This window comes from Salvelinus namaycush, chromosome 2, assembly GCF_016432855.1.
Source record: "Salvelinus namaycush isolate Seneca chromosome 2, SaNama_1.0, whole genome shotgun sequence".
Lineage (NCBI taxonomy): Eukaryota > Metazoa > Chordata > Actinopteri > Salmoniformes > Salmonidae > Salvelinus > Salvelinus namaycush.
In genome coordinates, this window is record NC_052308.1 from 6,869,385 (window position 1) to 7,013,563 (window position 144,179).

The following is a 144,179-nucleotide window of genomic DNA, read 5'->3' on the forward strand; positions in this document are numbered from 1 at the left end:
CCATGAATGCCTGTTTGCAGATCTTACCAGTTGCAAAACAAGAGCAAATTTAATTTTTAATACCAAACGAGGGCACATATGGAAAAGGGTTATTTGCAACCATTTCCCTTTCTCAAAAAAGAGAGGCATCCGCCAAGGATGTCAGATCAGCATTTTTGAAGAAGCTGACCATAGCAACACATATCAAACAGTAAACGTATATAATAATGGAACTGTATTGATACAAGGCAATGATTCAAGCCTCCAGGCTTTTGAGAATAGGTTTACAACCCTAAAAGCAGAAGCTGAAATCATCTCAGAAACTGAGGAAAAAGTCAAGGAGGGAGATGACAGTAAAAAACAGGCCCCAACGGTCTCTGTGACCCAGCAAGAAGCCCTCAGTGTCCCTCTACCTACCTCACCTGCAGCAGACAGAGCCAAGGACATGCCTACAACACCAAGAACACCTGCTATGCAACGTTTCCACAACACCCTCTCTCTAGTCGAAGCAGAGGTCATAGAACTCAGAGAGAACAAGCTTCAAGAGAAGGACACTGTCCAGAAACTTAAAGAAGAGATGAAACAGTTCAAGGAGGAGAGCAGAGCATCTATTGCTAAACTAGAAAGCAGAATGGACAAACTGAGTCAGACAAATGATGACCTCAGAGACCATCTGAGCACAACAAGAAAGGAGCTAGAACAAAGAGAGAGATACATTGACCTCCTCAACCAGCAGCGAGTCATTATGTCCTCTGCATCTAGAGAACATGTCCACCAGCTTGGCATAACACAAGCAGAACCCGAGACCAGCCTGGCCTCCACCACACAGCCTGATGACACTGCACCAGCCACCCAGTCTGCTCCAGCCCAGGTCAGAATACCAGTCTCCCAGTCTGCTCCAGCACAGGTCAGAATACCAGTCTGCTCCAGCACAGTCTGCTCCAGCCCAGGTCAGCCAACCAGCCTCTCAGTCTGCTCCAACACAGTGTGCTCCAGCCCAGGTCAGAATACCAGCCTCCCAGTCTGCTCCAGCCCAGGTCAGAATACCAGTCTCCCAGTCTGCTCCAGCCCAAGTCAGAATACCAGCCTCCCAGTCTGCTCCAGCCCAGGTCAGAATACCAGCCTCCCAGTCTGCTCCAGCCCAGGTCAGAATACCAGCCTCCCAGTCTGCTCCAGCCCAGGTCAGAATACCAGCCTCCCAGTCTGCTCCAGCCCAGGTCAGAATACCAGCCTCCCAGTCTGCTCCAGCCCAGGTCAGAATACCAGTCTCCCAGTCTGCTCCAGCCAGACAGTCACCCACAACTGCAATCCTTATTGATTCAAATGGGAAGTTCTTAGTCCAGGAAAGATTATTCCCTAGACACCAGGTGTATAAGTTCTGGTGTCCTACAACTGACAGCGCAATGCAGCTACTCAGTCAGACCAGGATTGACACCCTCGACAACATCATCATCCACACTGGCACAAACGACCTTCATGCCAAAGGTGAACATGTATCTGGGGCAGTGAGAAGAGTGGCAGAACGGGCACAGGCTGTGTTCCCAACAACCAATATAGTTGTGTCCACCCTCCTACCAAGAAAAGACTACCCAGGAAAGTTGATCGACAAAATAAATCAACAGATTACTGTGGACTGTGCCTCACTACTCAACGTCAGAACGGCTCACCACCTCACTCTGACATGTCAACACTTATACGATAATGTACATCTTGATCAGGACAGTATCAGAACCTTTGCCAAGGACCTAAAAGATGCAACACTTGGCAGGGACCCACACACCCATCACCCCAGCAACAGAGGTCCCCCGCCCCACCTTCTGAAACAACAGTACCTCCACCATCCCCAGGAGAAAAGAGCCAGACACGGCTTATTACAGCACAGCTCTACTAGACCAGGCCCAACACAACACAGATTTACGAGACCAGACCCGCCTCAGGACAGCACGACTAGACCCGGCCCATCACAACACAGCTCTACTAGACCAGGGCCTTCACAACACAGCTCTACTAGACCAGGCCCATCACAACACGGCTCTGCTGGACCAGGCCCATCACAACACAGCTCTACTGGACCTGGCCCGTCACAACACAGCTCTACTAGACCAGGCCCATCACAACACAGCTCTACTAGACCTGGCCCATCACAACACAGCTCTACTGGACCTGGCCCGTCACAACACATCTCTACTGGACCTGGCCCATCACAACACAGATCTACTGGACCTGGCCCATCACAACACAGCTCTGACCACTACTCCAGGGTCGGACAGAACACTGTCCTTCAGAGAAGTACACCACATGATGCAGTCCACACCATGTATCATTCAGATCATCAGCCTACATATGCTGAGGTAACCTCTGGCAAAAGACACCTAGAACAGTCAGAGATAGGAGAGGTGCGCCAACTACTGAAACTAATATGCAGACTACTGAGCTAGACGGGCACACACACACACACACACACACACACACACACACACACACACACACAGGGTTGCAGATTGCATTGTACTTATTTTTTGTGCAGTCTTATTCCATTCTTATTAATTTGTTTACAACTATTCTTAATTTTATTGGCACCGGTATAATAATAATAATATATAATGGTGTGTGTGTGTATGTATGTGTGTATGTATGTGTGTGTGTATATGTATGTATATATTCTTTTTTTTTTTTTTTCAATGTACTTTACTCAAACCAGTGAATATCACTTATTATAAATGAGATCATTAACTATCAGCTCTTGGAATATCCAGGGCCTTTACTCTTCACATTTTGGTTATAAAACAACAAATCCAGAATTTATTAAAAACATCCAGGGACAGGACATCATAATCCTACTGGAAACATGGTGTCGTGGAGACATAGATACTCAGTGTCCCTCAGGCTATAGAGAAAGTTTACTACCATCAATCAAACATAAAAATGTTAAACGGGGCCGAGACTCAGGTGGAATCATCATTTGGCATAAGCAGGACTTGGCACTGAATGAAATGAAAAAAGGTACCAGTCACATTTGGCTAAAACTTAACAAAGGTACAATCTATTGTGATAATGACATGTACATATGTGCAGCTTATGCTCCTCCTTCAGATTCACCATATTATGATGATCAGTTTGTTGACAATCTCCATACAGAAATCATTACATTTCAGGCAGAGGGTAAAGTGCTTCTTTGTGGAGATTTCAATGCAAGAACAGGTTCTGAGCCTGACTACACTGATGCGGGAGGTAACCACCACATATTTGGTCACCCCTCCTTGTACAGTAGCCCTATTATAAATAATAGAAACAGTCCTGACCAAATACTGAACAAAAATGGGAAGGAGTTAGTGCATCTCTGTTGAGCCTTAGGCCTGTACATGCTTAATGGTAGAATCAGAGGGGACTCTTTAGGTCAGTTTACTTACTGCTCAGCTCTTGGGACAAGTGTAGTCGATTATGCCATCACGGACATTGACCCCTCCTCCATTAGTGCATTCACTGTCAGACCACAGACACCGTTGTCAGATCACAGTCAGATCAACGTGTTTTTGAAGAAATTAACCGGCAATATTCATTCAAAAAAACTGCCCAATAAACTCTACAACATAAACCAATCGTACAAATGGGCTCCAAACAGTGCAGAGATTCATTGAAACATTGAACTCAAATGAAATGATGAACTCTATACAGTTTTTCAATAACTCACAATACCAAAACAATAAAGATGGTGTCAATTCGGCTACTCTAAACATCAACTGCATATTCCAAAAAGCAGCATCGAAAGCAAATTTGAGAAAACCAAAGAAATGCAACATCAGAAACAAAAAACAAAATGTTTCTGACAAATGGTTTGATAATGAATGTAAAACAATTAGAAAACACCTAAGACAAATGTCAAACAAAAAACATAAGCAGCAAAACAACCCAGAGCTACGATATGAATACTTTGAAACAGTATAAACATACACTGAAACGCAAGAAACTGAATTATACCAACAAGACACTTGATGAAATTGAAAACGCAATTGACCAAAATCAGTTCTGGGACATGTGGATCAATTTAAGCACAACAAAGCCACAAGATGTAGGAATTTGGAAAACTTATTTTGATAATCTATACAAAATCATCCCACAAAAAGACTTAAAACAGAACCAATTAGAAATTAAAGAAAAATTGAACATCCTTGAATCAGTCATTAAAAACAACCAAAATCCATTAGATTACCCAATAACCCAACAAGAACTAAATGAAAAGCTCAAATCTATTAAATCAAAGAAGGCTTGTGGTCTAGACAACATCAGAAATGAAATGCTGAAAAACAGCACACCTGAGTTGCAAAATGCTGTGCTTAAATTGTTCAACATGGTTTTAACTTCTGGCTGCTTCCCTGATGTCTGGAACCAGGGGCTCATCTCCCCTATCCACAAAAGTGGAGACAAATCAGACCCCAATAATTACAGGGGAATTTGTGTAAACAGTAACTTGGGAAAGGTTTTCTGTAGCATTTTGAATTCAAGAATTCAAACCTTTCTTCAAGAAAAAAATGTAATAACTAAATGTCAAATTGGCTTTCTCCCTAACCATCGCACTACTGACCATATATACACCTTACACACACTAATTAATAAACACGTCCACCAAAAAAAAGAGGGCAAAATCTTTGCTTGCTTTATTGACTTTAAAAAAGCATTTGATTCTATTTGGCACGAAGGGCTATTCTACAAAATTCTCCAAAGTGGGCTTGGTGGTAAGGTGTATGACTTAATAAAATGTATGTACACAGAAAACAAGTGTGCAATAAAAATCAAAAACCAAAGAACAGAATTCTTTTCACAATGTCGAGGTGTGAGACAAGGCTGTAGTTTGAGTCCAAATCTTTTCAACATTTATATCAATGAATTAGCAGACATGTTGGACCATTCTCCAGCCCCAGGACTCACACTATTTGACACAGAGGTGAAATACCTGCTATATGCTGATGACTTGGTACTCCTATCACCAACCAAAGAAGGTCTTCAACAGAACATTAATATTCTAGAGCAATATTGCCATAATTGGGCCCTGGCAGTAAATTTCCCAAAAACTAAAATCATGATTTTCCAAAAACAAAACAGATGTCAGAAACACAAATATAAATTCACCCTGAACAACACCATCATTGAACACACAAAAAATTACACCTACCTTGGTCTGACCATATCTGCATCGGGAAACTTTAATAGGGCAGTGAATGCACTCAAAGAAAAAGCCCGCAGAGCATTGTATGCAATAAAAATGAAATTATTCAAAATCAACATCCCAATTAGAATTTGGACCAAAATATTTGACAGTGTAATCCTACCAATAGCTCTTTACGGAAGTGAGGTTTGGGGGCCACTCAATAAACTGGACTTTAAAATGTGGGACAAACATCCAATTGAAGCCCTACATGCAGAATTCTGTCGGAAAATCCTACAAGTCCAGAGAAATACACCAACTAATGCATGTAGGGCAGAATTGGGCCGCTTTCCAGTAATAATGAAAATACAGAAAAGATCATTAAAATTTGGGCTACATCTAAATTCAAGTCCAAATTCGAGTCTGCAATTTAAAGCACTTCAAACCCAAGAGCTGAGCCCAGAAACGAGCCCTCTCAGTCAGCTGGTGTTGGACCTCACCAACCAAGCTGACACCAGCACTGCTTCAAAAGAAAGAATTCCAATAAACAAAATCATGAACCAATCAAAGGACTCATATATACAACATTGGAAAAACGAAACAAAATCCCAAAGCCGACTAAATTGCTATCTGACCCTAAACAGAGAATATGAATTGGCTGAATATCTCTACTCTGTCAGAGATACGAAGCAGAGACAGATCCTTACCAAGTACAGGCTGAGTGACCACCGATTGGCAATAGAAACCGGCAGACATAAAAAGACATGGCTACCCAAAGAGGAGCGTGTATGTGGTCACTGCACGACAGGGGATGTAGAAACAGAGATGCACTTTCTCCTTTACTGTGATAAATATTCCTCACCAAGAGATTCATTATTCACAGAAATGTCTACATTTATTCCAAATTTTAACTTATTAAACCCATTTTATTGTTACTATTTTTATATTTAATTTTGTATTATTATTTACTGCCATTCTATATTATTATTTGTCATTGTTTATAATTTTATTACAATGTATATTGTATACATTGTTGCTTTGGCAATATTGACACAATGTTTTTCATGCCAATAAAGCAGCTTGAATTTGAGAGAGAGAGAGAGAGAAAGAGAGAAAGAGAGAGAGAGAGGAGAGAGAGGAGAGAGAAAGAAAGAAAGAAAGAAAGAAAGAGAGAGAGAGAGAAAGAGAGAAAGAGAGAGAAAGAGAGAGAGAGAGAAAGAGAGAGAGAGAAAGAGAAAGAGAGAGAGAAAGAGAGAGAGAGAGAAGAGAGAGAGAAAGAGAGACAGAGAGAAGAGAGAGAGAGAGGAGAGAGAGAGGAGAGAGAGAGAGAAAGAGAGAAAGAAAGAGAAAGAAAGAGAGAAAGAGAGAGCGAGAAAGAAACAGGGAAGGGACTCAGGGGGTATGCTAATGTTGTATAGAGCAGACCTGTCACGCCCTGACCTGAGATATCTCCGTTTTCTTTATATTTTGGTTAGGTCAGGGTGTGACTCGGGTGGGTACGTTAGTTTTTGTATTGTCTAGGGTTTTTTGTATGTCTAGGGTTTTTTGTATGTTTATGGTGGCCTGATATGGTTCCCAATCAGAGGCAGCTGTTTATCGTTGTCTCTGATTGGGGGATCAGATTTAGGTAGCCATTTTCCCTTTGGTGTTTGTGGGTTCTTGTTCTATGTTTAGTTGCCTGTCTGCACTACTCATATTAGCTTCACGGTTCATTTTGTTATTTTGTTCAGTGTTCATTCTATTTAATCAAGAAGAATGTACGCATACCACGCTGCACCTTGGTCTCCTCCTTACAACGGCCGTGACAAGACCAAACTCACTCATTTAAATTAATCAAAACAGGAACATTTTACATTTGGCTAGAAATTCAAAAGGAAATTATCTTAACAGAGAAAAATGTGCTGGAGGGGGAAATCAATCATTTCCAGGCCCAGGGACATGTACTAGTCTGTACTAGTCTGTGGCGACCTAAATGCCAGAACTGGACAAGAACCTGACACCCTCAGCACACAGGGGGACAAACACCTGCCTGGAGGTGACAGCATCCCCTCCCCCATATGCCCCCCTAGGCACAACTATGACAACATAACCAACAAAAACGGGTCACAACTCATGCAGCTGTGTCGCACTCTGGGTATGTACATAGTCAGTGGTAGGCTTCGAGGGGACTCCTATGGTAGGTACACATATAGCTCCTCTCTTGGCAGTAGTACTGTAGACTACTTTATCGCTGACCTCAACCCAGAGTCTCTCAGAGCGTTCACAGTCAGCCCACTGACAAGCCTATCAGATCACAGCAAAATCACAGTCTACTTGAACAGAGCAATACTCAATCTTGAGGCATCAAAGCCGAAGGAACTGAGTAATATTAAATCAACTAAAATAAAATGTATTCATGAAGCCCTTCTTACATCAGCTGATATCTCAAAGTGCTGTACAGAAACCCAGCCTAAAACCCCAAACAGCAAGCAATGCAGGTGTAGAAGCACGGTGGCTAGGAAAAACTCCCTAGAAAGTAATGCTATAAGAAATGCTATAGATGGAAGGAATGTAGTGTAGAAACCTACCAAAAAACAATTAGGCAACAACAAATTCAATTCCTTTTAGACAACTTCCTGGACAAAACGTTCCACTGTAATAGTGAAGGTGTAAACTTGGCAGGAGAAAGTCTAAACAGTATATTTGACCTCTCAGCTTCCATAACAAATCAAAAAAAATTCAAACAGAAAACCAAAGAAAATGAACAACAATGACAAATGGTTTGATGAAGAATGCAAAAACCTAAGAAAGAAATTGAGAAACCTGTCCAACCAAAAACGTAGAGACCCAGAAAACCTGAGTCTACGCCTTCACTATGGTGAATCACTAAAATCGAATCAAATCAAAGTTTATTTGTCATGTGCGCCGAATACTACCTTACAGTGAAAATGCTTACTTACAGGCTCTAACCAATAGTGCAAAAAAGGTGTTAGGTGAACAATAGGTAAGTAAAGAAATAAAACAGTAAAAAGACAGGCTATATACAGTAGTGAGGCTATATACAGTAGCTAGGCTATAAAAGTAGCGAAGCTACATACAGACACAATGCAGATAGCCCGGTTAGCCAATGTGCGGGAGCACTGGTTGGTCAGCCCAATTGAGGTAGTATGTACATGAATGTATAGTTAAGGTGACTATGCATATATGATGAACAGAGAGTAGCAGCAGCGTAAAAGAGGGGTTGCACACAATGTAAATAGTCCGGGTAGCCATTTGAGTACCTGTTCAGGAGTCTTATGGCTTGGGGGTAAAAACTGTCGAGAAGCCTTTTTGTCCTAGATTGGCACTCCGGTACCGCTTGCCATGTGGTAGTAGAGAGAACAGTCTATGACTGGTGTGGCTTGGGTCTTTGACCATTTTTAGGACCTTCCTCTGACACCGCCTGGTGTAGAGGTCCTGGATGGCAGGCAGCTTAGCCCCAGTGATGTACTGGGCCGTACGCACTACACTCTGAAGTGCCTTGCGGTCGAAGGCCGAGCAATTGTCGTACCAGGCAGTGATGCTCTCAATGTTGCAGCTGTAGAACCTTTTGAGGATCTCAGGACCCATGACACATTTTTTTAGTTTCCTGAGGGGGAATAGGCTTTGTTGTGCCCTCTTCACGACTGTCTTGGTGTGTTTGGACCTTTCTAGTTTGTTGTTGAAGGTTGAAGTGTGTTTCCAGTGCCAGGGTAGAGAGAGAGAGAGAATGTGTTTCCAGTGCCAGGGTAGAGAGAGAGTGTGTTTCCAGTGCCAGGGTAGAGGGAGAGAGAGTTTCCAGTGCCAGGGTAGAGAGAGAGTGTGTTTCCAGTGCCAGGGTAGAGAGAGAGTGTGTTTCCAGTGCCAGGGTAGAGAGAGAGAGAGTGTGTTTCCAGTGCCAGGGTAGAGAGAGAGAGAATGTGTTTCCAGTGCCAGGGTAGAGAGAGAGAGAGAGAGAGAGAGAGAGAGAGTGTGTTTCCAGTGCCAGAGTAGAGAGAGAGAGAGAGAGAGAGAGTGTATTTCCAGTGCCAGGGTAGAGAGAGAGAGAGAGAGAGTGTTTCCAGTGCCAGGGTAGGATGTGTGAGAGTGTGTTTCCAGTGTCAGGGTAGAGAGAGAGAGAGTGTGTTTCCAGTGCCAGGGTAGAGAGAGAGAGTGTGTTTCCAGTGCCAGGGTAGAGAGAGAGAGAGAGTGTGTTTCCAGTGCCAGGGTAGAGGGAGAGTGTGTTTCCAGTGCCAGGGTAGAGAGAGAGAGAGAGAGAGAGAGTGTGTGTTTCCAGTGCCAGGGTAGAGAGAGAGAGAGAGAGAGTGTGTTTCCAGTGCCAGGGTAGAGAGAGAGAGAGAGAGAGAGAGAGAGTGTGTGTGTTTCCAGTGCCAGGGTAGAGAGAGAGAGTGTGTGTTTCCAGTGCCAGGGTAGAGAGAGAGAGAGAGAGAGAGAGAGTGTATTTCCAGTGCCAGGGTAGAGAGAGAGAGAGTGTGTTTCCAGTGCCAGGGTAGAGAGAGAGAGAGAGAGTGTTTCCAGTGCCAGGGTAGGATGTGTGAGAGTGTGTTTCCAGTGTCAGGGTAGAGAGAGAGAGAGTGTGTTTCCAGTGCCAGGGTAGAGAGAGAGAGTGTGTTTCCAGTGCCAGGGTAGAGAGAGAGAGAGAGTGTGTTTCCAGTGCCAGGGTAGAGGGAGAGTGTGTTTCCAGTGCCAGGGTAGAGAGAGAGAGAGAGAGAGTGTGTGTTTCCAGTGCCAGGGTAGAGAGAGAGAAAGAGAGAGAGTGTGTTTCCAGTGCCAGGGTAGAGAGAGAGAGAGAGAGAGAGAGAGAGTGTGTGTTTCCAGTGCCAGGGTAGAGAGAGAGAGAGAGTGTTTCCAGTGCCAGGGTAGAAAGAGAGAGAGTGTGTTTCCAGTGCCAGGGTAGAGAGAGAGAGTGTGTTTCCAGTGCCAGGGTAGAGAGAGAGAGTGTGTTTCCAGTGCCAGGGTAGAGAGAGAGAGTGTGTTTCCAGTGCCAGGGTAGAGAGAGAGAGTGTGTTTCCAGTGCCAGGGTAGAGAGAGAGTGTGTTTCCAGTGCCAGGGTAGAGAGAGAGTGTGTTTCCAGTGCCAGGGTAGAGAGAGAGTGTGTTTCCAGTGCCAGGGTAGAGAGAGAGAGAGAGAGAGTGTGTTTCCAGTGCCAGGGTAGAGAGAGAGAAAGAGAGAGAGTGTGTTTCCAGTGCCAAGGTAGAGAGAGAGAAAGAGAGAGAGTGTGTTTCCAGTGCCAGGGTAGAGAGAGAGAGAGAGAGAGAGAGAGAGAGAGAGAGAGAGTGTGTTTCCAGTGCCAGGGTAGAGAGAGAGAGAGAGTGTTTCCAGTGCCAGGGTAGAAAGAGAGAGAGTGTGTTTCCAGTGCCAGGGTAGAGAGAGAGAGTGTGTTTCCAGTGCCAGGGTAGAGAGAGAGAGTGTGTTTCCAGTGCCAGGGTAGAGAGAGAGTGTGTTTCCAGTGCCAGGGTAGAGAGAGAGTGTGTTTCCAGTGCCAGGGTAGAGGGAGAGTGTGTTTCCAGTGCCAGGGTAGAGAGAGAGTGTGTTTCCAGTGCCAGGGTAGAGAGAGAGTGTGTTTCCAGTGCCAGGGTAGAGAGAGAGTGTGTTTCCAGTGCCAGGGTAGAGGGAGAGTGTGTTTCCAGTGCCAGGGTAGAGGGAGAGTGTGTTTCCAGTGCCAGGGTAGAGAGAGAGTGTGTTTCCAGTGCCAGGGTAGAGGGAGAGTGTGTTTCCAGTGCCAGGGTAGAGAGAGAGAGAGAGAGAGAGAGAGAGTGTGTGTTTCCAGTGCCAGGGTAGAGAGAGAGAGAGAGAGTGTTTCCAGTGCCAGGGTAGAAAGAGAGAGAGTGTGTTTCCAGTGCCAGGGTAGAGAGAGAGAGAGAGTGTTTCCAGTGCCAGGGTAGAGAGAGAGAGAGAGAGGGAGAGTGTGTTTCCAGTGCCAGGGTAGAGAGAGAGTGTGTTTCCAGTGCCAGGGTAGAGAGAGAGTGTGTTTCCAGTGCCGGGGTAGAGGGAGAGTATGTTTCCAGTGCCGGGGTAGAGGGAGAGTGTGTTTCCAGTGCCAGGGTAGAGGGAGAGTGTGTTTCCAGTGCCAGGGTAGAGAGAGAGTGTGTTTCCAGTGCCAGGGTAGAGGGAGAGAGTGTTTCCAGTGCCAGGGTAGAGAGAGAGTGTGTTTCCAGTGCCAGGGTAGAGAGAGAGAGAGAGTGTGTTTCCAGTGCCGGGGTAGAGAGAGAGAGTGTGTGTTTCCAGTGCCAGGGTAGAGAGAGAGAGAGAGAGTGTGTTTCCAGTGCCGGGGTAGAGAGAGAGTATGTTTCCAGTGCCGGGGTAGAGGGAGAGTATGTTTCCAGTGCCGGGGTAGAGGGAGAGTATGTTTCCAGTGCCGGGGTAGAGGGAGAGTATGTTTCCAGTGCCAGGGTAGAGGGAGAGTATGTTTCCAGTGCCGGGGTAGAGGGAGAGTATGTTTCCAGTGCCAGGGTAGAGGGAGAGTATGTTTCCAGTGCCAGGGTAGAGAGAGAGTATGTTTCCAGTGCCGGGGTAGAGGGAGAGTATGTTTCCAGTGCCAGGGTAGAGGGAGAGTATGTTTCCAGTGCCAGGGTAGAGGGAGAGTATGTTTCCAGTGCCAGGGTAGAGGGAGAGTATGTTTCCAGTGCCAGGGTAGAGGGAGAGTATGTTTCCAGTGCCGGGGTAGAGGGAGAGTATGTTTCCAGTGCCAGGGTAGAGAGAGTACGTTTCCAGTGCCGGGGTAGAGGGAGAGTGTGTTTCCAGTGCCAGGGTAGAGGGAGAGTGTGTTTCCAGTGCCAGGGTAGAGGGAGAGGGCTGGGGGCTGGGGAGATGGCCGAGGGCTGGGGAGATGGCCGAGGGCTGGGGAGATGGCCGAGGGCTGGGGAGATGGGTGAGGGCTGGGGAGATGGCTGAGGGCTGGGGAGATGGCTGAGGAGATGGCTGAGGGCTGGGGAGATGGCTGGTGAGATGGCCGAGGGCTGGGGAGATGGCTGAGGAGATGGCTGAGGGCTGGGGAGATGGCTGAGGGCTGGGGAGATGGCTGAGGGCTGGGGAGATGGCTGAGGGCTGGGGAGATGGCTGAGGAGATGGCTGAGGGCTGAGGGGATGGCTGAGGGCTGGGGAGATTGCTGAGGAGATGGCCGAGGGCTGGGGAGATGGCTGAGGGCTGGGGAGATGGCTGAGGGCTGGGGGGATGGCTGAGGGCTGGGGGATGGCTGAGGGGATGGCTGAGGGCTGGGGAGATGGCTGAGGGCATGGCTGAGGGCTGGGGGGATGGCTGAGGAGATGGCTGAGGGCTGAGGGGATGGCTGAGGGCTGGGGAGATTGCTGAGGAGATGGCTGAGGGCTGGGGAGACGGCTGAGCTCAGGGGTAAATAGTGGATTAAGTTTATTTTTCTCATCAGACTCAAGTTGTCAAGCAACCACTTTCACTCCTGCGTGTGGGTGTCTGTCGGTCTTGTTCAACTGTCCCTCCCCGTCCTCCGCCACCTGCAAGGTGATAAGCTGTATAACCTGTCAATCTCTCTGCCCTGCCCCCTCACCAGCTACCTGCATGGTGATTGGCTGTATGATCTATCTGGGCGGCTGGGACAGCGAGGAGGTGTGGACAGAACAGATAAGTACACCCTGGGTAACTGCACCGTGTGCTTGGCCTACATCCTGGCAATCATCAGCATCATGGACTCTCTCATCCTCTCCTTCCTAGCATTCTCCCTGGGGAACAAACAGGACCAACTACTGCCTGACAACTTTCAGGTGGAGGGGAAAGAAAAATACAAAAGGTATGGAGAGATGAGGAAATGTATGGAGGGAAGAGATCGTCCTGTCTCCCAAAGAGAAGGCATGGCCAACTGCCTGAAACCTTTTGGGTTGGAAGGGAAATAAAAAGGTATGGACCGACCGGGAAGGTGTGAGAGAGGGTGAGATGGAGACACGTGGAAAAGTTTAATTATAAAATGGAAAGCAGAACAGTGATTCTATATATATACACTGCTCAAAAAAATAAAGGGAACACTAAAATAACACATCTTAGATCTGAATGAATGAACTATTCTTATTAAATACTTTTTTCTTTACATAGTTGAATGTGCTGACAACAAAATCACACAAAAATTATCAATGGAAATCAAATTTATCAACCCATGGAGGTCTGGATTTGGAGTCACACTCAAAATTAAAGTGGAAAACCACACTACAGGCTGATCCAACTTTGATGTAATGTCCTTAAAACAAGTCAAAATGAGGCTCAGTAGTGTGTGTGGCCTCCACGTGCCTGTATGACCTCCCTACAACGCCTGGGCATGCTCCTGATGAGGTGGATGGTCGGTCTCCTGAGGGATCTCCTCCCAGACCTGGACTAAAGCATCCGCCAACTCCTGGACAGTCTGTGGTGCAACGTGGCGTTGGTGGATGGAGCGAGACATGATGTCCCAGATGTGCTCAATTGGATTCAGGTCTGGGGAATGGGCGGGCCAGTCCATAGCATCAATGCCTTCCTCTTGCAGGAACTGCTGACACACTCCAGCCACATGAGGTCTAGCATTGTCTTGCATTAGGAGGAACCCAGGGCCAACCGCACCAGCATATGGTCTCACAAGGGGTCTGAGGATCTCATCTCGGTAACTAATGGCAGTCAGGCTACCTCTGGCGAGCCCATGGAGGGCTGTGCGGCCCCCCAAAGAAATGCCACCCCACACCATGACTGACCCACCGCCAAACCGGTCATGCTGGAGGATGTTGCAGGCAGCAGAACGTTCTCCACGGCGTCTCCAGACTGTCACGTGCTCAGTGTGAGCCTGCTTTCATCTGTGAAGAGCACAGGGCGCCAGTGGCGAATTTGCCAATCTTGGTGTTCTCTGGCAAATGCCAAACGTCCTGCACGGTGTTGGGCTGTAAGCACAACCCCCACCTGTGGATGACGGGCCCTCATACCACCCTCATGGAGTCTGTTTCTGACCGTTTGAGCAGACACATGCACATTTGTGGCCTGCTGGAGGTAATTTTGCAGGGCTCTGGCAGTGCTCCTTCTGCTCCTTCTTGCACAAAGGCGGAGGTAGTGGTCCTGCTGCTGGGTTGTTGCCCTCCTCCACGTCTCCTGATGTACTGGCCTGTCTCCTGGTAGCGCCTCCATGCTCTGGACACTACGCTGACAGACACAGCAAACCTTCTTGCCACAGCTCGCATTGATGTGCCATTCTGGATGAGCTGCACTACCTGAGCCACTTGTGTGGGTTGTAGACTCCGTCTCATGCTACCACTTGAGTGAAAGCACCGTCAGCATTCAAAAGTGACCAAAACATCAGCCAGGAAGCATAGGAACAGAGAAGTGGTCTGTGGTCACCACCTGCAGAACCACTCCTTTATTGGGGGTGTCTTGCTAATTGCCTATAATTTCCACCTGTTGTCTATTCCATTTACACAACAGCATGTGAAATTTATTGTCAATCAGTGTTGCTTCCTAAGTGGACAGTTTGATTTCACAGAAGTGTGATTGACTTGGAGTTACATTGTGTTGTTTAAGTGTTCCCTTTATTTTTTTGAGCAGTGTATATATTTACCTCCATTTAATCAGAGCCATGATGAGTGGAGTCAGTCTGCCTATGGAACAGCACAGAATAAAACACTATAACGCAGTTCTGATAATACAGAAGTAAAAACATAAAGTTCTAATGGGAAAGAGAAGAGAAATCCATAATAAATAGGTTGTGAGAGAGCGAGAGAGCGAGAGAGCTTAGTCTCTAGCTGTTGTCTACTTCAAACACGCCGAGCGGTTTCATCCCTCTCCGGCAACTGAGTTAGGAATGTCGCCTGTATCTTTGTAGTGACTGGGTGTATTGATACACCGTGCTCAAAGGGATATTCAATGTGTGACCTCCCTGGACTTTGTGGTGGAAAAGGTGTTTGAAATGTACTGCTCGACTGAGGGCCTCAGTGTGGGGTTCAGAGACAAGGTAGTCATTCAAAAACAAAGTTATTAACCAAACGTGAAGCACATTTTTACTCCTGTACTTAAATTAGGCCTGCCATAACAAAAGGGGTTGGATACTTATTGACAATTCAGCTTTTCAAATTTTAATTAATTTGTTAAAAATGGTAAAAATATAATTCCACTTTGCCATTATGGGGTATTGTGTGTAGGCCGATGACACAAAATCTCCATCAATCTTACATTCAGGCTGTAACAACAAAATGTGGAAAAAGTCAAGGGGTGTGAATACTTTCTGAAGGCTCTGTATTAATTGGGAGAATATAACGTAGTATAGGCCTAAGAAATGTGACAACATATTTGGAACACCTTCCTAATATTGAGTTGCACCTCTTGCCCTCAGAACAACCTCACTTCGTCAGGGCACTGACTTTACAAGGTGTTGAAAGCATTTCACAGGGATGCTGGCTCATGTTGACTCCTATGCTTCCCACAGTTGTCAAGTTGGCTGGATGTCCTTTGGGTAGTGGACCATTCTTGATACACACCGGAAACTTGAGTGTGAAAAACCAACCAGTGCGTCTGGCACCTACTACCATACCCCGTTCAAAGGCACTTCAATCTTTTGTCTTGTCCATTCACCCTCTGAATGACACACATACACAATCCATGTCTCAATTGTCTCAAGGCTTAAAAATCATTCTTTAACCAGTCTCCTCCCCTTTATCTACACCAGGTATGGGCACCAGGTATGGGCAACTGACGGTGGGGGCCACAAAAAAACAAAACTCATGAGGGGCCGCAGTGGCTCCTGGGTCTGTGTACCCACATCCATAACCCCCTACACATTTTGTCCTAGGGTATAAAAAAAATAAAAAAAATAAAACTTTTTAAAGTTTGCTGCAATTTTACACAATGGGCCCCATCCTGGTCGGTAATTGGACTATGCTTTACTACAGGTTTAGATAGCTGGCCGATAGACTGACTTACCAATCTAAACAACAATACTATCAACAGTAGGTTCCCCAAAAAATACAAACCGTTTACTTCTTTTTGATGTATTTGACCTTTTTCTCCCCAATTTCTTGATAACCAATTACGATCTTGTCTCACCGCTGCAACTCCCCAACGGGCTCTGGAGAGGCGAAGGTCGAGTCATGCGTCCCCCGAAACATGACCCACCAATCCACGCTTCTTAACACCTGCCTGCTAAACCTGGAAGCCAGCCGCACCAATGCGTCGGACAGAGGAAAGAACATCCAAACTGACGACCAAAGCCCGGCCCACCACAAGGAGTCGCTAGAGCGCGATGAGCCAAGTAATGCCCCCCCCCCGGCAAAACCCTCCCCAGGACGACACAGGGCCAATTATGCACCGCCCTATTGGACACAGCCTGGGATCGAACCCAGGTCTGTAGTGATGCCTCAATCACTGCGATGCAGTTCCTTAGACCGCTGTGCCACTCGGGAGGCCCTAACTTATTTTTGCATTTACATTTTTGTTACTCATTGGTACGTACGCAGGACACCAGTTGCCCATCCCTGAACTACACTGAGTGAAGTGGATTTAACAAGTGACATCAATAAGGGATCATAGCTTTCACCTGGTCAGTCTGTCATGGAAAGAGCAGGTGTTCCTAATGTTTTGTACACTCAGTGTATGTTCCATTCAGAAGAGAACGAGGCTAGTCTAGCCCACACAGAGGATGTAATACAGAAATGATATTTTACCTTTGAACTTTGCCTCCTGCAGTTCTAGTCATTAGGACACTCATCAAAACCACTAATGACAACTTAAACTAACTTCCTGAGTCTTTAATGAACCTTACCAAACTTTAGTCATTTAGTTTCTTCAGTGCAATAGCTACTGTAAAATGTCAGTTGTGTACTACCAGTGTGTAAAATGTTGTGAATACCACTAACTAGTGTGTAATAACCACAAATACCACTCCAATAGTATTGTCTTGCATCAGATCGCATGACGACAGCCTGCCCTCACTGTCGGTTGAGGAACGAGCGTCGCACACGAGTGAGGCCACCGGTCTGGAAGAGAATGCTCCCATGGTGTAACAGTCAGTTCTCTCTTGTTTCAGAGGCAGCCTGAGGTCATCGACCACAGACTTACCACATTAACATGACTGAAGGCTCAGAAGTGTTGATTGAGTAAAGCCCAGCTAGTTGATAGCCAATAAAAACTCCAATACAAGGACTACTTTACAATAATTAATGTAGAACGGTGGTAATAAACATAGTAATAATAAAAATGTTGCATATTAATATTTGCCGATCGTGTGTAATCATGTTTCTTCAGTTCCTTTCCCCAGCCTGGGCTCGAACCATAGACCCTCTTAACATATTGACAACTTTCACCCACCAAGCATCGTTACCTCGCACCCCTAAATAGCAAGCGTTTGACACATCGGCAACACTCGTTTTACTGAAATATAGAAAATACTATATAGCATCCTAACAATTACAAGTCAGCCATTTCCAAAATGTTCATTTTTATTAAGTACAGAAAAGAGGCTCGATTTAGCAGTAAACAATCAAAGGCATAGGAGGAGGAAGAGGCAAGGAGTGGTCAGGGAAAGAGAGAATAGAGAAGGGAGGGGCTTGTAGAAAAAGAGCAAAGGGGGGGGGGGGGGGGGTCAAAGCCTTATTCCAGCCTCATTATTATTACAATCCACGATTTTGTTTCTCTTTGATGCAGTTAAAACAGCAGACCACTGCAAGCGGGGCAACATCAGTATGAAAATATGCTTTAAAATGCAGCAAAAAACTAGCAAACGCGTCTCAAGGCATCAGTTGACATCCTAAACGACTCAATTTCAACACCGCAGACATGTTCCGTCCCAAGTGGCACCCTATTCCCTACATAGTGCACTACTTTTGAACTGGGCTCTTAAGAATCAGGTCAAAAGTAGTGCACTATGTAGGGAATAGGGTGCCATTTGGGACATAGACAGCCCCCTCTCCTTTATAACGTACACCGTTGAAACAGCAGCTCCTAAAAACTGTACAGCCGCTGTTCTGTAGAGGGAAAGCAGAGAGCCACGGTCAACGTATTTAGTACAGATATGTACAACACAGGGGTCCAGATTTGGTATGCGTTCAAAATGGCACCGTGTTCCTAACTTTATAGGGAGCAGGGTGGCCATTTTTGGAAGGCAACCACGACCTTCTGAATAGAAAATAAAAATCTGCTGTTCTGGAATCAGATACAGTAGTACCCATTCTGATCATTTTGTGAAAGTGGATAATTCTCATGATATTGTATCACACCATCTAGCTAACACCCAAAATAATATTTTTTTTCTTTCTCTGAGGCAAACCTTGTGTGGAACGTTAAACACCACAGGAGAGAACATATGAAACATGGTTATTCAGTAGCATTAGTCATGGTCTGTGGACCCATGCAGGTAACAGAAAGTAGTAAATAAAAATTTAGTTCATGGTACTGTACCCACATTGTGCGAAGTGCTATTACAAAGCTGCTACCTGGAGCGAGACAACAAAGGACAGGGATGATGTCACAGAATAACTTACGGAACCAGACGGTTCCATTCCGTTCAGTAAGTTTCAGTTCATTCACATCGGTTCCCAGTTCAGGAAGAACTCATGGAGAATCCTTAGAATCTATGACAGTCCAAACCTTCTTTATCGTATTCTAGGCAGCTACGCTTCCCCACAAACACACAATAAATATGTTTTGTTATTGAAGGAAAGATCCAAACTAACCTCTATCAATACTGTACATAGAACAAAACTATTCTGATGTGCTAGTCTAGTGGTAGACAGTTGGTGTTCTGGAGATACGATCCATTGGAGGTCTGTAAGGTTTGATCTTAACTCTGACAGGTGTGCATATTCAATCAAACAAGACAAAAACTAAAAGACAGGATACTCTCAGAACAAAACGTGTTACCAGGTGTCATCGTTGGTACAGAGAGAAAAGAGAGGGAGGAGAGAGAAAAGACGTTGATACTCAAGTGATATCCAGTCAGTAGAAACAAGGAACCAAATAAGAGACAAACAGATAAGAGTTCTACTGGATTATACCTGGGACACTAGGGTGTTCAGCAGCCAGTCTAGTGTGTGTGTGTGTTGAACCACTAGGTGGAGATGCAGTCATAGTGAAAGCCCTGGCTCTCCGTTGAGGTGTGTGTTTACGTTTGTTTGAATGTGTGTATCGAAGAGTGTATGCGTTAGTGTGTTTATGTACATGTCTGCTGCTTGTGACTGTGGTAGCGCCCGGGGATCCTCTAGGGGGCGATCCATGCGTGTCGGAGGCACTCCGCAGCCGTGGCTCTCTTCTCTGGTACCAGGTCTAACATCGGGAGCAGGAAGCTGGAGAAGGTAGCTGCCTCCTCTTTAGACCACTCATACTTCTCCACCAACACCTCCAACAGACCCCACGGCTTCAGCTTGGTGATGTGCCGGAGGTCCCCTACACAGAGAGAGAGGGAGTTCACTACACACATACCGCGGAAAGATAAAACAGAAAGACATACACCCTCACGCTTAGACAAGGCTCAACTTTAAACCAAATCAAACTGGATTTGTCACGTGCCGAATACAACGCAGTTAAGAAAATATTTACAAAAATATAGAAAATTGAAAACGAACAAATACTTTAAAGAGCAACATTAAAATAACAATAGCGAGGTTATATACAGGGGGTACTGGTACAGAGTCAATGTGCGGGGGCACTGGTTAGTTGAGGTAATATGTACATGTTGGTAGAGTTATTAAAGTGACTATGCATAGATAATTAACAGAGTAGCAGCAGCGTAAAAATCGGGGAGGGGGGATTAGCTGTTCAGCGGTCTTATGGCTTGGGGGTAGAAGTTGTTAAAAAGCCTTTTGGATCTAGACTTGGTGCTCCGGTTCCGCTTGCCGTGCGGTAGTAGAGAGAACAGTCTATGACTAGGGTGGCTGGAGTCTTTAACAATTTTTAGGGCCTTCCTCTGACACCGCCTGGTATAGAGATCCTGGGTGGCAGAAAGCTTGGCCCCAGTGATGTACTGAGCCGTACGCACTACCATCTGTAGCACCTTGCGGTCGGAGGCCAAGCAGTTGCCATACCAGGCAGTGATGCAACAAGTCAGGATGCTCTCGATGGTGCAGCTGTATAACTTTTTGAGGATCTGAGGACCCATGCCAAATCTGTTCAGTCTCCTGAGGGGAAATAGGCTTTGTCGAGCCCTCTTCACAACTGTCTTGGTGTGCTTGGACCATGATAGTTTGTTGGTGATGTGGACACTGACAAGCTCACTACAGCCCCGTCGATGAGAATGGGGGCGTGCTCGGTACTCCTTTTCCTGTAGTCCACAATCATCTCCTCTCTCTTGATCACGTTGAGGGAGAGTTTCTTATCCTGGCACCACACGGCCAGGTCTCTGACCTCCTCCCTATAGGCTGTCTCATCGTTGTCGGTGATCAGGCCTACCTAACACTGTTGTGTCGTCGGCAAACTTAATGGTGTTGGAGTCGTGCCTGGCCGTGCAGTCATTAGTGAACAGGGAGTAAAGTATGGGACTATGCAAAGCGAGAAAGTTACCTATGCAAAGACCTTGTATAGGAAAGAGCAAAAAGACAGAAAAACATCACACACACTAACAAACACACACAAACACAGTAAGAAACAGCAGATGTAACGTTTACCTTTCTTGGTGAAGAATTCCTTGGAGTATTTTCCTGCTAGGATCAGCTTCCTAGGAACTTTACCCAGCAGCTCAATGATCAGCGCTATGTGGTCTACACACAGGATGAAGAAAGGAAGAGGAGGAGAAGTGAATAACACAGACGTCCAGAATCCTCCTCGGGGAGACAGTAGCAGGATGACATGGGATGCCAGTGTCTAAAGTAGGGCCCTGTGTTTTGTGCAAACATGACATGCTTGGATTTGAACCTTTATTTAAAAATATATTTAAAAAATAAATCAAACTGACCCCTTTTCTTTTTATGTCAGACTGTCCTGCACCAACCTCAGACAACTGCTTTTCATTTTGGGGTCATTTTCACTTCTTGATTAAGCTTAAAATACAGGATAAACTCTTGCTATGTCACATTAAATCGCTCAAAACACAGGTCCCTAAACTTTGAGGTCCAAAATATGACAGACTTTTAAAAAGGCACAATCTGTAAGACTTAAGAGGGGGGAGGGGTGGAACATGCCTTCATCTCTGGTGTAGTCCTGTCCAGAGTGAGGCTCAAACAGGTAGTCTCCTGTAGCCAGCTCAAAGGCCTGGTTAAAACACACAGTCACAACAGTTCATATAAAACACACTACCACAAAACATTGTATATAAACACAGTAAAATAACTTGTCCTTGTACCATTACTGTCCTGTGCTCTGTGTTTTCCCTCCATAACATCTCTCACATTCCTTTGTGGTTTAACAGCCTTCTGACTGTCAGCACACTCCTCCTGCCCTTCAAGGAAGGCTGATCTCCTGTGTGTCCTTCAGGGAACGCTCTCCTTTATGCGTCTGTAACTAATGAAGTAGACAATAGCCAGCCCTTATTGTTGTTTTGAAACGCTCAGTCATACCAGACAGGGTAGACTGATGACTAGCCAGCCGGGCAGCTCAATACAAGCCCATATCAAAGCACTGTCTGCTAGGCAGTTAGACTTACTGAGGCTATACATTTACTGAGGTGTTTCAAGTTCCTGGGGGACCTCCTTAGGAAACTAACCCATTTATTAAACATGCTTGTATTTGTAAGTTATAACACGCATTCATGTTTTGTGGTGCAGTGAAATGACTTAGTCAACATCATACAGCCCACCTGACCTGCGTTATTTCTAACAGATGAAAAACACAAACATTCCACGTTCATTTCAACTGAGAGGAACACAGAAACATTCCACGTTCATTTCAACTGAGAGGAACACAGAAACATTCCAACTGACAGGAACACAGAAACATTCCACGTTCATTTCAACTGACAGGAACACAGAAACATTCCACGTTCATTTCAACTGAGAGGAACACAGAAACATTCCACGTTCATTCCAACTGACAGGAACACAGAAACATTCCACGTTCATTTCAACTGACAGGAACACAGAAACATTCCACGTTCATTCCAACTGACAGGAACACAGAAACATTCCACGTTCATTTCAACTGACAGGAACACAGAAACATTCCACGTTCATTTCAACTGAGAGGAACACAGAAACATTCCACGTTCATTTCAACTGAGAGGAACACAGAAACATTCCACGTTCATTTCAACTGAGAGGAACACAGAAACATTCCACGTTCATTTCAACTGACAGGAACACAGAAACATTCCACGTTCATTTCAACTGACAGGAACACAGAAACATTCCACGTTCATTTCAACTGAGAGGAACACAGAAACATTCCACGTTCATTTCAACTGAGAGGAACACAGAAACATTCCAACTGACAGGAACACAGAAACATTCCACGTTCATTTCAACTGAGAGGAACACAGAAACATTCCACGTTCATTTCAACTGACAGGAACACAGAAACATTCCACGTTCATTTCAACTGACAGGAACACAGAAACATTCCACGTTCATTTCAACTGACAGGAACACAGAAACATTCCAACTGACAGGAACACAGAAACATTCCACGTTCATTTCAACTGACAGGAACACAGAAACATTCCACGTTCATTTCAACTGAGAGGAACACAGAAACATTCCACGTTCATTTCAACTGAGAGGAACACAGAAACATTCCACGTTCATTTCAACTGAGAGGAACACAGAAACATTCCACGTTCATTTCAACTGAGAGGAACACAGAAACATTCCAACTGACAGGAACACAGAAACATTCCACGTTCATTTCAACTGACAGGAACACAGAAACATTCCACGTTCATTTCAACTGACAGGAACACAGAAACATTCCAAGTTAATTTCAACTGACAGGCATGTTTTGGGTTGATATTACATGCATGAGAGAGAGAGTGTGTGTGTGTGTGTCCACCCACCATTGCAGCAGTGCTCCAGATATCAGCAGGCGTCCCGTAGCCCGCTCCCATCAACACCTCCAGAGAACGGTACTGACGAGTTTGGATGTCATCTGTAAAGTGTTTGTGCTGAGGGATGGAGAGAGACAAGGAGAGAGATAAAGAAGGGTTCACTGATCTGAAATGACTGGTATTAGTAAAACTGTTGCTAATTCAGTCATTAGTTTCATCATCTGATCGTTTGGAGTTGATGAGAAGTGGAACTTCCTGATTAATAATTAAAACCCTCTTAAGGATCAAACCCTTTTTTCTTTTCAATTTTGGCCTAAAAACAACATACCCAAATCTAAGTGCCTGTAGCTCAGGACCTGCAGCAAGGATATGCTGATTCATGATACCACTTGAAAGGAAACACTTTGAAGTTTGTGGAAATGTGTAACTAATGTAGGTAGGAAGTATAGAAGGATGCATTTAAATGTTTCTAAACAGTCTGGTCCAGGGTGATCCAGTGGTCCAGGGTGGTCCAGTGGTCTAAGCCACTGCCTCCAGAACATCCACCACTGCAGAATGGGTGCCATGTCAACCCACTACTATTTCAACACCATCTTGCAGAATGTCTGATGTACTCACCACCCAGCAGGCGTTCCCCAGGTCGGCGATTTTGATCTGGATCTTGTCTGCATTGAGAGGTTCCAGAGGGTTGACCAACAGACTACCTGCTGCTACTTTATCTACAGACAAGAGAGAGAGAGAACGAGAGATGGACAAGGAGAGAGGAACACAATGCATTAGCCAAGTGAACATACCTACATGACCAAAAGTAAGTGGACACCTGCTCGTCGAACATCTCATTCCAAAATCATGGGCATTAATATGGAGTTGGTCCCCCCTTTGCTGCTATAACAGCCTCCACTCTTCTGGGAAGGCTTTAAACTAGATGCTGGAACATTGCTGCGGAGACTTGCTTCCATTCAGCCACAAGAGCATTAGTGAGGTTGAGCACTGATGTTGGCCAATTAGGCCTGACTTGCAGTCTGCGATTCCTCCCAAAGCTGTTCGATGGGGTTGAGGTCAGGGCTCTGTGCAAGCCAGTCAAGTTCCTCCACACCAATCTTGACAAAACATTTCTCTACGGACCTCACTTTGTGCACGGGGCGGCAGGTATCCTAGTGGTTAGAGCGTTGGACTAGTAACCGAAAGGTTGCAAGATCGAATCTCCGACAAGGTAAAAATCTGTCGTTCTGCCCCTGAACAAGGCAGTTAACCCACTGTTCCTAGGCCGTCAATGAACAAAAATAATTTGTTCTTAACTGACTTGCCTAGTTAAATAAAAGGTCAAATAATTTTTTTTATTGTCATGCTGAAACAGGAAAGGGCCTTTCCCAAACTGTTGCCACAAAGTTGGAAGCACAGAATCGTCTAGAATGTCAAGATTTCCCTTCACTGGAACTAAGGGGCCTGAACCATGAAAAACAGCCCCAGACCTTTATTCCTCCTCCACCAAACTTTACAGTTGGCACTTTGCTTTGGGGCAGGTAGCGTTCTCCTGGCATCCGCCAAACCCAGATTAGTCCGTCGGACTTCCAGATGGTGAAGCGTGATTCATCACTCCTGAGAACGCGTTTCCATGAAGCTCCCGACGAACAGTTCTCGTGCTGACGTTGCTTCCAGAGGCAGTTTGGAACTCATTAGTGAGTGTTGCAACCAAGGACAGACGATTTTTTACGCGCTTCAGCACTCGGTGGTTCCATTCTGTGAGCTTGTGTGGCTTACCACTTCGCGGATGAGCCATTGTTGCTCCTCGACGTTTTCACTTCACAACAACAGCACTTACAGTTGACCGGGGCAGCTCTAGCAAAGCAGAAATTTGACGAACTGACTTGTTGGAAAGGTGGCATCCTATGACGGCGCCACGTTGAAAGTCACTGTGAAGAGAGGAAAGAGAGGAGGAGGAAAACGAAGAGGAGATTGAAAGAGTACTGACGAGGTGATATTAGAAGCACTTAGGTGGTTAGTGGGGAGACTAACATACCGCCGCGCCCACAGATAACACTACAGATACCGCCGCGCCTACAGATAACACTACAGATACCGCCGCGCCCACAGATAACACTACAGATACCGCCGCGCCCACAGATAACACTACAGATACCGCCGCGCCCACAGATAACACTACAGATACCGCCACGCATACAGATAACACTACAGATACCGCCACGCCTACAGATAACACTACAGATACCGCCACGCCTACAGATAACACTACAGATACCGCCGTGCCCACAGATAACACTACAGATACCGCCGCGCCCACAGATAACACTACAGATACCGCCGCGCCTACAGATAACACTACAGATACCGCCGTGCCCACAGATAACACTACAGATACCGCCGTGCCCACAGATAACACTACAGATACCGCCGCGCCCACAGATAACACTACAGATACCGCCACGCCTACAGATAACACTACAGATACCGCCGCGTCTACAGATAACACTACAGATACCGCCGCGCCTACAGATACCGCCGTGCCCACAGATAACACTACAGATACCGCCGCGCCCACAGATAACACTACAGATACCGCCGCGTCTACAGATAACACTACAGATACCGCCGCGTCTACAGATACCGCCGTGCCCACAGATAACACTACAGATACCGCCGCGCCCACAGATAACACTACAGATACCGCCACGCCTACAGATAACACTACAGATACCGCCTTGCCTACAGATAACACTACAGATACCGCCACGCCTACAGATAACACTACAGATACCGCCACGCCTACAGATAACACTACAGATACCGCCGCGCCTACAGATAACACTACAGATACCGCCACGCATACAGATAACACTACAGATACCGCCTTGCCTACAGATAACACTACAGATACCGCCGCGCCCACAGATAACACTACAGATACCGCCACGCCTACAGATAACACTACAGATACCGCCACGCATACAGATAACACTACAGATACCGCCTTGCCTACAGATAACACTACAGATACCGCCGCGCCTACAGATACCGCCGCGCATACAGATAACACTACAGATACCGCCGCGCATACAGATAACACTACAGATACCGCCACGCATACAGATAACACTACAGATACCGCCACGCATACAGATAACACTACAGATACCGCCGCGCCTACAGATAACACTACAGATACCGCCGCGCCTACAGATAACACTACAGATACCGCCACGCCTACAGATAACACTACAGATACCGCCGCGCCTACAGATAACACTACAGATACCGCCGCGCCTACAGATAACACTACAGATACCGCCACGCCTACAGATAACACTACAGATACCGCCGCGTCTACAGATAACACTACAGATACCGCCTTGCCTACAGATAACACTACAGATACCGCCGTGCCCACAGATAACACTACAGATACCGCCACGCATACAGATAACACTACAGATACCGCCACGCCTACAGATAACACTACAGATACCGCCACGCCTACAGATAACACTACAGATACCGCCGTGCCCACAGATAACACTACAGATACCGCCGCGCCCACAGATAACACTACAGATACCGCCGCGCCCACAGATAACACTACAGATACCGCCGTGCCCACAGATAACACTACAGATACCGCCGTGCCCACAGATAACACTACAGATACCGCCGTGCCCACAGATAACACTACAGATACCGCCGCGCGCACAGATAACACTACAGATACCGCCGTGCCCACAGATAACACTACAGATACCGCCACGCCTACAGATAACACTACAGATACCGCCGCGTCTACAGATAACACTACAGATACCGCCGCGCCTACAGATAACACTACAGATACCGCCGTGCCCACAGATAACACTACAGATACCGCCACGCCTACAGATAACACTACAGATACCGCCGCGCGCACAGATAACACTACAGATACCGCCGTGCCCACAGATAACACTACAGATACCGCCACGCCTACAGATAACACTACAGATACCGCCGCGTCTACAGATAACACTACAGATACCGCCGCGCCCACAGAGAACACTACAGATACCGCCGCGTCTACAGATACCGCCTTGCCCACAGATAACACTACAGATACCGCCGTGCCCACAGATAACACTACAGATACCGCCTTGCCTACAGATAACACTACAGATACCGCCACGCCTACAGATAACACTACAGATACCGCCGCGCCCACAGATAACACTACAGATACCGCCACGCCCACAGATAACACTACAGATACCGCCGCGCATACAGATAACACTACAGATACCGCCGCGCATACAGATAACACTACAGATACCGCCACGCCTACAGATACCGCCGCGCCTACAGATACCGCCGCGCCTACAGATACCGCCGCGCCTACAGATAACACTACAGATACCGCCGCGCCTACAGATACCGCCACGCCTACAGATAACACTACAGATACCGCCGCGCCTACAGATACCGCCACGCCTACAGATAACACTACAGATACCGCCGCGCATACAGATAACACTACAGATACCGCCGTGCCCACAGATAACACTACAGATACCGCCGTGCCCACAGATAACACTACAGATACCGCCGCGCGCACAGATAACACTACAGATACCGCCACGCATACAGATAACACTACAGATACCGCCGCGTCTACAGATAACACTACAGATACCGCCGCGCCTACAGATACCACTACAGATACCGCCGCGCCCACAGATAACACTACAGATACCGCCGCGTCTACAGATAACACTACAGATACCGCCGCGTCTACAGATACCGCCGTGCCCACAGATAACACTACAGATACCGCCGCGCCCACAGATAACACTACAGATACCGCCACGCCTACAGATAACACTACAGATACCGCCTTGCCTACAGATAACACTACAGATACCGCCACGCCTACAGATAACACTACAGATACCGCCACGCCTACAGATAACACTACAGATACCGCCGCGCCTACAGATAACACTACAGATACCGCCACGCATACAGATAACACTACAGATACCGCCTTGCCTACAGATAACACTACAGATACCGCCGCGCCCACAGATAACACTACAGATACCGCCACGCCTACAGATAACACTACAGATACCGCCACGCATACAGATAACACTACAGATACCGCCTTGCCTACAGATAACACTACAGATACCGCCGCGCCTACAGATACCGCCGCGCATACAGATAACACTACAGATACCGCCGCGCATACAGATAACACTACAGATACCGCCACGCATACAGATAACACTACAGATACCGCCACGCATACAGATAACACTACAGATACCGCCGCGCCTACAGATAACACTACAGATACCGCCGCGCATACAGATAACACTACAGATACCGCCACGCCTACAGATAACACTACAGATACCGCCGCGTCTACAGATAACACTACAGATACCGCCGCGCCTACAGATAACACTACAGATACCGCCACGCCTACAGATAACACTACAGATACCGCCGCGTCTACAGATAACACTACAGATTCCGCCACGCCTACAGATAACACTACAGATACCGCCTTGCCTACAGATAACACTACAGATTCCGCCACGCCCACAGATAACACTACAGATACCGCCACGCATACAGATAACACTACAGATACCGCCACGCCTACAGATAACACTACAGATACCGCCACGCCTACAGATAACACTACAGATACCGCCACGCCTACAGATAACACTACAGATACCGCCGTGCCCACAGATAACACTACAGATACCGCCGCGCCCACAGATAACACTACAGATACCGCCGCGCCCACAGATAACACTACAGATACCGCCGTGCCCACAGATAACACTACAGATACCGCCGTGCCCACAGATAACACTACAGATACCGCCGTGCCCACAGATAACACTACAGATACCGCCGCGCCCACAGATAACACTACAGATACCGCCGCGTCTACAGATAACACTACAGATACCGCCGCGTCTACAGATACCGCCGTGCCCACAGATAACACTACAGATACCGCCGCGCCCACAGATAACACTACAGATACCGCCGCGCCTACAGATAACACTACAGATACCGCCGTGCCCACAGATAACACTACAGATACCGCCTTGCCTACAGATAACACTACAGATACCGCCACGCCTACAGATAACACTACAGATACCGCCGTGCCCACAGATAACACTACAGATACCGCCTTGCCTACAGATAACACTACAGATACCGCCACGCCTACAGATAACACTACAGATACCGCCGCGCCTACAGATAACACTACAGATACCGCCACGCCCACAGATAACACTACAGATACCGCCGCGCATACAGATAACACTACAGATACCGCCGCGCATACAGATAACACTACAGATACCGCCACGCCTACAGATAACACTACAGATACCGCCGCGCCTACAGATACCGCCACGCCTACAGATAACACTACAGATACCGCCGCGCCTACAGATACCGCCACGCCTACAGATAACACTACAGATACCGCCGCGCCTACAGATACCGCCACGCCTACAGATAACACTACAGATACCGCCGCGCCTACAGATACCACTACAGATACCGCCGCGCCTACAGATAACACTACAGATACCGCCGCGCATACAGATACCGCCACGCCTACAGATAACACTACAGATACCGCCGCGCATACAGATAACACTACAGATACCGCCGCGCCTACAGATAACACTACAGATACCGCCGCGCATACAGATACCACTACAGATACCGCCACGCCTACAGATAACACTACAGATACCGCCGCGCATACAGATAACACTACAGATACCGCCGCGCCTACAGATACCGCCACGCCTACAGATAACACTACAGATACCGCCGCGCATACAGATAACACTACAGATACCGCCGCGCCTACAGATACCACTACAGATACCGCCACGCCTACAGATAACACTACAGATACCGCCGCGTCTACAGATAACACTACAGATACCGCCACGCCCACAGATAACACTACAGATACCGCCACGCCTACAGATAACACTACAGATACCGCCGCGCCTACAGATAACACTACAGATACCGCCACGCATACAGATAACACTACAGATACCGCCACGCACACAGATAACACTACAGATACCGCGGCGCCTACAGATACCGCCACGCCCACAGATAACACTACAGATACCGCCACGCCTACAGATAACACTACAGATACCGCCGCGCCTACAGATAACACTACAGATACCGCCACGCATACAGATAACACTACAGATACCGCCTTGCCTACAGATAACACTACAGATACCGCCGCGCCTACAGATAACACTACAGATACCGCCGTGCCTACAGATAACACTACAGATACCGCCGTGCCTACAGATAACACTACAGATACCGCCGCGCCTACAGATAACCCTACAGATACCGCCGCGTCTACAGATACCGCCGTGCCTACAGATAACACTACAGATACCGCCGCGCCTACAGATAACACTACAGATACCGCCGCGCCCACAGATAACACTACAGATACCGCCGCGCCTACAGATACCACTACAGATACCGCCGCGCCTACAGATAACTACAGATACCGCCACGCCTACAGATACCACTACAGATACCGCCGCGCCCACAGATACCGCCGCGCCTACAGATACCGCCACGCCTACAGATAACACTACAGATACCGCCTTGCCTACAGATACCACTACAGATACCGCCACACCATCAGCTGTAGTGTATTCAGTGAGGTGAAACATTCAGAATGTTGCAGATAGACATGTAAGGAGTAGATCTGACGATCATTTAATCTACATGTTAGAGAGACGTGTGATGTACATGACATCTCTGTTCCATCTGAATGTTCAGTAACGCTGCGGCTTCCTGATGAAGTACCCAGCAAAGTGTCACTTCTCCACCACTAACCGTTCCTCTCCAGATCCTCTATTCCAGGCATCATCACAGTCTCCATCTCCTTCTCTAGTCGTTTACACTCCTCCATCTCTCTCTCCTTCCCCTGCTCTCTCCCTTGTTTACCGTCTGTAGCGGGATCGTGTGGGTCACCGGGACCTTTGCCGTTGTACTCTGGGTAAGATGCATTGACCGGCAGGTCTCGACCCTCCGTGCTGGCGTTGAGTTTGTTGGCTTTCTGTTGGTCCTCTTCGTCTATCTCCTCTTCTTCCTCGGTCCTCTGTACCTCCTGGCTCGCCGTGTCCTCCTCTGTGTGGCCGTTGCAGGTCACCTCCATCCTGCTCTCCTCCTCCTCCTCCTCCTTCTCTTCCGGTTTATCTGGACCTGGGTCAATGCAACAGATCAGTCAGTCAGTCACACGAATAGCAGTCAATACACTGCCGTGATCGCCAAACAGAAGAAAACGGCCTGAAACAGGGAAGGTACTACGTCAACTTATGCAAGAACTGGCAGAAATGTTTTGCTGTAGCGTGCCCTAATGTACACGATCCAAGTCACCAACCCTGGTCCCATGATATATGGTTTAAAAAAAAGATATGCCTTTCAGTTCCTTTAAAAACAAAAAGAAAACAGAATCTAATAGAGGTCCGCAGCATCGTTCTGATCTAGATTAAAGGTGAAGCACAGTCCCCCGGGTGGGTTTACCTGCTGTGACATCATTAGCCATGTCCTGTAGCGTGTCAGACGAGGGCGGGGGGGCACAGGGAGGGGCGTCTGTAGTGTTCTCTTCCTCCCCCTCCTCCTCTTCCTCTCCTCCTTCCGGCGCTCCCTCCATCTCCTGAATCCTCTTCTCTAACATCTCTGCCTGCTTCTTCTGTTTCTTCTTCATCTTCTTCTTCTTGTTCTTAGACATCTTCACCGTCTGAGGGGCGAGGAGAGAAGAGGGGCAAGGAGAGGAGCGAAAATAGGGACGACGAGAAGAGGGACGACGAGGAGAAGAGGGGCGAGGAGGGGAACGAGGAGAGTTGAGGAGAGGGGCGACGAGAAGAGGGGGGAGAGAGGGGATGATAAGGAGAGGAGACGGATAAGGAGAGGAGACGGATAAGGGGGAGAGGGATGAGGGGGAGAGGGATGAGGAGGGGAGAGGGATGAGGAGGGGAGAGGGATGAGGAGGGGAGAGGGATGAGGAGGGGAGAGGGATGAGGAGAGGGATGAGGAGAGGAGACGGATAAGGGGGAGAGGGATGAGGAGGGGATAAGGAGAGGATATGGATAATGAGAGAATGGATAAGGGGGAGAGGGATGAGATGAGGAGGGGGTAAGGAGAGGATACGGATAAGGAGAGGATACGGATAAGGAGAGGATATGGATAATGAGAGAATGGATAAGGGGGAGAGGGATGAGATGAGGACGGGGTAAGGAGAGGGAGATTAAAATGGGAAGAGAGAAGAAGGTTTAAGGTTTGGACTACTGTACCATTGCTAAGTGTGAACAGAACCACCCACTCCAACACATTATCTGGTAGATACAGCTGGTAGCAGCCACCACACACACAAAACAACATGCTTTTAGAAATAACACAAAGACTGATAGACTCACTGGTTTGGGTGCTGGAGCTGTGCTCACTGTGAACAGAGAGAACATTTTAGTCAGTGTTATGTCCTCAGCAAAATAACGACTAAACCAGCAGCAAAGGTGATATGTTAAATCTGCCTCAGTAATTAGCATGCAGTTTCAGTAGTACAGTGTGCATGTACTTTGTGTGTGTGTGTGTGTGTGTGTGTGTGTGTGTGTGTGTGTGTGCGCGCTCTGATTCACACACAGCTCTCCAGTGTCGTGGACCAGCGGGACTCGCACACCATCCCCGACCCCGCCTAAGAGACGGACGGTTATTTCTGCACCAAAACCCAGTGACTCACTGAACACCTATTTTTTTTTATAGCCTTCGTGGCTTTGAATAATGGCCTGTTCTCTCGTGTCTTCTCCTCTGTCTGTTGCATAATGGCCTGTTCTCTAGTGTCTTCTCCTCTGTCTGTTGCATAATGGCCTGTTCTCTAGTGTCTTCTCCTCTGTCTGTTGCATAATGGCCTGTTCTCTAGTGTCTTCTCCTCTGTCTGTTGCATAATGGCCTGTTCTCTAGTGTCTTCTCCTATGTCTGTTGTATAATGGCCTGTTCTCTAGTGTCTTCTCCTATGTCTGTTGTATAATGGCCTGTTCTCTCGTGTCTTCTCCTCTGTCTGTTGCATAATGTCCTGTTCTGTTGTGTCTTCTCCTGTCTGTTGCATAATGGCCTGTTCTCTTGTGTCTTCTCCTGTCTGTTGCATAATGGCCTGTTCTCTAGTGTCTTCTCCTGTCTGTTGCATAATGGCCTGTTCTCTAGTGTCTTCTCCTATCTGTTGCATAATGGCCTGTTCTCTCGTGTCTTCTCCTCTTTCTGTTGCATAATGGCCTGTTCTCTAGTGTCTTCTTTCTGTTGCATAATTGCCTGTTCTCTCGTGTCTTCTCCTCTTTCTGTTGCATAATGGCCTGTTCTCTCGTGTCTTCTCCTCTTTCTGTTGCATAATGGCCTGTTCTCTAGTGTCTTCTCCTATGTCTGTTGAATAATGGCCTGTTCTCTCGTGTCTTCTCCTGTCTGTTGCATAATGGCCTGTTCTCTCGTGTCTTCTCCTGTCTGTTGCATAATGGCCTGTTCTCTCGTGTCTTCTCCTGTCTGTTGCATAATGGCCTGTTCTCTAGTGTCTTCTCCTATGTCTGTTGAATAATGGCCTGTTCTCTAGTGTCTTCTCCTATGCCTGTTGAATAATAGCCTGTTCTCTCGTGTCTTCTCCTGTCTGTTGAATAATGGCCTGTTCTCTAGTGTCTTCTCCTATGCCTGTTGAATAATGTCCTGTTCTCTAGTGTCTTCTCCTACAGTGGGGAGAACAAGTATTTGATACACTGCCGATTTTGCAGGTTTTCCTACTTACAAAGCATGTAGAGGTCTGTAATTTTTATCATAGGTACACTTCAACTGTGAAAGACGGAATCTAAAACAAAAATCCAGAAAATCACATTGTATGATTTTTAAGTAATTAATTTGCATTTTATTGCATGACATAAGTATTTGATCACCTACCAACCAGTAAGAATTCCGGCTCTCACAGACCTGTTAGTTTTTCTTTAAGAAGCCCTCCTGTTCTCCACTCATTACCTGTATTGACCGCACCTGTTTGAACTCGTTACCTGTATAAAAGACACCTGTCCACAACCTCAATCAAACAGACTCCAACCTCTCCACAATGGCCAAGACCAGAGAGCTCTGTAAGGACATCAGGGATAAAATTGTAGACCTGCACAAGGCTGGGATGGGCTACAGGACAATAGGCAAGCAACTTGGTGAGAAGGCAACAACTGTTGGCGCAATTATTAGAAAATGGAAGAAGTTCAAGATGATGGTCAATCACCCTCGGTCTGGGGCTCCATGCAAGATCTCGCCTCGTGGGGCATCAATGATCATGAGGAAGGTGAGGGATCAGCCAGAACTACACGGCAGGACCTGGTCAATGACCTGAAGAGAGCTGGGACCACAGTCTCAAAGAAAACCATTAGTAACACACTACGCCGTCATGGATTAAAATCCTGCAGCACACGCAAGGTCCCCCTGCTCAAGCCAGCGCATGTCCAGGCCCGTCTGAAGTTTGCCAATGACCATCTGGATGATCCAGAGGAGGAATGGGAGAAGGTCATGTGGTCTGTTGAGACAAAAATAGAGCTTTTTGGTCTAAACTCCACTCGCCGTGTTTGGAGGAAGAAGAAGGATGAGTACAACCCCAAGATCACCATCCCAACCGTGAAGCATGGAGGTGGAAACATCATTCTTTGGGGATGCTTTTCTGCAAAGGGGACAGGACGACTGCACCGTATTGAGGGGAGGATGGATGGGGCCATGTATCGCGAGATCTTGGCCAACAACCTCCTTCCCTCAGTAAGAGCATTGAAGATGGGTCGTGGCTGGGTCTTCCAGCATGACAACGACCCGAAACACACAGCCAGGGCAACTAAGGAGTGGCTCCGTAAGAAGCATCTCAAGGTCCTGGAGTGGCCTAGCCAGTCTCCAGACCTGAACCCAATAGAAAATCTTTGGAGGGAGCTGAAAGTCCGTATAGCCCAGCGACAGCCCCGAAACCTGAAGGATCTGGAGAAGGTCTGTATGGAGGAGTGGGCCAAAATCCCTGCTGCAGTGTGTGCAAACCTGGTCAAGAACTACAGGAAACGTAGGATCTCTGTAATTGCAAACAAAGGTTTCTGTACCAAATATTAAGTTAAGGTTTTCTGATGTATCAAATACTTATGTCATGCAATAAAATGCATATTAATTACTTAAAAATCATACAATGTGATTTTCTGGATTTTTGTTTTAGATTCCGTCTCTCACAGTTGAAGTGTACCTATGATAAAAATTACAGACCTCTACATGCTTTGTAAGTAGGAAAACCTGCAAAATCGGCAGTGTATCAAATACTTGTTCTCCCCACTGTATGTCTGTTGAATAATGGCCTGTTCTCTAGTGTCTTCTCCTATGTCTGTTGAATAATGGCCTGTTCTCTAGTGTCTTCTCCTATGTCTGTTGAATAATGGCCTTTTCTCTCGTGTCTTCTCCTATGTCTGTTGAATAATGGCCTGTTCTCTCGTGTCTTCTCCTTTCTGTTGAATAATGGCCTGTTCTCTCGTGTCTTCTCCTGTCTGTTGAATAATGGCCTGTTCTCTAGTGTCTTCTCCTCGGTCTGAGGCTGTTAGAGTTAGCGCTACTGCAGCTCTCCCTCTCAATGTCACCCCTACCATTACAGATGGATCAGCATCAGACAGCTAGATAAAAGGGTTCGTTTCATCACTTCAACACCACACCAGAACAAAGCCCAGTCTCATCTCAATCCATATCTACCATCAACTACTTTTTTCACCTAAACGTTAGGCTCAGTCTTTAGATCAAGTCTGTCAGTGATTTGCCTCTGATGCTTGTGTCTGAATTTCCCTATAAAACTCTTGATGTACCAGCAAAACAGGAATCCAGACAATGAATGAATAACCTTAATGTTTTTCCCTCTTTGTTCTGATCATTCTCCTAGACTGGCTGGTGATCCCAGACTGAAACGCTGAATGTCTGGCTTGACTTGGCAGGGCTCGCTCTTTTTGTTCAGAACATTGGGACAAAGCACCATACAAAAAAATATATGATCCTTTGAAGAGCTTATAATTAAGCGCTTTGAGTGAAAAGCACTAATTAATACAAGCTCATTATTCACCAGCATGCCAAGCCCTGATGGTAATGCTATTATGTCCATGTTGATACAGCTTTCCAACACTGCACCGTGTTCATTCAAAATGGTGGATGCGAGGGGTCAGTTACCAGCAGCCATCTTCCTGACATAGTGTGTGTGTGTGTGTACCTGCGGAACCGGAGGGGGGTGGAGCTCCAGTCCTCTGCCATTCCGTTGCATCGGCAGCCATCTTCTTGATGTAGGGCTCGTTGACCGTCAACAGGATGTTCTCTGGCTTGATGTCTGTATGGATGATCTTACACTTGGAGTGAAGGTAGTCCAGGCCCTGGAGAACCTACAGGAGGGCAGAGGATCAGTAAGACCACAGCTGTATCTGAGGGTTTCAACAATGAGGAAACATTCCCCAGATTCCAGTTGGAGGACTCCTGGAACCATGGAAACTTTTGGTAAAGTTTCTGGAATTTTAAACCCGCTTTCAATACCAATTACTAACAGTTTCAGAGTTAAAATTCTGTTGAATGTTTGTTTTTGCAATCAAAATAACCTGGAACGCACCCAACCTGGAACGCACCCAATGTTGTGTGAGAAATAAGTTGAGTTGTTTTACCTGTCGTATGATGCTCTTGACGCAGGGCAGAGGAAGGCCCTGGTAGTTAGACTTGATGATCCACTTCAGCAGGTGATGACCCAGAACCTCAAACACCATACAGACATCTGACAGGGGAGGTCAAGGACCTGTACAGGACTAGTACAGGACAAGTAGAGGACAAGTACAAGACTAGTAGAGGACAAGTACAGGACTAGTAGAGGACAAGTACAGGACTAGTACAGGACAGCATGGGAGAGGTGGGAAGCCTAACTCAAAACACACACCCCCTTGTCATTCACCCTTTTGCATTTGGCTTACACCTACGCAATATAAAATGTCAACACCTAAAAGGTTCTGCAAAGAACCAAGATGGAAGTAGGCACACCAACCCAGAACTCATTACCAACTCTTCAAGAAGCTAGGAGATGCTGGGACGGAGTCTGGGAGTGTTGCCTGGACACCCAGCTGTGATCAGGATGTAGCGGTCTCTAGCTAGGCGGACAGAGAAACTGTCAGAACTTTGGGCATCTGTGTGTGTCCTCTAGCTGGAATGTGTTGTGTTGCCAAACGTCCAGACAACGCTGGCCAAACGTCAGCAAGGCAGGGACACATCTGTGAGCCACCAATAGTTAGTGGCAGGACTTGGGCAATTAATCGTTTAACTTCTTTGGGACAGCGGGGGCAGTATTGAGTAGCTTGGATAAAAAGGTGCCCAGAGTAACCTGCTTGCTACTCTGTCCTAAAAGCTAGAATATGCATACAATTAGTAGATTTGGATAGAAAACACTCTGAAGTTTCTAAAACTGTTTGAATGATGTCTGTGAGTATAACAGAATTCATATGGCAGGCAAAAACCTGAGAAAAAATCCAACCAGGAAGTGGGGAATCTGAGGTTTGAAGTTTTCAACTCTTTGCCTTTCTAAGATACAGTGGAAATGGGGTCATGTTGCACTTCCTAAGGCTTCCACTAGATGTCAACAGTATTTAGAACCTTGTTTGATGCTTCTACTATAAAGGAGAGGGGAATGAGAGGGGAATGAGTCAGAGGTCTGGCAGAGTGCCACGAGCTGGCCACGCGCATTCACATGAGAGGTAGCTTGGAACATTATTGAAGATTTATGATAAAAACATCCTAAAGATTGATTCTATACTTCGTTTGACATGTTTCTACGGACTGTAATATGACTTTTCGTCTGAACTTTCGCCTGGACCTGCCAGCGCGTCGTCAGTTTGGATTGTGTACTAAATACGCGAACAAAAGGAGTTATTTGGACATAAATGATGGACTTTATCGAACAAATCAAACATTTATTGTGGAACTGGGATTCCTGGGAGTGCATTCTGATGAAGATCATCAAAGGTAAGTGAATATTTATAATGCTATTTCTAACTTTGTTGACTTCACAACATGGCAGATATCTCTTTGACTTGTTAGGGCTCTGAGCGCTGTACTCAGATTATTGCATGGTGTGCTTTTTCGGTAAAGCTTTTTGAAATCTGACACAGTGGTTGCATTAAGGAGAAGTTTATCTAAAGTTCCATGCATAACACATGTAATTTCATCAACATTTATGATGAGTATTTCTGTAAATTGATGTGGCTCTCTGCAAAATCACCGGATGTTTTGGAAGCAAAACATTACTGAACGTAACGTACCAATGTAAACTGAGATTTTTGGATATAAATATGAACTTTATCGAACAAAACATACATGTATTGTGTAACATGAAGTCCTATGAGTGTCATCTGATGAAGATCAAAGGTTAGTGATTCATTTTCTCTCTATTTATGATTTTTGTGACTCCTCTCTTTGGCTGGAAAAATGGCTGTGTTTTTCTGTGGCTATGTACTGTCCTAACATAATCATTTGGTGTGCTTTCGTCGTAAAGCCTTTTTGAAATCTGACACGTTGGCTGGATTCACAACAAGTGTAGCTTTAATTTGGTTTATTGCATGTATGATTTCATGAAAGTTACATTTTTAAAGTAATTTATTTGAATTTGGCGCTCTGCATTTTCACTAGATGTTAGACGCTAGCGTCCCACATATCCCAGAGAAGTTAAGGCTCATAATATTGACCAATAGTAACACACTGATCCGAGTGAGTACGGAGTACATGGAATATGCCGGTTCTCTCTTGTTGTCAGTTTTCATGTTGAGCAGCAGTGTTGTCGTGGACGTTTAACTGAGGATACGAGTTCCGTTCATGCCAGAGATCCTGAAGTCATCCAGTAGCTGAACTACCCTCTCCCTGCTGGGGTCCTTCTGGTCCGTGTTCCTGACCTGGAACACACACATCAATACTAATCATATTGAGTACAAGTGGACGACGGAGTGAGTGACTGAGTGAGTGAGTGTATGTGTTCCTCACTGATCTCAGCAGCTTGATCTCATCCAGGGCTGTCTCAGTGTAATGCTCTGCACTCTTCACCACCTTCATGGCCACAAAACACTTCCCCCTGGAAATACAGGGCAACATATGTTACACAATGAAACACCAATAAGCCTCTACCACTTTAACGGGCCTTTACTCAGCACCATTTACACAGACAGAACTTACTGTATGTCCCAGGCCAACCACACGGTGGAGAAATGTCCCCAGCCCAGCTTCCTGATCACATGGTATCTACCATTGAACAGGTCTCCTATCTTCACATGGTGGTAACCTCCTGCAATAGTAACACATGATAGTTGGATGTGTGCATGTGTGTGTGTGTTGTACCTCTACAGTAGTCGGTGTGTGTGTCTATCATACCTCTACAGTAATCATTGGGGTCTTCCTGCTCCTCATCGTCAGAGCCCAGTATCTCCTCATCCTGGTCTGGGAGAGGAGAGTCATTCTGCTGGGACGCAGGGTCTGGTCTGGAGAGAGAGAGGGGGAGAGAGAGAGAGATGGGGAGAAGGGAGAGAGAAGAGTGAATGGGGACAGGAGGGAGAAAGATTAGACAAAGCTTAACTTTTCCATTCAAATTGCAGAAATTTCTCAAATTTTGTGCACAAATATATTTACATCCCTATTGGTGAGCATTTCTCCTTTCCCAAAATAAGCCATCCACTTCACAGGTGTGGCATATCAAGAAGCTGATTAAACAGCATGATCCTTACACAGGTGCACCTTGTGCTGGGACAATAAACGGCCACTTCAAAATGATCAGTCTTCAAGATGATTGAGCGTGCTATTGGCACGGTAATGTGGTAATGCCCACAGTCAGCAATGCTCATTTCTCTACCATAAGCCACCTCTAACGTTGTTTTAGAGAATTTGGCCGTATGTCCAACCGGCCTCACCACCGCAGACCGCACATAGCCACGCTAGCCCAGGACCTCCACATCTGGCTTCTTCACCAGCGGGATAATCTGAGGGGTCGAGAAGTATTTCTGTAATAATGCCCCAGTGGGTGTGCCTGCCTGCCAAGTTCATGTGCCCTCCCAGGCCCACCCATGGCTCCGCCCCTACCCAGTCATGTTAAATCCATAGATTAGGACCTGATGACCTTATTTCAACAGACTGATTTCATTACATCAACTAACTCAGTCAAACCTTTGAAATTGCTGCATGTTGCATTTATATTTTCATTCGGTATACACACACACACACACACCAGAACAAAGCCAAAGTCTCATCTCAATCCATAGATATACTATATATGCACAAAAGTATGCGGACACAACTTCAAATTAGTGGATTTGGCTATTTCAGCCACACCCGTTGCTGACAGGTGTATAAAATTGAGCACACAGACATGCAATCTCCATAGACAAACATTGGCAGTAGAATGGCCTTACTGAAGAGCTTGGTGACTCAACGTGGCAATGTCATAAGATGCCACCTTCCGAACAAGTTAGTTTGTCAAATTGCTGCCCTGGTCAACTGTAAATATTGTGACTGTGAAGTGGAAACGTCTAGGAGCAACAACGGCTCAGCGGCGAAGTGGTAGGGCACACAAGCTCACAGAACGGGACCGCCAAGTGCTGAAGAGCATAAAAATTGTCTGTCCTCGGTTGCAACACTCACTACCGAGTTCCAAACTGCCTCTGGAAGCAACATCAGCCCAATAACTGTGTGTCGGGAGCTTCATGAAATCACACTTCACCATCTGGTAGTCCGATGGACAAATCTGGGATTGGCGGATGCCAGGAAACACTACCTGCCCCAATGCATAGCGCCAACTGTAAAGCTTGGTGGAGGAGGAATAATGGTCTGGGACTGTTTTTCATGGTTCGGGCTTTTCCCTTCCAGTGAAGGGACATTTTTAACGCTACAACATACATGGACATTCTAGATGATTCTGTGCTTCCAACTTTGTGGCAACAGTTCGGGGAAGGACCTTTCCTGTTTCAGCATGACAATGCCCCCCCGTGCACAAAGCGAAGTCCATACAGAAATGGCCTGCACAGAGCCCTGAAAACCCCATCAAACACCTTGAGAATGCCCAACATCAGTGTCCGACCTCACTAATACTCTCGTGGCTGAATGGAAGCAAGTCCCTGCAGCAATGTTCCAACATCTGGCAGAAAGCCATCCCAGAGGAGTGGAGGCTTTATAAAGACAGGTCTATAAATCAATAGCCTAACTGTTAAATGTGCCTAATTAAAGTTGGGGTTTCCCCTCCTCAATTTTCTTGGACAATTAAGGGCTGTTTCCTCCTCTCTTCACTAAGCTGCTGCCTCCGCCACATTGTTCAACACCAATGTGCTGGGTAAATTTGGTATTATGCACATAGCATCATAGGGAACGGCGCACTGAAGATAGTGTCAGAACCGCGGCCAGCAACCCAACGCAGATGAAAGTGCATTTGTTATAAAAATATATTTAGTGTTGCCCCATTCTTTTTGACATAATATAACCAGATACAATTACAGTAACACGTCTTAAGAGTGATCTACTGTGCCATCAGTGGCCTCCGCAATGGATTAGTCCACTGAGACAGGTGTGAATCAGATGGGTGTCTTGGGCACCATGAAAAAAATATATTTGCGACTGCTTGACTAAAGAAATCTGTCGACCAAGAGCCTATCGACCAAATAATCGACCAGTCAACTAAATGGGGTCAGCCCTAGTTTACTATATACACAGTCAGCCCACTGAGCCCAGTGGAGTGGAGAGTCCGTCAGTAGTGAGACTGTGGATGGAGACTGAAGTAGCTTATTAAATGGAAGCGTCTGTTTCTCTGTGCTCTACTTTATAATCATCGGTCTGTAATGGATGGGGGGGATTGGCAAATATATCAGACTCAAAAGAAACGTGGCTTTTCTCTGCAACTTCACTATTACCGTTACACGTTATTACCCGTGATGGCGCTGGAGGAAATGGCTCCCGTCTTATCGGCTCTTAACCAATCATGCTATTTTGTTTGTTTTTTCACGTTGTTCGTAACTTGTCTTGTACATAATGTTGCTGCTGCCGTCTCTTATGACCCAAAAAAACTTCTGGACATCAGAACTGTGATTACTCACCTCAAATTAGACGAAGAGTTTATCTTCAATGAGTCGGACGGGAGGGATATACTAGACACCCGACCAGACCCTGATCCCTGTCATTCGCTGGAGAAGCAAACTGAGATTTCGCTGAAAAATATCAGGGTGCCTTGTGAGGATCAGGTGACGAGTGGCTAATCTGCCTCTGCCTTCCGTCCTGCTAGCTAACGTTCAATCGCTGGGAAATAAATGGGACGAACTGAAAGCATGTATATCCTACCAACCGGACATTAAAAACTGTAATATCTTATGTTTCACCGAGTCGTGGCTGAACGACGACATTAAGAACATACAGCTGGCGGGTTATACACTATCGGCAGGACAGAACAGCAGCCTCTGGTAAGACACGGGGTGGGGGCCTATGCATTTATGTAAACAACAGCTGGTGCACGATATCTAAGGAAGTCGCTAGGTTTTGCTCCCCTGAGGTAGAGTATCTCAAGACCACACTACCTACCTAGAGAGTTTCTGTATTTTTCGTAGCTGTTTACATACCACCACAGACCGAGGCTGGCACTAAAACCGCACTCAATGAGCTGTATACCGCCATAAGACCTTTAAACAGGTCAACATTCACAGGGCCAGGCGGATTACCAGGACGTGTACACAGAGCATACGCTGACCAACTGGCAAGTGTCTTCACTGACATTTTCAACCTCTCCCTGTCTGAGTCTAATACCAACATGTTTCAAGCAGACCACCATAGTCCCTGTGCCCAAGAACACTAAAGTAACCTGCCTAAATGACTACCGACCCGTAGCACTCACGTCTATAGCCATGAAATGCTTTGAAAGGCTGGTCATGGCTCACATCAACACCATTATCCCAGAAATCCTAGACCCACTCCAATTTGCATATCACACCAACAGATCCATAGATGATGCAATCTCTATTACACTCCACACTGCCCTTTCACACCTGGACAAAAGGAACACTTATGTGAGAATGCTATTCATTGACTACAGCTCAGCGTTCAACACCACAGTGCCCTCAAAGCTCATCACTAAGCTAAGGACCCTGGGACTAAACACCTCCCTCTGCAAGGACCGAGCACGCCCCCATTCTCATCGACCGGGCTGTAGTGGAGCAGGTTGAGAGCTTCAAGTTCCTTGGTGACCACATCACCAACAAACTAACATGGTCCAAACACACCAAGACAGTCATGAAGAGGTCACAACAAAACCTATTCCCCCTCAGGAGACTGAAAAGATTTAGCATGGGTCCTCAGATCCTCAAAAGGTTCTACAGCTGCACCAGAGAGCATCCAGACGTGTTGCATCACTGCCTTGTATGGCATTTGCTCAGCCTCCGACCGCAAGGCACTACAGAGGGTAGTGCGTACGACCCAGTACATCACTGGGGCTAAGCTTCCTGCCACCCAGGACCTCTATACCAGGCGGTGTCAGAGGAAGGCCCTAGTGAAACACTCCAGCCACCCAAGTCATAGACTGTTCTCTCTGCTACCACATTGCAAGCGGTACCGGAGCACCAGGTCTAGGACCAAAAGGCTTCTTAACAGCTTCTACCCCCAAGCTATAAGACTCCAGAACATCTAATCAAATGGCTACCCGGACTATTTGCATTGCCGCCCCCCCCCCCCCCCCCCCATGCTGCTGCTACTCTGTTTATCTATGCATAGTCACTTTAATAACTCTACCTACATGTACATATTACCTCGACACTGGTGCCCCCGCACATCGACTCTGTACCGGTACCCCCTGTTTATAGCCCCACTATTGTTATTTACTGCTGTTCTTTAATGATTTGTTATTCTTACCTCTTACTTTTCTTTTTTGGTATTTTCTTAAAACTGCATTGTTGGTTAAGGGCTTGTAAGAAAGCATTTAAGTGTAAGGTCAACTACACCTGTTGTATTCTGCACATGTGACCAATACAACTTGATTTATCAGTAGCATTTCATTATTATTTAAGTTATTAGTGTAGTATACAAACTAAGAAACGTCAGATTGGAAAGAATTCCGAAAAAAATACAGATTCCGATTTTGACACTAAACCATTCACACCAAGTCAGATTCATTTGTCCCTCCACTTTCCTGAACAATTCGCACAACACTTTTTCTGGTTACTACATGATTCCATATGTGTTATTTCATAGTTCTGATGTATTCACTATTATTCTGTACAAAAAAAGTAAAAATAAAGAAAAACCCTGGAATGAGTAGGCGTGTCCAAACTGTTGACTGGTCCTGTATAAACATCTGTGACAGGCATGAAGATGAAATGGACGACCATTAGAAAACAGAAACAGTGGCACGCAACCTGTCCAAAGCCTAATGATCAGGTACATTTTATCAACCTGTCCAAAGCCTAATGATCAGGTACATTTTATCAACCTGTCCAAAGCCTAATAATCAGGTACATTTTATCAACCTGTCCAAAGCCTAATGATCAGGTACATTTTATCAACCTGTCCAAAGCCTAATGATCAGGTACATTTTAACAACCTGTCCAAAGCCTAATGATCAGGTACATTTTAACAACCTGTCCAAAGCCTAATGATCAGGTACATTTTAACAACCTGTCCAAAGCCTAATGAACAGGTACATTTTAACAACCTGTCCAAAGCCTAATGATCAGGTACATTTTAACAACCTGTCCAAAGCCTAATGATCAGGTACATTTTAACAACCTGTCCAAAGCCTAATGATCAGGTACATTTTATCAACCTGTCCAAAGCCTAATGATCAGGTACATTTTAACAACCTGTCCAAAGCCTAATGATCAGGTACATTTTAACAACCTGTCCAAAGCCTAATGATCAGGTACATTTTATCAACCTGTCCAAAGCCTAATGATCAGGTACATTTTAACAACCTGTCCAAAGCCTAATGATCAGGTACATTTTATCAACCTGTCCAAAGCCTAATGATCAGGTACATTTTATCAACCTGTCCAAAGCCTAATGATCAGGTACATTTTATCAACCTGTCCAAAGCCTAATGATCAGGTACATTTTATCAACCTGTCCAAAGCCTAATGATCAGGTACATTTTATCAACCTGTCCAAAGCCTAATGATCAGGTACATTTTATCAACCTGTCCAAAGCCTAATGATCAGGTACATTTTATCAACCTGTCCAAAGCCTAATGATCAGGTACATTTTAACAACCTGTCCAAAGCCTAATGATCAGGTACATTTTAGCAACCTGTCCAAAGCCTAATGATCAGGTACATTTTATCAACCTGTCCAAAGCCTAATGATCAGGTACATTTTATCAACCTGTCCAAAGCCTAATGATCAGGTACATTTTAACAACCTGTCCAAAGCCTAATGATCAGGTACATTTTATCAACCTGTCCAAAGCCTAATGATCAGGTACATTTTAACAACCTGTCCAAAGCCTAATGATCAGGTACATTTTATCAACCTGTCCAAAGCCTAATGATCAGGTACATTTTAACAACCTGTCCAAAGCCTAATGATCAGGTACATTTTAACAACCTGTCCAAAGCCTAATGATCAGGTACATTTTATCAACCTGTCCAAAGCCTAATGATCAGGTACATTTTAACAACCTGTCCAAAGCCTAATGATCAGGTACATTTTAACAACCTGTCCAAAGCCTAATGATCAGGTACATTTTATCAACCTGTCCAAAGCCTAATGATCAGGTACATTTTATCAACCTGTCCAAAGCCTAATGATCAGGTACATTTTATCAACCTGTCCAAAGCCTAATGATCAGGTACATTTTAACAACCTGTCCAAAGCCTAATGATCAGGTACATTTTATCAACCTGTCCAAAGCCTAATGATCAGGTACATTTTAGCAACCTGTCCAAAGCCTAATGATCAGGTACATTTTAGCAACCTGTCCAAAGCCTAATGATCAGGTACATTTTAACAACCTGTCCAAAGCCTAATGATCAGGTACATTTTAACAACCTGTCCAAAGCCTAATGATCAGGTACATTTTACTGAAGCAATGGGTGGTTGACAGTGTTTTATCTAAATCTGTGCAACCACTTATTGATAAAGGTAAATGCAGGCGGATATTATTTCTCTCTGTCTTTCAGGGTTGACTAAAGCCTAGGTGGTCACCTAGATTCACTTTAGCAGGCATAAAAAAATAACCTAATTAAAAGGCTATACGAATGAAGGCATTAACATTTTTGTTTTCGCCGTTCCCTTTTTGCGGAATTCGGGCATCTTGGCTGGCCCATCTCTTCCCCCTAACTCTAGTGCTTGAACGAGTACCCTATATATAGACAAACAGCAGCAATATAGTTTGAAACTTATTTCAAGCAATTTTTTTAAAACTATGGCCTATTTGAGGAGAGAAGCGTCGATCCATCCTATTGGCCTTTCTAGGGAGTTTTTTCTAGCCACCGTGCTTCTACACCTGCATTGCTTGCCGTTTGGGGTTTTAGGCTGGGTTTCTGTACAGCACTGAGATGTCAGCTGATGTACGAAGGGCTATATAAATAAATTTGATTTATTATTGCCGAATGGCTATAAAAATAGGCTACAGCGTTGGCAATGAACAGACAGGTTTGAATGACGAGTGACGTGTAACCTAGCTCTGCTGTGGCGTGATCACATTGGCTAAACTGATACCGTACAAATGTAAAAACAGGCAGAGAGATCTGTGTTCATTAATTCATTCACACAACGAATACACAGACCTGTCATTCGCAGTGCGCAGCCTGTCAGTGGCAGCGTCCCAGATAACAATGTATATTGGTCAACAGCTTATTTTGCAAAAAAATTAAAATATCAAACCTGTTCCGAATAAATAATTAACAGATTGTGGCAGGACGATATTTCACAATTGGTGTAAAGGACTTCATAAACAAAGATGTGGCTTCATAAACAAAGATGTGGCTTCATAAACAAAGATGTGACTTCATAAACAAAGATGTGGCTTCATAAACAAAGATGTGACTTCATAAACAAAGATGTGGTTTCTGTTTATTTGGTCGAAAACAACAGACTTGGTGAGAAAGGGCCTTTTGTGAAAATAGGCATTTTACAAGATGAAATCACGACAGGAGCGTTTGATTCTTATTAAAAGAGAGAGAGTCCAGACTGGATACTTTAGGAAACTTTCAGAATGGACATATAGGCCTATAGAGAGCATCAGAATGGACATATAGGCCTATAGAGAGCATCAGAATGGACATATAGGCCTATAGAGAGCATCAGAATGGACATATAGGCCTATAGAGAGCATCAGAATGGACATATAGGACTATAGAGAAAACCAGTGTTCACACAGCACCACCCCCTGTAAAAAGACCAGTCAATCAAAGCCACCAATGTATGTCAGACACAAGAGCAAATATTCTTTCCTTAAAACCTATTAAAAAACCTAGGCCTACCTTAGGCTTTCCCGAAAGTAGGCTACAAGATAATGAATTGACAAGGACAGTACGCAGGGAGACAGCTATGATATAGTATGAAGATGAAGCTGACAATCAAATAGAAACAAATACACACAACATGTCCATAGCCTATTTATCAGCATAGATTAGTCTATACATTATTAACAGATTCCATATCATACCATGCCTGGAGGGATAGCATTGTCTATTTGACACAACATTAGCGAATTATAGGGCTCAGAGCCAGAACCTTGTCGACTGGTGTTGAATAATTAAATAAAATCAGCAACACCCAACCTGTTTTAAAAGACCGCTTTATTTATTTACAAGCAAGCAATGAACACGTGCATTGCATAAAAGAACGTCCACACATCAAAGACTGAAGTGCCATAGCCTATAGCACTTCCACACCCCCGCGCATCTAGCCAATTAGCTGCTAGCACTTCCACACCCCCGCGCATCTAGCCAATTAGCTGCTAGCACTTCCACACCCCCACGCATCTAGCCAATTAGCTGCTAGCACTTCCACACCCCCGCGCATCTAGCCAATTAGCTGCTAGCACTTCCACACCCCCACGCATCTAGCCAATTAGCTGCTAGCACTTCCACACCCCCGCGCATCTAGCCAATTAGCTGCTAGCACTTCCACACCCCCACGCATCTAGCCAATTAGCTGCTAGCACTTCCACACCCCTGCGCATCTAGCCAATTAGCTGCTGGAGCATCAAATGACAGTTGGAATGGGGAGACGTAGAATGCTTAATAGACAAAACAATTGGTTATAATCCTTAGAAAGCAATTGCGATATTAGGTCAAGTTTATCTAGATGGAAAATAAAGTTAATAAAAATAATTTAAAAAATGAATGTATGCCGATTTAAAACGGTTTTGACAGTGTTTTTATTTTCATGGCAGCACTCATCCATAACCGTCAGACAGACAGTTATTCAGTTACCGTCACAGACCTAGCATCTCATACACACTGTTGTTACCCAAACACAGACACACTGGTCTCACCCAAACACACTGCTCACATACTGGTCTCACCCAAACACACTGCTCACATACTGGTCTCACCCAAACACACTGCTCACATACTGGTCTCACCCCAAACACACTGCTCACATACTGGTCTCACCCCAAACACACTGCTCACATACTGGTCTCACACAAACACACTGCTCACATACTGGTCTCACCCCAAACACACTGCTCACACACTGGTCTCACCCCAAAAACACTGCTCACATACTGGTCTCACCCAAACACACTGCTCACATACTGGTCTCACCCAAACACACTGCTCACATACCGGTCTCACCCCAAACACACTGCTCACATACCGGTCTCACCCCAAACACACTGCTCACATACTGGTCTCACCCCAAACACACTGCTCTCACCCCAAACACACTGCTCACTCATACACACTGGTCTCACCCCAAACACACTGCTCACATACTGGTCTCACCCCAAACACACTGCTCACATACTGGTCTCACCCCAAACACACTGCTCACATACTGGTCTCACCCCAAACACACTGGTCTCACCCCAAACACACTGCTCACATACTGGTCTCACCCAAACACACTGCTCACATACTGGTCACACCCCAAACACACTGCTCACATACTGGTCTCACCCAAACACACTGCTCACATACCGGTCTCACCCCAAACACACTGGTCTCACCCCAAACACACTGCTCACATACTGGTCTCACCCAAACACACTGCTCACATACCGGTCTCACCCCAAACACACTGGTCTCACCCCAAACACACTGCTCACATACTGGTCTCACCCAAACACACTGCTCACATACTGGTCTCACCCCAAACACACTGCTCACATACTGGTCACACCCCAAACACACTGCTCACATACCGGTCACACCCCAAACACACTGCTCACATACTGGTCTCACCCCAAACACACTGCTCACATACTGGTCTCACCACAAACACACTGCTCACATACCGGTCTCACCCCAAACACCCTGCTCACATACTGGTCTCACCCCAAACACACTGCTCACATACTGGTCTCACCCCAAACACACTGCTCACATACTGGTCTCACCCAAACACACTGCTCTCACCCCAAACACACTGCTCACATACTGGTCTCACCCAAACACACTGCTCACATACTGGTCTCACCCCAAACACACTGCTCACATACCGGTCTCACCCAAACACACTGCTCACATACCGGTCTCACCCCAAACACTGGTCTCACCCAAACACACTGCTCACATACCGGTCTCACCCCAAACACACTGCTCACATACTGGTCTCACCCCAAATACACTGCTCACATACCGGTCTCACCCCAAACACACTGCTCACATACCGGTCTCACCCAAACACACTGCTCTCACCCCAAACACACTGCTCACATACTGGTCTCACCCCAAACACACTGGTCTCACCCCAAACACACTGGTCTCACCCCAAACACACTGCTCACATACCGGTCTCACCCCAAACACACTGCTCACATACCGGTCTCACCCCAAACACACTGGTCTCACCCCAAACACACTGCTCACATACCGGTCTCACCCCAAACACACTGCTCACATACCGGTCTCACCCCAAACACACGGCTCACATACTGGTCTCACCCCAAACACACTGGTCTCACCCCAAACACACTGCTCACATACCGGTCTCACCCCAAACACACTGCTCACATACCGGTCTCACCCCAAACACACGGCTCACATACTGGTCTCACCCAAACACACTGCTCACATACTGGTCTCACCCCAAACACACTGCTCACATACCGGTCTCACCCAAACACACTGCTCACATACCGGTCTCACCCCAAACACACTGCTCACATACTGGTCTCACCCCAAACACACTGCTCACATACCGGTCTCACCCCAAACACACTGCTCACATACCGGTCTCACCCAAACACACTGCTCACATACCGGTCTCACCCCAAACACACTGCTCACATACTGGTCTCACCCCAAACACACTGCTCTCACCCCAAACACACTGCTCACTCATACACACTGGTCTCACCCAAACACACTGCTCACATACTGGTCTCACCCCAAACACACTGCTCACATACTGGTCTCACCCCAAACACACTGCTCACATACTGGTCTCACCCCAAACACACTGCTCACATACTGGTCTCACCCCAAACACACTGCTCACATACTGGTCTCACCCCAAACACACTGCTCACATACTGGTCTCACCCCAAACACACTGCTCACATACTGGTCTCACCCCAAACACACTGCTCACATACTGGTCTCACCCCAAACACACTGCTCACATACTGGTCTCACCCCAAACACACTGCTCACATACTGGTCTCACCCCAAACACACTGCTCACATACTGGTCTCACCCCAAACACACTGCTCACATACTGGTCTCACCCCAAACACACTGCTCACATACTGGTCTCACCCAAACACACTGCTCACATACCGGTCTCACCCCAAACACACTGCTCACATACTGGTCTCACCCCAAACACACTGCTCACATACCGGTCTCACCCCAAACACACTGCTCACATACCGGTCTCACCCCAAACACACTGCTCACATACCGGTCTCACCCCAAACACACTGCTCACATACCGGTCTCACCCCAAACACACTGCTCACATACCGGTCTCACCCCAAACACACTGCTCACATACCGGTCTCACCCAAACACACTGCTCACATACTGGTCTCACCCCAAACACACTGCTCACATACCGGTCTCACCCAAACACACTGCTCACATACCGGTCTCACCCAAACACACTGCTCACATACTGGTCTCACCCAAACACACTGCTCACATACCGGTCTCACCCCAAACACACTGCTCACATACCGGTCTCACCCCAAACACACTGCTCACATACCGGTCTCACCCCAAACACACTGCTCACATACCGGTCTCACCCCAAACACACTGCTCACATACCGGTCTCACCCCAAACACACTGCTCACATACCGGTCTCACCCCAAACACACTGCTCACATACCGGTCTCACCCCAAACACACTGCTCACATACTGGTCTCACCCCAAACACACTGCTCACATACTGGTCTCACCCCAAACACACTGCTCACATACTGGTCTCACCCCAAACACACTGCTCACATACTGGTCTCACCCAAACACACTGCTCACATACTGGTCTCACCCAAACACACTGCTCACATACCGGTCTCACCCAAACACACTGCTCTCACCCCAAACACACTGCTCACATACTGGTCTCACCCAAACACACTGCTCACATACCGGTCTCACCCAAACACACTGCTCACATACCGGTCTCACCCCAAACACACTGCTCACATACCGGTCTCACCCCAAACACACTGCTCACATACTGGTCTCACCCCAAACACACTGCTCACATACTGGTCTCACCCAAACACACTGCTCACATACTGGTCTCACCCCAAACACACTGCTCACATACTGGTCTCACCCCAAACACACTGCTCACATACTGGTCTCACCCAAACACACTGCTCACATACTGGTCTCACCCCAAACACACTGCTCACATACTGGTCTCACCCAAACACACTGCTCACACACTGGTCTCACACAGAGGCGGGTGGCTTGTTGATGCTGATGCTTGTCCTCCAGCCTCATCATTACTATGAAATATTACATCTACCATATTATCCCTGAATAAGTAACCAACCATTCACACCACTTCAATTAAGAGGCTTAAAGACACAACAGTGAATTATTAAAACATTAACCCCACGTTTGTGGTAACAGCATAGCCCCAGTTCATTAAGTCGAAAACATGGAATCCATTTTTTATACATTAGGCTACATTGGGGTTAAAGAGGCTGTTGAAATATTGAAGGTGGAAACGGCATGTACCCAGTCCAAACCAAGCTAGAGGGAGGGAGAGAGAGATGGGAACCCAGTCCAAACCAAGCTAGAGGGAGGGAGAGAGAGATGGGAACCCAGTCCAAACCAAGCTAGAGGGAGGGAGAGAGAGATGGGAACCCAGTCCAAACCAAGCTAGAGGGAGGGAGAGAGAGATGGGAACCCAGTCCAAACCAAGCTAGAGAGGGAGGGAGGGAGGGAGGGAGGGAGGGAGGGAGGGAGGGAGGGAGGGAGGGAGGGAGGGAGGGAGGGAGGGAGGGAGGGAGGGAGGGGAGGGAGGGAGGGAGGGAGGGAGGGAGGGAGGGAGGGAGGGAGGGAGGGAGGGAGGGAGGGAAAACCAGTCCAAACCAAGCTGGAGGGAGGGAGAGATGGGACCAGTCCAAACCAAGCTAGAGGGAGGGAGGAGAAACCAGTCCAAACCAAGCTGGAGGGAGAGAGGGAGAGATGGGACCAGTCCAAACCAAGCCAGAGGGAGGGAGAGAGGGAGAGATGGGACCAGTCCAAACCAAGCCAGAGGGAGGGAGAGAGGGAGAGATGGGAACCAGTCAAAACCAAGCCAGAGGGAGGGAGAGAGGGAGAGATGGGAACCAGTCCAAACCAAGCCAGAGGGAGGGAGAGAGGGAGAGATGGGAACCAGTCCAAACCAAGCCAGAGGGAGGGAGAGAGGGAGAGATGGGAACCAGTCCAAACCAAGCTAGAGGGAGGGAGGGAGGGAGGGAGGGAGGGAGGGAGGGAGGGAGGGAGGGAGGGAGGGAGGGAGGGAGGGAGGGAGGGAGGGAGGGAGGGAGGGAGGGAGGGAGGGAGGGAGGGAAAACCAGTCCAAACCAAGCTGGAGGGAGGGAGGGATGGGACTAGTCCAAACCAAGCTAGAGGGAGGGAGGGATGGGACCAGTCCAAACCAAGCTAGAGGGAGGGAGGGATGGGACCAGTCCAAACCAAGCTAGAGGGAGGGAGGGATGGGACCAGTCCAAACCAAGCTGGAGGGAGGGAGGAGAAACCAGTCCAAACCAAGCTAGAGGGAGGGAGGGATGGGACCAGTCCAAACCAAGCCAGAGGGAGGGAGAGAGGGAGAGATGGGACCAGTCCAAACCAAGCCAGAGGGAGGGAGAGAGGGAGAGATGGGACCAGTCCAAACCAAGCCAGAGGGAGGGAGAGAGAGATGGGACCAGTCCAAACCAAGCCAGAGGGAGGGAGAGAGAGATGGGACCAGTCCAAACCAAGCCAGAGGGAGGGAGAGAGAGATGGGACCAGTCCAAACCAAGCTAGAGGGGGGAGAGATGGGACCAGTCTAAACCAAGCCAGAGGGGGGAAAGATGGGACCAGTCTAAACCAAGCCAGAGGGGGGAAAGATGGGACCAGTCTAAACCAAGCCAGAGGGGGGAAACATGGGACCAGTCTAAACCAAGCCAGAGGGGGGAGAGATGGGACCAGTACAAACCAAGCTAGAGGGGGGAAAGATGGGACCAGTCTAAACCAAGCCAGAGGGGGGAAAGATGGGACCAGTCTAAACCAAGCCAGAGGGGGGAAAGATGGGACCAGTCCAAACCAAGCCAGAGGGAGGAAGAGAGGGAGAGATGGGACCAGTCCAAACCAAGCCAGAGGGAGGAAGAGAGGGAGAGATGGGACCAGTCTAAACCAAGCCAGAGGGGGGAAAGATGGGACCAGTCTAAACCAAGCCAGAGGGGGGAAAGATGGGACCAGTCTAAACCAAGCCAGAGGGGGGAAAGATGGGACCAGTCTAAACCAAGCCAGAGGGGGGAAAGATGGGACCAGTCCAAACCAAGCCAGAGGGAGGAAGAGAGGGAGAGATGGGACCAGTCCAAACCAAGCCAGAGGGAGGAAGAGAGGGAGAGATGGGACCAGTCCAAACCAAGCCAGAGGGGGGAAAGATGGGACCAGTCCAAACCAAGCCAGAGGGGGGAAAGATGGGACCAGTCCAAACCAAGCCAGAGGGGGGAAAGATGGGACCAGTCCAAACCAAGCCAGAGGGGGGAAAGATGGGACCAGTCCAAACCAAGCTAGAGCGGGGAGAGATAGGACCAGTCCAAACCAAGCCAGAGGGAGGAAGAGAGGGAGAGATGGGACTAGTCCAAACCAAGCCAGAGGGAGGAAGAGAGGGAGAGATGGGACCAGTCCAAACCAAGCCAGAGGGAGGGAGAGAGGGAGAGATGGGACCAGTCCAAACCAAGCCAGAGGGAGGGAGAGAGGGAGAGATGGGACCAGTCCAAACCAAGCCAGAGGGAGGGAGAGAGAGATGGGACCAGTCCAAACCAAGCCAGAGGGAGGGAGAGAGAGATGGGACCAGTCCAAACCAAGCCAGAGGGAGGGAGAGAGAGATGGGACCAGTCCAAACCAAGCTAGAGGGGGGAGAGATGGGACCAGTCTAAACCAAGCCAGAGGGGGGAAAGATGGGACCAGTCTAAACCAAGCCAGAGGGGGGAAACATGGGACCAGTCTAAACCAAGCCAGAGGGGGGAAACATGGGACCAGTCTAAACCAAGCCAGAGGGGGGAAAGATGGGACCAGTCTAAACCAAGCTAGAGGGGGGAGAGATGGGACCAGTCCAAACCAAGCTAGAGGGGGGAAAGATGGGACCAGTCTAAACCAAGCCAGAGGGAGAGAGAGAGATGGGACCAGTCCAAACCAAGCCAGAGGGAGGAAGAGAGGGAGAGATGGGACCAGTCCAAACCAAGCTAGAGGGGGGAGAGATGGGACCAGTCTAAACCAAGCCAGAGGGAGGAAGAGAGGGAGAGATGGGACCAGTCCAAACCAAGCCAGAGGGAGGAAGAGAGGGAGAGATGGGACCAGTCCAAACCAAGCCAGAGGGGGGAAAGATGGGACCAGTCCAAACCAAGCCAGAGGGGGGAAAGATGGGACCAGTCCAAGCCAGAGGGAGGAAGAGAGGGAGAGATGGGACCAGTCCAAACCAAGCCAGAGGGAGGAAGAGAGGGAGAGATGGGACCAGTCTAAACCAAGCCAGAGGGAGGAAGAGAGGGAGAGATGGGACCAGTCCAAACCAAGCCAGAGGGAGGAAGAGAGGGAGAGATGGGACCAGTCCAAACCAAGCCAGAGGGGGGAAAGATGGGACCAGTCCAAACCAAGCCAGAGGGGGGAAAGATGGGACCAGTCCAAACCAAGCTAGAGGGGGGAGAGATGGGACCAGTCCAAACCAAGCTAGAGGGAGGAAGAGAGGGAGAGATGGGACCAGTCCAAACCAAGCCAGAGTGAGGAAGAGAGGGAGAGATGGGACCAGTCCAAACCAAGCCAGAGGGGGGAAAGATGGGACCAGTCCAAACCAAGATAGAGGGGGGAAAGATGGGACCAGTCCAAACCAAGATAGAGGGGGGAAAGATGGGACCAGTCCAAACCAAGCTAGAGGGGGGAGAGATGGGACCAGTCCAAACCAAGCTAGAGGGAGGAAGAGAGGGAGAGATGGGACCAGTCCAAGCCAAGCCAGAGGGAGGAAGAGAGGGAGAGATGGGACCAGTCTAAACCAAGCCAGAGGGAGGAAGAGAGGGAGAGATGGGACCAGTCTAAACCAAGCCAGAGGGAGGAAGAGAGGGAGAGATGGGACCAGTCCAAACCAAGCCAGAGGGAGGAAGAGAGGGAGAGATGGGACCAGTCTAAACCAAGCCAGAGGGAGGAAGAGAGGGAGAGATGGGACCAGTCTAAACCAAGCTAGAGGGAGGGAGGGAGAGATGGGACCAGTCCAAACCAAGCTAGAGGGGGGAGAGATGGGACCAGTCTAAACCAAGCCAGAGGGGGGAAAGATGGGACCAGTCTAAACCAAGCCAGAGGGGGGAGAGATGGGACCAGTACAAACCAAGCTAGAGGGGGGAGAGATGGGACCAGTCTAAACCAAGCCAGAGGGAGGGAGAGAGAGATGGGACCAGTCTAAACCAAGCCAGAGGGAGGGAGGGAGAGATGGGACCAGTCCAAACCAAGCTAGAGGGGGGAGAGATGGGACCAGTCCAAACCAAGCCAGAGGGAGGGAGGGAGAGATGGGACCAGTCTAAACCAAGCCAGAGGGAGGGAGAGAGAGATGGGACCAGTCTAAACCAAGCCAGAGGGAGGGAGAGATGGGACCAGTCTAAACCAAGCCAGAGGGGGGAGAGATGGGATTGTCCCTCAGAGAAGGTGTGTGGTAATATTGCAGTACCAAAACATTATGATACTCACGATAAACATTTTAGAGCACCGTAATACCGTTTCATATGATACTACCAACTTCTTCAGGCCTACCGACCCAAAGAACCTGCTGGCGCCTGTTTTATAAAATGTTTATAAAGTCAGTGTTGTTTATAAATTCAGTTGAATTGAAGCAACAGCCTCCAGTCTCTTGTATGTTCAGATCCAATCATACTCCACTCCACTCCAATCATACTCCACTCCACTCCAATCATACTCCACTCCACTCCAATCATCCTCCACTCCACTCCAATCATCCTCCACTCCACTCCAATCATCCTCCACTCCACTCCAATCATCCTCCACTCCACTCATCCTCCACTCCACTCCAATCATAATCCACTCCACTCCAATCATAATCCACTCCACTCCAATCATAATCCACTCCACTCCAATCATAATCCACTCCAATCATAATCCACTCCAATCATAATCCACTCCAATCATAATCCACTCCAATCATAATCCACTCCAATCATAATCCACTCCAATCATAATCCACTCCAATCATAATCCACTCCAATCATAATCCACTCCAATCATAATCCACTCCAATCATAATCCACTCCAATCATAATCCACTCCAATCATAATCCACTCCAATCATAATCCACTCCAATCATAATCCACTCCAATCATAATCCACTCCAATCATAATCCACTCCAATCATAATCCACTCCAATCATAATCCACTCCAATCATAATCCACTCCAATCATAATCCACTCCAATCATAATCCACTCCACTCCAATCATAATCCACTCCACTCCAATCATAATCCACTCCACTCCAATCATAATCCACTCCACTCCAATCATAATCCACTCCACTCCAATCATAATCCACTCCACTCCAATCATAATCCACTCCACTCCAATCATAATCCACTCCACTCCAATCATAATCCACTCCACTCCAATCATAATCCACTCCACTCCAATCATAATCCACTTCACTCCAATCATAATCCACTTCACTTCAACCATATCCACTTCACTTTCATGTACACATCACTCCAATCATATCCACTTCACTTTCATGTACACATCACGTGACAGCTGTAATCGGCCATCCTCACGCCTGCTTCTCTCCGTCCACTCTTCCCACGCGTCTATTTCGCCTTCATTTTATTTTGGGATCTATCATTTAGCAGTGATGGCGAGCAGGGACCCAGACCCAGATTAGTCTTTTGTTAGATTTGTACATTTGTTACATAAGAGCAGAGCGAAAAGCGAGCAATGTTGATACATTGTATAATTTGTTATTATTAAGAGCACAGATCAGACGGAGTAGACTGTGCAAGTTCAAATCAAATCAAATTTTATTTCTATAACTGTCATGCTGCCTCACTGTCAAGAGTGAAAATGGAGCACAGGCATGCCTGCAGCTTTACAGCAAAGAAAACTGCTTGTTTCTAGTCTAAACAGTTATAGAAATATGACCCGTGTTACCAGAGGTCTTGTTTCTAGTCTAAACAGTTATAGAAATATGACCCGTGTTACCAGAGGTCTTGTTTCTAGTCTAAACAGTTATAGAAATATGACCCGTGTTACCAGAGGTCTTGTTTCTAGTCTAAACAGTTATAGAAATATGACCCGTGTTACCAGAGGTCTTGTTTCTAGTCTAAACAGTTATAGAAATATGACCCATATTACCAGACACGCCTTTTTCTTTCCAGCGGGATTTGCCTTTTATATAATTTTACAAATCATGTCGCGTGCTGCTTTAAACTAGTCCCGGGTCGCAAATTAGTTGGTTTGATAACAAACAACGTAGTTCAGTCATGTTACCTAGCTAGCTAACAACTTGACAGTAGGTCTAGGCAAATTTGATTGGCACAGAAAGAAGAAAGGGTTTGCTACTCAGGATATGTGCTTAAAAAAAAGGTAGGATTCATATAGGCCTAATGGAAGCCTAAACTACACAGAACTAAATATAAACGCAACATGCAACAATTTAAAAGATTTTACTGAGTTCATAAAAGGAAATCAGTCAATTGGAATTAATTATTTAAGCCCTAATCTATGGATTTCACATGACTGGGAATACAGATATGCATCTGTTGGTCAAAATATCGTAAAAAAAAATAAAAGTACGAGTGTGGATCAGAAAACTAGTCTGTATCTGGTGTGACCACCATTTGCCTCATGCAGCGCGATAAAGCTGATCAGGCTGTTTATTGTGGCATTTGGAATGTTGTCCCACTCTTCAATTGGTGTGCGAAGTTGCTGGATATTGGCGGGAACTGGAACACGCTGTCGTAAACGTCGATCCAGAGCAACCCAAACGTGCTCAATGGGTGACATGTCTGGTGAGTATGCAGGCCATGAAGAACTGGGACATTTTTAGCTTCCAGGAAAATCCTTGCGACATGGGGCCATGCATTATCATTGTGAAACGTGAGGTGATGGCGGGGGATAAATGGCACAATGGGCCTCAGGACCTCGTCACGGTACCACCGCTGTTAATTTAAATTGCCATCGATAAAATGCAATTGTATTAGTTTTCCGTAGCTTAGCCAGCCCATGCCATAACCCCACCGCCATCATAAAGCACTCTGTTCACAACGTTGACATCAACAAACCGCTCACCCACATGACGCTATACACGTGGTCTGAGGTTGTGACGCTGGTTGGACGTACTGCCAAATTCTCTAAAACGACGTTTGAGGTGGCTTATTAACAATTCTCCAGCAACAGCTCTGGTGGACATTCCTGCAGTCAGAATGCCAATTGCACTCTCCACAACTTCAGACATCTGTGGCATTGTATTGTGTGACAAAACTGCACATTTTAGAGTGGCCTTTTATTGTCCCCAGCACAACGTTCACCTACATAATGATTCGAAGTCCACCGATTATGATTTTTCATCGCCGATACCGATTATTGGAGGACCAGAAGAAGCCGATACCGATAAAAAAAATATTTAAATTTAAAAAAATATTTTAAAACATTTTTTTTTATTTATTATTAATAATAAATTTAAAAATTAATTAAAAATAAAAATAAAAAAACGGACATTTTTTTTATATATATATTTGGTAAAATGACAATTACAACACTGAATGAACACTTATTTTAACTTAAAATAATACATAAATAAAATCTACTTAGACTCAATTAAATAATGAAACATGTTAAATTTGGTTTAAATAACGCAAAAACACAGTGTTGGAGAAGAAAGTAAAAGTGCAATATGTGCCATGTAAGAAAGCTAATGTTTAAGTTCCTTGATCAGAACATGAGAACATATGAAAGCTGGTGGTTCCTTTTAACATGAGTCTTCAATATTCCCAGGTAAGAAGTTTTAGGTTGTAGTTATTATAGGACTATTTCTCTCTATACATTTGTATTTCATATACCTTTGACCATTGGGTGTTCTTATAGGCACTATAGTATTGCCAGCCTAATCTCGGCAGTTGATAGGCTTGAAGTCAAACAGTGCTGCTTCAAGCATTGCGAAGAGCTGCTGGCAAATGCAGGAAAGTGCTGTTTGAATGAATGCTTACGAGCCTGCTGCTGCCTACCACCACTCAGTCAGACTGCCCTATCAAATATCAAATCATAGACTTAATTATAATATAATAAACACACAGAAATACGAGCCATAGGTCATTAATATGGTCAAATCCGGAAACTATCATTTAGAAAAAACGTTTATTCTTTCAGTGAAATACGGAACCGTTCAATATTTTATCTAACAGGTGGCATCCTTAAGTCTAAATATTGCTGTTACATTGCACAACCTTCAATGTTATGTCATTATGTAAAATATTGGCAAATTAATTACGGTCTTTGTTAGAAAGAAATAGTCTTCACAGAGTTCGCAACGAGCCAGGCGGCTCAAACTGTTGCATATACCCTGACTCTGCTTGCACAGAACGCAAGAGAAGTGACACAATTTCCCTAGTTAAAATAAATTCATGTTAGCAGGCAATATTAACTAAATACGCAGGTTTAAAAATATATACTTGTGTATTGATTTTAAGAAAAGCATTGATGTTTATGGTTAGGTACATTGGTGCAACGACAGTGCTTTTTTCGCGAATGCGCTTGTTAAATCCCCGTTTGGCGAAGTAGGCTGTGATTCGATGATAAATTAACAGGCACCACATCGATTATATGCAATGCAGGACAAGCTAGATAAACAAGTAATATCATCAACCATGTGTAGTTAACTAGTGATTATGTTAAGAGTGATTGTTTTTTATAAGATAAGTTTAATGCTAGCTAGCAACTTACCTTGGCTCCTTGCTGCGCTCGTATAACAGGTGGTCAGCCTGCCACGCAGTGTCCTCGTGGAGTGCAATGTAATCGGCCATAATCGGCGTTCAAAAATGCCGATTACCGATTGTTATGAAGACTTGAAATCGGCCCTAATTAATCTGCCATTCCGATTAAATTGGTCGACCTCTAATAATGATCATGCTGTTAAATCAGCTTCTTGATATGTCACACCTGTCAGAAGGATGGATTATCTTGGCAAAGGACAAATGCTCACTAACAGCGATGTAAATTTGTGCACAACATTTGAACGAAATAAGCTTTTTGTGCGTATGGAACATTTCTGGGATCGTTGATTTCGGCTAATGAGACACGGGACCAACACTACATGTTGCATTTATATTTTTTGTTCAGTGTAGATCAAAAATCTATTTCTTTCTGGTGCTCCTTAAATTCTATTTGGTGCCTAATGTTTTAGGGAGACAGTGTGTCTTAACTGAAGAGTAAAGAAGGTTTCATGCAGTATCTTCCCCCTACTGACACAATGACATGCAGATCAAAATGTTGGATTCGTGACAAGCCTAGTGTGTGTGTGTGTGTGTGTCTCAGGGTGGGGTTATGAATTATAAAAAATCCTGAACAGGTCTGACCAGGGGAAAAGACTTGAGGAAATGGAAAGACACCAGTTGTTACCACAGAGAAAAAAACAAGAGAAGGCACTCAACGTTAACAACAGTTACCTCAGACAGGCTCCCGTCGACCACTAGACTAGACAATACACTGAGGCCGGGATTCGTCTGCATTGCACGTTTTAAAAGAAAATGTTCCCGCGCTCGCAAAGGTGACATTCACCGTAAATGCGGCATATGTCGGCCCAATCGGAAATGACCTTTAAATGGCACATTGTCCAAATCCCCGATAGCACTGAATCCCAGCCAGAATCTAAACCAGGGATTTCAGATCCTCCTCTCTCTGTCACATAACTGTCAGGGTAGACGGATTCAACTTCAACAATAAATAATTTAAATATGTTATGTGCTGCTGCCTGTGGCTAGGCAAGACACTCCCAAGAATGTCATGTAGACATTCCAATTACACACATGGGACCACAGCCCAAAGAACTAGAATTCTATTCCTATGCCACAGCCTCAAGTTCTATTCGGAACCCAACCCACAGACATTCTAACACCACACACAGGCATCATGCTTCTAGAATATTCTGAACATTCTGATTCTATAGACAAAGACATGCCTATAGAATGTTTACTATCTTTTCTCCTTCTCCCATCAGAAGCTGTTCCACTGCCCACCAACCAATCAGCAACTAGCTAGGCCATACAGTCACAGCCTCTCCATCCTCAAAAGAACCCAACATCTGATCTGTGTGAGACCACTGTTATGTTCTCCTGTCAGCTCAATGTCAGCTATGATTGGCTAGCTGAGAGGGGCCAGGAGTCAAGTACAGCAGCACTATGTTGAGCTTCAGGGACAATTTCAAGGGATGTTTCTCAACTCATGTCCACTCGATTCCTTGCATGCCATCTCCTTGCGTCCTTCTTAACCGTATTGGAGGATAAGTCCAAGGTCCCTTCCCTCGGACCTTCTCCAATAGCCTATGTTTTGAAAAAGGAGGGCGAAGTGAGAGGGTGCGAGAAAGAGCCACGGTCTTTGTCCACAAAAGCAGCAGTCTATAGTGCTGCCACAGGGATCCATCAGCATACACAACACTCGCTGGTGGCCATTATTCCTCCTCTACTGGCTCTAGGTCTAACACTGTAGGGGGAGGTGGTATTTTTATCACGCACTTCCTTGGCAACAACTTACAGATAATTCTATTGCTATTCTTCATCTTCACACCCACAGATTTCACATAGAAACACTGCTCCATCTGTCTACACATCGCCATCACTTCTCTTTATGATTGAGAAAAGATAACTGTGGAGTCGAGTAAATGTTTGAACAATAAAGAGGAGAGGGTGCATGTGTGTCGCCTGCGCGGGCCTGTCTGGGCGCCTGGTATTGACGAGGGTTAAATCAATGTGAGCCTTGGCTTTCAGAAATGTTCCAGCCCACACACACACACACACACACACACACACACACACACACAACCTTAGGTTGTACAGCAGCAGGAGGAACACTGCCAGCATTCTGTTTATCAGTCTAACACAAACCAGAAATAAAATCCAGAACATTCTGACGTAGTCACGCACACAGCAAACAGGTCCTGTCAATGACACGTCTCAGTATCCTGTCTAACCTTCAATGTTTGCTGCTGTGCTGTTGTCTATCCCCCTAACCCAAAGCTGTAGTCTGCTATATTCCGTCCCACCTCCTCTACACTCTCTCCCTCCAACACGGTCGTTGTGGATGGGCCCCCCCAAATAATACTGAATTAAAATAATGATTGTGCCGTTATACAACACATAGGAAAAACAAAATGATTTAAGATGTCTTTAGTGCATCAATGGAATAGCCAATACCATGATGGCAACAACAACAACAATACATTTGAGAGTGCGCTGAACCTGGTGCTAGATGGGGTAGACAGCTGGAGGTTGAACGTTTGAAGGGGTAGACGGCTGGAGGTTGAACGTTTGAAGTGGTAGACGGCTGGAGGTTGAACGTTTGAAGGGGAAGACGGCTGGAGGTTGAACGTTTGAAGGGGAAGACGGCTGGAGGTTGAACGTTTGAAGGGGAAGACGGCTGGAGGTTGAACGTTTGAAGGGGAAGACGGCTGGAGGTTGAACGTTTGAAGGGGAAGACGGCTGGAGGTTGAACGTTTGAAGGGGAAGACGGCTGGAGGTTGAACGTTTGAAGGGGAAGACGGCTGGAGGTTGAACGTTTGAAGGGGTAGACGGCTGGAGGTTGAACGTTTGAAGGGGAAGACGGCTGGAGGTTGAACGTTTGAAGGGGAAGACGGCTGGAGGTTGAACGTTTGAAGGGGTAGACGGCTGGAGGTTGAACGTTTGAAGGGGAAGACGGCTGGAGGTTGAACGTTTGAAGGGGAAGACGGCTGGAGGTTGAACGTTTGAAGGGGAAGACGGCTGGAGGTTGAACGTTTGAAGGGGAAGACGGCTGGAGGTTGAACGTTTGAAGGGGAAGACGGCTGGAGGTTGAACGTTTGAAGGGGTAGACGGCTGGAGGTTGAACGTTTGAAGGGGTAGACGGCTGGAGGTTGAACGTTTGAAGGGGAAGACGGCTGGAGGTTGAACGTTTGAAGGGGAAGACGGCTGGAGGTTGAACGTTTGAAGGGGAAGACGGCTGGAGGTTGAACGTTTGAAGGGGAAGACGGCTGGAGGTTGAACGTTTGAAGGGATAGACAGCTGGAGGTTGAACGTTTGAAGGGGTAGACAGCTGGAGGTTAAACGTTTGAAGGGGAAGACAGCTGGAGGTTGAACGTTTGAAGGGGAAGACAGCTGGAGGTTGAACGTTTGAAGGGGAAGACAGCTGGAGGTTGAACGTTTGAAGGGGAAGACAGCTGGAGGTTGAACGTTTGAAGGGGTAGACAGCTGGAGGTTGAACGTTTGAAGGGGTAGACAGCTGGAGGTTGAACGTTTGAAGGGGAAGACAGCTGGAGGTTGAACGTTTGAAGGGGAAGACAGCTGGAGGTTGAACGTTTGAAGGGGAAGACAGCTGGAGGTTGAACGTTGAAAGGGGAAGGCAGCTGGAGGTTGAACGTTTGAAGGGGAAGGCAGCTGGAGGTTGAACGTTTGAAGGGGAAGGCAGCTGGAGGTTGAACGTTTGAAGGGGAAGGCAGCTGGAGGTTGAACGTTTGAAGGGGTAGACGGCTGGAGGTTGAACGTTTGAAGGGGTAGACAGCTGGAGGTTGAACGTTTGAAGGGGAAGACAGCTGGAGGTTGAACGTTTGAAGGGGAAGACAGCTGGAGGTTGAACGTTTGAAGGGGAAGACAGCTGGAGGTTGAACGTTGAAAGGGGAAGACAGCTGGAGGTTGAACGTTTGAAGGGGTAGGGGACTATAAAAAGTTTGGGAACCACTGGTCTAGCCTGTACTTCAACATTCTAGTAAACCACCTCTGCGTTTGGACTGTATTATGCATTCTGGATGGACTCCAAACGTTCTATCCATGAGTCTGGGAGAGAACGTACAGGCCTCGGTGATGCCGTTGGATCATTGATTGTGCAGGGCAGCTTACCGTTAGCCTACAATTATAGTGAATTTGAATAGCCTAGTAAGTAATATATATATATATATATATATTTTTTTTTTCATAATTAAATAGGATGACGCATTATCTTTAGCTACAGAATCTCACGGCCGTGCGTTTGTATCTCTCCTTCATTCCTTTCGAGTGTGCAGAGAGAGGACCTGTCAACAGTTTAATGAAATATGTTTTGTTGTGAAAACATGTTACTGTTGAATGTTCGCATGACAATAACCGGGAGACAAAATGTCATAATTGCCCCAGCCGCACTCCAATCCTCACACCTGTCGGAGTGGAGGGTAAAACAGAACCCTGGTTCCTTCCAACCACACAGACCTGAACACCTGCCTCTGTTGATGCTTACCCAACATGACACTACGCAAGAATCAGAAAGGAGAGAGCGAGCCAGACAATCCATCCATTTCCCATCTCCATTGATGAGCAACCGTCACACGTTTTTGCATTTTCCCCCCAACACACACACACGCCTCCTTCCTTTACTGTCCCGTTTCTGGCTAACCTTGACCAGATTCAAACATCAGAGCAACAGACCTCCCCTGAGCACCATTACATGCCCAGTTAGGCAAGAGCAGTGATTCCCCACTCCAGTCCTCCAGTGCCCCCAACGGTACACATCTTTATTGTAGCCCCGGAGAAACACGCCTCATTCAACTGATCATGGCTGTAATGATTAATTGACAAGTTGAATCAGTTGTGCTTGACGGGGGGGTACTTGAGGACTGGAATTGGAAAAGACCGTTTTCCTAAATCCCTGAACTGTCTCTCCTGCGTCCTCAAACCTGAGGACCACCGGAGAGGACAGAGTCCAGCTGTTACAGCTCACACAGACTCACCGCAGGGGTACTTCAAGGACATGCAAGTGCAGAGACCCCCGACAGACTCTCCCTCTCCGCTTACCTGCAGGATGCTCGGACGCCCATGGAGGGAGGTGGAGAGGAGGGACGCAGGTGGGGGCCAGAGACCCTCTCTCCATGCACCAAAAGAGGACAGGAGAGGGGAATGAGATGGAGAGAAAGAGGGGGTGAGTGTGAGGAGGAAGAAGAGAGCAGATGGTAGTTGTTCGGGGGGAAAAAGAGGGGAGAAGTACAGGGAAAGAAAGAGAAAGAAGAGCACAGCAATGGGAAAGGAAGAGAAGGGAGCAATGCAGAGAGAAGGATGAGAGAGGAGAAATCTGTGAGCATCAGTGTCACCACAGGCTCAGGCAAAGTAGAGCTTGACGCTGCTTCTCTCTCTCTCCCTCCCGCTCATTCACGCTCTCCCTCTCTGACAAGAAATCTCCTTGGCTGTAGTCAGTGCCTGGCCCCACCCCCTATCCTCTCTGCTTAGTTCTGATTGGTTGACTCAGCCTCGCACTGCATTGCAGGTGAAGAACGCTCTCGCTTCCTCCTCCTCAGACCAAAACATCCACCGCTCTCATTCCACCCAGTCCCTCTTCTATTTTCCCTCTCTGCTTCTTTCAACACATTCTCACCATCTGTACCATCTCGGTCTCTATTCAAATCCCTCTGCCATTTTCTCTTTCGCTCTGTGTACACTCCTCTCTGTTTGGCTTTATCTGACTGCTTCTATCTTCTCTTGTCGTACTGTGAGTGAATTCATATATTACTCAGTAGGGATGTGACGAATGGAACCATTTTCTTAATGCTTAAAAATCTGTTATCCGATAAGAACAATTTATTAGTATTCCACGGGAATTCATAATGCAGAATATGGTCCTATTGTGTAATGTCCACTAGGGGGCAATGAAGTTCTATCTACAGCAGTCAAGGGCTGAATCTAAAACCCAACACTTTGCCCCTAAAGGCGTTCGCATAATTCCCAGCTGAAACAGTTTGGTAGAGTTTCTGCATATATTATGACATTGTGACGTTTTTCCTCATTTTGGACTTCGGTGAAGGATTTAAATCGGCTGTTCGGGAATACATTTTCTGGAGCCAAAGCCTACGCCCCTTCGCCGGTGATTGGTCAACAGTAGGGATTCCTCAAAGTATTGTCATTCAACAAGAGACGCCTCGTTTTTGTTGACATCTTTTCATAGAAAAATATTGCACCAAACAGTAAAATTGCACGATTAAGAACTCTTTGGCCAAAATTTCAAAATTAAATGAGATTTCTTGAGTAATCTTAGATTAATTCTGACCGTTCTGAGGTAGTGTATACTGGCTACGGTATATTGGCCAACCGTAGTATTGCCGATTTCCCCCACCCAAAAAATTAAGCAATGTCTTAAGGGAGTATGGGAGCACAATAGTTTGGTTCTGTTAGGAAAATCAGGCACCGGACATTTGACCTGCAGCATTTTAAATTTACCGGCATTTGAGAAATGTATCAGACCCATATGCATTGGGTGCTTAACCTGAACAGGGAGTCCACCCACAGTGCTCGGAATGACAGAAACCATATTTATATTATGGTAATTCATTAACAGAACATGCAAGTCGAGGATACAATGATGTGCGCTCCTTCTTAACAAATTCTGATAGCCAACATTTGAAGATGTTAGAATGACTGTCCACATGTACTTTTCCTCAGTCAACAAGATGAGTAACTAACAGCAAAATCACTAGCCTGTCAATCTACTACCCACCATAGTGGAAAAGTTTCCCTATTCGATTGCCTATTCCAAACAGACCCTGGTACAGTTGTCGGACGATAGATCCCAAAGTCATTCAACCAGTAGGCCTAGCTGGACGACATTCTTTAAAAAGCATCGCGTCTAATGCCACAGATCAGACTGCTAAAACTATTATTTCTTAACATTATAAGTAGGGATGCACAATATATCGGTGAACATATCGGAATAGGCCGATATTAGCTAAAAATGCCAATATCGGTACCGGCCGATGTCTAGTTTAACGCCCCGATGTGCAAAACCGATGTAAAAGCTGACGTGCAAATCTATATAACATAGGTACATGACGTAGTGACGCCACGTAAAATTTTGCGCTAAACGTGCAGCACAGCATTCCTAAACTAGCCCACAATGTCTGCTGTGTGGATCGAGCAGTCATTTGAAAGAGTAACACAATTTCAGCGAGACCACTCAAAAGGCAAAATCGATTAAAGCCAAGATAATGGAATTCATTGCCCTTGACAATCAACCGTTCTCTGTCGTGGGTGATGTTGGCTTTCGCTGACTGGTCGAGCGCCGGTACATACTACCAAGTGCGCTATTATTCAGATGTTGCTATACCGGAGTTACACAGTAATAGCGTCACTGCTATTAGCTTCACGACATACATACTATGGAACGCCGTTTGGGTCTTTTTGTGTCAAAAAAAGATACAGCAGCACTGTCAAAGCTGTACAAAAAAATTGCAAACAAGCAAACACCGGCCACGAACGATGCGTTTACATAATTTGTTCAATCGCAACTTCTGGGGTAGCTAGCTTTAGCTCGGTACCTAGCTAGCACCAATACAACCAGCCTGAAAACAATGACCAGTAGAACCTGCAGTCATTTACGTTATTCTTAGCAATGATTTAGGAATCCTTGTGAGTAAGTATTAGCTATTTGTTGTTCGCCTATTGAAGTTGAACTTCAGTTCATGAAAATAAATAGCTAGTCAGCAACATAACCCTGTTGCCCAAAGCTAACGTTATAAGCAGCCAGCTAGCTTCATCTGGTTTGTGAGGCTTGACCGCACCGGGTTATGTGTTGTGAAGCTAGCCACAATAAGGATTAGGCAGTAGTGGAATTTGCAGTTTGCCTTCAAAATAAAAGTATGGCATAATTCTAATACCTGTATTCATTTGCATTACTGTCAATTACATACTTTTATTTTGAAGGCCAAACCACAAATTCCAGTATGTCATTGACAGTAATGCAAATGAATACAAATAGTAGAATTAAGCTGCTAATGTTTACTGCTAATTCCAACGTTGAAGACTACATTCTACAACCGAGCAACGATTCTTTTGGACTAAGGACACCTTGCCCAAGATTCTGATGGGAGTTCATCAAAAAGTAAGAATTATATATGATGTTAATTCGTTGTTCTGTTGAAAAATGTAGAACTATTATTCTGCTATTAACTTCTTCTGGCTGAAGGGGCAGTATTGAGTAACTTGGATAATTGTGCCCATTTCAAACGGCCTCGTACTCAATTCTTGCTCGTACAATATGCATATTATTATTACTATTGTATAGAAAACACTCTCTAGTTTCTAAAACCGTTTGAATTATATCTGTGTGTCAAACAGAACTCATTTGGCACAAACTTCCTGACCAGGAAGTGGAAAGTCTGAAATCGAGGCTCTGTTCTTCTTCCTGCCTATAAATGGTCATGATACGTAAGAGTATACGTGCACTTCATAGACCTTCCCCTGGATGTCAAGAGGCTGTGAGAGAAGAAATGAGGTGATTATCTTGGTCTGAGATGGAACACATCATCTTGGAATGACGTGTCCCCCATTTTCGGTACTCTGAAGAGCGCGAGGAGGACAGTGGGATTGCCTTTTGTTTAGCTGCCGTTATAGGCGACTACTATCTCCGGCTTTGATTTTATTTGATACATGTCACCATATCATCGTAAAGTATGTTTTTTCAATATAGTTTCATCAGATTATTGAAAATTTTTCGGGAGTTTTGCCGTGTTCCGTTCTCTTCCGTTTGTTGACATGGAGAGATTCGCGCCACTTGGCTAGTGTGCTTGCTAAATGAAGAGGGAAAGTTGCCGTTCTAAATCCAAACGACTGTTCTGGACAAAGGACACCTTGTCCAACATTCTGATGGAAGATCAGCAAAAGTAAGAAACATTTTATGATGCTATTTCATATATCTGTCGTGCATGTGAACTAGTCGTCGGCGCCCAAGTGTTTCTGGCTATTGTGGCTACGCTAATATAACGCTACATTTTGTTTTCGCTGTAAAACACTTAATAAATCGGAAATATTGTCTGGAATCACAAGATGCCTGTCTTTCATTTGCTGTACACTATGTATTTTTCAGAAATGTTTTATGATGAGTAATTAGGTATTTGACGTTGGTGTCTGTAAATATTATGGCTGCTTTCGGTGCAATTTCTGATTGTAGCTGCAATGTAAACTATGATTTATACCTGAAATATGCACATTTTTCGAACAAAACATATGCTATACAATAAATATGTTATCAGACTGTCATCTGATGAAGTTGTTTCTTGGTTAGTGGCTAGTTATATCTTTATTTGGTCGAATTTGTGATAGCTACTGATGGAGTAAAAAACTAGTGGAGTAAAAAAAGTGGTGTCTTTTGCTAACGTGGTTAGCTAATAGATTTACATAGTGTCTTCCCTGTAAAACATTTTAAAAATCAGAAATGATGGCTGGATTCACAAGATGTGTATCTTTCATCTGGTGTCTTGGACTTGTGATTTAATGATATTTAGATGCTAGTATTTACTTGTGACGCTATGCTAGGCTATGCTAGTCAGCTTTTTTACTGATGGGGGTGCTCCCGGATCCGGGATTTTGTGGAAGTAGAGGTTAATTAAATAAGAACTGTCTAATAAATTAGGGTTATTTTAGATGACACCTAGCTATATAGTTAGCTAGCTAACTATAGCTACTGAAACAGATGTGTTGTTTGAGGGCCCTCGTAGTGTGGTGTCAGGAAAATAACCTCACACTCAACGTCAACAAAACAAAGGAGATGATCGTGGACTTCAGGAAACAGCAGAGGGAGCACCCCCCTATCCACAGCGACGGGACAGTAGTGGAGAAGGTGGAAAGTTTTAAGTTCCTTGGTGTACACATCATGGACAAACTGAAATGGCCCACCCACACAGACAGCATGGTGAAGAAGGCGCAACAGTGCCTCTTCAACCTCACGAGGCTTAAGAAATTTGGCTTGTCACCAAAAACACTCAAACTTTTACAGATGCACAATCGAGAGCATCCTGTTGGGCTGTATCCCCGCCTGGTACAGCAACTGCTCCGCCCACAACCGTAAGGCTCTCCAGAGGGTAGTGAGGTCTGCACAATGCATCACCGGGGGAAAACTACCTGCCCTCCAGGACACCTACACCACTCGATGTCACAGGAAGGACAAAAAGATCATCAAGGACAACAACCACCCGAGCTACTGCCTGTTCACCCCGCTATCATCCAGAAGGCGATGTCAGTACAGGTGCATTAAAGCAGGGACCGAGAGACTGAAAAACAGCTTCTATCTCAAGGCCATCAGACTGTTAAACAGCCATCACTAACATTGAGCGGCTGCTGCCAACATACTGATTCAACTCTAGCCACTTTAATAATTAAAAATTGGATGTAATGTATCCCTAGTCACTTTAAACAATGCCACTTTATATAATGTTTCAATACCCATCTCATATATGTATACTGTACTCTATACCATCTACTGCATCTTGCCTATGCCGTTGGGCCATCGCTCACCCATATATTTATATGTACATATTCTTATTCATTCCTTTACACTTGTGTGTAAAAGGTAGTAGTTGTGAAATTGTTAAATTACTTGTTAGATATTACTGCATGGTCGGAACTAGAAGCACAAGCATTTCGCTACACTCGCATTTACATCTGCTAACCATGTGTATGAGACCAATAAAATTTGATTTACAGCCTGAATTCGAACCAGGGTGTGTAGTGACGCCTCTTGCACTGAGATGCAGTGCCATAGACCGCTGCGTCCATGCATGTGTGTGTTAACTATTTAACTGTACTAAAATGCATAAAAGGCTGCTAAAATCGTTTTTTGGGGGCAAGGAAAATATCGGATACCGGTATCGGCCAAAAATTGTCATATCGGTGCATCACCAATTATAAGTGCAGCAATGCGCACAAGGCAGTAGGCTGCGCACAAGGCAGTAGGCTGCGCACAAGGCAGTAGGCTGCGCACAAGGCAGTAGGCTGCGCCCAAATGTTCGTTCCATAATGCAATTAGCTGGAAAACAGTTGTCAAAAGCTCACTGGTTTCATGTGACAGATGAAGATATCCATTAGAAATGCAGAAAGAGGGGAGATCTAATATGCAACAACTAGGGTTGCTAATACAGTGCATTTGAAAAGTAACCAGACCCCTTGACCTTTTCCACATCTGAAACGATGCATGGCCATCCTATTTCTAATGTTGATCACAGAAAAGAATGCAGCTACATTTCCTAACGTTTTGCTTGAACTTAATCTTGCATTTTACTAGAGAAATGTAGGCTACACCTACTAAATGTAGGCTACACCAAGAAAAGTATCTCCACATCAATCACAGTACTGTCTGCTGATAGAATGGCTGTTGGGGAATTCTCATCCAAGTGGAGGTGCAACTGAAGCACAAGATGTGTCTGATACCGAGCAGAAATTACAAAAAGCATTTTAGATCTACGTTTACAAAACGCAGCAAAATATTTATTTTTCTTTTTTTCTTTTTAGGTTAAAGAAAGCAGAAATCTGCGTTAACGCGACCCCTGACTCAAAACGTATTTAGAAATGGATTATTCAGAAACATAAAATTATGTAAAATACTGCCATACATGTAAAAACAGAGAAAAATATCATGATATATTTTGTCTATAGCGGCATTGCGCCCAGCCCTACTTGACAGAATCACTCTTCAGTCATAGACTAAAACATCCAATTAACACTCATTAAGAGCAGTCCCACTTTAGGCCACTCCATCAGGGCTTTGTCAACAACTAGGCCCAATCAGCCATTAATCAGGTATTAATTTCTTCCATTAGTGGCAAAATAGATATCATGTAGTCTATGTCCCAAATGGCACCCTATATAGTGCACTACTTTTAGTAGTGCACTATATAGTATATAGTAGTAGTGCACTATATAGAGGGTCATTTGGGATGCACACATACATATAGAATGTTGTGGCTGTATTATTCCCTCCAGACTGTGGTTAAAAGTGATTGTGAAATGTCAAGTGTACACCCCCACCACCTCCCCGCCAGAGAAATCAACGCCTCAACAGCTGAGCTCAATGCTGAGACAAACAGCAGAGAGACAAACAGCAGAGAGACAAACAGCAGAGAGACAAACAGCAGAGAGACAAACAGCAGAGAGACAAGCAGCAGAGAGACAAGCAGCAGAGAGACAAACAGCAGAGTGACAAACAGCAGAGAGACAAACAGCAGAGAGACAAACAGCAGAGAGACAAACAGCAGAGAGACAAACAGCAGAGAGACAAACAGCAGAGAGACAAACAGCAGAGAGACAAACAGCAGAGAGACAAACAGCAGAGAGACAAACAGCAGAGAGACAAACAGCAGAGAGACAAACAGCAGAGAGACAAACAGCAGAGAGACAAACAGCAGAGAGACAAACAGCAGAGAGACAAACAGCAGAGTAATAGCTGGAGGTGTTAGAGCTAAGCTAGCTATACCAGCTTTTCAAACCAGTGGATATATGCTAACATTAAAAGCTGGTATTCTACCAAAGTCTTGCTATGTCGATGCAGCACAGAGAAACAGCAACGCGGGAAAAAGCAGAGCAGGGCAATAGCTGGAGCTGGATGTGTTGGCTCCATTAATTACCTGGCTGCCATTCCAAGTTAAACCACCTGAGATATGCTAACATTTCACATAAAACAACTTGTCAGGTCAACAAACATGAAAACTAGATCTCCCTGTGCAGCGTGAGCCTGGAGAAGACCTGCAACACCTCAGCAGAAATTCTAAATGTTCTGAGGATTCTGACTGAATGAGCTTAACTTCTGGCAGAGAAAACACAAGAATGTGACTCACCAGCTAGACCAAGAGGAGGCCTATCAGTCAGTCAGTGAGACAGCTAGCCAGTCAGTCAGTCAGCGAGCGAGCCCGCCAGTCAGCGAGCGAGCCCGCCAGCGAGACAGCCGGCCAGACAGCCAGTCAGCGAGACAGCCGGCCAGTGAGCCAGCGAGACAGTCGCCCAGTGAGCCAGCGAGACAGTCGCCCAGTGAGCCAGCGAGACAGTCGCCCAGCGAGACAGTCGCCCAGCGAGCCAGCCAGTCGGCCCGCGAGCCAGCCAGTCGGCCCGCGAGCCAGCCAGTCGGCCCGCGAGCCAGCCAGTCGGCCCGCGAGCCAGCCAGTCGGCCCGCGAGACAGACAGCCGGCCAGCGAGACAGACAGCCGGCCAGACAGCCAGTCAGCGAGACAGCCGGCCAGTGAGCCAGCGAGACAGCCGGCCAGTGAGCCAGCGAGACAGCCGGCCAGTGAGCCAGCGAGACAGCCGGCCAGTGAGCCAGCGAGACAGCCGGCCAGTGAGCCAGCGAGACAGCCGGCCAGTGAGCCAGCGAGACAGCCGGCCAGTGAGCCAGCGAGACAGCCGGCCAGTGAGCCAGCGAGACAGCCGGCCAGTGAGCCAGCGAGACAGTCGCCCAGTGAGCCAGCGAGACAGTCGCCCAGTGAGCCAGCGAGACAGTCGCCCAGTGAGCCAGCGAGACAGTCGCCCAGTGAGCCAGCCCGCGAGCCAGCCAGTCAGCCCGCGAGCCAGCCCGCGAGCCAGCCAGTCAGCCCGCGAGCCAGCCAGTCAGCCCGCGAGCCAGCCAGTCAGCCCGCGAGCCAGCCAGTCAGCCCGCGAGCCAGCCAGTCAGCCCGCGAGCCAGCCAGTCAGCCCGCGAGCCAGCCAGTCAGCCCGCGAGCCAGCCAGTCAGCCAGCGAGCCAGCCAGTGAGACAGTCAGCCAGCGAGACAGTCAGCCAGTCAGACAACAGTAGTTCTGTAGCCTTCTATCTGCACACACAGTCTGCAGTGCTCCTTCCTCACCCCACCCCCTACCACCCTTTCTCCTCATGTCCTAACAAACTCCCTCTCACTGCTTGGGGCTTGGTTACACTAGCTCGCTCTCTGCAGTCCAACACACACACACACACACACTGCAGAAAGAAATGGGTTATATAATGAGCAGGAGCAGCAGCTATGCAGAAAGAGAGAGAGAAAGGGGAAGATAGAAAGTTAGGGGGGGGGGGGAAGAGATTATATGAGAAAGAGGCCAAGAGGGAAAGGGAAGAGAGATGAAGGGGGGGATTGAGAGACAAGAGAGAGGAGGAAAATGCAGCAGAGAATTCCAGTGTGTTAGAGAAACACTGCAGTAACACACAGTCCAATAACACAACTGGAACTGACTGGTCTTCCCATTCTAAATATGTGGGACAATGGTCAGCATTGGGAGGCAGGGAAAAGACTAGAGCAGGGATGGGCAACTTAGATGGTGGCGGGGGCCACAGTGGCTGTGTACCCACATCCATGCCCACACATCACATCAAAATCTATTGGTCACATGCGCCAAATATTTACAGTGAAATGCTTACTTACAAGCCCTTAACCGACAATGCGGTTTTAAAGAAAAATAAGCTTTAAGTATTTACTAAAAGTCAAATAAAAGTGTCCAGTGTTCATTTGGTCGACAAAAATATTTTTCAGCTGCAATTCACAACGGTAACTGACTAAATAGACCAAGAAATAACTATAACTAAACTAAAATGATTTTATTTCGGGTGACGAAAACGAGACTAAATTATCTGTGTGACTAAAATCGGACTAATAAGTGGACTGGACAATAGTTCTTGGGAGACACAGAGCTTTTCAGTGTTCTTTGTTTGGTCCAGTCCAAAGCATACATGACTTTGGCAGAATTGTATGGCTTTCTCAATGCAATGCTATTATAGGTGGAAAATAAATACCACACCCATGTCATTCATGAGTCAACTCCGCCCAGCAACCGAACTCCAATCTGCCGGCAAAAAAAATGACTGATGCAAATAAGGCACATTTCTTTTTATCCTCAATTGCACACAAGGTCCAACAGAAACTTGACTTAAGCTTTTGGACAAACCCCACTGGATCGGAGAGGTGTGGGTGGCTGCCACCACTGCTCTTCCCACAATGGGAGTCGGGGAACTGTTGTTGTTGGGGTTAACTGCCTTGCTCAAGGGCAGAACCGGAGATTTTTCAACGTTCTGGGTGGATGGGTTAACGAAGAAACAGGTCCTCCTATATGCTTAATTTAGAGTTATTTATGCAACTTTAGTTGTGATACAAACGTTGAGCTATATGTTTAGATGTCTAATACATTCTGAGGCTGCATGATGCGACTAATGAGGATTTGAAAAAAGTTGCATGAAAGACATGAGCTCTGCTTTGTTTCTTGCGTCGGCGGTAGACACTTCATCAGTCGCTCCTTCACAATTTGACAACACTTAATAATATTCTCACCAGGCCTCGAATTTCCCGGCGGCATCCCCCTTGTCTGGCTGCCAATCGCCGCGCTCCGAAGCACCTCTCACTCACATGGCTCTCTCAGATATCTCAATTCTTATTATCAAATGCCTGTCACGCGATCGGGCCATTCTCACCGGCATCTCAGCTACTTATTTATGTTATATTTAACTAGGCAAGTCAGTTAAGAACAAATTCTTATTTACAATGACGGCCTAGGAACAGTGGGTTAACTGCCTTGTTCAGGGGTAGAACGAAAGATTTTTCATCTTGTCAGCTCAGGGATTCGATCTAGCAACCTTTTGGTTACTGGCCCAACACTCTAACCACTGGGCTAACTGCCACCCCAAGCGAAGACAGAAACATTGGACACACAATTGCGCGTGTCCCTTTCTTGTATTATTTATTTTTTTACATTGTTAATACTTATGTATACAGAACAAAAATAAAACATGCAACAATTTCAACGACTTTACTGAGTTACAGTTCATAAGAGGAAATCAGTCAATTGAAATAAATTCATTAGGCTGTAATATATGCATTTTACATGGCTAGATACAGAAATGCATCTGTTGGTCACAGATACCTTCAAAAAAAGGTAGGGGTGTGGATCAGAAAACTAGTCTGTATCTGGTGTGACCAGAGTTGATCAGGCTGTTTATTGTGGCCTGTGGAATGTTGTCCCACTCTTCAATTGGTGTGCGAAGTTGCTGGATATTGGCAGGAACTGGAACACGCTGAAATACACATACTCATTGGGTAACATGTCTGGTGAGTATGCATCCCATGGAAGAGGTCAGCTTCCAGGAATTGTGGACAGATCAATGCGACTTGAGGCCGCGCATTATCATGCTGAAACATGAGGTGATAGTGGCCGGTGAACGGCACGACAATGGGCCTCAGCATCTCGTCACGGTACCTCTGTGCATTCAAATTGCCATCGATAAAATGCAATTGTGTTCATTGTCCGTAGCTTATACCTGCCCATACCATAACCTCACTGCCATCATTGGGCACGTTGACATCAGCAAACTGCTCGCCCACCCAACACCATACACGAGGTCTGCAGTTGTTATGAGGCCGGTTGGACGTACTGCCAAATTCTCTAAAATGAAGTTGGAGGTAGAGGTCGACCGATTATGATTTTTCAACGCCGATACCGATTATTGGAGGGCCAAAAAAAGCCGATACCGATTAAATCGACCGATTTTTATTTATATATATGTGTAATAATGACAATTACAACAACACTGAATGAACAATGAAGACTTTTTAACTTAATATAATACATCAATAAAATCAATATAGTCTCAAATAAATAATGAACCATGTTCAATTTGGTTTAAATAATGTAAAAACAAAGTGTTGGAGAAGAAAGTAAAAGTGCAATACGTGGCATAAAAAAAAGCTAACGTTTAAGTTCCTTGCTCAGAACATGAGAACATATGAAAGCTGGTGGTTCCTTTTAACATGAGTCTTCAATATTCCCAGGTAAGAAGTTTTAGGTTGTAGTTATTATAGGACTATTTCTCTCTATACCATTTGTATTTCATATACCTTTGACTATTGGATGTTCTAATATGTACTTTAGTATTGCCAGCCTAATCTCGGGAGTTGATAGGCTTGAAGTCAAACAGTGCAATGCTTGAAGCATGGATGTGTTATGTGACAAACCTGCACATTTTAGAGTGGCTTTTTATTGTCCCCTGCACAAGGTGCACCTGTGGTAATGATCATGCTGTTTTGATAAGTTTCTTGATATACCACACCTGTCAGGTGGATGGAATCTCTTGGCAAAGGAGAAATGCTCACTTACAGGGATGTAAACACATTTGTGCACAAAATTGGAGCAAAACACTTTTTGTGCGTATGAAACATTTCTGGGAATGTTTATTATTTCAGCTCATGAAACCAACACTTTACATGTTGCATTTATATTTTTGTCCAGTGTAAATGAGATCTGTGTTTTAGTTTAAATACATTTGCAAACATTTCTAAAAACATGGTTTTCAATTTGTCATTATGGGGTATTTTGTGTAAATGGGTGAGAATTTCATTTAAGGTTAGTGAGGCAATTCAAATGTGATGACTAAAATGTGACTAAAACAAAATAACATTTAGTTGACTAAAACGACCCACTGTCATTTTGACAATAACTAGACTAAATCATTATTTAAATGACAAATGTGACCAAGACTTAATTATATTTTAGTCTAAAAAAGAGCACCAAAATTAGGTCTAACAGGGATGGAGTCAGAGCCGGCCCTAGATTTTTGAGAGGAGAGAGACAAGACAGGAGAGAGGGATGAGGACAGAAAGAGAGGGAAGGAGGGGGGGGGGGGGGGGGGGGGGAGCGAGCGGGAGGGGAGCAATCGAGAACGAGAGGGATGGGATAATTAAGTCTTAATGAAAACAGTCAAATCTGCCACTCACTTGCACCTCAGGCCGGTGGCCAGCTTGACCACGGTGGTATTGAGAGAGACGATCCAGTCAAGGAGCCACATGGCCCAGGGGACTCTCGGCTAGGCTAACCAAGGAACGGTGCTCTAATCTGGGGATCGCTCACCACGCCACTCCCCGACTCTCCTCTTCTCTGTACCACACCAGAACTGAACACACTGCGCTGCCTGCTCAGCTAATATTACTGAGCTACTGAGGTAAGAGGAGGGAGGGAAGCGAGCAGGACTCAGACAGACGAATGGGAGGGGGGAAGGAGAGGCAAGTTGTGAGAAATGAGAGAAGACGCGAAGGGAGAGAGGGCGAGGTAAGACGCGAAGAGAGAGAGGGCGAGGTAAGACGCGAAGGGAGAGAGGGCGAGGTAAGACGCGAAGGGAGAGAGGGCGAGGTAAGACGCGAAGGGAGAGAGGGCGAGGTAAGACGCGAAGGGAGAGAGGGCGAGGTAAGACGCGAAGGGAGAGAGGGCGAGGTAAGACGCGAAGGGAGAGAGGGCGAGGTAAGACGCGAAGGGAGAGAGGGCGAGGTAAGACGCGAAGGGAGAGAGGGCGAGGTAAGACGCGAAGGGAGAGAGGGCGAGGTAAGACGCAAAGGGAGAGAGGGCGAGGTAAGACGCAAAGGGAGAGAGGGCGAGGTAAGACGCAAAGGGAGAGAGGGCGAGGTAAGACGAAAAGGGAGAGAGGGCGAGGTAAGACACAAAGGGAGAGAGGGCGAGGTAAGACGCGAAGGGAGAAAGGGTGAGGTAAGACGCGAAGAGAGAGAGGGCGAGGTAAGACGCGAAGAGATGGGTAGAAGATGGGAACGTAAAGACAGTTAAAGTTGTGTTGTGTAGATCATCTTAGGACAACCAGACAAAGCCTGAGGACAGGAGGCAGCGTGTGTTTCCCCCTGAGCCCTGGAAGCAAAGTAGGTGTGTGTGTGTGCGCGCGCGCATGTGAGAGACAGTGAGATCTGCAGTATCCCAAAAAGACAGCCAAACAGACTAGGCAGAAGCGCAGTCCCTCTTCATACTGAAGCTACCAAGACCCTAGGCACTAGTTACAAGGATTGGGATTGGTGTGTGTGTGTGTGTGTGTACCGTAGTGTCCTCACTTCAGCAGCCTTACGTAACAGAGTCCTCTGAGGGTTGGGGCTCAGCCGTTTGGAGAGCAACCGCCAACCAAGACACTTTTTTATTTAACCCTCATTTTACCAGGTACGTTGACTGAGAACACGTTCTCATGTACATCAACGACCTGGGGTATAGTTACAGGGGATGAATGAGCCAATGGGAAGCACACACACACACTTGTAGAGAGCAAACCCCACCCCAATCAACTTCACACGCGTCCTGAAACGAATCCAAACCTCTCTGGGACCACAACTCTGTTCCAAGGGGCGACGCTCCATGATATCTAATGATGCCTGAAGACAGCACACCATCCATCTCGGTCGGTCGGACCTCTACATACAACACAACCCTACAGCTCCACAGGCCCTATGAGCACTGCTATCTCCCTCAGAGCACAAAACACCAGAGCAGATGAGTATGTGTCAGCTCAGAGGAGAGAAGGCTAATCAAGCCGTCTCCCTGAATCTCAAAAGGCAGAGCTCTGGCTAGAGAGCCGTCTCCTTGAATCTCAAAGAGCCGTCTCCTTGAATCTCAAAAGGCAGAGCACAGGCTAGAGAGCCGTCTCCTTGAATCTCAAAAGGCAGAGCTCTGGCTAGAGAGCCGTCTCCTTGAATCTCAAAAGGCAGAGCTCTGGCTAGAGAGCCGTCTCCTTGAATCTCAAAAGGCAGAGCTCTGGCTAGAGAGCCGTCTCCTTGAATCTCAAAAGGCAGAGCTCTGGCTAGAGAGCCGTCTCCTTGAATCTCAAAAGGCAGAGCTCTGGCTAGAGAGCCGTCTCCTTGAATCTCAAAAGGCAGAGCTCTGGCTAGAGAGCCGTCTCCTTGAATCTCAAAAGGCAGAGCTCTGGCTAGAGAGCCGTCTCCTTGAATCTCAAAAGGCAGAGCTCTGGCTAGAGAGCCGTCTCCTTGAATCTCAAAAGGCAGAGCTCTGGCTAGAGAGCCGTCTCCTTGAATCTCAAAAGGCAGAGCTCTGGCTAGAGAGCCGTCTCCTTGAATCTCAAAAGGAAGAGCTCTGGCTAGAGAGCCGTCTCCTTGAATCTCAAAAGGCAGAGCTCTGGCTAGAGAGCCGTCTCCTTGAATCTCAAAAGGCAGAGCTCTGGCTAGAGAGCCGTCTCCTTGAATCTCAAAGAGCCGTCTCCTTGAATCTCAAAGAGCCGTCTCCTTGAATCTCAAAAGGCAGAGCTCTGGCTAGAGAGCCGTCTCCCTGAATCTCAGAGGCTAGGTGTGTACATAGAGTAGCCAGCCAGGCCCCGCTGGTTCGTCATGTGTTTATGCCCTATAAGCTCTATTTTTGTGGCCTCTGGAACATTCTAATGCCTTGACTCCATCTGAAACGTACAACACTTTGAGTTCACCTCCCAGATTGGAAAAATGTGTTGTGGTATTGTGTAGAAAGATATGACTTTTGAATTAAAAATGACTGAAAATGTATGAATTCAGTGTGTTGGTTATTTTGGATATTGTCTACGTCTAGATGATCATGGTTGTTTTTCCCAAAAGCATTGTACCATTCAGATCATTCAGTTTCAGTGGAATTAACATGCACCAAAGATCTTAGTACTACCATGCTTTAGGGTAGGACTATTTTATAAGTAAGATAACATTAAAACACTTAACTTGTCTTCTCTTGAGATTAACCCCTAGAGAGTCTATTTCCGTAGCCCCTCAGAAATCTAATTAGCATAATAATAATTCTAAAATCCCCATCCAAATCTGCCAGTTTAAGCTACATCCGCCGTTGCCCCCCTTCCACATCTGAGGTGAAAGGTGACAGGGCTAAAGCGAAGTTTGTCAGACCATGAGATCACAAAAAAAAACGTCTGTAGCGTCCAAACGGTTTGGCCTAGAAACTATTATGACCCACTCTGTGGAAAGATGAGTGTTTTGCTCTACGAGCGCCATTAGCGTCACGGGACTAGTCTGAAGTCGGTACATCCGATCTGCTATCAGTACCATCCAAACAGTTTGGGCTACACACTAATATGGAAAGGGGAGTCTCACACGAACGTGTAGATGTCGGTTGTTTTGTTCTAGGACACCCACAAGCCTCACAAGACTGGTCTGAAGGTAGCTGGGTACCAGTTAAAAACATTCATGGAAGTATATATGGGAGATAATATAGTGCTTAAAATATGAGGTTAAATATATTTGGGGAAATGGTTTCCTGATCTTTCTTACACATCTCAGATATAGGACAGACAAACTTCATTTAGATTTTTGGGGGGGACAGTCCGTTTATCCATGTATGATGCTGTTTTTCAATGCGTTTATGGGCATTAAGGTAAAAATCCATGTTTCATAAAACTCCAAATCAAATAGCTAAATGATCCTTGGTATGACCATCTTAAAACAATTCCATATGTTATCTTAGTAGAAACCCCACCCCTGGCTTAGACTCAAGGGTCTTATTTAGACTTTTACTGCAAGATATGAAATGCCACAATATTTGTTTTTCAAATTATGTATTTTATTAAAACAGAAAAATAAAGTAAATAGCCCACATTCTAAAAATAAATGTATGTTTTTCCAGGTTTCCATTCTACCAATTATTCTCACTCTCTAAATACAAAGTGGAAAATGTAGCTGGCTAAAAAAACGAGTCTGTAAGCAGCTGATTAGCCGACGCTAATGAAAAACACTGGTGTGTGTATGAGGGAGGGGGGCACAATGGGGACAGGCTGAAGACAGATGTGTCTCTAATGAAAAGGCTCTTTGCCGTTAACCCTGTAGTGATTGCAGCCAGAAGTCCCCTCCAAACACAGGAGGTATTCAGTGAAAGCATAAGAATGACTATCGTCATAGGAACACCACTGTCATCAGGAATAATGTCAACGGTTGTTTAAATGTATTCATTAATGATCAGTAACAGCAGCACTCAGGACTGGTGCCTTCTCTACTACCCCCAAGGTAGATGCAGCCCTGGATGCAGGAATGCCTGTATCAGGGCAGCTTTCGCTTCACATGTCAGTGGAAGTGATTGAGTCAACGGGGTCATTCCTAATGTCCAGTGCCCTTTGGACCTACATTTATTGGGGGGAAAAAGTAAATAAAAAATAAATTTAAGCAATAAGGCCCGGGGGGGTGTGGTATATAATAAGAAAAAAATAAGAAACAGTACTGTGCAGCCGTATTCATTGACCTGGCCATGGCTTCCGACTGTCAAGCACCACATCCTCATCGTCAGACTCGATAGCCTTGGTTTCTCAAATGATTACCTCGCCTGGTTCACCAACTACTTCTCTGATAGAGTTCAGTGTGTCAAATCGGAGGGCCTGTTGTCCGGGCCTCTGGCAGTCTCTATGGGGGTGCCACAGGGTTCAATTCTTGGACCGTCTCTCTTCTCTGTATACATCAATGATGTCGCTCTTGCTGCTGGTGAGTCTCTGATCCACCTCTACGCACACGACACCATTCTGTATACTTCTGGCCCTTCTTTGGACACTGTGTTAACAAACCTCGAGACGAGCTTCAATGCCATACAACTCTCCTTCCGTGGCCTCCAATTGCTCTTAAATACAAGTAAAACTAAATGCATGCTCTTCAACTGATCGCTGCCTGCACCTGCCCGCCCATCCAGCATCACTACTCTGGACGGTTCTGACTTAGGTATTTGTAGTTGTCCACATATTCTAGGTGTCTGGTTAGACTGTAAACTCTCCTTCCAGATTCACATCAAACATCTCCAATCCAAAGTTAAATCTAGAATTGGCTTCCTTTTTCGCAACAAAGCATCCTTCACTCATGCTGCCAAACATACCCTCGTAAAACTGACCATCCTACCGATCCTCAACTTCGAGGATGTCATTTACAAAATAGCCTCCAATACCCTACTCAATAAATTGGATGCAGTCTATCACAGCGCCATCCGTTTTGTCACCAAAGCCCCATATACTACCCACCACTGCGACCTGTATGCTCTCGTTGGCTGGCCCTCACTTCATGCTCATCGCCAAACCCACTGGCTCCAGGTCATCTACAAGACCCTGCTAGGTAAAGTCCCGCCTTATCTCAGCTCGCTGGTCACCATAGCAGCACCCACCTGTAGCACGCGCTCCAGCAGGTATATCTCTCTGGTCACCCCCAAAACCAATTCTTCCTTTGGTCGCCTCTCCTTCCAGTTCTCTGCTGCCAATGACTGGAACGAACTACAAAAATCTCTGAAACTGGAAACACTTCTCCCTCACTAGCTTTAAGCACCAGCTGTCAGAGCAGCTCACAGATTACTGCACCTGTACATAGCCCATCTATAATTTAGCCCAAACAACTACCTCTCCCCCTACTGTATTTATTTATTTTGCTCCTTTGCACCCCATTATTTCTATCTCTACTTTGCACATTCTTCCACTGCAAATCAACCATTCCAGTGTTTTACTTGCTATATTGTATTTACTTCGCCACCATGGCCTTTTTTGCCTTTACCTCCTTATCTCACCTCATTTGCTCACATTGTATATAGACTTATTTTTCTACTGTATTATTGACTGTATGTTTGTTTTACTCCATGTGTAACTGTGTTGTTGTATGTGTCGAACTGCTTTGCTTTATCTTGGCCAGGTCGCAATTGTAAATGAGAACTTGTTCTCAACTTTCCTACCTGGTTAAATAAATGTGAAATTAAAAATATATATGGTGAATTATACCACAGCTAAGGGCTGTTCAAAAGCACGACACAATGCATAGTGCCTGGATACAGCCCTTAGCCGTGGTATATTAGCCATATATCACAAACCCCAGAGGTGACTTATTACTATTATAAACTGGTTACCAAGGCAATTAGACCAGTAAAAATAAATGTTGTCATACCCGAGGTATACCACGGCTGTCAGCCAATCAGCATTCAGGGCTCGAACCACCCAGTTTATTTATTTATTAATAAATAAATAACACACACACACACACAACTGGTCAAAAGTTTTAGAACAACTACTCATTCCAGGGTTTCTTTATTTTTACTCTTTTCTACATTGTAGAATAATAGTGAAGACATCAAAACTATGAAATAACACATGGAATCACTTAGTAACCCAAAAATATTTTACTATTTTTTTTTCTAAATATATTTTATATTTCAGATTCTTCAAATAGCCGCGCTTTGCCTTGATGACAGCTTTGCACACATTTGGTTAATTTATCATCGAATCACAGCCTACTTCGCCAAACAGGTGATGATTTAACAAGCGCATTCACTAAAGAAGCACCGTCGTTGCACGAATGTACCTAACCATAAACAGCAATGCCTTTATTACAATCAATACACAGAAGTATATATTTTTTAAACCTGCATATTTAGTTAAAAGATATTAATGTTAGCAGGCAATATTAACTCTGGAAATTGTGTCACTTCTCTTGCGTTCTGTGCAAGCAGAGTCAGGGTATATGAGGCAGTTTGGGCCGCCTGGCTCGTTGCAAACTGTGTGAAGACCATTTCTTCCTAACAAAGACCGTAAATAATTTGCCAGAATTGTACATTATTATGGCATAACATTGAAGGTTGTGCAATGTAAAAGCAATATTTAGAGTAGGGTTGCCACCCGTTAGATAAAATATGGAACAGTTCCATATTTCACTCAAAGAATAAACGTTTTGTTTACGAAATGATAGTTCCCGGATTTGACCATACTAATGACCTAAGGCTCGTATTTTTGTGTGTTTATTATATTATAATTAAGTCTATGATTTGATATAACAGTCTGACTGAGCGGTGGTAGGCAGCAGCAGGCTTGTAAGCATTCATTCAAACAGCACTTCCCTGCGCTTGCCAGCAGCTCTTCGCAATGCTTGAAGTAGCACTGTTTGACTTCAAGCCTATCAACTCCCGAGATTAGGCTGGCAATACTATATTGCCTATAAGAACATCCAATAGTCAAATATATATGAAATACAAATGGTATAGAGAGAAATAGTCCTATAATAACTACAACCTAAAACTTCTTATCTGGAAATATTGAAGACTCATGTTAAAAGGAACCACCAGCTTTCATATGTTCTCATGTTCTGAGCAAGGAACTTAAACATTAGCTTTCTTACATGGCACATATTGCACTTTTACTTTCTTCAACACTGTGTTTTTGCATTATTTAAACAAAATTGAACATGTTTCATTATTTATTTGAGACTAAATTGATTTTTATTTATGTATTATATTAAGTTAAAATAAGTGTTAATTCAGTGTTGTTGTAATCGTCATTATTACAAACATATACAAATCTGCTGATTAATCGGTATCGGCTTTTTTTGGTCCTCCAATAAATCGGTATCGTTGTTCAAAAATCATAATCGGTCGACCTCTAGTAGCAACTCAAAAACATGGTACAAACATTACTGGGCAAAGTCAACAGCACAAAGGTCAAGAAGGTAGAGTTAACAATACATCATACAAAGTAGCCACAACTGTCAGTAAAACTGTTCAAGACTGTTGGAAAAGCATTCCTCATGAAGCTGGTTGAGAGAATACCAAGAGCGTGCAAAGCTTTCATCAAGGCAAAGGGTGGTTACTTTGAAGAATCTCAAATATAAAAAATATTTTGATTTGTTTAACACTTTTGGTTACTCCATGATTCCATGTGTTATTTCATAGTATTGATGTCTTCACTATTATTCTACAATGTAGAAAATAGTACAAATAAAGAAAAACCTTTGAATGAGTAGGCGTGTCCAAACTTTTGACTGGTACTTTATATTTATGAGGAAAAAGACATTTGAGTTTCAGAAAAACATAGTGGTCAAGCTCAGGCACTTCGTTTAGTTAACACATTTCCAAACCTGTTGGTGCACAATCCTAACAGGGTGGAAATTTGGAGCTCTGCAAGATTAAGTAATGATCACTTTAACCTCTATAAAGCATACTTTTACATTGGAATTATATCTATAATTATACCTAACACTTGATTTTAGTGAGACATACAAACTAACATGAAACATAGATAAAACTGAGTGTTTACTTATTCACCTTTGAAATGATTCCCACCAAAGAAATGACACTTCCTGAATGTGTCGTCATTGTAGGAAGGGGTTGTTTTCTTACAGGAGAATTACAAACTTTTTTATTTTTTTTATTTTATTTAACCTTTATTTAACCAGGTAGGCAAATTGAGAACACGTTCTCATTTACAATTGCGACCTGGCCAAGATAAAGCAAAGCAGTTCGACACATACAACAACACATAGTTACACATGGAGTAAAAACGAACATATAGTCAATAATACAGTGAAAAAAAATAAGTCTATATACAATGTGAGCAAGTGAGGTGAGATAAGGGAGGTGAAGGCAAACAGATATATGTATAAATAAATAAAAATATAAAAAGGCCATGGAGGCGAAGTGAGTACAACACAGCAAGTAAAATAAAAACTAAAAAAAACACTGGAATGGTTGGTTTGCATTGGAAGAAAGTGCAAAGTAGAGACAGAAATAATGGGGTGCAAAGGAGCAAAATAAATTAATAAATAAATACAGTAGGTAAAGAGGTAGTTGTTTGGGCTAAATTGTAGATGGGTTATGTACAGGTGCAGTAATCTATGAGCTGCTCTGACAGCTGGTGCTTAAAGCTAGTGAGGGAGATAGGTGTTTCCAGTTTCAGAGATTTTTGTAGTTCGTTCCAGTCATTGGCAGCAGAGAACTGGAAGGAGAGGCGTCCAAAGGAAGAATTGGTTTTGGGGGTGACTAGAGAGATATACCTGCTGGAGCGCGTGCTACAGGTAGGTGCTGCTATGGTGACCAGCGAGCTGAGATAAGGGGGGACTTTACCTAGCAGGGTCTTGTAGATGACCTGGAACCAGTGGGTTTGGCGACGAGTATGAAGCGAGGGCCAGCCAACGAGAGTGTACAGGTCGCAGTGGTGGGTAGTATATGGGGCTTTGGTGACAAAACGGATGGCACTGTGATAGACTGCATCCAATTTATTGAGTAGGGTTTTGGAGGCTATTTTGTAAATGACATCACCGAAGTCGAGGATTGGTAGGATGGTCAGTTTTACAAGGGTATGTTTGGCAGCATGAGTAAAGGATGCTTTGTTGCGGAATAGGAAGCCAATTCTAGATTTGACTTTGGATTGGAGATGTTTGATGTGGGTCTGGAAGGAGAGTTTACAGTCTAACCAGACACCTAGGTATTTGTAGTTGTCCACATATTCTAAGTCAGAGCCGTCCAAAGTAGTGATGTTGGACAGGCGGGCAGGAGCAGGCAGCGATCGGTTGAAGAGCATGCATTTGGTTTTACTTGTATTTAAGAGCAGTTGGAGGCCACGGAAGGAGAGTTGTATGGCATTGAAGCTCGCCTGGAGGGTTGTTAACACAGTGTCAAAAGAAGGGCCAGAAGTATACAGAATAGTGTCGTCTGCGTAGAGGTGGATCAGAGAATCACCAGCAGCAAGAGCGACATCATTGATGTAAACAGAGAACAGAGTCGGTCCAAGAATTGAACCCTGTGGCACCCCCATAGAGACTGCCAGAGGCCCGGACAACAGACCCTCCGATTTGACACGCTGAACTCTATCAGAGAAGTAGTTGGTGAACCAGGCGAGGCAATCATTAGAGAAACCAAGGCTGTCGAGTCTGCCAATGAGGATGTGGTGATTGACAGAGTCAAAAGCCTTGGCCAGGTCAATGAATACGGCTGCACAGTATTGTTTCCTATCGATGGCGGTTACGATATCGTTTATGACCTTGAGCGTGGCTGAGGTGCACCCATGACCAGCTCTGAAACCAGATTGCATAGCGGAGAAGGTGTGGTGTGATTCGAAATGGTCGGTAATCTGTTTGTTGACTTGGCTTTCGAAGACCTTAGAAAGGCAGGGTAGGATAGATATAGGTCTGTAGCAGTTAGGGTCAAGGGTGTCCCCCCCTTTGAAGAGGGGGATAACCGCAGCTGCTTTCCAATCTTTGGGGATCTCAGACGACACGAAAGAGAGGTTGAAGAGGCTAGTAATAGGGGTGGCAACAATTTCAGCAGATAGTTTTAGAAAGAAAGGGTCCAGATTATCTAGCCCGGCTGATTTGTAAGGGTCCAGATTTTGCAGCTCATTGAGAACATCAGCTGACTGTATTTGGGAGAAAGAGAAATGGGGAAGGCTTGGGCGAGTAGCAGAGGGGAGGGCAGTGCTGTTGTCCGGGGTAGGGGTAGCCAGGTGGAAAGCATGGCCAGCCGTAGAAAAATGCTTATTGAAATTCTCAATTATAGTGGATTTGTCGGTGGTGACAGTGTTTCCTATCTTCAGAGCGGTTGGAAGCTGGGAGGAGGTGTTCTTATTCTCCATGGACTTTACGGTGTCCCAGAACTTTTTTGAATTTGTGTTGCAGGAAGCAAATTTCTGCTTGAAAAAGCTAGCCTTGGCTGTTCTAACTGCCTGTGTATATTGGTTTCTGGCTTCCCTGAAAAGTTGCATATCACGGGGGCTGTTCGATGCTAATGCAGAACGCCATAGGATGTTTTTCTGTTGGTTAAGGGCAGTCAGGTCAGGAGAGAACCAAGGGCTATATCTGTTCCTGGTTCTAAATTTCTTGAATGGGGCATGCTTATTCAAGATGGTGAGGAAGGCATTTTTAAAAAATGACCAGGCATCCTCTACTGACGGGATGAGATCAATATCCTTCCAGGATACCCCGGCCAGGTCGATTAGGAAGGCCTGCTCGCTGAAGTGTTTCAGGGAGCGTTTGACAGTGATGAGTGGAGGTCGTTTGACCGCCGACCCATTACGGATGCAGGCAATGAGGCAGTGATCGCTGAGATCTTGGTTGAAAACAGCAGAGGTGTATTTGGAGGGCAAGTTTGTTAGGATGATATCTATGAGGGTACCCGTGTTTACGGAATTGGGGTGGTACCTGGTAGGTTCATTGATAATTTGTGTGAGATTGAGGGCATCAAGCTTAGATTGTAGGGTGGCTGGGGTGTTGAGCATGTTCAAATTTAGGTCGCCTAGCAGCACGAGCTCTGAAGATAGATGGGGGGCAATCAGTTCACATATAGTGTCCAGAGCACAGCTGGGGGCAGAGGGTGGTCTATAGCAGGCGGCAACGGTGAGAGACTTGTTTTTAGAGAGGTGGATTTTTAAAAGTAGAAGTTCAAATTGTTTGGGAACAGACCTGGATAGTATAACAGAACTCTGCAGGCAGTCTTTGCAGTAGATTGCAACACCGCCCCCTTTGGCCGTTCTATCTTGTCTGAAAATATTGTAATTGGGGATAAAAATGTCTGAATTTTTGGTGGTCTTTCTAAGCCAGGATTCAGACACGGCTAAAACATCCGGGTTGGTAGAGTGTGCTAAAGCAGTGAACAAAACAAACTTAGGGAGGAGGCTTCTAATGTTAACATGCATGAAGCCAAGGCTATTACGGTTACAGAAGTCATCAAAAGAGAGCGCCTGGGGAATAGGAGTGGAGCCAGGTACTGCAGGGCCTGGATTCACCTCTACATCACCAGAGGAACAGAGGAGAAGTAGGATAAGGGTACGGCTAAAAGCTATGAGAATTGGTCGCCTAGAGCTACTAGAGCAGAGAGTAAAAGGAAGTTTCTGGGGGCGATAAAATAGTTTAAAGGAATAATGTACAGACAAAGGTATGGTAGGATGTGAATACAGTGGAGGTAAACCTAGGTATTGAGTGATGATGAGAGAGATCTTGTCTCTAGAAACATCATTGAAACCAGGTGATGTCATCGCATATGTGGGTGGTGGAACTGAGAGGTTGGATATGGTATAGAGAGCAGGGCTAGAATCTCTACAGTGAAATAAGCCAATAAACACTAACCAGAACAGCAATGGACAAGGCATATTTTCATTAAGGAGAGGCATGCTTAATCGAGTGATCAATAAGGGTCCAGTGAGTAGAGGTTGGTTGGGGTCGTGGCGATCCAGACAGCTGGCCGGGTATATGGCTATCGGTAGCAGCATAGGATGGAGGTCTGTTTGTAGATACCTCGTGCGTTTCCGTCGGTAGGTTCCGTGTAGTGGGGTTTTGTTCAGATAGCAGCCGATAAGACAGCTAACGATTAGCGGGCCTCAGATGAGCGTTCAGGTAACGTCGGGACGGAGGTGCCGGTTGGATAAATCCCTCGGGCAGAATAACGTCGGCAGTCAGTCGTGAAGGCCCGGTGGGGTTCCGTATCTGCAGCAGCAACAAAAGAAACGGGTCCGGATGGTGATGGAACTCCTCAGCTGGCTAGCTCCAGCATGATTTGAGTTTGCTCCGGGGTCGACGTAAGCCAATAGTCACACGGTATGCAGCTAGCTAGCTGCGAAATCAAGGTGCAAGTGTCCAGAGCCTGCGGTTGGAATCCGGGGAAACTGAGAGAAAAAAAAAAAAGTCCCGGAATGCTCCGGTCCGAGTCGCGTTGCACAAAAGTGCCGGTAGATTATCGAGCTAAAGGAATAGCTGATGACCGCAAAACGTGGGCAGCTGAAACACCAACGCTAGCCAGCAAACCGGCTAATTTCGGGGCAGCTACAGATTAGCTTCTGGCTAGCTATCGGAGTAGCTTCTGGTTAGCTTTCAGGCTAGCTTCTGAATTAGCCCCTGGCTGTCTTCCACGATGGATTTTCAGATTGAGGTAAATAATACTTATTGTAATTGGTGAAGCGGGTTGCAGGAAAGCTTTTGCAGGAAAGCTTTTGTAGTTGAGTTCTTGGATAATAAAATAAATTAAAGATATGTGAAGAAAAGGTGTAAATATATATATATACAGGACACGACACGACAATACGGAAAAAGACGTCTGAACTGCTAAGCCACCTTGGAATCACACAAACTAACAGGGTGGAAAGGGATATCAGGGACACAAATCTTAATAAGAATAAATATAATAACCATGAAAACACATTTTGACAAGACAAGGGACATAAAATGAATAAAGATAATAATTATTTTAGGCTTAAATTTCTCACAGAAGCTGATGAATACTACCCGGGGAAATGGCAAAAATGCCTGACATCCACTGAAATAAAGTGTTCAAAAGGCATAAAATTCCCTTTCAAGATCCACATTTTTGTGTTCAGGTAAAGGACACCTGACATATTTAAAGCCCTTTGGAAACCACATTTTACACTAAATAAGAAGAAATATGTCCTGGGAACGGAAAAGGCACCGCATGGTAGGAATGACAACCACACAAATCAGGATGAGGAACGCAATTAATTTTTTTTAAACTAAACACCAGGCAGCTACCAATTTTGCTCTGCCCAGAGTACCCCTGATGTACCCCCTCATGTGCATTTGACCAGTTGGCCTATGGTCTCATGAGTCTTCTCAATTACCCCATTTGGATAGGCCAAATACCCCCAGGGGTCCCATTACCCCTGGTTGGGAACCACTGCACTACATGACCAAAAGTATGTGGACACTTGCTTGTCGAACATCTTTCACAAATCATGGGCATTTATATGGAGTTGGTCCCCCCCTTTGCTGCTATAACAGCCTCCAATATTCTGGGAAGGCTTTCCACTAGATGTTGGAACATTGCTGCGGTGGACTTGCTTCCATTCAGTCTCACAAGAGCATTAGTGAGATTGGGCACTGATGTTGGGCAATTAGGCCTGGCTCGCAGTCGACATTCCAATTCATCCCAAAGGTGTTCAACGGGGTTGAGGTCAGGGCTCTGTGCAAGCCAGTCAATTTCTTCCACACTGATATCGACAAACCATTTCTATACGGCCCTTGCTTTGTGCATGGGGGAATTGTCATGCTGAAACAGGAAAAGACCTTCCCTAAACTGTTGCCACAAAGTTGGAAGCACAGAATCATCTAGAATGTCATTATATGCTGTCAGATGAAGAGTGATTCATCAGAGTCCAATGGCGGCAAGCTTTCCACCAGCTGACGCTGTTCGGCAATGGAAACCCATTTCATGAAGCTCCCAACAAACAGTTATTGTGCTGACGTTCCATACCATCTCTGGAAGCAACTCGGTAGTGAGTGTTGCAATAGAGGACAGACAATTTTTACGCACTTCAGCACTTGGCGGTCCCATTCTGTGAGCTTGTGTGGCCTACCACTTTGCGCCTGAGTCGTTGTTGCTCCTAGACGTGTCCACTTCACAATAACAGCATTTACAGTTGACCAGGGCAGCTCTAGCTGCTCAGACATTTGACAAACTTACTTGCTGGAAAGCTGGCATCCTATGACATTGAAAATCTCTTGAGCTCTTCAGTTAAGGCCATTCTACTACCACTGTTGGTCTATGAAGATTGCATGGCTGTATGTTTGATTATATACAACTTTCAACAACGGTTGAGGCTGAAATAGCCAAATCTACTAATTTGAAGGGGTGTCCACATACTATTACATATAAAAAGTATATATAGTCAATCAAACTTATTTATAATCCCCATTTAACACCAGCAGATGTCAAAGTGTTATAATATAGTGTACATAAATTATTGCTTTATCTAATGTTCACCAGTTCCATGTCTGGACTGTCATGGCAGTGCATGACTGCTCGTGTGCTGCCCAGCTGACCCTACACATTCAATTCAGTTATGCACAGCCTTTACAAAAAAAGATTGCTGCTTTGAAACGGCAGTAGACTGTGGTATTTTGAACGCAGTAATTGGAGAATAACTGCAGTTATACTGCACTCTTGACTGCAATATGTTTTTCGTAAGGGAGAGAAGCACTCGACAGTTCATATGGCTAACTAACCAACAAAAGTTACTAGTTAGGTACTCACTTTTTGCCGGGTTTCTTAGTCTTTGTCCTTTTCTTCCTCGCCTGCAGTGCAAGAACTGTCACGGGTATAGATGACAAAATACTATTTCATTCAGGAGAACCCTCACTTTTTCATGAAAATATTTGTTAGCTAGCAGGCAAGGTGTATCAAGCTAACTAGTTACATATAATATTGATAGCAGGCTATAGCCAAAACACCAGTGAGACTTTTTTGCATAGTGAAAACCAGGGATACAGAGTGGTTGCATAAATTACAAATGTGGAGGTAACTAAAATAGCAGCACAGATACAGATAACTACCGTTAGCGATAACGACAGTTGCTCAAATGGACAGACTTAGCTAGCTACAAAATATATCTAGTTATAGTTAACACAGCTGGGTTTTGTTTATTCAATTACACAAACGAACTTAATAATCTGTTTATAAACGTCAGAAATCAGCATAAAACAAACTGAGATTGTCGACGTTTATTTGGGCGCGTGCACCCATGCTGAAAACACTAGCGCACGCCTGACGCCCAACCCGATATTTATTTCCAGAATGTATACAATCTGAGTAAGGGTTTGGTTAAAGCAGTGGTCAGTTGTTGTTGTTTTTCTAGTCTGTTTAAGCGTCAGCGGTATCCTTAGTCTCTCCCCCCACTACAGCGCTGTGCAAATTAGCAATGCTAGCTAGCTTTTACAGCTCATTTTAGTTAGCATGTGGTGGCTAGCCAGCTACAACGCGTGGTTCGCTATTGTTCAGTTTAGCAAAAAATGCTCGGCCTTGACAATTCCTTTAATAACAGTCATATGTCCAAAATCAACGGCCTCAGTCTGTTGGCGTATTACTGTGCGAATTCACTGCTACTATTCATTTAACATCCCTATTCTTTGGGCATGTTACCTTTCCTTTCCATGCTGTAAGCGAGGCGGCTGGAGTTAAAGCTGAAGTTAAGCGGTAGGTTTTTAGTGTAGCAGTCTGCGCAGGCGCACCTTCCCAAGGAAAAGTTCAACTAACTTTCACTATTTACCACGCCCACTTATTGTCTGTGCCCCTTGACCTATGAAACAAAATAATAATTTATGTCAAATATATCCTATTAGAAAATAAATGTGTTTATGGATCCTATTGCTTTATGATTATATCGAATCTTATTACCTGAATAAACCATAGTCCTGGTTCACTTGCCCCAAACATCGATAATCGTTAATCAAGCAGATGTGGCCTACTGTAGGCCAAGTCTAGGCCTACTTTATTTATAACAGAAGTTTGTCATGCATTTGATCTATTCTGTACATTTTCCACACGCCTTCATGGCATGCAGGTTGGATGATGCACTGTCAAGTGCCAACCTGTCCAACACCAGTCTAGTAGCTTCACCTAGTGGTACCAGTATGCACACACACCGATCAGTACAAGTATAGATTCTTAAATAGCTGGTTTCCCCTATTCATCTGAGGTAAAAGTGTTGCTTTCCTACTATATATATGCCAGGGGAGGGGGAACATGTCGTTGTCGCTAACAATGACTAGGAACTGCCATATGGGGAATCGTAAGTGACTTGCTTCAGCTCGTTTCATCTTGATACCAGGGGTGAAATTAAGTTAGTACGGTCAGGTACGGCATCCCGTCAAAATAAATACTGGAGTACGCCGTACCTGTAAAACGTGAGCCTATCACAATCAATGCAACATTACCAAAAAACTATAGGCTATTATACCATGACTTATGTCAGCCGCATGAAACATTTACGAATTGACTGGAAACCGGGTGGTATATGCTACAAATTGTGTTGTGGTTTCAGGAGATGAGTGGCGGAGACGCTCCAGCAAAAGGCAAGATCAGTGGCGGAGAACGAGGCGCGCGTGGACAGTGGATGCATCGATTCAGGCTAAAAGTGTAGGCAATCGCATAATGTCATTACAATGTATCTTTCCATTCATCAAATTGCGGATGCACAAGTGCTCTGTTAGGGTTAGGATGCTGAACTTATTTTGTGAGTGGACATGCACGGGTAGCCTACAGGAGCGCCTTTGTTAAGTAATTGTTTGACAATCAGATGAAAACGTCATGAATGGTTGTGTTTATGCCACATTAAAAAGGCATGGGCGGCGTGTCCATAAGGCTAGGGGAAGCTTTCCCTAAAGTAAGCTTCTTAAAAAAAAGCTGTTGATTGTTTTAAATTGCATAGCCTATAGTCAGAAGGGCCCACAATTTGGGCAGTGCCTGCTGCAAATACACTGAACTAAAATATAAATGCACCATGTAAAGTGTTGGTCCCATGTTTCATGAGCTGAAATAAAACATCCCAGACATTTTTCCATATGCACAAAAATCTTATTTCTCTCACATTTTGTGTATAAATTGATTTACATCCCTGTTAGTGAGCATTTCCTCCTTTGCCAAAGGAATCCATCTACCTGACAGGTATGGCATATCAAGAAGCTGATTAAACAGCATGATCATTACACAGGTGCACCTTGTGCTGGGGACAATAAAAGGCCACTCTAAAATGTGCAGTTTTGTCACACAACACAATGCCACAGATGTCTCAAGTTTTGAGGGAGAGTGCAATTTGCAAGTTGACTGTAGGAATGTCCACCAGAGCTGTTGACAGATCATTTATTGTTCATTTCTCTACCGTAAGCCACCTCCAACATAATTTTTGAGAATTTGGCAGTACGTCCAACCGGCCTCTCACCCGCAGACCACGTGAATGTCGTTGTGTGGGCGAGCGGTTTGCTGATGTCATCGTTGTGAACAGCTGGCTCCATGATGGTGGTGGGCTTATGACGAGATCCTGAGGCCCATTGTGAGTCCCATTTTCTTTAAGGTATGTGTGAACAACAGATGCATATATGTATTTCCACATTCTGGGACTCATCCACAAACAGGACCAAGCCTGGCCTGCTGAGGAGTGACGGACTCTATCCTAGCTGGAGGGGTGCTCTCATCTTATCTATGAACATAGACAGGGCTCTAACTCCTTTAGCTCCACAATGAGATAGGATGCATGCCAGTCTGCAAGCTGTCCAGCCTGCCAGCTTAGTGGAGTCTGCCACTAACATAGTCAGTGTAGTCAGCTCAGCGTTCCTCATTGAGATCGTGTCTGTGCCTCGATCTAGGTTGGGCAAAACTAAACATGACGGTGTTCGCTTTAGCAATCTCACTGGAATAAAGACCTCCTCCATTCCTGTCATTATTGAAAGAGATTGTGATATCTCACATCTCAAACTAGGGCTACTTAATGTTAGATCCCTCACTTCCAATTAACTAATTACTGATCATAATCTTGTTGTGATTGGCCTGACTGAAACATGGCTTAAGCCTGATGAATTTACTGTGTTCAATGAGGCCTCTCCTCCTAGTTACACTAGTGACCATATCTTCAGCACATCCCGCAAAGGCGGAAGTGTTTGTACCATTTACGATAGCAAATTTAAATGTACAAAAAAATGACTGCATTTCCATCTTTTGAGCTTCTCGTCATGAAATCTATGCAGCCTACTCAATCATTTTTATAGCTACTGTTTACAGGCCTCCTGGGACATATACAGCGTTCCTCACTGAGTTCCCTGAATTCCTATCAGACCATGTAGTCATGGCAGATAATATTCACATGGAAAAGTACACAGACCCACTCCAAAAAGGCTTTCAGAGCCATCACCGACTCAGTGGGTTTTGTCCAACATGTCTCCGGACCTACTCACTGCCACAGTCATACTCTGGACCTAGTTTTGTCCTGTGGAATAAATATTATGGATCTCAATGTTGATCTTAATCTTAATGTTTTTCCTTATAATCCTGGACTATCGGACCACCATCTTATTACATTTGCAATCGCAACAAATAATCTGCTTAGACCCTAGATGCCCTTCCAGACTCTCTCCACCTATCCAAGGACATCAGAGTACAAAAATCGGTTAACCACCTAACTGTGGAACTAAATTTTGCCTTGCGTAATACCCTAGATGCAGTCGCACCCCTAAAAACAAAAACCATTAGTCATAAGAAAGTAGCTCCCTGGTATACAGACAATACCTGAGCCCTGAAGCAAGCTTCCAGAAAAATTGGAACGGAAATAGTGCTCCACCAAACTGGAAGTCTTCCGACTAGCTTGGAGACAGTTCCGTGCATTATCGAAGAGCCCTCACTGCTGCTCGATCATCCTATTCTTCCAATTTAATTGAGGCGAATAAGAACAATCCAAAATGTATTTTTGATACTGTTGCAAAGCTAACTAAAAAGCAGCATTCCTAAGAGAGGATGGCTTTCACTTCAGCAGTGATAAATTCATGAACCTCTTTGATGAAAAGATCATTAGAAAGCAAATTACGGACTCCTCTTTGAATCTGCGTATTTCTCTAAAGCTCAGTTGTCCTGAGTCTGCACAACACAAACAGGACCTAGGATCAAGGAAACACTCAAGTTTTTAATCCTATATCTCTTGACACATTCATGAAAATAGTCATGGCCTCTAAACCTTCAAGCTGCATACTGGACCCTATTCCAATTACTGAAAGAGCTGCTTCCTGTACTTGGCCCTCCTACGTTGAACAAAATTAACAGCTCTCTATCCACCGGATGTGTACCAAACTCACTAAAAGTGGCAGTAATAAAGCGTCTCTTGAAAAAGCCAAATCTTGACCCAGAAAACTTAAAAACTATCGGCCTGTATTGAATCTCCCATTCCTGTCCAAAAAATGTGAACAAGCTGTTGCGGAGCAGCTCATTGCCTTACTGAAGACAAACAATTTAGACCCCATCATAGTACTGAGACTGCACTCGTGAAAGTGGTAAATGACCTTTTAATGGCGCCAGACCAAGGCTCTGCATCTGTCCTCGTGACCTAGACCTTTGTGCTGCTTTTGACACCATCGATCACCACATTCTTTTGGAGAGATTGGAAACCGTAATTGGTCTACACGGACAAGTTCACTATATATTTTACCTCTTGGTGATGTCATTCGGAAACATAATGGTAACTTTCTCTGCTATGCGGACGATACACAGCTGTACATTTTGATGAAACATGGTGAAGCTCCAAAATTGCCCTCCCTGGAAGCCTGGGGGACATGGCCGATGTTCTCCGCTGGTGCCAATAAGATAGGCCACTGTTTGCTCAATTAAGTTGAGAATTTTGATAACTAAAAGACAGATTGGAGTCTTTTCATTGTCATCTCTTTACAGCAATAGCCATTTGCTTTCCAAACAGTTTTCCCGCGATAGTATTTTTAAATATTGCGGAATGCCTGGCTAGGTCTCTGCTTTTCACTGACAGTCGCAACTCAACAATCATCTATTCTGAACAAAAAAATGAACACAACATGCAACAATTTGAGTTACAGTTCATATAAGAAAATCAGTCAATTGAAATAAATGTATTAGACCTTAATCTATGGATTTCACATCAATCAAAATCTTTTTACATCAGCTGATGTCACAAAGTGCTGTACAGAAACCCAGCCTAAAACCCCAAACAGCAAGCAATGCAGGTGTAGAAGCACGGTGGCTAGGAAAAACTCCCTAGAAAGGCAGGAACCTAGGAAGAAACCTAGAGAGGAACCAGGCTATGAGGGGTGGCCAGCCCTCTTCTGGATGTGCCGGGTGGAGATTATTACAGTATATGGCCAAGATGTTCAAACGTTCATAGATAACCAGCAGGGTCAAAGAATAATAATCACAGTGGTTACAGAGTGTGCAACAGGTCAGCACCTCAGGAGTAAATGTCAGTTGGCTTTTCATAGCCGAGCTTTCATAGCTAGAGACAGCAGATGCAGTAGAGAGAGTCGAAAACAGCAGGTCTGGGACAAGGTAGCACGTCCGGTGAACAGGTCAGGGTTCCATAGTCGCAGGAAGAACAGTTGAAACTGGAGCAGCAGCACCACCAGGTGGAATGGGGACAGCAAGGAGGCATAAGGCCAGGTAGTCCTGAGGCATGGTCCCAGGGAGAGAGAGAGAATTAGAGGGAGCATACTTAAATTCACACAGGACACCGGATAAGACAGGAGAAATACTACTGCAGCGTAGATACTGGAGGCTGAGACAGGAGGGGTCGGGAGACACTGTGGCCCTGTCCGACGATACCCCCGGACAGGGCCAACCAGGCAGGATATAACCCCACCAATTTTGCCAAAGCACAGCCCCCACACCACTAGAAGGATATCTTCAAACCACCAACTTACTACCCTGAGACAAGGCTGAGTATAGCCGCAAAGATCTCCCCCACAGCATGAAACCGAGGGGGCACGAAACCGAGGGGGCACCAACCCAGACAGGAAGATCACATCAGTGAGTCAACCCACTCAAGCCAGTGACTCAGCCCCCGTAATAGGGTTTGAGGCAGAGAATCCCAGTGGAGAGAGGGGAACCGGCCAGGCAGAGACAGCAAGGGCGGTTCGTCGCTCCAGTGCCTTTCCGTTCACCTTCACACTCCTGGGCCAGACTAAACTCAATCATATGACCTACTGAAGAGATGAGTCTTCATTAAAGACTTCAAGGTCAAGACCGAGTCTACATCTGTCACATGGATAGGCAGAAGCTTCCATAAAAATGGAGCGCTGTAGGAGAAAACACTGCCTCCAGCTGTTTGCTTCAAAATTCAAGTGACAATAAGGAGGCCTGTGTCTTGTGACTGTAGCGTACTTGTAGGTATGTACGGCAGGACCAAATCGGAGAGATAGGTAGGAGCAAGCCCATGTAATGCTTTGTAGGTTAGCAGTAAAACCTTGAAATCAGCCCTTGCCTTAAGAGGAAGCCAGTGTAGAGAGGTTAGCACTGGAGTAATATTATCACATTTTTTGGTTCTAGTCAAGATTCTAGCAGCCGTGTTTAGCACTAACTGAAGTTTATTTAGTGCCTTATTCCGTTAAAGTAGAGCATTGCAGTAGTCTAATCTTGAAGTGACAAAAGCATGGATTAGCTTTTCTGCATAATTTTTGAACAAAAAGTTTCTGATTTTTGCAATGTTACGAAGATGGAAAAAAGCTGTCCTTGAAATATTCTTGATATGTTCGTCAAAAGAGGGATCAGGGTCCAGAGTAACGCCGAGGTCCTTCACAGTTTTATTTGAGATAACTGTACAACCATCTAGATTAATTGTCAGGTCCAACAGAAGATCTCTTTGTTTCTTGGGACCTAGAACTAGCATCTCTGTTTAGTCCGAGTTTAAAAGTAAAACATTTGCCGCCTTCCACTTTCTTATGTCTGAAACACAGGCTTTGAGTGTGCATATTCACTGTCTTTGTCATTGTGTCAGTGCAAATCTTGTTTGTTTTTGAATAATGATTTCCTCTTCCAGGTTAGATGGACGCCATATTGTATTTGTGTCTCCCCTTTTCGCAGGCCGATTATATGGATCAGACATCGTTTTTATGGATCTGTTTGTAAGTGTCAGCAGAGTAGGCTACCCGGTAATTTTTGTAGTATAAAAAAAATGTGTGTGTGCACTTGAATGTCCCGTACTGGTAAGAAATGACATCTACTTCACCCCTGCTTGATACCATGTCTTGTTTTGAGGTGTTTTGGCTAATTTTATGTCACTGCTAATATGGCAAAAATTCGCAAACTAGCTAACCTAGAACTAACGATTTATTTGAGAGACAAGTGCTCATTGTGCACATTTACTTATGTTTTCAATAAACATTGGAGACGAAATATAGTTGACATGTTGTCAACAATCTGTTTTAGTTGCGTGTTTTTGTTGTTGTTGCTAAATAACCAACCCATCGCCAGAGATGATGACGCCGCACCAAGATAACACAGTAAACATCCGGGACACTCAAATTAGCGGTGCTCAACTCCAGAATTTTTGGAGTTGACTCCGACTCATGCGGTTGGAGTGGAAAGAAGTTGATTCCTACTTTTTTTTTAAAACATCACAGTCAAATCTATAAATGTTGAAATGATGCCTTTTGTAATTAAAAGCTTTTTTCTCAGAGATGTTGGGGAAAAGTCCCATATAAAATCAGTCTAAAATGTGTTTGAAGAGAGAACAGCCAGACACAATGAAAAGCATACAGTATTTTTCCCAGCTTGATTTTGGTCAACTAAAGACAGTGTTGATTCAGCCAGGATTTCAACCTTGAATCTTCTGATCTGTAGTCAGTCACGTTGTAGCGACCTGGGTGTCGGGGGGTGTGAAATCAGACGCAGGAACAGCAGAGCTTCAATACGTTGATTCTTTAATGCCCAACTGGCAAACAAAATGTCCAACACGGACTTACTGGGTGTCATAAACAACTGTCCAAAAACACGGGAGACAAACCCAGTCCACAATACATAAACCACTCCCGAAATCCAAAGCTACAAACGAACAATCCCGCATAAAGAAGCGTACGGGCTGGCTGACTAATAAAGCCACACTAATTACCAATTACCTAAACACAGGTGATACAAATAAACACATAAGGAGGGGGGAGGAAAAAGAGTCAGTGGCAGCTAGTAGGCCGGTGACGACGACCGCCGAGCGCCACCCGAACGGGAAGGAGAGCCTGCCTCGGTTGAAGTCGTGACAGTACCCCCCCTCTGACGCGCGGCTCCCGCAGCGCGCCGACACCGGCCTCGAGGTCGACCCGGAGGACGAGGCGCAGGGCGATCCGGATGGAGGCGATGGAAATCCCTTAACATAGATGGATCCAAAATGTCCTCCACCGGTACCCAGCACCTCTCCTCCGGACCGTACCCCTCCCAGTCCACGAGGTACTGCAGGCCCCTCACCCGGCGTCTCGAGTCCAGAATGGCCCGTATCGTGTACGCCGGGGTACACTCGATGTCCAGAGGGGGAGGAGGGACCTCCGGCACCTCACCGTCCTGCAGGGGACCAGCTACCACCGGCCTGAGGAGAGACACATGAAACGAGGGGTTAATACGATAATAGGAAGGGAGTTTTAATCGATAACACACCTCGTTTATTCTCCTCAGGACTTTGAAGGGCCCTACACACTGCAGCCCCAGCTTCCGGCAGGGCAAGCGGAGGGGTAGGTTTCGGGTCGAGAGCCAGACCCTTTCCCCCGGTACAAACACGGGGGCCTCACTGCGGTGGCGGTCAGCGCTCCTCTTCTGCCTTCTAGTAGCTTGTTGGAGGGACTCCTGGACGGCCCTCCAGGTCTCCTTGGAGCGCTGTACCCACTCCTCCACCGCAGGAGCCTCGGTCTGGCTCGGATGCCATGGTGCCAGGACCGGCTGGTACCCCAACACACACTGAAAGGGGGACACATTAGTAGAGGAGTGGCGTAGTGAGTTCTGGGCCATCTCGGCCCAGGGAATGTATCTCGCCCACTCCCCTGGCCGGTCCTGGCAATACGACCGCAGAAACCTACCCACCTCCTGGTTCACTCTCTCCACCTGCCCATTACTCTCGGGGTGATAACCGGAAGTCAGGCTGACCGTGACCCCCAGACGCTCCATGAACGCCCTCCATACTCGGGACGTGAACTGGGGGCCCCGATCAGAAACGATGTCCTCCGGCACCCCGTAGTGCCGGAAGACGTGGGTGAATAAGGCCTCCGCAGTCTGTAGGGCAGTAGGGATACCGGGCAACGGGAGGAGACGGCAGGACTTAGAAAACCGATCCACAATTACCAGAACCGTAGTGTTTCCCTGAGAGGGGGGAAGATCGGTCAGGAAGTCTACGGACAGATGAGACCATGGCCGTTGTGGAACGGGGAGGGGTTGCAAATTCCCTCTAGGAAGGTGCCTAGGAGCCTTACTCTGAGCGCATACCGAACAGGAGGAGACATAAACCCTAACGTCTCGAGCTAAGGTAGGCCACCAATACCTCCCCCGAAGGCTCCCCACTGTCCTCGTCACCCCAGGGTGACCCGAGGAGGGTAGGACATGAGCCCACCGAATCAGTCGGTCCCGAACACCAAGCGGTACGTACTTACGGCCCGCCGGACACTGAGGAGGCGCGGGTTCCGCCCGTAGCGCCCGCTCGATGTCCGAGTCCACCTCCCATACCACTGGCGCTATCAGCCTCGAGGCGGGGATGATGGGAGTGGGTTCGGTGGTCCTATCCTCCGTGTCGTAAAGGCGGGACAGTGCGTCTGCCTTTACGTTTTGGGAGCCGGGTCTATAGGACAACGTGAACCGAAACCGGGTGAAAAACATGGCCCACCTTGCCTGACGTGGGTTCAGTCTCCGAGCTGCCCGAATATACTCCAGATTCTGGTGGTCGGTCCAGATGAGAAAGGGGTGCTTAGCCCCCTCAAGCCAGTGTCTCCACACCTTCAGAGCCTTGACCACCGCTAACAACTCCCGATCCCCCACATCATAGTTACGCTCCGCTGCACTGAGCTTACTAGAGAAGAAAGCGCAGGGGCGGAGTTTTGGTGGCGTACCCGAGCGCTGTGATAGCACGGCACCCACCCCAGCCTCGGACGCGTCCACCTCCACTATGAATGCTAAAGAGGGATCCGGATGCGCCAACACGGGAGCATCCGTGAACAGAGCCTTCAACCTGTTAAAAGCTCCGTCCGCCGCCGCTGACCACCGCAACCGCACCGGGCCCCCCTTTAGCAGTGAGGTAATGGGAGCCGCTACCTGGCCAAAACCCCGGATAAATCTCCGGTAGTAGTTGGCAAAACCCAAAAACCGCTGCACCTCTTTTACCGTGGTCGGAGTCGGCCAATTACGCACGGCCTTTATGCGGTCACTCTCCACCACCACCCCCGAGGTGGAAATGCGATAACCCAGGAAGGAGACGGCTTGTTTGGAGAACACACACTTCTCAGCCTTGACGTATAAGTCATGCTCCAGCAGTCTGCCAAGCACTTTACGTACCAGAGATACATGCGCGGCGTGAGTAGTTGAGTAGATCAGAATGTCATCGATATACACCACTACCCCCTGCACGTGCAGGTCCCTGAGAATGTCGTCTACAAAGGATTGGAAAACGGCTGGAGCATTCTTTAACCCATACGGCATGACGCAGTACTCATAGTGGCCCGATGTGGTACTAAATGCGGTTTTCCACTCGTCTCCTTTCCGAATACGCACCAGACTGTACGCGCTCCTGAGGTCCAGTTTTGTAAAGAACTGCGCTCCGTGAAATGATTCCACCGCCGAAGCGATGAGAGGTAGTGGGTAACTAAACCCCACTGTGATGGCATTTAGACCTCTATAATCAATACACGGACGCAAACCTCCCTCCTTTTTCTTCACAAAAAAGAAACTCGAGGAGACGGGTGAGATGGAGGGCCGAATGTACCCCTGTCCCAGAGACTCCGCGACATATGTCTCCATAGCCAACGTCTCCTCTTGGGACAAAGGGTACACGTGACTCTTGGGAAGCGCAGCGTTAACCTGGAGATCTATCGCACAATCCCTACCCGGTCGATGTGGTGGTAATTTCGTCGCTTTCCTTTTACAGAAAGCGATTGCCAAATCGGCATACTCGGGGGGAATGCGCACCGTGGAACCCTGGTCTGGACTCTCCACCGACGTGGCACCAATGGAAACTCCCAGACACCTTCCAGAACACTCCTCTGACCACCCCTGGAGAACCCCCTGTCTCCACGAAATATTGGGATTGTGCCGGGCCAACCAGGGAATACCCAGCACCACTGGAAACGCAGGCGAATCAATAATATAGAGACTGATACGTTCCCTATGATTCCCCTGCGTCACCATGTCCAGGGGAACTGTGGCCTCCCTGACCACCCCTGACCCTAATGGCCGGCTATCTAGGGAGTGCACGGGAAAGGGAGAATCTATCGGCACAAGCGGAACGCCCAACTTACGGGCGAGTCCGCGATCCATAAAGTTCCCAGCTGCACCTGAATCGACTAGTGCCCTATGCTGGGAAGAGGGGAAAAAATAAAGGAAAAAAATTGAGACAAACATGTGACCAACAGGGGGTTCTGAGTGAGTTTGGTGCTGACTCACCTGGGGTGATCGAGAAGCGTTCCGCCTGACATCTCGACTCCCAGACAGACCCCCCCCAGCACCGATCGGCCGTGTGTCCTCTCCGACCACAGCTGGTGCAGGGGGGGCCTCCTCCTCCGGTATCCCTAGGCACGGCCCCTCCCAACTCCATCGGGATGGGAGCCGGGGCGCTGGGTGGTGGAACGCACAGGACCCTCTCCGAACGCCCGCGGGCAGCCAGCAGATTATCCAGTCGGATGGACATGTCAATAAGCTCATCCAGAGAAAGTGCGATGTCCCGACACGCTAGCTCCCTGCGGACGTCCTCCCGGAGACTACACCGGTAGTGGTCAATAAGGGCCCTGTCGTTCCACCCTGATCCCGCGGCCAAGGTCCGGAACTCCAGCGCGAAATCCTGTGCGCTCCTCCTCTCCTGCCTGAGATGAAATAGTCTCTCACCCGCCGCTCGGCCGTCTGGGGGGTGGTCAAACACGGCACGAAAACGACGGGTAAACTCCGGGTAGTGCTCCTTCGCGGAGTCCGGGCAATTCCAGACTGCGTTGGCCCACTCCAGAGCACGACCCGTTAGGCAGGAGACGAGGACACTCACCCTCTCCGCTCCCGAGGGAGTGGGGCGAACAGTGGCCAGGTATAGCTCCAGTTGGAGTAAGAACCCCTGACAACCTGCCGCCGCTCCATCATAATCCCTCGGGAGCGTAAGACGGAGCGCGCTGGAGCCGGGGGATGGAGAGTCCTGGGGGGGGGGGGAGCCGAAGGTGGAGAGAGGAGCCCACTCCTCTCCCATCGCTCCATTCTCTCCATCATTTGGTCCATGGCTGATCCGATCCGATGGAGGACGGTGGTGTGGTGGAGAACCCGTTCCTCCATCGATGGGAGAGGGTTGGCTGCTGCTCCTGCTGACTCCATTCTAGTGGTGCGGGATTCTGTAGCGACCTGGGTGTCGGGGGGTGTGAAATCAGACTCAGGAACAGCAGAGCTTCAATACGTTGATTCTTTAATGCCCAACTGGCAAACAAAATGTCCAACACGGACTTACTGGGTGTCATAAACAACTGTCCAAAAACACGGGAGACAAACCCAGTCCACAATACATAAACCACTCCCGAAATCCAAAGCTACAAACGAACAATCCCGCACAAAGAAGCGTACGGGCTGGCTGACTAATAAAGCCACACTAATTACCAATTACCTAAACACAGGTGATACAAATAAACACATAAGGAGGGGGGAGGAAAAAGAGTCAGTGGCAGCTAGTAGGCCGGTGACGACAACCGCCGAGCGCCACCCGAACGGGAAGGAGAGCCTGCCTCGGTTGAAGTCGTGACACACGTTATCCATTGCGCCATTCGCCCCACATCCAACCTGAAGTCAGGTCACACCTAGACCAGTGTACACAGTCATAGCGTCTGTCACCGACAAGGTTCTTTGGTTTTCTGTTACAGATGCATATCTTCATTTGATCCTCCTGTTGTTGCATGAATTTTACTGCAGAGCAAGAACTGCAAACATGAAGTGTATTCAACGTTTAAAAAGCCTTGTCAATTTTGAATCTACATAACATTTCACATTTCCTGTTGCTGAGGGAATATTTTTGTGTTGTGTGATACTGCAGCCAGTTAAAATCTGTTGTTACACAAGTGCATGCCAAATAACAAGATTTTCTTTCCCATACCGGGAGTTGAACCTGTGACACCTGTGTGTACACCAGAAATCCTAACCGATAGACCATATGGGAAAACACTTACTTACTTTCTGTATTATACTACAACATCAGTCTGACTGAATATGGATGTTGTGTTGGTTGAATGTTCCAGGCAGTTTCCAGAATGTTCTTCAGATGGTGAACCTCTTCTTTTGTTGGGTGATGACAGCTGGTTTAGCAGGCTTTGGCGCTGTGGCGATGTTCGAAGGGATGTTGGATTTGAGGGCTGTGACTCTGGTTCCTTGTAGACAACCGTCTGGTCGTTTCTGCACTCCACAGCCAGGTGGAAAAAGTTTCTCTATACATTCTTCAGCACCCAATGGTACGACCTCTTGCAGAAGATTTGTCTGTGCTGAAATTCTCCTGGAAATAAATTAAGACTGATCATGAGGATGTGTTGTGTAACCATACAATAAACTATGTTCATCTGTAAACACAAAAGGGTACAGTAGACTGGTATGTGTTTTGTTACACTCAGAATCAATAATGGGGCATTGAAATGGGCTGTCAGGAAACTAGACGTATGTCACGCGTCACTACTTCACAGGAGAGACATTTGAATGTAAAATGACTTATGGAACATGTGAACTTTCATGTGCCTTAATAACGAACTTGTATGCCATCTGTAAATACGAATACAAATGTTAAATTACGAACCTAGTTGGTTTAGCGATGGGAAAAGTCAGGAACCTTCCCGCTAGCCATGATTGGCTGAGATAATTGATGGGCTGGACATGCCGTGAGATGAGTTTGGATTGGTCTGCCATGTGGCACGCTTCTGTCTATAATATGAGCTGGTTAGTATGTGTTGGTAATCCTTTCTAATGCTGCTTGTTTGAAAGATATCACGAAGAACTGCAAAAGTGTTGTTAAGGCTCTACACTTTCTGGGGGACTGAGTTTTGAAATCATTTTAATGGCCGGTGGAAGCAGAATATGATAGCTAAGGAGATGGAGAAAATGCAGGCGTTTGATTGCAAATGGAATCAGTTGTATAAACACTGGTCTCTGGATTACATCTTCAAACTACGGGCAACCATGGCATCCGTGACAGAGAGGGAAAAGCGTTCATCCAATGTATACGGGTAAGAGAGTCTAGCTAGCTACATTTTCAGATATTATAAGTTTCTAATTTTGTCAGAAAGTATTTTTTACTGCAAGTTAAACCATACTGTTAGCTAGCTATCTAACGTTAGCTGGCTGGCTGCCTCGCTATCTATCGTTACGTGTATGATCTGTGTAGTAATATTATTCGTATCTCGGAGCCATTTGTATTGCTAGTTATAGCCTAATGTTAGCTAGGATTAAACAGGATTTGTCAGTATATCGTTGACTTGATTCATGATGATGACTGCTAGCTAAGTATGATGTTGACATGATCATTCCAATCAAAAGCTACAGTAGATCTAACGTGATTTGACGTCATTTTATCTCTGGCCAATGACCTTGAGCCTTCTTGGATGGGCACTTCTAATGTAACTCTATGGCAGCACCCAAAGGGCAAAATTTTTCAACCTCTACCCTTAGACCACCACCACACCACCACCACCTGCATTTTGGAGCTGCCTTACTCAAGAAAACAAAAAAAAGAGACCATGTTTGTATGCAGCTTTATTTTTTATTATATATATATTTTTTACATTGTTTGCCAACTGATATGCTCTTCTCCACCTGCCCTGAATGACGTGTCACCACTGATGTCGGTAGTATAAACCAGCCTTTAGTCTTAATCTTTGGTAGTTTAGTACACTACCGTACTCACTGTTTATCACATGGCTTCACAAGTGAATTCTTAAAGAGATGGGCGGGGCTAAGGCTTAAGAGGATGTGAGCGATGCTGAATGGGTGTAGACAAAGAAGAGCTCTCCAGTAGGTACCAAAACATTCCCGGGCCATTTTCTCAAAAGTGGGGGTTACAAGTTTAATAACTTTAAAAGCAGAATTACTTTTCCATTGTTCCTCAACTACAGTGTATGATATACCATTTTCTAGCTCTGAGTCTCTACTTTAATCCAATGTACCCAATTTCAAATTTTGCTACATAGGACCCGAATCCAGATGGTGGATCACAAATAAGCAAATAGGCCTAAAAAAAGTCTGTCACAGATGTGAAAACTTTACAGTTGGCACTATGCGTTCAGGCAGGTAGCGTTCTCCTGGCATCCGCCAAACCCAGATTCGCCCGTCAGACTGCCAGATGTTGAAGTGTTATTCATCACTACAGAGAACATGTTTCCACTGCTCCAGAGTTCAATGGCGGCGAGTTTTACACCACTCCAGCCAACGCTTGGCATTCGGCATGGTGAGCTCAGGCTTGTGTGTGGCTGCTCGGCCATGGAAAACAATTTAACCTGTCTCGCCCCCCCGTTCCGCTAGCGGAACTCCTCCCACATTCCACTGAAAAGGCAGAGCGCGAAATTCAAAAAATATTTTTTTAGAAATATTTAACTTTCACACATTAACAAGTCCAATACAGCTAATGAAAGATACACATCTTGTGAATCCAGCCAACATGTCCGATTTTTTAAATGTTTTACAGGGAAAACACAATATATATTTATGTTAGCTCACCAACAAATAGAAAAAAGCACAGACATTTTTCACAGCACAGGTAGCAAAATCAAAATCAACCAAACTAACCTAGAACAAACCAAAGAAACCAAGAAACAACTTAATCAGATGACAGTCTTATAACATGTTACACAATAAATCTATGTTTTGTTCGAAAAATGTGCATATTTGAGCTATAAATCAGTTTTACATTACTGCTACCATCATAGCTACAGTCAGAAATAGCACGGGAGTAGCCAGAGTAAATACAGACACCAACGTCAACTACCTAATTACACATCATAAAACATTTCAGAAAAATATATGGTGGATAGCAAATGAAAGACAAAGATCTTGTGAATATAGCCAATATTTCCGATTTTTAAAATGTTTTACAGCGAAAACACCACGTATATTTATGTTAGCTCACCACCAAATACAAAAGACAGACAGACATTTTTCACAGCACCGGTAGCATGCAGGTAGCATGCACAAAGCCAACCTAACTAACCTAGAACCAACCTAACTAACCTAGAAACAACTCCCTCAGATGACAGTCCTATAACATGTTACACAATAAATCTATGTTTTGTTCAAAAAATGTGCATATTTGAGCTATAAATCAGTTTTACATTACTGCTACCATCATAGCTACAGTCAGAAATAGCACGGGAGTAGCCAGAGTAAATACAGACACCAACGTCAACTACCTAATTACTCATCATAAAACATTTCAGAGAAATATATGGTGGATAGCAAATGAAAGACAAAGATCTTGTGAATACAGCCAATATTTCCGATTTTTGAAGTGTTTTACAGCGAAAACACAATATATCGTTATATTAGCTTACTACAATAGCTATCACACAACAGCATTGATTCAAGGCAAACGGTAGCGATAGCACAGTTCGACAGATATATGAAATAGCATCCCAAATTGGGTCCTTATCTTTGTTGATCTTCCATCAGAATGTTGTACAAGGGGTCCTTTGTTCAGAACCGTCTTTGTTTGGATCCAGAACGAACTATTTCCCTCTTGAATTAGCAAGCACACTGGCCGTGCGGCGCTAACCTCTCCTTCTTGAACAAATTCCTCCAACGCATCACGTCTAAAGTCCCGAATAAATTTCAATAATATAATTAAACTATATTGAAAAAACATACTTTAGGATGATATTGTGACATGTATCAAATAAAATCGAAGCCGGAGATCATATTCACCTATAACGACGGTTTTCCAGGAGGCGATTCCAGGTCCAACTTCGCGCCTTCCAAAAAAAAATAATGGCGGACCTCTCACTCCAAGAGGTTGTATTCAATCCCAGAACGAGATAATCAAGTCATTTCTGCTCTCACTTCCGCATGACACCCAGGGGAAGGTGTATGACGTGTTTCTACAGTCATAAGTGACATGCCCTTTTATAGACAAGCTCTTGAAGAGAGACCTCGCTTTTGGAAATCTCACTTCCGGATAGGAAATGGGCTGTAAAAAGAGTTCTGTTTCACTTAGAGAAATAATTAGAACGGTTTTAGAAACTAGAGAGTGTTTTCTATCCAATATTAATAATAATATGCATATTGTACGAGCAAGAATTGAGTACGAGGCCGTTTAAATTGGATACGATTTTCCCCAAAAGTGAAAACAGCACCCCCTGTCCTTAAGAAGTTTTAATGAAGCTCCCGATAAACAATTATTGTGCTGATGTTGCCTCCAGAGGCAGTTTGGAACTCGGTAGTGAGAGTTGCAACGCTGCACACTTCAGCACTAGATGGTCCCGTTCTATAAGCTTGTGTGGCCTACCACTTCGCGGCTGAGCCGTTGTTGCTCGTAGACGTTTCCACTTCACAATAACAGCACTTAGAGTTGACCGGGGCAGCTCTAGCAGGGCAGACATTTCACTAACTGACTTGTTGGAAAGGTGGCATCCTATGACAGTGCCACGTTGAGTAAGGCCATTTTACTACCAATGTTTGTATGGCTGTGTGCTCAAATGTTACACACCCGTCAGGAACGGGTGTGGCTGAAATAGCCGAAACCACTAATTTGAAGGAGTGTCCATATACTTCTGGAAATTTGGTGTGTTTATTTATATATAAACTCAGCAAAAAAAAGAAATGTCCCTTTTTCAGGACCCTGTCTTTCAAAGATAATTCGTAAAATAACTTCACAGATCTTCACTGTAAAGGGTTTAAACTCTGTTTCCCATGCTTGTTCAATGAACCATAAACAATTAATGAACATGCACCTGTGGAACGGTCATTAAGACACTAACAGCTTTCAGACGGTAGGCAATTAAGGTCACAGTTATGAAAACTTAGGACACTAAAGAGGCCTTTTTACTGACAAACACCAAAAGAAAGATGCCCAGGGTCCCTGCTTATCTGCGTGAAAAAAGTGCTCTTCACTGACGAGTCGCGGTTTTGTCTCACCAGGGGTGATGGTCGGATTCGCGTTTATCGTCGAAGCAATGAGCGTTACACCGAGGTCTGTACTCTGGAGCGGGATCGATTTGGAGGAGGAGGGTCCGTCATGGTCTGGGGCGGTGTGTCACAGCATCATCGGACTGAGCTTGTTGTCATTGCAGGCAATCTCAACGCTGTGCATTACAGTGAAGACATCCTCCTTCCTCATGTGGTACCCTTCCTGCAGGCTCATCCTGACATGACCCTCCAGCATGACAATGCCACCAGCCATACTGCTCGTTCTGTGCGTGATTTCCTGCAAGACAGGAATGTCAGTGTTCTGCCATGGCCAGTGAAGAGCCCGGATCTTAATCCCATTGAACACGTCTGGGACCTGTTGGATCGGAGGGTGAGTGCTAGGGCCATTCCCCCCAGAACTTGCAGGTGCCTTGGTGGAAGAGTGGGGTAACATCTCACAGCAAGAACTGGCAAATCTGGTGCAGTCTATGAGGAGGAGATTCACTGCAGTACTTAATGCAGCTGGTGGCCACACTAGATACTGACTGTTACTTTTGATTTTGACCCCCCCCCCCCTTTGTTCAGGTACACATTATTCCATTTCTGTTAGTCACATGTCTGTGGAACTTGTTCAGTTTATGTCTCAGTTGTTGAATCTTGTTATGTTCATACAAATATTTACACATGTTAAGTTTTCTGAAAATAAACGCAGTTGACAGTGAGAGGATGTTTCTTTTCTTGCTGAGTTTATATATATGTATTTAAATATATATATTATATATATATATATATATATATATATATATATATATATATATATATATATATATATATATATATATATAGTACCAGTCAAAGGTTTGGACACACCTACTCATTCAAGGGTTTTTCTTTATTTTGACTATTTTCTACATTGTAGAATAATAGTGAAGACATCAAAACTATGAAAAATATGGAATCATGGAGTAACCAAAAAAGTGTTAAACAAATCAAAATATATTTTAGATTTGAGATTCTTCAACGTAGCCACCCTTTGCGTTGATGACAGCTTTGCACACTCTTGGCATTCTCTCAACCATCTTCATGAGGTAGTCACCTGGAATGCAATTAACAGGTGTGCCTTGTTTAAAGTTAATTTGTGCAATTTCTTTCCTTCTTAATGCGTTTGAGTCAATCAGTTGTGTTGTGACAAGGTAGTGGTGGTATACAGAAGATAGTGTCACGCCCTGACCTTGGTTCCTTTTTTATGTCTCTATTTTGGTTTGGTCAGGGCGTGAGTTGGGGTGGGCATTCTATGTTTTGCTCTATGTTTTGTATTTCTAGGTGTTTGGCCTGGTGTGGTTCTCAATCAGAGGCAGCTGTCTATCGTTGTCTCTGATTGAGAACCATACTTAGGTATCCTCATTCCCACCTGTGCTTGGTGGGTAGATGTTTTCTGTTTTGTGTATTGCACCTTGCAGAACTGTTCGTTTGTTGTTTTTGTTCAAGTGTTCGTATTTATTAAAAGTATTACCATGCTGCACCTTGGTCCTCTTCTCCTTCTCCCGACGACATTCGTTACAGATAGCCTTATTTGGTAAAAGACCAAGTCCTTATTATGGCAAGAACAGCTCAAATAAGCAAAGAGAAATGACAGTCCATCATTACTTTAAGACATGAAGGTCAGTCAATCCAGAATATTTCATGAACTTTGAAAGTTTCTTCAAGTGCAGTCGCAAAACCATCAATGTGTCACACCTTGATCTATTTCACCTGTCTTTGTGCTTGTCTCCACCCGCTCCAGGTGTCTCCCATCTTCCCCATTATCGACAGTGTATTTATACCTGTGTTCTCTGTTTGTCTGTTGCCAGTTCGTTTAGTCCGTCAAGCCAACCAGCGGTTTCCCCCTTACTCCAGTCTTTTTTCTATAGTTCTTGTTTTCTAACCTGCCGTTCTGTACCTAGTAACACCGCCCTGGATTATTGACCTCTGCCTGCCCTGACCCTGAGACTGCCTGCCGTTATGTACTTTGACTCTGATCTGGATTACTGACCTCTGCCTGCCCTTGACCTGTCGTTTTGCCTGCCCCTGTTCTAGAAATAAACTTTTGTTACTTCGACACTGTCTGCATCTGGGTCTTCCCTAAAACATGATACAAGCGCTATGATGAAACTGGCTCTCATGAGGACCGACACAGGAAAGGAAGACCCAGAATGACCTCTGCTGCAGAGGATAAGTTCATTAGAGTAACCACCCTCAGAAATTGCAGCACAAATAAATGCTTCACAGACTTCAAGTAACAGACACATCTCAACCTCATCTGTTTAGAGGAGACTGCGTGAATCAGACCTTCATGGTTAAATTGCTGCAAAGAAACCACTACTAAAGGACACCAATAATAAGAAGAGACTTGCTTGGGCCAAGAAACACGAGCAATGGATATTAGACCGGTGAAAATCTGTCATTTAGTCTCATGAAATCAAATTTGAGATTTTTGGTTCCAACCGCCGTGTCTTTATGAGACGCAGAGTAGGTGAACGGATGATCTCCACATGTGTGGTTCCCACCGTGAAGCATGGAGGAGAAAGTGTGGGGGTGCTTTGCTGGTGACACTGTCAGTGATTCATTTAGAATTCAAGACACACTTAACCAGCATGGCTACCACAGCATTCTGCAGCGATACGCCATCCCATCTGGTTTGCCCTTAGTGGGACTATCATTTGTTTTTTGACAGAACAATGACCCAAAACACACCTCCAGGCTGTGTAAGGGCTATTTGACCAAGAAGGAGAGTGATGGAGTGCTGCATCTGATGACACAATCACCCGACGTCAACCCAATTGAGATGGTTTGGGATGAGTTGGACCGCCGATTGAATGAAAAGCAGCCAACAAGTGCTCAGCATATGTGGGAACTCCTTCAAGACTGATGGAAAAGCATTCCAGGTGAAGCTGGTTGAGAGAATGCCAAGAGTATGTAAAGCTGTCATCAAGGCAAAGGGTGTATACCTTTAAGAATCTCAAATATAAAATATATTTAGATTTGTTTAACTCTTTTTTGCTTACTACATGATTCCAAATGTGTTATTTCATAGTTTTGTTGCTTCACTATTCTACAACGTGCCACTGCCTGTTAACCACGCTATCATCCAGAAGGCGAGGTCAGTACAGGTGCATTAAGGGGGGACCGAGAGACTGAAAAACAGCTTCTATCTCAAGACCATCAGACTGTTAAACAGCCACCACTAACATTGAGTGGCTGCTGCCAACATACTGATTCAACTCCAGCCACTTTAATAATGGAAAAATGTATGTAAAAAATGTATCACTTGCCACTTTAAACAATGCCACTTAATATAATGTTTACATACCCTACATTACTCATCTCATATGTATATACTGTATTCGATACCATCTACTGCATCTTGCCTATGCCGTTCTGTACCATCACTCATTCATATATCGTGATGTACATATTCTTCATCCCTTTACACTTGTGTGTATAAGGTAGTTGTTGTGAAATTGTTAGGTTAGATTACTCGTTGGTTATTACTGCATTGTCGGAACTAGAAGCACAAGCATTTCGCTACACTCGCATTAACATCTGCTAACCATGTGTATATGACAAATAAAATTTGATTTGATTTGATAGTCAAAATAAAGAAAAACCCTTGAATGAGTAGGTGTGCCTAAACTTTTGACTGGTACTGTATATGTTTACATAACTTATTTTATTGAATAAAAGTCAGAAGACAGCCATCCAGACCTTCCGAGGACCATGCAAATGTCCTTTGTCTAATAAACTTGTATTTGTCTCCCTCTGGTGGTCGGCTGCATCATTACATCCACTTATATTACTTCACTGCAACATTAGGTCAAAGGGGACTTCGATTTTTTATTATCCAGCTCGACTGCTTAATGACACAGACATGACAAAGCAATCGCTGAATAGCTTTCATAGCTCTACGATAAACAATGCGACCTATACACTTCCTTAAACCTAAAATAAATAAAGAAGTAATTTTGTGTGGAAGTTAAACATTTGTTTTACGTCGGAGGCAGACACATTATGCTCAGAACGATAATATTGAGTCCTTTACATAGCCCTTCTCCCCTTGTCTATAGGAGGGATGCACGCTGTTTAAATAGCCCAAATCTTCATTTAGACTTTCAAAACAAAAAAATCTCCCAATTTCGATCTTGCCTCATCGCTGCAACTCCCCAACGGGCTCGAGAGGTGAAGGTCTAGTCTTGTGTCCTCCAAAACATGACCCGCCAGCCTGAAGGTGCCCGGCCCGCCACAAGGAGTCACTAGAGCACAATGAGACAAGTAACGACGGCGGGCCAATTGTGCGCCGCCCTACAGGACTCCCGATCATGGCCAGTTGTGATACAGCCCGGGATCAAACCCGGGTCTGTAGTGACACCTACTAGCACTGCGATGCAGTGCCTTAGACCGCTGCACCACTCGGGAGGCCAGACATTCACAAATTGAACAGATTTTGACTATCACTAATGTCATGATATGTTTGGAAAAGTAATAAAAACTGTGAAATATATTTGGGTAGATGTTCCTAAAACAGATTTATAACTATATATGGACATATTATAAAGTATGACAAGACTTATTCATTAACATTTATTTGATTCTTATGTTAGGTTCTAAATAGACAATTATAAAAGCTTTAACCAAGTTCATTCACCCACTGGGTCATACAGCTGCATAATACAAAGACATGATTCCACCAGTGGTAGTATTTATACCTCAATTTGGGTGAAGTTTCCTCCTTCCCTCTAAACATTACATATTTATTGCTAAGCAGGAAGTTAAGTGATGCGGGCAATAAACTGTTCCTTCTCCCTTAATGTGACCTGACCTCCATTCCTCACTAAACCACATCTCTCCACCCTTATCTTATCAGTGACTGCAACCATGTGATTGCCTTTCCTTTACTCAGTACATTCCAAGCTTAATTGCCTCCACCATATACATTCCTCCTACAGATAACCATTAACTTCTGGTGTAGAAACCAGACTATGGCACTCCTAATTTCCATAGGATACCTGATAATTAACAATATTTCAAGTTTAGGAGTCAGAACCCATCAAAATCAGCATATTTGTATATTTTTTATTATACTTTTGTGTAATAGGCCATCATTGTAAATAAGAATTTGGCCTTAACTGACTATCCCAGTTAAATAAAGGTTGAATAAATAAAATACTAGATCATATGGGTTGAAAAGTTGTTTTTTCTCAGACATAAATAAACAATTCCAGGTGAAAGCCAAAGGTCATAGCCTTCTAAGGGGGGGGGGGGGGGGGGGTGGGGGGACACACTACTACATTAATAAAATATTGCCCTCTTACTAGATTGATGACTGAAACCATAGCGAAACAATGTGCAAAACGGCTGTCAGTTCAATTATCCATAAGAATCGCTAGCTCCTCCTTATAACTGGCATTGATCACCCCTCATAGCTAGCAGCCAATGGGCACAACTTGTAATAAACGCGGATGCAGATAGACCCTTCTCGTGACTCTTCTCGTGGACTTCAGGAAACAGTAGAGGGAACACCCCCCCCCCTATCCACATCGACGGGACCGCAGTGGAGAAGGTGGAAAGCTTCAAGTTCCTCGGCGTACACATCACTGACAAACTGAAATGGTCCACCCACACAGAGAGTGTGGAGAAGAAGGTTCAACAGCGCCTCTTCAACCCCAGGAGGCTCAAGAAATTTTGCTTGACACCTAAAGCGCTCACAAACTTTTACAGATGCACAATTGAGAGCATCCTATCGGGCTGTATCACCGCTTGGTACAGCAACTGCACCGCCCGCAACCACAGGGCTCTCCAGAAGGTGGTGCGGTCTATCTGCCCTCCAGGACACCTACAGCGCCCGATGTCACAGGAAGGCCAGAAAGATCATCAAGGACAACAACCTCCCAAGCCGCTGCCTGTTCACCCCGTTATCATCCAGAAGGCAAGGTCAGTACAGGTACATCAAAGCTGGGACAGAGAGACTGACAAACAGCTTCTATCTCAAGGCCATCAGATTACCTATATACATAGACTTGAGATCACTGGCCACTTTAATAAACAGAACACTAGTCACTTTAATAATGTTTACATATCTCGCATTACTCATCTCGTATGTATATACTGCATTCTATACTATTCTACTGTATCTTAGTCTATGCCGCTCTGACATTGCTCGTCCATATATTTATATATTCTTAATTACATTCCTTTACTTAGATTTGTGTGTATTGGGTATATGTTGTGAAATTCTTAGATATTACTTGTTAGATACTACTGCACTGTTGGAGCTAGAAACACAAGCATTTCGCTACACCCACAATAACATCTACTAAACACGTGTATGTGACCAATAAAATTTGATTTGAAAGCCAGAGGTCCCTCCACTCTGACCTTCTCCTCCAATGGGTTTTGAGAAGGAGGCGAGGATAGAGGATGCGAGGATATGCAAGACTGAGAGCGAATACAAAGGCTGTGTTTGAGAGGATCAAAACCGTAAGAGGCTGCAGTTGCACACTATAGCGTTTTTTGTCCGAAGGCAAAGAAGGACGACATCCCTAGGGGTTCCTGCTGATTGTACGGAGATTGTGACAGCCGGTTAAATGGCGTCCCTTGAAAAGGCAATAACAAGATGTATGTCAGGAGAAGTGCAGTATTATCATAAGGAGATGTATACTTGGAATGGAGGGAAAAAGAGAGGCAGAGGAGGTCTAAGAGAGAGAGGGAGGAAGAAGGTGAGCTTGAGTCGGTTAAAAATGGCAGAAAAAAAGGAGATGGTTTGTTAAAGAAGAATGGTAGAAAGTGTAAACAGAGTGAGCTGAAGACAAGAGGAGAAATGGATGTGAATGAGGTCAAAGTATCGGAGGTGGTAGGTATGGTGAAGTTCTCGGAGCCTGAGGCTTGCACCGAGGGTGAGGATAAAGATGAGTCTGTGACAGTAGGAGTGAAGTCTTTGGAAAAAGTGGACCCTTGCCTTTTGGCTGATTCATTTGTGGTTTCATGGTGGGTGAAAACAGAGTTGGGTGCTGTGGAATCGGTGAGGGTAACCAGAAATGGTCTTGTGATAATTGTTTGTTTCTGCTGGTCAGAGGGAGAAGGTGCTCCGCGTTAAACGAATGGGGGCAAAAAATGTGAATTGTTTTGCTCTCAAGAAAAGGGTGCCACTGAAAGGAGTGATTACTGGGGTAGCAGTAAATGTAGAAGTTGACCAACTGAAGGGGAAGATTCTCGGTGCTTGTGATGCTTGTCGTTTGGTGCAACGCAGACAGGGTGGCGTGAGTGGTGAAACAGAAGAGTCGTTGTCTGTTCTTTTGAGTTTTGATGTTGAGTCTTTGCCCGACAAAGTGATGTTAGGATATATAAGTTATCCTGTACAAGTTTTTATGCCGAATACATTACGTTGTTACAGGTGTCAAGCTTATGGGCATTTGGCAGCAGTGTGTAGGAGGGAGGTTCCTAGGTGTGAGAAGTGTGTAGAAGGGCATGAGACAAAGGAATGTGTAGCATTGGGGAAAATGCTAGAGTGGCAGGTTGACGTTTCCAGAGTTAGATTAGTACAGAAGTTGTCATATGCTGAGGCAGTGAAGAAAGTAGAGTAAGATGGGTCAAGGGGGAGGGATCCTGAGAGGAGTGGTGTGAGTAGTAGATCTGTACCAGTACAGAGGGATGAACCAACAAGTGATATATGTTTAAATTAAGATTGGATTTTTAGCATTTATACCAATGGTTATCAACTGTACTGCAGGGATGGAATGTAAGTCGCAGAAAATTGAGGTTGTGGTGGCATCTGCAGAGAGGTATTTTGGTGTGCGAGACTTGACATCAGAAGAGTTACACACGGAACCCAAACCGGCTGCGCGCGTGCACCATCGTGCATACATTTATTTTGTCCCCCTACACCAAACGCGATCATGACACGCAGGTTAAAATATCAAAACAAACTCAGAACCAATTACATTAATTTGGGGACAGGTCGAAAAGCATTAAACATGTATGGACATTTAGCTAGCTAGCTTGCACATGCTAGCTAATTTGTCCTATTTAGCTAGCTTGCTGTTGCTAGCTAATTTGTCCTGGGATATAAACATTGAGTTGTTATTTTACCTGAAATGCACAAGGTCCTCTACTCCGACAATTAATCCACACATTAACCGAATCGTTTCTAGTCATCTCTCCTCCTTCCAGGCTTTTTCATCTTTGAACTTATATGGTGATTGGCATCTAAACTTTCATAGTATTAAAACCACGACAGTTCGTCTTTCAATCACCCACGTGGGTATAACCAATGGGGAGATGGCACGTGGGTACCTGCTTCTATAAACCAATGAGGAGATGGGAGAGGCAGGACTTGCAGCGCGATCTGTGTCAGAAGTAGGAATGACTTCTATCGTTGGAGCGCGCGAGCAGTGCGGTTGCAATAATTGAATAACATGGATTTCTACATTTATTTTGCAACGCTCGCGCACACAACATGTCCGGTCTGGTCAGCATGTAAGTGGTGGTGTTCCATCCTTTCAGGTTGTTGGACTGAGGTAGGACTAAATAGATTTAAATAGTGGAGTAGGGTGGGGTTATTTTTAATTTGTGAGTGTAGTGTTAGATGGTAGAGTATTTGTTTCTTTTTTTTTAAGCAAAGTATAAGGGAGTTATACTCCAGTGTAATAGGGGGCGGTAATGCAACATGTATTGGATGCCAACCACCGTTAAACCTCATCAAAGAAGATCAAAACCGTAATGTATCATGGGTAAATTATGACTGACTGATCTACAGATAATAATGAGTAGTTATTTATGATGGAAGATGATTTGTAAATCAGTTAGTTTGCTCATCAAAGAAGATCAAAACCGTAATGTATCATGGGTAAATTGTGACTGACTGATATATAAATAATAATGAGTAGTTATTTATGTTGGAAGGTGATTTGTAGATCAGTTAGTCGGCTGCAATGTTCAGGAAGCCCGTATCTCCGGTTGATGAGATCTAGGCGTGCCGCATTTACTCGTCTAGTCACGATTGAGGAACTGTCGACATAAATTATCTGTCTTCCGTTTCACGGACGCTGTTGAAGGTGTTTAACTATGTCTCCTAGAGATATAAAACAACAGACATTTGATATTATTAGTTGCTTTTTTGAAGAGGAGCAGAACCGAATATGTAATCGGAAGGTGTACGAAAGCATCGAGTCTGATGGACCTGGAGATGGTAATAATTGCACAATGAGAACTGTCATTTCTTTAGGCATATCATGTTGATTAAATTGAAACACAGACTACTCAACAGGAGGCTAGGGTTTTCTTATTTTGAATCGGAATTTGTTTTTCAATGCTCCGTTGGGTTGGATCCCCTCCAGAACCGAAGTTCGTCAGTAAGACTGGAGAGAGTAAGATTGAATACCTGCCACTGTTTTCTACCCTAATCATACAGTAAAGTTAGGATTTGGGGATGGTAAACTGATCCCAGATAATGAATGACATACAGATCACCTGACGTGTTTTGCAGATGACGGGTTTGACCCAGTTGTAATAGCTGATAAACTGAGGGAACTTGGAGATGATTTTGATGTTAAGTTTATCCAGCCTCATATCAGAAAACTCCAACAAGCAGTTGCAGACAAGGTAAGCATACTGTTCTATGAGGCCGTGTTAGGAGGATACATTGGCACTGGTGTTGTTCGTCTAGGGCCTGCAAACCGTGCCAATATATTGTAACGACCCTGGGTTTATAAGCGCGGAAATCGACTCTGCCGCTGGAGCATGCTTTTGCGGCACAGTCGATAGCGCGCCGGACCTCGGGCTAGGAGGTCGAGGGTTCGAGACCTGCTCCCTGCCTGTTTCATTACAATATCCTCCAAACACCGGCTTCGATGGCATTATCACTTTTATACTACGGGGTACCAACATATTCAAATAATGATTGACATATTTTCATTAAAGTTATTTTGATTGTTGTATTCATACTATTTCATCTTTCCACAAGATTTAGCCCCGAAACAAATCTAGGGTTGCTACCTAAACCGGCTGGTCGTTCGTTCTATTGGTTCGGTTGCCAGAAACGCGACCCAGTCATTGTCTTTGTTCTGTATGTATGGACGCGACCCAGTCATTGTCTTTGTTCTGTATGTATGGACGCGACCCAGTCATTGTCTTTGTTCTGTATGTATGGACGCGACCCAGTCATTGTCTTTGTTCTGTATGTATGGACGCGACCCAGTCATTCGTTCTAAATGTTCCATTGCCATACTGCTGGCAATGTTCGTATCCCTTGCTTGCTAGCTAGCCAACTAGGGCTAATTTACAGTCACGTCAAACAGTGCAGACAGAATAACAACAGTAGCTGCATTTGTTTAAACTGTTCTCTAGTGACATTTATTTGGATATATCTATAACAATGAGCTAACGAGGCACGTTTTCGCCTGGCATAGAACATGTGCTCTCTCGTTAAGACAATGTTGTTCAGAGGAGCTAGCCAACAACACAGCTAACACAATCACTTCAAACTGGAAAGACTGCAAACTAGCTGCGTTTCGTTTGACATTTTTTCAATTGACATTTCTTTGTATATATCCATAAAAATCATGCCAGCTGATTCAGGATTTCGACTGGCTGAAAAACGATGTCTGCCTCTCTCGTCCCAACACCTAACGTTACACATTTATTACTATGGGACAGTTGGAGATGGAATTTGAATATTGAAAAAATGTTGCAGATATCGGAGACAGACAGCAAGGTTTATACAAATCTCCGCTGTTGCAAACGAAATGTTAGTCTAAAAGAAATTTGAGATAATGTCTAGATGCTTTTTATAGTGGAGATCAAGTTACTAACTTCCCTGCCTGTGTTGATGAGACAGTGGGTTGCACAGTCAGATGGAACAGACTAAATAAGCATTTTAAGGTCATAGATTTAGCCGTATACACTGGCTGGAGTGCGCTTTTAACCAATCAGGATTCAGGATTAGATCCACCCGTTTTATAATATGACACACACACAATAATGCCTCGTTAAAACCCCACAATATTCCTGTTTGGGGCCTACATACAACCTGCACTACAACCATTGGCTTAGTTAAATAGTTAGACAGACATGTGTATAGTGTTGGTGCTGCAGGTGTTGTGAAATAGTGGTACCTATTGAAGTGTGTGATAATGTGGGGTTAGATAAGTTTCATTGTCACATGATGGTAGAGCACTCAGATGGAACATTCTGAACCAGGAAGTGTTTCAATTTAGAATGATTGTTTACCTGAAGTAGTCTGTTCCTCAGACATAATGCAGGTGTTTTACAAGTCCTGCATGGCAACTAGGAAGGGACAACTCTAGCTTGTAGTTGACTCACTGCTGCCCTACATTTAACTCTGTACACTCCCAACTGAGTAACAGACTACAGCAGTAGTCCAACCTAGTGGAGCAATGTTACTGTTTTTGTTTCACTTTAGAGATCTTTTGCTCTGAACAAAAATATTACAACAGATTTTACTGAGTTACAGTTCATATAAGGAAATCAGTCAATTGAAATAAATAATAATAAATTAAACCCTAATCTATGGATTTCACATGACTGGCAATACAGATATGCATCTGTTGGTCACAGATACCTTTAAAAAAAAGTAGGGGCGTGGATCAGAAAACCAGTCAGTGTTTGGTGTGACCTCCTTTTGCCTCATCTCCTTCGCATAGAGTTGATCAGGCTGTTGATTGTGGCATGTGGAATGTTGTCCCACTCCTCTTCAATGGCTGTGGGAAGTTGCTGGATATTGGTAGGAACTGGAATAAGCTGTTGTACACATCGATCCAGAGCATCTCAAACCTGCTCAATGGGTGACATGTCTGGTGAGTATGCTGGCCATGGAAGAACTGGGACATTTACAGCTTCCAGGAATTGTGTACAGATCCTTGTGACATTGGGCTGTGCATTATCATGCTGAAACATGAGGTGATGGTGGCAGATGAACGGCACGACAATGGACCTCAGGATCTCATCATGGTATCTCTGTTCATTCAAATTGCCATTGATAAAATGCAATTGTGTTTGTTGTTCTTAGCTTATTCCTATCCATACTGTACACGGTGCACAACGTTGACATCAGCAAACTGCTCGCCAACACAACGCCATACACTGTCTGCCATCTGCCCGGTACAGTTGAAACCAGGATTCATCTCTGAAGAGCACACTTCTCCAGCGTGCCAGTGGCCATTGAAGGTGAGCATTTGCCCACTGAAGTTGGTTACGACACCGGACTGCAGTCAAGTTAAGACCCTGGTGAGGACGACGAGCACGCAGATGAGCTTCCCTGAGACGGTTTCTGACAGTTTGTGCAGAAATTCTCTGGTTGTGCAAACCCACAGTTTCATCAGCTGCCTGGGTGGCTGGTCTCACCCGCAGGTGAAGAAGCTGGATGTGGAGGTCTTGGCCTGGAGTAGTTACACGTGGTCTGCGATTGAGGCCGGTTGGACATACTGCAACACAAATTCACCAAAACAATGTTGGAGGTAGCTTATGTTAGCGAAATTAAGATTCAGTTCTCAGGCAACAGCTCTGGTGGACATTCCTGCAGTCAGCATGCTAATTGCACGCTCCCTCAACTGGGGCATTGTGTTGTGACACTAAAATGTACAGTTGTCCTTTTATCGTCCCCAGCACAAGGTGTACCTGTGTAATGATGGGGCTCTCTATGGGCGCAGCGGTCTAAGGCACTGCATCTCAGTGCAAGAGGCGTCACTACAGTCCCTGTTTCAAATCCAGGCTGTATCACATCCAGCCGTGATTGGGAGTCCCATAGGGCGGCGCACAATTGGCCCAGCGTTGTCCAGGTTTGGCCGGGGGGAGGCCGTCATTATAAATAAGAATTTGTCCATAACTTACTTTCTTAGTTAAATAAAATGAAAAAATGATCATGCTGTTTAATCAGCTTCTTGATATGCCACACCTGTCAGGTGGATGGATTATTTTGGCAAAGGAGAAGTGTTCACTAACAGAGATGTAAACACATTTTTGCTCAACATTTTAGAGAATTAAGCTTTTTGTGCATATAGAACATTTCTGGGATCTTTTATTTCAGATAATGAAACATGGGACCAACACTTTTGTTGCATTTATATGTTTGTTCAGTATACATAAGGAACTTCTCCAGTTTGCCGAACATTTGAGACTTCCAAACGTACTAACGTAGGCTACATTAAATTCTCTGGTAGTAGTTTTGAAATTGTGTAAAGGCACAATTGAATCATACATGTACAGTGCATTGGTGTCTAAAATGGTTGTTTCATTTCCTATGACATGGAACTTAGAAGTGTGTGGTTAGGTTCTTTGGTAAGGCCGGACAAAGTTTAATTACCGTTTAACGGTTGCCCCGGCTCAATTTTCTCCACACCCCGAGAAAAAAAAATCTGTTCTTTTTGGGCCAATATATGCGGCTCTTTGTTTATAATGCACTGTCCGCTCCTCCTTGAGTCTTATCTTATTTTTTTCATGTCCATATAGCCTAGGACAATGTGGTAAAGTACAGTTATACCTTATCCACTGAAGTATTTTTGTTTTTTTTAAGCCTCACTTTTCTGGGGGGGGGGGAATCCTTAAAAACAGTGAATCAATTTTCTCTGGCCTAAAAGTAAATTAAATTTAAAAATATATATAAATAAACAACCCACCAAGCACTATGCAACATGTTTGACTCAATAAAAGGGCCAGTTAGAACAGGATATGAGAATAGTGTAATACTTCCTCAGAATTTTTGTAGCTCTGGGGCTGAACTATCATAAAGGGCAGAATCCCAGCTTGAGATGCATGCTTTTACGAAATCATTGTGAAAAGGACGACGCCCTGGAGTTGGAGTGTAACAGCCTGTCCTCCCCCTCTCTCCCCAGGCGGTGGAGGAGTTTGCACGTAGCGTGGACAGCCTGTGTGCGGCCCAGGGAGCAGAGGTGGCCCCTGAGATGCAGCTGCTGAGGGCCTCCATGGCCCTGGGTCTGTACGTTAAGAAGACCTGTCCTGACCTTAGAGCCACCATCCAGTCTTGTATGACTGCCTTCATTAACACCCGGCTGGCAGGCTGGATCAACCAGCAGGGAGGATGGGTGAGTACCAAATAAATACCCATGATTTATGTAAACCCTCAGGACATGTTCAGGCATGTATTTTATGACGCGGTGGGGATATTGCAATGCTGCCTGGGCCTTACTGACATTTACAAAGCATCATTGCAGATGGTACAGGAAACGCTTAGTCACAAGATGACAGTGAGCAGCTATTTGCATGGAGAAAAGTCATCTGTTTTTAACTTAGCTTAGCTATTTGCGTACACTAGTTGCTTACACTTTCATCAAGACACGCTTGTGTGTTTACTTTGTCTTGAAGACAAATGGACTACTCTAACATTACAGTAATAGCACTGGTATAGCACCACTGCTACCAGTGGTAGTCCCAGTGGTATTGATGGTGGTTCTCAACCCACCCACCCTGCTGGGTGTAACAGCAGTAATGGTACCGTTTCTAGTACACATGACAATATTTCCTGTACTCAGTGGTGATGGTGCTAGTACCAGTAACAGTACTATCTCTGATACAGCGCATTCAGAAAGTATTCAGACCTTGACTTTTTCCACATTTTGCTACATTACAGCCTTATTCTAAAATGTATTAAATTATTTTTTCCCCCTCAGTAATGACAAAGCAAAACCTTTTTTTTAAATTCTTTAGCAAATTTATTAAAAAGAAAAAATGGATCACATTTACATAAGTATTCAGACTAGTGATGCACCGATATGACATTTTTGGCCAATACGATATCTGTTATTTTCCTTGCCAAACAAACGATACCGATAACCGATATTTACAATTTTAGCGACCTTTTAAGCATTCTAGTACAGTTAAATAGTTACACACACATGGACGCAGCGGTCTAAGGCACTGCATCTCAGTGCAAGAGGCGTCACTACAGTCCCTGGTTTGAATCCAGGCTGTATCACATCCGGCCGTGATTGGGTGTCCCATAGTGCGGCGCACAATTGGACCAGCGTCGTCCGTGTTGTCATTGTAAATAAGAATTTGTTGTTAACTGACTTGCCTAGTTAAATAAAGGTTACACACCACACTGACCAAAATGTTATTTTGTTGGCATTTACGTATGTCCCCATTTACCATTAAAACATAATCAAAACCTATTTCTTTCATTTACTTGATGTGCTGTTTCGTTGTTCAGTCATTTCCTTCTCAGCCAGGATTTCTATTGAACGCTGTTTCGGTCTTTGTGTGTCAAAAAAGATACATGTCAAATAACACATCTGTTTCAGTAGCTATAGTTAGCTAGCTAACTATATAGCTAGGTGTCATCTAAAATAACCCTAATTTATAAGACGGTTCTTATTTGATTAATGGTGGTCGGACCCATCTATGTGAAGCTAGCCACAATAAGGATTAGCCACAATAGCGGACTTTGCGGTTAGCCTTCAAAATAAAACTATGGCATAATTCTACTATTTGTATTAATTTGCATTACTGTCAATGACATACTTTTATTTTGAAGGCTAACTGCAAATTCCACTATTGTGCCTAATCCTTATTGTGGCTAGATTCACAACACATAACCCGGTGCGGTCGAGCCTCACGAGCCAGATGAAGCTAGCTGGCTGCTTATAACGTTAGCTTTGGGCAACAGGGTTAAGTTGCTGACTAGCTATTTCTTTTCATGAACTGAATGTCAATAGGCGAACAAGTGGAAACCTAGCTAATACTTACTCACAAGGATTCCTAAATCATTGCTAAGAATAATGAAAATGACTGCAGTTTCTACTAGTCATTGTTTTCAGGCTGGTTGTATTGGTGCTAGCTAGGTACCGAGATAAAGCTAGCTATCCCAGAAGTTGCAGTCGAACAAATAATGCTTTATTACCAACGCGGTATTGTAAACGCATCGTTCGTGGCCGGTTTTTGCATCTTTGCAGATTTTTTTGTACAGCTTTGACAGTGCTGCTGTATCTTTTTTGACACAAAAAGACCCAAACGGCGTTCCATAGTATGTATGTCGTGAAGCTGATAGCAGTGACGATATTACTGTGTAACTCTGGTAGGGCAACATCTGAAAAATAGCGCACTTGGTAGTATGTACCGGTGCTCGACCAGTCGGCGAAAGCCAACATCACCCACGACAGAACGGTTGATTGTCAAGGGCAATGAATTCCATTATCTTGGCTTTAATCGATTTTGCCTTTTGAGTGGTCTCGCTGAAATTGTGTTACTCTTTCAAATGACTGCTCGATCCACACAGCAGACATTGTGGGCTAGTTTAGGAATGCTGTGTTGTGCAAAATTTTACGTGCTGTTATTACATCATGTACCTATGTTATATAGGTATGCAAGTCAGCTTTGACATCGGTTTAGCACATCGGGGCGTTAAACTAGACATCGATATGCCCGATTCCGGATATAGCCGATTCCAATATGTTCACCGATATATCGTGCATCCCTAATTCAGACCCTTTATTCAGTACTTTGTTGAAGCACCTTTGGCAGCAATTATAGCCTCGCGCCTTCTTGGGTATGACGTCAGAATGTTGGCACACCTGTATTTGGGGAGTTTCTCCCATTCTTCTCTGCAGATCCTCTCAAGCTCTCAGGTTGTATGGGCAGTGTTGCTGCACAGCCGTTTTCAGGTTTCTACAGGGATGCTCGATCAGGTTCAAGTCTGATATCTGGCAGGGCCACTCAAAGGACAGTCTTTTTCCGAAGCCACTCCTGCGTTGTCTTGGCTCCTGCGTTGTCTAGGGTCGTTGTCCTGTTGGAAGGTGAACCTTCGCCCCAGTCTGAGGTTCTGAGTGCTCTGGAGGAGGTTTTCATCAAGGATCTCGCTGTACAATGCTCTGTTCATTTTACCCTCAATACTAACTAGTCTCCCAGTCTCTGCTGCTGAAAAACATCCCCACAGCATGATGCTGCCACCACCATACTTCAGCATAGGGATGGTACCAGGTTTCCTGGCATGACATTCTTGGCATTCAGGCGAAAGAGTTCAATCTTGGTTTCATCAGACCAGATAATCTTGTTTCTCATGGTCTGAAAGTCCTTTAGGTGCCTTTTGGCAAACTCCAAGCGGGCTGTCATGTGCCTTTTACTGAGGAGTGGTTTCCGTCTGGCCACTATTATAAAGGCCTGATTGGTGGAGTGCTGTAGAGATGGTTGTCTTTCTGGAATGTTCTCCCATCTCCACAGAGGAACTCTCGAGCTCTGTCAGTGACCATCGGGTTCTTGGTTACCCCGCCTGACCAAGGCCCTTCTCTGCCGATTGCTGGCCAGTTCTAGGAAGAGTCTTGGTGGTTCCAAACTTCTTCCATTTAAGAATGATCGAGGCCACTGTGTTCTTGGATCTTCAATCCTGCAGACATTTTTTGGTACCCTTCCCCAGATCTGTGCCTCGACACAATCCTGTCTCGGAGCTCTACGGACAATTCCTTCGACCTCATGGCTTGGTTTTTGCTCTGACATGTACTGTCAACTGTGCGACCTTATATAGACAGGTGTGTGCCTTTCCAAATCATGTCCAATCAATTAAATTTACCACAGGTGGACTCCAATCAAGTTGAAGAAACATCTCTAGGTTGATCAATGGAAATAGGATGCACCTGAGCTCAATTTTGATTGTCATAGCAAAGGGTCTGAATAGTTAAATTAAGGTGTTTCAGTTTTTTATTTTTAATGCATTTTCTAAAAATAACTGTTCACTTTGTCATTATGGGGTATTGTTTGTAGATTGAGGAAATCACATATTCTAAAATGTATTAAAATAAGGCTGTAATGTAACAGAATTTGAAAGGGAAGGGGTCTGAATATGTCAGTCAGACAGGTGTATTAGACTTAGTTACTGATTACCTGCTTCAATTTACTCTATTTTCCTGCCAGTGGAAATACTATGCATTTCTAAAGAACCTAAGCGATTTACGTCAGACAGGCTGAGACTTCATCGCTTAACTTCCTTAGAAATGTGATGCTCAGTAAGGTTCACTAAGCTGTCCTTAACTCTGAAGCAGTTTAAACAAGGCCTGTTCCACAGAACCACTTCAGAGATTTACTCTCACATTTTGACTCTCAGCAGCACTCCTGTTTTGTTTCTGTTCATAGATACTGTCTGTAGCTGTTTAAATCTGCTGCTGTTAGCTATTATTGTACTGGTGTTAAAGAGGTAGCAAGATGTGGCCAGCTCCCAACATGTAGCTGACTGTCACCATTGTGAAGGTCATCGACATAAACAGAATATTGTCTCAGTGTTAAGATTTCACCGTGTCGTGTTTATAACCCAGCTAAAGAAACGTTATTTTATTGCCTGCTATTCAGGAGCTGTGATGACTTTGCTCTATTAAACAGATTTATACTGTGCAAGTTTTGAGGCTGTGGTGACTCAGTAAACCTGTATCATACCTGGCATGAGGTTATACCTGCTTTGGCAGAGAAACAGTCTGCCATGAATTCAGTTCCTTCTCTGTCTACCTTCTCTTTCTACTCTACTCTGTACTTCTCTGAGTACCCATGAAGTCTGTTTCAGTCCCTTAATGACTCATGTATTATGCTTTTGTTTTGTTGGTTGTTTTTCAGGATCAAGTTACTATGGTATAAAAACATGGAGAAGATGACATCCACATCATTTTTGTACAATGAGGACGAGGTCTTAATGAGGAAGAGGTCTTAATGAGGAAGAGGTCTTAATGAGGAGGAGGTCTTAACTCCTCAAGTCTGTATATGTGTTAAGTCTTCCCTCTTTCTTACTTTCTCTCCCTCCTTCTTCCCTTTTTTTTCTTTTCTTTATTTCTTCTCTCTTTCTTTATTTCTTCCCTCTTTCTTTATTTCTTCTTTCTTTCTTTCTTCCATCTTTCTTCCGTTCCTGTCATGGCCATTTGAACTTGCCAGTTGTACTCCCTCTTCACTTCCCCTGAGTTGGTTCTTCGAGGAAGAGACTGTGTCCCACTATCAGCAGAATGTGACTTTTTGACCGTCCTCACAATGGGCACCTGCATCTGAAGTAACGTTGCATATTGGAATCATGACGTATTGCAATCCATGGCATTTTCTACATCTACATCACATTGTCAAAACAAGCAATACATTTCTGTAGGAAAAACAATCAGTTGCAATGTTTTGTACTTTTGAAGCCTTTTCCTAAGCAATAGAAGCAGGTTACCAGATAATCACAACAAGCTTTCATTTTTAAGCCGATGGACCATCTTTCATTTAATGTGAGAATCAACTTTGACCTAATAAAATGACTCACAATAAAAGTCCATGTAATCACCGAAGCTGTGATGTTAAATACTTAAGTCACTGAGTCATGCATCCCTTGATGCAACCTGAAATGCTTTGACTTGTTTGACCGTGATTTCTAACATGCTCTTATCCTCACTCAGTGCTTGTTAAACATGCTTATTGTTAGCTCTGCTCAACATGTCAAATAATGAGTTTGTTAAATGTGTGTGTTGCTGGTGATAGCTAATCTTGATTTGAGTAAAAGGAAAAAGTCTTAAATATGATATGCGTTAAGAAAACAAATTAGTGTTAACCAACTGTGAGTTTATAGTTTTGTAGACTGCTGGAGCTCCCCTCTACAAGCTCTGATGAAGTGACAAGTGCTTCTGGTCAAAGTCAGTATTGTTTCAATGTCAACTCTGACTCATACCATTTACAGTCACTTCTCCTTTATTAAAGATGCACAGCACCACCATGTGTAAATGGACCAAAGGGAATTAGAAAGTAGATGAGGTTTTATTGTAACTTCTTTTTCAATTGTACATTTGTGCCTAGTTGTGTGTAATTCTGTCTTTCTGGTTTTAATAAAACATGGAGCTTAGTTGTGAAGTCTCAGGGCCTTGCCTCAGTGTTCTGGTGTGATAATGAACACTATTTATATTGTCATTGTTCTGCATTTGGTTCATTCTGTAGGAGGGCTCAGCCTGCTTGTTCTATTCAATGAAAGACATTTCAGTCAATGAGTTCTTTAAAAATAAGTCAAACAACATTCCTTTAAGCACCGTTTGAAATGTACTGGATGGGCTGTTCCAACTCAAGGTGTCTTAAATGTTCAAACCCTCCTCCCTCATATCATTTATTCTAAAGAATGTTTACGATCACAAATAACAGCAGCGTCCCTGTTTTTATAAAAGTGGATATCAACTTTGCCACTTCAGCGTGCTTCTCTGACCACAGTCGATGCCACGCAGGGCTGAGAGCAAGAAGATTGAGGGTTCTCTGACCACCACAGTCGATGCCACGCAGGGCTGAGAGCAAGAAGATTGAGGGTTCTCTGACCACCACAGTCGATGCCACGCAGGGCTGAGAGCAAGAAGATTGAGGGTTCTCTGACCACCACAGTCGATGCCACGCAGGGCTGAGAGCAAGAAGATTGAGGGTTCTCTGACCACAGTCGCACTCAATCTCCCTGCCTGTTTCACTAGACCTACACTACGATCAGAGCCGGCTGCAGACAATCATCAGCTAGGAGGACATCACATTTTCAACATTTTGATGCCATATTTATAATTATATAAAATATATGCAAAACAAATAATAATTGTATCACCAACATGTTTCTGTGCCAATGCACCACACAACCAATAAACAAAGCATACCGACTTCAGGTGCTTCAATATCATGGTCTGTGTTTTCAACACACCAATAAATAGACTCAATCTCGACAAACAGAAAATACATTCCTCCCTACCCAATATCAAATGCTTGGCTTGACAATCTTTTAACGTCATTGAACTTTTTGGTGTTTTGTAACAATGTCTCATACTATTCATCAAATGTCTGCTGCACAGTTTGGTTGGTGAATTATTGATTTCATTTTTCAATAAAGAAATATATATATACAGTACCAGTCAAAAGTTTGGATACACCTACTCATTCAAGGGTTTTTCTTTATTTTTACTATTTTCTACATTGTAGAATAATAGTGAAGACATAACTATGAAATAACACATGGAATAATGTAGTAACCAAACCAAAATATATTTGAGATTCTTCAAAGCAGCCACCCTTTGCCTTAATGACAGCTTTGCACACTCTTGGCATTCTCTCAACCAGCTTCACTTGGAATGCGTTTCCAACAGTCTTGAAGGAGTTCCTACATATGCTGAGCACTTGTTGGCTGCTTTTCCTTCACTCTGCAGTCCAACTCATCCCAAACCATCTCAATTGGGTTGAGGTTGGGTTATTGTGGAGGCCAGGTCATCTGATGCAGCACTCCATCACTCTCCTTGGTCAAATAGCTCTTACACAGCCTGGAGGTGTGCTGGGTCATTGTCCTGTTGAATAACAAATGATAGTCCCACTAAGCGCAAACCAGATGGAATGGCGTATCGCTGCAGAATGCTCTGTAACCGTGCTAATTAAGTGTGCATTGAATTCTAAATACATCACAGACAGTGTCACCAGCAAAGCACCACCACACCATCACATCTCCTCCATGCTTCATGATGGGAACCACACGTGCAGAGATCATCCGTTCACCTACTCTGCGTCTCACAAAGACACAGCGGTTGGAACCAAAAATCTCAAATTTGGACTCATCAGACCAAAGGACAGATTTCCACCGGTCTAATGTGTCCCCAGCCAGCCCAACCACTCACTGGACCCATATGATCACTTGGCTACGCATGCCTCTCTCTAATATCAATATGCCTCGTCAATTACTGTCCTGGTTAGTGATTACTGTCTTATTTCACTGTAGAGCCTCGAGCCCTGCTCAATATGCCTTAACCAACCATGTTGTTCCACCTCCTACATATGCGATGACATCACCTGGTTTAAACTTCTTTAGAGACTATATCTCTCTCATCTTTACTCAATGCCTAGGTTTACCTCCAATGTACTCACATCCTACCTTATCTTTGTCTGTACACTATGCCTTGAATCTATGCTATCGTGCCCAGAAACCTGCTCCTTTTACTCTCTGTTCCGAATGTGCTAGACGGCCAGTTCGTTTAGCCTTTAGCCGTACCCTTATCCTACTTCTCCTCTGTTCCTCTGGTGATGTAGAGGTTAATCCAGGTCCTGCAGTGCCTAGCTCCACTCCCACTCCCCAGGAGTTGACTTCTGTAACCGTAAAAGCCTTGGTTTCATGCATGTTAACATTAGAAGCCTACTCCCTAAGTTTGTTTTACTCACTGCTTTAGCACACTCTGCCAACCCGGATGTCTTAGCCGTGTCTGAATCCTGACTTAGGAAAACCACCAAAAACCCTGAAATCTCCATCCCTAACTATAACATTTTCCGCCAAGATAGAACTGCCAAAGGGGGCGGTGTTGCAATCTACTGCAAAGATAGCCTGCAGAGTTCTGTCTTACTATCCAGGTCTGTACCCAAACAATTAAAGCTTCTACTTCTGAAAATTCACCTTTCCAGAAACAAGTCTCTCACCGTTGCAGCTTGCTATAGACCACCCTCTGCCCCCAGCTGTGCCCTCAACCCCATATGTGAATTGATTGCCCCCCATCTATCTTCTGAGCTCGTGCTACTAGGTGACCTAAACTGGGACATGCTTAACACCCCGCGGCCATCCTACAATCTAAGCTTGATGCCCTCAATTTCACACAAATTATCAATGAACCTACAAGGTACAACCCCAAATCCGTAAACACGGGCACCCTCAGATATCATCCTAACTAACTCGCCCTCCAAATACACCTCTGCTGTTTTCAATCAAGATCTCAGCGATCACTGCCTCATTGCCTGCATCCGTAATGGGTCTGTGATCAAACGACCACCCCTCATCACTGTCAAACTGTCACGTTCGTCATAATGAGTAGACCAAGGCGCAGCGTACGTAGAGTTCCACATATTTTAATAAATTGAAACTCACCAAACAAAACAATAAAGCACAAACGAAACATGAAGCTACTGGTGCGCACACAGGCAACTAACTGTAGACAAGATCCCACAAAGCACAATGAGGAAATGGCTGCCTAAATATGATCCCCAATCAGAGACAACGATAAACAGCTGTCTCTGATTGGGAACCATACCCGGCCAACATAAATCATTAATCACCTAGATGACCCACCCTAGTCACTATCACGCCCCAACCAACATAGAGAATAAACAGCTCTCTATGGTCAAGGCGTGACACAAACGCTCCCTAAAACACTTCTGCGAGCAGGCCTTTCTAATCGACCTGGCCGGGGTATCCTGGAATGACATTGACCTCATCCCGTCAGTAGAGGATGCCTGGTTATTCTTTAAAAGTGCCTTCCTCACCATCTTAAATAAGCATGCTTCATTCAATTTATTAAAAAAAACTAGGAATAGATATAGTCCTTGGTTCACTCCAGACCTGTCTGCCCTTGACCAGCACAAAAACATCCTGTGGCGTTCTGCATTAGCATCGAATAGCCCCCATGATATGCAACTTTTCAGGGAAGTTAGGAACCAATATACACAGGCAGTTAGGAAAGATAAGGCTAGCTTTTTCAAACAGAAATTTGCATCCTGTAGTACAAACTCAAAAAAGTTCTGGGACACTGTAAAGTCCATGGAGAATAAGAGCACCTCCTCCCAGCTGCCCACAGCTCTGAGGCTAGGAAACACTGTTACCACCGATGAATCCACTATAATTGAGAATTTCAATAAGCATTTCTCTACGGCTGGTCATGCTTTCCACCTGGCTACCCCTACCCCGGTCAACTGCCCGGCACCCTCCACAGCAACCCGCCCAAGCCCCCACCATTTTTCCTTCACCCAAATCCAGATAGCTGATGTTCTGAAAGAGCGGCAAAATCTGGACCCTTACAAATCAGCCGGGCTAGACAATCTGGAACCTCTCTTTCTAAAATTATCTGCCGAAATTGTTGCAACCCCTATTACTAGCCTGTTCAACCTCTCTTTCGTATCGTCTGAGATTCCCAAAGATTGGAAAGCTGCCGCGGTCATCCCCCTCTTCAAAGGGGGTGACACTCTAGACCCAAACTGCTACAGACCTATATCTATCCTACCCTGTCTTTCCAAGGTCTTCGAAAGCCAAGTTAACAAACAGATCACCGATCATTTCGAATCCCACCGTACCTTCTCAGCTATTCAATCTGGTTTCAGAGCTGATCATGGGTGCACCTCAGCCATGCTCAAGGTCCTGAACGACATCATAACCGACAACGATAAGAAACAATACTGTGCAGCCGTATTCATCGACCTGGCCAAGGCTTTCGACTCTGTCAATCACCACATTCTTATCGGCAGACTCAACAGCCTTGGTTTCTCAAATGATTGACTCGCCTGGTTCACCAACTACTTCTCTGATAGAGTTCAGTGTGTCAAATCGGAGGGCCTGTTGTCCGGACCTCTGGCAGTCTCTATGGGGGTGCCACAGGGTTCAATTCTCGGGCCGACTCTCTTCTCTGTATACATCAATGATGTCGCTCTTGCTACTGGTGATTCTCTGATCCACCTCTACGCAGATGACAGCATTCTGTATACCTCTGGCCCTTCTTTGGACACTGCGTTAACTAACCTCCAGACGAGCTTCAATGCCAGACAACTCTCCTTCCGTGGCCTCCAACTGCTCTTAAATGCAAGTAAAACTAATTGCATGCTCTTCAACCGATCGCTGCCCGCACCTGCCCGCCCGTCCAGCATCACTACTCTGAACGGTTCTGACTTAGAATATGTGGACAACTATAAATACCTAGGTGTCTGGTTAGACTGTAAACTCTTTTTCCAGACTCACATTAAGCATCTCCAATACAAAATTAAATCTAGAATCGGCTTCCTATTTCGCAACAAAGCATCCTTCACTCATGCTGCCAAACATACCCTCGTAAAACTGACCATCCTACCGATCCTCGACTTCGGGGATGTCATTTACAAAATTAGCCTCCAACACTCTACTCAACAAATTGGATGCAGTCAATCACAGTGCCACCCGTTTTGTCTCCAAAGCCCCATATACTACCCACCACTGCGACCTGTACGCTCTCGTTGGTTGGCCCTCGCTTCATACTCGTCGCCTAACCCACTGGCTCCAGGTCATCCACAAGTCTCTTATACCTTATCCTAGCTCACTGGTCACCATAGCAGCACCCACCTGTAGTACACGCTCCAGCAGGTATATCTCACTGGTCACCCCCAAAGCCAATTCTTCCTTTGGCCGCCTTTCCTTCCAGTTCTCTGCTGCCAATGACTGGAACGAACTGCAAAAATCACTGAAGCTGGAGACTCATATCTCCCTCACTAGCTTTAAGCACCAGCTGTCAGAGCAGCTCACAGATCACTGCACCTGTACATAGCCCATCTGTAAACAGCCCATCTATCTACCTCATCCCCATACTGTATTTATTTATTTATCTTGCTCCTTTGCACCCCAGTATCTCTACTTGCAGATTCATCTTTTGCACATCTACCATTCCAGTTGAATTGCTATATTGTAATTACTTCGCCACCATGGCCTATTTATTGCCTTAACTCCCTTATCTTACCTCATTTGCACTCACTGTATATAGACTTTTTGTTTTCTTTGTTCTACTGTATTATTGACTGTATGTTTTGTTTATTCCATGTGTAACTCTGTGTTGTTGTATGTGTCGAATTGCTATGCTTTTTCTTGGCCAGGTCGCAGTTGCAAATGAGAACTTGTTCTCAACTAGCCTACCTGGTTAAATAAAGGTGAAATAAAAAATAAAATAAATAAATATTCATGACCTGGTGGTGCTGTGGCAGCCTGGTGGTGCTGTGGCAGCCTGGTGGTGCTGTGGCAGCCTGGTGGTGCTGTGGCAGCCTGGTGGTGCTGTGGCAGCCTGGTGGTGCTGTGGCAGCCTGGTGGTGCTGTGGCAGCCTGGTGGTGCTGTGGCAGCCTGTTGTGGACATCAAATCACATCATATTCATGACCTGGTGGTGGTGTGGCAGCCTGCTAGACCTGACCTGGTGGTGCTGTGGCAGCCTGCTAGACCTGACCTGGTGGTGCTGTGGCAGCCTGCTAGACCTGACCTGGTGGTGGTGTGGCAGCCTGCTAGACCTGACCTGGTGGTGCTGTGGCAGCCTGCTAGACCTGACCTGGTGGTGCTGTGGCAGCCTGCTAGACCATGTTCATTGCTCGTGTTTCTTTGCCAAAGCAAGTCTCTTCTTCTTATTGGTGTCCTTTAGTAGTGATTTATTTGCAGCAATTTGACCACGAAGGCCTGATTCACATAGTCTCCTCTGAACAGCTGATGTTGAGATGTGTCTGTTACTTGAACTCTGTGAAGCATTTATTTGAGCAGTAATTTCTGAGGCTGGTAACTCTAATGAACTTATCCTCTGCAGCAGAGGTAACTCTGGGTCTTTCTTTCCTGTGGCGGTCCTCATGAGAGCCAGTTTTATTTCAAGAATTTCAAATATAAAATATATTTTAATTTGTTTAACACTTTTTTGGTTACTAAATGATTCCATATGTGTTATTTCATAGTTTTGGTATCTTCACTACTATTCTACAATTTAGAAAATAGTAGAAAAATAAAGAAAAACCCTTGAATGAGTAGGTGTTGTAAAACTTTTGACCTGTACTTTCTTGTATAGAAAGTTCTTAGAAATATATAACTTATATTATAAAGAATTTAATTCTATATGCAAAGCAATACCTTCAGGACTTTATTAATTAAATCTCATATGTGTTTTGGAGAACATGTCAAGATAGATGCACAATTTATGTTAGAAGGTTGCCCCCTGCTGGATAACAAATGTAATAATACATTCTTTTTAATTCCAAGAACAAGATCTCCTAGAGGGAAATTCATCTGGGATTGCATATATTACTGAAATTGAATGTAAGAAAGCTTGGTTGCTCCCTCACAAATTTTGTATATCAAATAAAGTAAAATTAATTAATTTTAGAATATTTCACAAAATATACCCTTGCAATAATAAATTCATGGATTTAGAGAACATGTGTATTTTCTGTGATTAAGAAGGGGAAACTATAATACACATTTTTTATGAGTGTGACTGTAAAGTTATTTTGGAGCAAGTGTCTACATTTTTTATTTCATTAATAAGACCAATGTATTTACAATGAAATATGTAATATGTTATTATTCAAATGAAAACAAAACTACTGAATTAGTCGTTAATTTCTTCATTCTCTCTGGTAAATGTTATATACACAAAAACAAATATTTGAAATCTGTCCCCAAATGCAATACATTTTTACTTGAAATCTCTAGAATTTGTCAAGAAGAACATCAACAAAAAACACTGTATTCTTACAACTCTATCATATGTTTGTACAATTGTAACCCCTGACCTTATTTTTTTAAATTCTATTTTAGGTACTCAATTCATGTGTAGTGATTTTACTTTAATCCGTTACTTACCAGCAAAAATGTTGTATCAAATTACAGATACTTTGTTTGCGAAAAAAAAATCTTTGACACTTCTCTGTTTTTTTCAATGACATTCAAATCAGCATTCAAAAAAGGCGCGCATTTAAATTTGTTCCACCTGAGCGAGTCTGACCACTATGAAGACACACCAAATGTGTTTGATGGATCGCGGAAAAGAGCAGGAATAGGCTTTTGTAGGCTACAGTCCAAGCTAATTTCTTCCAATGGTGCGACTGCTGTCGGCATCCAAAGATGATTAAATTTGAATAAATGCTTGGAGGTAAGGATGACAGCAGTGGTGTAGTCTACGGCGATACGGACATCACTTATTATTGATATCTACATAGCGCATTGATGTGAATCCCACTGCTGCTCTCTCGTTTAGTTATTTATGCCTTACGGATTGTGGTTGTTGTGGATGGCTGTTCACAAATTTAAATGTGTTTGAACCCAATAATAGTTTAATTCAAGAAGTTTAAGGTGCCTGTCAATCATTGTTTTTCAAACCAGTGGACAGCCAGTGAAAAATGCGTTCTTGCAACAGCTGCATAGTGCGGATCCCAGCCTATGGAATAAAAGTGGGGCTTTTATTGCTCAATCTAATTCCTGCTGATAAAATAAATAAATCCATAGGCCGAATGGACACATGCTCAAACTTGAAACACTTTTGATAGACTTAAAGGGCCAATCTGTAGCTGCTACATCCATTTTTGGACTTTTAAATTATATCTATTAATGTAAAGATATCATTTAATCGTATTATATGTAATAGAAAGCGATGAGTTAGAAGAAGCCTACATAAGCAACCCATAAAGTAACATGTAACATCCATATATGGCCAGCTATGTAAACATTAACATTTACTTATCCTGCATTAGATGTGGTTCAATTGGTAACATACATTTTTGTCTTCCTCTAATGCCTCTTAAAGGGAAAGTAATCTAAAATGTACTGAATGTAATCAGATTAAGTTACTGAGTTTGGGTAATCCAAAAGTAGCGTTACCGATTACAATTTTGGACAGGTAACTAGTAACTAAGGATTACATAAATTATTATTTAAAAAGTAACCTACCCAACTCTGAGTGTAGTGATGTCTTATATATATTTTTTTGTTATTGTATTGTAATTTCAAATGTAATAAAAAAATGAAATAAAATGAAAACAATATTTTCAATAAAGCGGGGCAGGCTAGCTAACGTTAGCTAGCGAGGCAGGGTAGCTAATGTTTTAGCTAACGTTATCGTACTGTAGCTAGCTACTGCATTACAATTTAGTTCGGTTGTAACTCATACAAGTTTATTGTCTAGATACTGCTGGTTATGTAACGTTATCATTTGATAATGCTAAGGAGGCGGGCTAGCTAACGTTAGCCTACAAATCGGATTTAGAAGTTAGTTCGTAGCTCATACAAGTGTATTATGTTTTGTATAGGGGAAAACGAAATAATGGATGCAGCTATGGTGGTAGCTAACTCATCTCTAAATCTTTTTTTTTTTTTTTCGAATGAACTAGGAGGAACGTCACCGGCCTGAATCTAATCCAATCTGGATCTACAGTCAATCTACATCTGTAAAGCATAGAATTAAGGTTTCCACTAGTTACCATAGCCACAAAGTCAAAATTGTCTATATTGTAAAAATACATGAACACCAAAAATAGCTTTTTGGTCTTAATTTAAGGTTTAGGCATAAGGTTAGCAGTGTGGTTATGTTTAAAATAACATTTAAAGAAGATACATTGTAGAAATAGGCGGACTTTATGACTGTGGTAACTAGTGACGACCTAGAATTGTACTGAACAAAAACAAACGCAACATGCAACAATTTCAACGATTTACATTTCCGGGAGAGAAAAAATTCACCTCATGAAACATGGGACCAACACTTTACATGTTGCGTTTATATTTTTGTTCAGTATAGCTTTACCCAATTTACTGCCCTGATGACAAAAATGACTTCATCGAAAATGGTAACATATGTGTTATGTGAAAAGTTGTATTAAAAATGACCCAGTTTGATAAACTAGTATGTTAATTACCCAGCCTAGCAGATACAACTAGTACAGTAATTTTGGTTGTGACGTGCATTATCAAAAAGCTTTGTACTTTCTTTAGAACAAAATGCAATTGACCTCTTTGCTGTCTTTTGTATCACCCTGTCACAGGCCCTCCCAGTCAACACCACCTCATAAAATGAAGTATACTGAACCAAAATATAAACGCAACATGTAAAGTGTTTCATGAGCTGAAATTAAAGATCCCAGAAATGTTCCATACACACAAAAAGCTTATTTCCCTCAAATTTTATGCACAAATTTGTTTACATCCCTGTTAGTGAGCATTTGTCCTTTGCCAAGATAATCCATCCACCTGACAGGTGTGTCATATCAAGAAGCTGATTAAACAGCATGATCATTACACAGGTGCACCTTGTGCTGGGGACAATAAAAGACCACTCTTAAATGTGCAGTTTTGTCATACAACACAGTGCCACAGATGTCAACATTTTGAGAGAGCGTGCAATTGGCATGCTGACTGCAGGAATGTCCATCAGAGCTGTTGCCAGAGAATTGAAAGTTAATTTCTCCAACATTATTTTAGAGAATTTGGCAGTACGTCCAACCGGCCTCACAACCGCAGACCACGTGTAACCACGCCAGCCCAGGACCTTCACATCTGGCTTCGTCACCTGCAGGATCATCTGAGACCAGCCACCCGGATAGCTGATGAAACTGAGGAGTATTTCTGTCTGTAATAAAGCCCTTTTGTGGGGAAAAATTCATTTTGATTGGCTGGGCCTGGCTCCCCATTGTTTATGAGGATTGCATGCTGCAGTTGTTTGAGAGATGTCCTGTTTGCAGTCGAACATACAACATAGAGAAGACCAGGAATCAATCAGTCAAGCAATCAAATGTATTTATAAAGCCCTTTTTACATCAGCCGATGTCACAAAGTGCTATACAGAAACCCAGCCTAAAACCCCAAACTGCAAGCAATGCAGATGTAGAAGCACGGTGGCTAGGAACAACTCCCTAGAAAGGCAGGCACCTAGGAAGAATTGCTGGAGAGCATACTTAAATTCACACAGGACAACGGATAAGACAAGATAAATACTCCAGATATAACAGACTGACCCTAGCCCCCCGACACATAAACTATTGCAGCATAATTACTGAAGGCTGAGACAGGAGGGGTCGGGAGACACTGTGGCCCCACCCGACTACCCCAGACAGGGCCAACCAGGCAGGATATAACCCCATCCACTTTGCCAAAGCACAGCCCCCACACCACTAGAGGGATATCTTCAACCACCAACTTACTACCCTGAGACAAGGCCGAGTATAGCCCACGAAGATCTCCCCCACGGCACGAACCCGAGGGGAGTGCCAACCCGGACAGGAAGATCACGCCAGAGACTCAACCACTCAAGGGAAGAGCCCCAGTAAGCCAGTGACTCAGCCCCTGTAATAGGGTTTGAGGCAGAGAATCCCTGTGGAGAGAGGAACCGGCCAGGCAGAGACAGCAAGGGTGATTTGTCGCTCCAGAGCCTTTCCGTTCACCTTCACACTCCTGGGCCAGACTACACTCAATCATAGGACCTACTGAAGAGATGAATCTTCAATAAAGACTTAAAGGTCGAGACCGAGTCTGCGTCTCTCACATGGATAGGCAGACCATTCCATAAAAATGTAGCTCTATAAGAGAAAGCCCTGCAAGGGGAACCTTGGCATCACCCAGACATGCCCTCGCTGTGAGCATTCCTGTAAAAAAAAGTTTTTCTATTTTTATTGAACCTTTATTTAACTAGGTACGTCAGTTAAAAACAAATTCTTATTTACAATGGTGGCCTACCCTGGCCAAACCCGGACAACGCTGGGCCAATTGTACGCCGCCCTATGGGACACCCAATCACGGCCGTATGTGATGCAGCCTGGATGAATGGAAAAGGGAGGACACTTGAATCAGGTTGGTGACATTTTACCTGGTCAAAACAGTTGAGTTTTGTCCCAATTCACCTTCATAACCTAGCCTGGTTGAACCAGCCTGATTGCTGCATTTACCATTCTATTTAACGCCACGTATTATAATATCTGAAGCGAAATAGAAAAGTGAGTGCAGGCTAGGTTAGAGAGAGAAGAGTTTATTTCCAAAACACTATATATCTGTTTTCAGAAATGTTGGTAAATTGTCTTTTATTGTTTAAAGAACTTATGAAAGAGAGATCTTTTTTTTCACTAATCACGGCTTGGGGTTGTTCAATGACAGACATGTAATTTGTTACAATTTTATCACTTGATGGTATAATTTCAGAGACAAAAATATACACTTTTTTTGCAAAATGCTATATATCCGCCTCACTCTCAGAGAAATAAGTAGTACTGATAGGTTTTACACAGTCTAATGTAACTAATAACTACATTTTTAATAAAGAACTATACAAATTATACATCATTTTTATAATTCACACAGTAATATGAGATCTGTATGTAAAACATTTACATGAGATATTTTAATTATTTTGCAGATGCTCCAGAGTGACTTACAGTTAGTGCATTCATATTAAGCTAATTAGATGAGACAACCACATGTCACAGTCAAATATACAGGATACAAACATTCCATTCCAGCTAAACAATGGATATATAGTGTTTTGCAAAAAAAAAAATTTTTTAATTCACATCTAAAATCTATAAATTAAAAATCTGACGTTACACACACACACACACACACACACATGAAGGTACCCATAAGCAACCGTTTCAGATGAAAAAACACAAATGTGGAAAATTGGTGGATATCGCATTTTTGGAAATTAACTCTTAATTTCAAAACAACCCTCTCTTTGTCTTTCTGTCCAGAGCCATATATTTAT

The 144,179-nt window shown here is 44.9% G+C and overlaps 3 protein-coding genes across 5 annotated transcripts in view; 1 reads left to right on the top strand and 2 right to left on the bottom strand.

The window, feature by feature from the left end:
• Positions 1-17,512: 17,512 nt before the first annotated feature.
• Positions 17,513-94,384, bottom strand: LOC120058327 (SRSF protein kinase 1-like). Of its 2 annotated transcripts, XM_039006913.1 has the most exons (16): positions 94,313-94,384; positions 93,428-93,482; positions 39,499-39,605; positions 39,304-39,412; positions 39,115-39,202; positions 38,939-39,026; positions 36,762-36,868; positions 36,323-36,488; positions 32,496-32,521; positions 31,603-31,819; positions 31,024-31,281; positions 23,617-23,717; positions 23,008-23,115; positions 21,203-21,272; positions 20,690-20,782; positions 17,513-19,472 (listed from the first exon to the last, which is right to left on the bottom strand). In XM_039006913.1, the coding sequence occupies exons 1-16, from the start codon at positions 94,323-94,325 to the stop codon at positions 19,288-19,290; spliced, it is 1,791 nt and encodes a 596-aa protein (XP_038862841.1). In that variant the 5' UTR covers positions 94,326-94,384; the 3' UTR covers positions 17,513-19,287. The 2 variants fall into 2 exon arrangements, with proteins under 2 accessions (XP_038862841.1, XP_038862850.1); XM_039006922.1 differs by lacking the exons at positions 17,513-19,472; positions 21,203-21,272.
• Positions 94,385-120,950: 26,566 nt separating this feature from the next.
• LOC120058338 (bcl-2-like protein 2) lies at positions 120,951-131,818 on the top strand. Of its 2 annotated transcripts, XM_039006935.1 has the most exons (4): positions 120,953-121,187; positions 121,485-121,600; positions 125,848-126,057; positions 130,565-131,818. In XM_039006935.1, exons 1-4 carry the CDS (start codon positions 121,064-121,066, stop codon positions 130,583-130,585), a joined length of 471 nt encoding a protein of 156 aa, XP_038862863.1. In that variant the 5' UTR covers positions 120,953-121,063; the 3' UTR covers positions 130,586-131,818. The 2 variants fall into 2 exon arrangements, with proteins under 2 accessions (XP_038862871.1, XP_038862863.1); XM_039006943.1 differs by lacking the exon at positions 121,485-121,600 and having other exon boundaries at positions 120,951-121,187.
• An 11,687-nt stretch (positions 131,819-143,505) lies between these two features.
• The window catches only part of LOC120024188 (adenosine receptor A1-like), a 10,768-nt gene continuing 10,094 nt past the window's right edge, over positions 143,506-144,179 (bottom strand). Inside the window, exon 3 of the mRNA XM_038968375.1 lies at positions 143,506-144,179. This exon is cut by the window's right edge and continues 1,243 nt beyond it. The gene's annotated coding sequence lies outside the window, so the exon portion shown is untranslated.

Bases quoted from the DNA above. Each gene is read 5' to 3' on its own strand.
- LOC120058327 (XM_039006913.1), bottom strand. The intron at 32,522-36,322 runs GTACACACACAC...CTCTGTTCACAG, and splicing joins ACCCCCCTCCGGTTCCGCAG to TGAGCACAGCTCCAGCACCC. The intron at 31,820-32,495 runs GTGAGTCTATCA...CTCGCCCCTCAG, and splicing joins CAGCTCCAGCACCCAAACCA to ACGGTGAAGATGTCTAAGAA.
- LOC120058338 (XM_039006935.1), top strand. From the start codon at position 121,064: ATGTCTCCTAGAGATATAAAACAACAGACATTTGATATTATTAGTTGC. The intron at 121,601-125,847 runs GTAAGCATACTG...CTCTCTCCCCAG, and splicing joins AACAAGCAGTTGCAGACAAG to GCGGTGGAGGAGTTTGCACG. The intron at 126,058-130,564 runs GTGAGTACCAAA...GTTGTTTTTCAG, and splicing joins TCAACCAGCAGGGAGGATGG to GATCAAGTTACTATGGTATA.